General features: G+C 44.1%; 11 protein-coding genes and 1 long non-coding RNA gene across 19 annotated transcripts; 6 read left to right on the top strand and 6 right to left on the bottom strand.

The window, feature by feature from the left end:
- Positions 1 to 12,660: 12,660 nt before the first annotated feature.
- LOC142896360 (NLR family CARD domain-containing protein 3-like) lies at positions 12,661 to 33,801 on the top strand. The gene is made up of 7 exons (XM_076037957.1): positions 12,661 to 14,621; positions 14,784 to 14,945; positions 26,306 to 26,479; positions 28,243 to 28,416; positions 31,833 to 32,009; positions 32,302 to 32,475; positions 33,504 to 33,801. The coding sequence occupies exons 1-7, from the start codon at positions 12,661 to 12,663 to the stop codon at positions 33,517 to 33,519; spliced, it is 2,838 nt and encodes a 945-aa protein (XP_075894072.1). The 3' UTR covers positions 33,520 to 33,801.
- Positions 33,802 to 38,126: 4,325 nt separating this feature from the next.
- dapk2b (death-associated protein kinase 2b) lies at positions 38,127 to 52,546 on the bottom strand. 2 transcript variants are annotated; one of them, XM_076038216.1, is made up of 12 exons: positions 52,417 to 52,546; positions 51,795 to 51,934; positions 45,051 to 45,272; positions 44,139 to 44,277; positions 42,784 to 42,913; positions 42,659 to 42,707; positions 42,534 to 42,560; positions 42,306 to 42,458; positions 41,542 to 41,587; positions 39,313 to 39,402; positions 39,142 to 39,222; positions 38,127 to 38,974 (listed from the first exon to the last, which is right to left on the bottom strand). In XM_076038216.1, exons 2-12 carry the CDS (start codon positions 51,869 to 51,871, stop codon positions 38,897 to 38,899), a joined length of 1,092 nt encoding a protein of 363 aa, XP_075894331.1. In that variant the 5' UTR covers positions 51,872 to 51,934; positions 52,417 to 52,546; the 3' UTR covers positions 38,127 to 38,896. The 2 variants fall into 2 exon arrangements, with proteins under 2 accessions (XP_075894331.1, XP_075894332.1); XM_076038217.1 differs by having other exon boundaries at positions 51,795 to 51,937; positions 52,417 to 52,536.
- Positions 52,547 to 52,699: 153 nt separating this feature from the next.
- On the bottom strand, positions 52,700 to 64,432 carry tbc1d2b (TBC1 domain family, member 2B). Of its 3 annotated transcripts, XR_012928362.1 has the most exons (14): positions 64,006 to 64,432; positions 62,487 to 62,637; positions 60,807 to 60,984; positions 59,554 to 59,714; positions 58,282 to 58,520; positions 57,187 to 57,603; positions 56,958 to 57,068; positions 56,620 to 56,816; positions 55,623 to 56,117; positions 55,412 to 55,529; positions 55,049 to 55,234; positions 54,781 to 54,902; positions 53,188 to 54,648; positions 52,700 to 53,152 (listed from the first exon to the last, which is right to left on the bottom strand). XR_012928362.1 is itself a non-coding variant. In XM_076038213.1 (13 exons), exons 1-13 carry the CDS (start codon positions 64,357 to 64,359, stop codon positions 54,453 to 54,455), a joined length of 2,925 nt encoding a protein of 974 aa, XP_075894328.1. In that variant the 5' UTR covers positions 64,360 to 64,432; the 3' UTR covers positions 52,700 to 54,452. The 3 variants fall into 3 exon arrangements, 2 of the variants coding, with proteins under 2 accessions (XP_075894328.1, XP_075894330.1); XM_076038213.1 differs by having other exon boundaries at positions 52,700 to 54,648; XM_076038215.1 differs by lacking the exon at positions 64,006 to 64,432 and adding an exon at positions 62,946 to 63,184 and having other exon boundaries at positions 52,700 to 54,648.
- A 2,126-nt stretch (positions 64,433 to 66,558) lies between these two features.
- On the top strand, positions 66,559 to 69,998 carry LOC142896450 (uncharacterized). Its single transcript, XM_076038124.1, has 9 exons — positions 66,559 to 66,623; positions 66,698 to 66,787; positions 66,880 to 67,010; positions 67,342 to 67,508; positions 67,930 to 68,019; positions 68,144 to 68,309; positions 68,399 to 68,524; positions 68,914 to 69,585; positions 69,677 to 69,998. Exons 1-9 carry the CDS (start codon positions 66,563 to 66,565, stop codon positions 69,719 to 69,721), a joined length of 1,548 nt encoding a protein of 515 aa, XP_075894239.1. The 5' UTR covers positions 66,559 to 66,562; the 3' UTR covers positions 69,722 to 69,998.
- A 2,610-nt stretch (positions 69,999 to 72,608) lies between these two features.
- On the bottom strand, positions 72,609 to 78,793 carry cib2 (calcium and integrin binding family member 2). Its single transcript, XM_076038013.1, has 7 exons — positions 78,586 to 78,793; positions 77,242 to 77,495; positions 76,158 to 76,192; positions 74,778 to 74,889; positions 73,783 to 73,930; positions 73,488 to 73,683; positions 72,609 to 73,257 (listed from the first exon to the last, which is right to left on the bottom strand). Exons 2-7 carry the CDS (start codon positions 77,290 to 77,292, stop codon positions 73,236 to 73,238), a joined length of 564 nt encoding a protein of 187 aa, XP_075894128.1. The 5' UTR covers positions 77,293 to 77,495; positions 78,586 to 78,793; the 3' UTR covers positions 72,609 to 73,235.
- lrrc61 (leucine rich repeat containing 61) lies at positions 78,143 to 82,264 on the top strand. The gene is made up of 9 exons (XM_076038011.1): positions 78,143 to 78,450; positions 79,501 to 79,596; positions 79,673 to 79,819; positions 79,944 to 80,004; positions 80,155 to 80,240; positions 80,315 to 80,380; positions 80,470 to 80,538; positions 81,162 to 81,287; positions 81,686 to 82,264. The coding sequence occupies exons 1-9, from the start codon at positions 78,423 to 78,425 to the stop codon at positions 81,790 to 81,792; spliced, it is 786 nt and encodes a 261-aa protein (XP_075894126.1). The 5' UTR covers positions 78,143 to 78,422; the 3' UTR covers positions 81,793 to 82,264.
- A 1,109-nt stretch (positions 82,265 to 83,373) lies between these two features.
- idh3a (isocitrate dehydrogenase (NAD(+)) 3 catalytic subunit alpha) lies at positions 83,374 to 87,683 on the top strand. 2 transcript variants are annotated; one of them, XM_076038145.1, is made up of 12 exons: positions 83,423 to 83,501; positions 83,807 to 83,872; positions 84,417 to 84,479; positions 84,579 to 84,662; positions 85,344 to 85,458; positions 85,591 to 85,778; positions 85,905 to 86,038; positions 86,115 to 86,217; positions 86,313 to 86,377; positions 86,678 to 86,762; positions 86,899 to 87,051; positions 87,140 to 87,683. In XM_076038145.1, the coding sequence occupies exons 1-12, from the start codon at positions 83,475 to 83,477 to the stop codon at positions 87,221 to 87,223; spliced, it is 1,167 nt and encodes a 388-aa protein (XP_075894260.1). In that variant the 5' UTR covers positions 83,423 to 83,474; the 3' UTR covers positions 87,224 to 87,683. The 2 variants fall into 2 exon arrangements, with proteins under 2 accessions (XP_075894261.1, XP_075894260.1); XM_076038146.1 differs by lacking the exon at positions 83,807 to 83,872 and having other exon boundaries at positions 83,374 to 83,501.
- A 951-nt stretch (positions 87,684 to 88,634) lies between these two features.
- dnaja (DnaJ heat shock protein family (Hsp40) member A) lies at positions 88,635 to 92,059 on the top strand. 2 transcript variants are annotated; one of them, XM_076038143.1, is made up of 8 exons: positions 88,635 to 88,795; positions 89,206 to 89,350; positions 90,223 to 90,397; positions 90,507 to 90,611; positions 90,699 to 90,926; positions 91,025 to 91,255; positions 91,370 to 91,470; positions 91,558 to 92,059. In XM_076038143.1, exons 2-8 carry the CDS (start codon positions 89,219 to 89,221, stop codon positions 91,771 to 91,773), a joined length of 1,188 nt encoding a protein of 395 aa, XP_075894258.1. In that variant the 5' UTR covers positions 88,635 to 88,795; positions 89,206 to 89,218; the 3' UTR covers positions 91,774 to 92,059. The 2 variants fall into 2 exon arrangements, with proteins under 2 accessions (XP_075894258.1, XP_075894259.1); XM_076038144.1 differs by lacking the exon at positions 88,635 to 88,795 and adding an exon at positions 88,802 to 88,936.
- Positions 92,060 to 92,076: 17 nt separating this feature from the next.
- rps27l (ribosomal protein S27 like) lies at positions 92,077 to 93,750 on the bottom strand. 3 transcript variants are annotated; one of them, XM_076038148.1, is made up of 4 exons: positions 93,514 to 93,750; positions 92,583 to 92,691; positions 92,362 to 92,472; positions 92,077 to 92,285 (listed from the first exon to the last, which is right to left on the bottom strand). In XM_076038148.1, exons 1-4 carry the CDS (start codon positions 93,544 to 93,546, stop codon positions 92,257 to 92,259), a joined length of 282 nt encoding a protein of 93 aa, XP_075894263.1. In that variant the 5' UTR covers positions 93,547 to 93,750; the 3' UTR covers positions 92,077 to 92,256. The 3 variants fall into 3 exon arrangements, with proteins under 3 accessions (XP_075894263.1, XP_075894264.1, XP_075894265.1); XM_076038149.1 differs by having other exon boundaries at positions 93,535 to 93,747; XM_076038150.1 differs by having other exon boundaries at positions 93,510 to 93,729.
- Positions 93,751 to 94,354: 604 nt separating this feature from the next.
- LOC142896467 (ras-related protein Rab-8B) lies at positions 94,355 to 97,670 on the top strand. The gene is made up of 8 exons (XM_076038147.1): positions 94,355 to 94,622; positions 95,150 to 95,210; positions 95,314 to 95,374; positions 95,463 to 95,540; positions 95,677 to 95,766; positions 95,876 to 95,941; positions 96,027 to 96,077; positions 96,502 to 97,670. The coding sequence occupies exons 1-8, from the start codon at positions 94,499 to 94,501 to the stop codon at positions 96,592 to 96,594; spliced, it is 624 nt and encodes a 207-aa protein (XP_075894262.1). The 5' UTR covers positions 94,355 to 94,498; the 3' UTR covers positions 96,595 to 97,670.
- A 151-nt stretch (positions 97,671 to 97,821) lies between these two features.
- On the bottom strand, positions 97,822 to 107,743 carry trpm1b (transient receptor potential cation channel, subfamily M, member 1b). Its single transcript, XM_076038140.1, has 25 exons — positions 107,621 to 107,743; positions 107,312 to 107,525; positions 106,867 to 106,991; positions 106,597 to 106,768; positions 106,054 to 106,228; positions 105,830 to 105,953; positions 104,200 to 104,272; positions 104,012 to 104,112; positions 103,588 to 103,764; positions 103,360 to 103,494; positions 103,184 to 103,234; positions 102,948 to 103,088; positions 102,828 to 102,857; positions 102,451 to 102,743; positions 102,086 to 102,314; positions 101,873 to 102,004; positions 101,641 to 101,772; positions 101,421 to 101,549; positions 101,087 to 101,338; positions 100,827 to 101,001; positions 100,201 to 100,221; positions 99,969 to 100,113; positions 99,655 to 99,860; positions 99,357 to 99,489; positions 97,822 to 99,255 (listed from the first exon to the last, which is right to left on the bottom strand). The coding sequence occupies exons 1-25, from the start codon at positions 107,621 to 107,623 to the stop codon at positions 97,875 to 97,877; spliced, it is 4,749 nt and encodes a 1,582-aa protein (XP_075894255.1). The 5' UTR covers positions 107,624 to 107,743; the 3' UTR covers positions 97,822 to 97,874.
- An 11-nt stretch (positions 107,744 to 107,754) lies between these two features.
- Positions 107,755 to 109,899, bottom strand: LOC142896470 (uncharacterized). Its single transcript, XR_012928355.1, has 3 exons — positions 109,723 to 109,899; positions 108,350 to 108,426; positions 107,755 to 107,816 (listed from the first exon to the last, which is right to left on the bottom strand). It is a non-coding gene; the product is annotated as an uncharacterized LOC142896470 (long non-coding RNA).
- Positions 109,900 to 124,361: the final 14,462 nt, after the last annotated feature.

Below are 124,361 nucleotides of genomic sequence, written 5' to 3' on the forward strand. Positions count from 1 at the left end.
GGAGGACAAAGCATTGGAGGAGAAACACATACAGGAAGCACTAAAAACATGCCAATACCCACAATGGGCAATAGAAAAAGGAATAAATCAGGTCAGGAACAAAGAACCCGAATAGAAGAAGAAAAAGAAACCCACAGACTGGACAGAGAACAGGGGAGTGGTGGCACTACCGTATGTCAGACACGTCACTGAACGCATACAAAGGGCCAGGAAAAAATAGAACATTAACACACCAGTCACCCCACTCACAAAACTACGACAAATACTTGTGCATCCCAACGACAACATAGAAGATCATAAAAAATGCAATATCACATACGAAATCCTTGCCAATCATGTAATAAAACGTACATCGGGTAGACAGAGAGGAGTTTCATCACAGAAAAAAAGAACACAAAAAAGAGTGCGAGAAGGAGACAGACAGAAGACATACAAGAGCAATAAAAGAAATGGCACAGCAGGAAACTCACAAATCGGCCATAACCGGCCATTGCAACTGGAATATGGCCAGAGTCATCCACACAGAAGACAACAAAAACCGGCGCTGGATCAGGGAGGCAATGGAAATAAGAAGACAGGGCTGAAGGAGAATGAACTGGGACGAGTAAACGTACATGCTCTCGCACACCTGGAGCGGCAAACGGGCAACAGGTGGCATGACCGACCTTTCAAATCTGACAAGTGGGTCACGCCTCCATAGCACTAGCTGATAAGACGCATCACGCATGCTATCTTGTGACACTACTAAGGAAGGCAGAAGCCCTGCCGAAACATGTCAAGGAAGGGTGTGGGAAAAATTCGAATCGCAATTCTCACGTTGTTCAATTCAGTCTCGATTCTCATTTTCAAAATAGCAAATTTCTTCCCCCCGCTCCCGGCAATGTGTATGTGCCTTCTGGGCTGCCGTAGGGATTGTGCAATAAGCAGCGCGTTGTTGTGTTTACGGTTTCCGCTAAATGGAGGCGGAAGAAAAAGGAACCGAGTCGCCAACTCAACAGCAGCCGAAAGAAATACAACCCACTCTGCGGACTTTGGAAGCAAACAACACCAAGAGCTGATCAATGCACAGTCATGACGATGGGAGCAAATAAAAGAGGGCAACAGCTGAAAAAAAAAGAGACTAAGACTAAGCTGTAACATCTGCAAACGGATAGACGAGGCACTAAAAGAACAACACACAGAATGCAAAGTAATTCAAGCAGTCATGCGGGTTATACAGCCAGGCCATTTAAAAAATATGTTGATCTGTAAAGATGAGATGACCATCACAGAGCTTAAGAATTTCTTGCCGTCTCAGACTGGAGAGAAGGGCACAGCAGAGCTCTTTCTAGAGCTGGTTTTAGCCAGACAGCTAGAAACTGAGACACCACAACAATTCCTATATAGGATGGTGGGGCGTCTGAATTGAATAAAAGCTGCCAAACTGCCAACATTGTTTCACATGCGGTGCAGACGGAAAGAGATGGCGGGAAACCAGCCACGGTCACAGACGAAAAGGGTTGGGCATTGTTTGAATTTGAACGATTCCGATTCCAGTTTCGATTCCGATTCTGAGCGATTCTCGATTCGATTCTTTTTTAAGAGGCAGGGTCATAAAGTTATTTCTCAATTAATTTTAAATTTATAAACTTTTATGAACTTTACTTTGAATTTCTAACATTAGATTTATCAAGTCTATTGTTACGGGTACCGTATTTTGGGTGTGTATGTTGGGGCGTGGGTGTGTTTCTAACTCCGTTCGTCAGGTGGTTCCCCGAGAATCAGCTGGATCAACGTCATCAACTGGGGGGATTTCCTGTCTCCGCCCACCGTGATTCGCTGATCGCCGCCACCTGCGCAACAGCGTGAGACGGAATCCCCCACAGCCATAAAAGCTGCCAAGATCCTGAACGCAGGGCGGCAGTCTGATCGTGTCTGTTAGCCATCGAACTGTTCGACTTTCGTATTGTGCTTTGACTCGTGTTTGTGCTAGTTTTAGGTGTAGCACTCGTACCCTTACTGTTTGACGCTCGTGTTTATGTATTTGTGTGTTGGAATTATTGAGCTCTAGGTTTAGTTTTGGGTGTTCTTTGGGGTTTAGTTTCCCCTTGTTTTCTGTAGCCTTTTTGTTTAGGCTTATGGGTGGCGTCCTTTTTTGGGAACGGTTTCCCGTGTCGGGTCTCAGTCAGAGACCACTTCGTTTATATTAGGTTATTGATTTGGCGCCACCCGCTGCCCTTCCTCTGTTGTTGCTGCTGCTGTTTGTTGTTGTTATTCCTTTTGTTAAAACCATTAAAAACATCTTAAGTTTGAAACCTGCTCATGGAACGTGTTTGTTGTCCCACTTTTGTTACTAACCATTTTCCCCTAGACTAAGTGGTTCGTAACACTATGAACTTTAATTTAAATCTTCTACAGCTTCTTCTCACAAAGGTACAGTTTTTACAAGAGATTTATTTTGAACATTTTGAGTGTCTGGTGCTGCTGCAAGTACAAGTTGTAGAACTTCCACTCAAGGGTTAACTTCAACTAAAACATTTACAACCAAATACAGATTAGCAGCAGGTAAAATATATATTCAGGAACAGTTCTTGTTGAGAAAAATAATCATATCTGCTTTCTCAGGCAGTATGTGTGAGCGTTTTGGCAGATGGTGTCTTCTGCAGTGGAGAATACACATTCACTCGGTGTAGAGGAAGCTTGAACGCATAAATATGAGATGGCAAGCTCTGACAGCAAAGGATAAGTCTTTCGGTGGTTCCACCACCATGCAGCATGGCATGGTCCTCTGACATCATGGCTGGTGGACTTTCCTGGTACGTCTTCAGCTCTTTCTCTACTTGTTTCTGAATGAAAATGGAGCTTTGCTGTGACACTTTGTACTGTTCCTCTTCCTCAGCAAACAGCTCTTCTAGTGGAGTCTTCCTGGACACCTTGCAGGGAGGTGGTTGTTAAACAAACAAAATATTCATCAGGAATATCACTATAGGAAAACATCCAATGAAGGCATTATCTTTATTAAGATTGAGAACGCACTTACACTAACACTCTCCTCTTCCTCATTTGCTACTCCCCCATTGTCAGGCCTTTCCTTGGGTTGCATGGTGTCCCCATCATCTCCACAGTCTTCTTCTGTAGACTGAAAAGAACATAAGCATTTTAGCGTCAGATCTCTTTCAATAGCTAAAAAGGACAGTTGCGATGTGTGCATGAATTAAATTTTACCTGTTTATTCAGCAGTCCCTGGATCTGGTCCCAGATGGTGTCATCATCCAACTTTTGCTTAAAGCACAGAGCCAATGCAGTGGCCACTTGCAGAAATTTCCTAATGTCATCATTCTGCAAAAGACATATTTTGAGGAAATTTTTGAGGGAGCCACAGGAATAAATTCTTCATCAATTCATGAAGAAGAATACACTTCTCCATCTGTCTGCCCCAGTAACTTACCTGGTATTGCTTGGATAGGTTTTCCCAAACCCGTTTTTTAATGTTTGATATAAACACTGTATCTCCATCTTGCACAGTCAGATGTGCCTTAAGCTTTTTAATAATTGTTAGTATCTGTCCACATGTTGGGCTCTTTTCTGCAGACACACAGAGTGTGGACGTATAGAGAACTTTCATGACATGGATGAAGTCTTCTGCTTTTTGAATATTCTCCTCAGTCAGCCGAGCAAGCCTATATTAAAAATAATATAGAACACAGATCAGTGATAGACAAGTTTCCCAAAAAAGACACCAAACATACACTTTCTACAATACAATAACCCATATTCTATTATAGTGACTGTTCTTTGTAATCAGTCAAGTGTATTCACTGACAATACTGTAATTTGAATCTATATTTGTATGTATTGGTATTTTTTTTTTTGTCCAAGCTTTATTCAGCATCAAATATCTTATTCATGTCCTGTATTTATCTATACCTGTCCCTTTCCATATTTTTTCTTAGCCGTTGATCCAAGCTGGCTGCTTGAATTGCAGGGTACTGCTCTGTGAATCTCTCCAACATTGGGTAAAGAGAGTTCCAGCGCGTTCTCACATCAAGAATAAGTGCATGTTCAGGCAGTTCTGATAGAAACAAGAACATTTTTAAAGTCATAGCACATGCTTTTTATCCTAGGAGACAAACAATAATTATATTAAAAGATGTACTCAAATACTGTAGTACTAATGTGCAGAGCTAATAAGTAATAAAAATCAAAAATACTGTAGTACTAATAAGTAATAAAAACATGTAAAGTAATTTTGTTTATGTCATATACTATACAATGCACAACTGTTAGGTGAGCATCATGGTTCTTACATAGAAGTTTTTGCTTCTCCTGGAGAACTACTTTTGTCATCAAGCACCTCTTCATCCACACCACAATGGTTCGAACTTTGGCCACCCACTGACTCACTGCATTTAGTGAGTACAGACTTTGCACTGCTAGATTAAGTGTGTGGGCAAAACAGTACAATTTCACAAATTGAAGGTGCTTAATAGCAACATCCATATTAGCAGCATTATCTACAGTGATTGCTACAATTTTGTCAGAAATGCCAAACTCTAATTTCCTCTGCCACAACACAACCAGTCTGTGCTTTGTACACAGCTTTGGTTTTTAGCACTTTTTGCTGCATTTTGCCCTCCACTATATAGTGTGCTGTGACAGTCAGGTAGTGATCTTGTGTGATGCTACTCCAGCCATCACATGTGAGTGCAACGGAATTGATGTCACTGAGCTCTGCAACGACATTTGATTTCTTGACTTTATACCAGCCTGGGATCAACTTATCAGCTTTCATCATGTCCCTGTAAACATAGACAAATACATAACGTTACAGTTACTGTAACTTCAACTTTGAGCTGAAGCTACGCATGGACCTAGGCTAGCGCTATCGTTTTTGTTTAACTAACCTAAACGTTTTTGATTCCACGTCGGAAGTTGCACCGACATCTTTCCCTTTGCCGCAATAGTGAACGGAGTCTGGTCAGCTGCCTGGCTAACGTTAGCAGGTCGGTGGTCTATAAAAAGGAATACACGGGCTAGGTATTTCCATTTCAATTGCCTAACTTTTTTTAGGCAAAGTTTAACATGTTAGCTGCCACAGTGGTGTTTATCGCTTTACTTACCCGAGAGTAAGGTGGTCGGCTGATGGTCTGAGCCGGAGGAAGAGGCAACCAAGGAGGACGGCGCAGCGCGTCGAAGACGGGGCACTCTGATAAGTTGACGCCGTGACTTCGGAGGTGTTTTATCATGTTGGTCGTGCACCCTCCTTTGCACGAAATAACAGTTTTGCACGCCGTGCATTTCGCAGCTTTATCGTTTTCTTTAATGAAGTGAAGCCAGACCTTGGAGCGCCGCCGCACATTTTCCATTGCTACCTACTTTTGCACACTGCTCTGCATTTGCCCCACCCCCAGGAATCGAAACGTAAATATTTGAACGATTCCGGGAGCATCGGAACCTTAGAACCGGTTCCAGTCGATGCTCGATGCCCAACCCTACAGACGAAGGACGACCTGTGAATAACCACTACACCCAGTCCCTGCCAAATGCCGGCAGCATGGAAAACCTGGCATGGAGCCATCCTACTATCCCCTCTGAGCCACCATCCAGTAACAAACCCCCATCAGAGAGAGTGGCTCAGTTAATTGGAAAACGGTGCCTGCTAAAATGTAATATAAATGGTTATGCTGTTACTGCTCTATTTGATACAGATTATGTTTTTGCCCAGGTCAGCCTAATCGATTGGGCCTGGAGACAGAAATACATTATCTTCACTAGAAGGTTCATCCATTGAGTGAGCTGATGGGTGACTATGATCTCAAGATCATGGAAGCTAATGGAGCTTGAACAGTTGGATAAGGTTGAGGGTCTGGTTGAAGTGCACTACACAGAGAGACCTTATGTTGAAATCCCTGTGTCTAATCCAACCAAGCACAATGCTGTCCTTGCTAGCCGCACAGCCCTTAGCAGCATCCAACTGATGGACTCAATAATTCAAACTGACCAAATGAACAGTGTTCAAGTGTATGGTGTTGACACACAACCCCTTAACACAGCTGAATTGTGGAACCTACCGGTCGACATTGCCCATCTGTGGGAAGAGGAACATGCAGCAGTGAAGCGGCTGCTCTATGAAGAGTCCAATGCCTTTGCCCGTGATAGTGATGACATTCGCTGTATTCCCAACCTGCAAATGACCATAGCTCTGAAGGATGACATCCCCGTACAACGTTCACATGCAGCCATACCGAAGCCACTTTATAAAGAGGTCAAGGAATACATTCAAGATCTACTGGCCAGAAAGTGGATTGTGAAATCAAAGTCAGCCATGCTCCAGTGGTGTGCGTGCGGAAAAAGGAGGGAACATTAAGGCTCTGTGTAGACTACAGTCTCCTCAACCGTAAAACTGTCTCTGATAGACACCCACTCCCACGGATCCAAGACCTAGTGAATACACTGGGGGGATACAGTTCGTTCTCGATTTTGTACCAGGGGAAAGCGTGCCACCAGGGGTACATCGCAGAGGGTTTCAGACACCTGACGGCATTCAACACCCCCTGGGGCCTCTATGAGTGCGTCCGGATCCACTTTGGCCTCTCAAACACCCCAGCTGCATTCCAGAGGTGTATGGAGCATGTGTTGGACTCCTTACTGGATGAGTGCTGCATCTTTTACTTGGACGACATACTGTGCTATGCAAAGTCCTTTGAGGATCATGTGGCTGGCTTGAGACGGGTCTTAAGGGCTCTCCAACAGCATGGCATCAAACTCCAGCCCACAAATTGTGAGTTGTCCAAGAGAGAGGTGAGGTATGTTGGTTTGCTTGTTTCAGCTGATGGGGTGAAGATTGATACCAAAGATCTCGCTGCCGTATAAGCATTAAGGGAGAGAACCCAAAACACTGCAGGCGATGTCCATAAACTGGGAGGGTTCTTATCCTACTACAGGGCATTCGTGCAGGACTTTGCCATAATAGCAAAGCCATTAAATGAACTCCTACAAGTCAAGGGAAGCCATGCCACCCAGCCGCCACATAAATTTATGAAGGGGAAGGGAGTCCAGTTGTCCTCAAGAACTCCCATACAATGGACATCAGAACATCAAGAGGTCCTTGACCATCTGACCAACATCCTGTCCATTCCACCAGTGCTAGCCTACCCCAACTTTGACCTGGCATTTGTGTCACACACCGACGCATCAGCAAAGGGCTTTGGCGCAGTTCTATATCAGCGTCAAGATGGGAAGTTGAGTCCTATGGGTCAAGAACACTGTCTGCTGTAGATAAAAACTACCGCATGCACTCTGAGAAGCTTGAGTTCTGTTGGATCTCCTTATTTTCTAGTGTCGTGCTGACGACACGTCCGCGTATTCGTTTAATGAAGAGTTTTGGGAGAATGCTGATTTTATCTTTAGTATGCAAATTCAGAATACAAGTATAAAGAGCTCTGGGTCGAGTTCAAGCCTAACATCAACAAGTGCCATCAGGTCCTGAAGTCTGACTGACTCTTTGTCCCCTGGTCAGTCTTTTTAGATAGACAAGATCCAGTTGTTCTTGCTGGCGCGCTCAGATTACGTCCTCCTCTGATTGGCTGTCTGGTCTCCGCACCCCAGTGTCATTGGATGTTGCTGCTGCCTTTGTTCCCAGATGTACGCTGAGGTCCAAGGTATAGATGCTTAGGAGAAAGATGCAAGATCCTCTCTCTGCCTGGTACTGCGGGTCACCTAAGGTCACTGTTTTACGATGGGCGCATTCCTGTCTCTTCTCTTAGGTATCATGTTACTCTGCACAGAATCTTATAGAGTATGTTAAGTGTAGTAGGTTGGGAAAAACACTGCTATTAAGTTTTTTTTATAAACAGACACCACCCACCATTTTTTTGTATTAGTTGAATTATTTTAACATTTACTTTGACCACTAGATGGTGCTGTAGAAAGGCAGAGGATCTAGTGAAGAAGTAGCTGACACAGCGCATGGCAGCACACATTAAAATGAGCATGAACGTCAGCTAATGTGTGGTGTGTCACTGCGATCATCAGGTATCGTTAAATAATTTTTTTTTTCTTTTTGTAAGCTGATGATAGTGATTCAAATGTTTTATAAATTGTTTAGCAACAATGTACAGGCGTTAATGAAACAGTATTGGTGTGTTTTGTTAACTAATGTCCCGGCAAGTGTCGGCGAGCTGAGTTGTGTGGTTAAAGTACCTTATATTGTAAATAAGTTGACCAAAAGTGGCAATTAGATACATGTTGGATGTAGAAGATGTCGGCCGGGATTTGCGTTATGAGTGTGTGTGTGTGTGTGTGTGTGTGTGTGTGTGTGTGTGTGTGTGTGTGCGTGCGTGAGAGAGAGGTTGGAGAGGTTTGTATGATGTCGTTGTAGTGTCGGTGTGAGTGGAGTTGTATATGTATTTTTTTTTATGGTTTCTGAGTTTTGCTTTCATTCATTATACTTTTGATTTAGATCAATTTATTTTCATGTAAAATGTTTATTTTGAGTATTTTGAGCAACAGTTATATTTATTTTGATGACATGATTTATTATTATTTTTATTTCCTGTGAAGCAATGTTTTGGTTTTTTTTTGTACATAGACACATTAAAATGAGCATGAACGTCAGCTAATGTGTGGTGTGTCACTGCGATCCACAGGTACAGAAACACCTCGTTACACAGTGCTTCCTAGCCTGTATAACCCTTGCTGCTGGTCCAGATTCCCCCTAGGTCTGGTGCTGGCAACATGTGTCTTAGGTGTTTACTGCGTGGAGGTAGGAATCCAGCAACCTACCTATTGACCCCCGACTACTCCCCTTGGTCCCCTGACTTGAGCACCTGTCTCCCGCGTGTGTCTTAGGTACTTACTGCGTGGAGGTAGGAATCCAGGAACCTACCTATGGACCCCCGACTACTCCCCTTGGTCCCCTGACTTGAGCACCTGTCTCCCGCGTGTGTCTTAGGTACTTACTGTGTGGAGGTAGGAATCCAGCAACCTACCTATTGACCCCCGACTACTTACCTCAGTCCCCTGACTTGAGCACCTGTCTCCTGCGTGTGTCTTAAGGTGCAGTTTGACCGCCTGTTGTTGCGAGTGGGTCCAAGCATAAGCAGAATGCGGACAAACTTCAGGAAGCCCATTTCACCAACTGAACGCCTGGCCATTTGTTTGAGGTGAGGTGACTTTTTATATGTGCTTTATATACAGATGTACGATTACATAAGTCGGTCTCTCTCTTAATATATATGTATGTATGTATGTATGTATGTATCTATACATATATCTATAGATAGATAGATAGATAAAGTGTATTTTTATATATTATTATTATTACTTATTATAATTATTTACTTATTTCTTAGTTAATTTTTTGTCTCACTTTTTTCCAGATTCCTGGCAACTGGAGACTCCTACACCACCATTGCCTGCAGTTACCGTGTAGGGATCTCAACAGTGGCAGGCATCGTCCCAGAAGTCTGCCAAAAGGAGGGAATTTGCAAAGGGTTTCTGGGAGAGGTGGAATTTCCCATACTGTTTGGGGGCCTTGGATGGCAAACATGTTGTCATCAAGGCACCAGCAAACTCCGGCTCACAGTACTATAACTACAAGGGCACGTACTCCATCATGCTCCTTGCCCTGGTGGATGAGCTACAGTTTCAGGGTGGTTGATGTGGGGGCTTTTGGCCGCAGCAGTGTTGGGGGCACCTTTTCTGCATCCGCATTTGGGCGTGCTTTGCGGGAGGGGACTCTGGATCTGCCAGAAGATGCCCCTGGCGCAGAACACCTGGCCCCTATGCCTCACACTTTTGTGGCAGATGAAGCTTTTCCTCTCAAGTTAGTACACTTCTTTTAATGGGTTATTTATCACTGTGTAGTATATATTCTCTAACTATTTCACACATTGTATTCTTAAATTACAAAATGCTTTCACTTAATATAGTCAATCATTTGGAAAGTTTATGTGAAACATGGGAATTGTTTTAAATATTTTATAGGTATATATAGCATGATGCTAACAAATTTTAATTCAATGATGACATTTTTATTTACCTTTTGTATTGTTGTCCTCAATAGTTCCAATGGGGGCTGATGTTTAATTTGTTGTTGTTGTTCTGCTATAGGAGGAATATGCTTCGGCCCTACCCAGGGAGAAACCTCTCAAGGTCCAAGAGGGTCTTCAACTACAGCCTCTCGAGAGCCCGCAGAGTGGTGGGGAATGCCTTTGGCATGCTCGCTGCGCAGTGGAGGATCTACCACCGGGTTCTCGAAATTATGCCAGAAACTGCGGACTGCGTTGTGAAGGCAACTGTGGCTCTTCACAATTTCCAGAGGTTGCACTTGTCACCACTGGAAATCGTCCCACCCAGGATGCCATGGCTGTAAGGGAGAATTTTGCAACTTTCTTTCTTTCAGCTGCTGGTGAAGTGCCATGGCAAAAGAATTTATAATCCTGAAAACCTGACCCACACTCTTTTCTGCTGCTCCCCAAAAAGGCTCTTTTAAGCCTAAATTCAGCCTAAATCACTCCCCTGGTTTGGGCACCTTTCTCCCGCGTGAGTCTGAGGTACTCATCCACCCCCGTCCAGTCTAAATCACTCCCCTGATTGAGGCACCTGTCTCCCGCGTGAGCCCGAAGTACTTACCACATGAAGGTACGATTCCTGGAGCCGTACTTTATGATGGATGGACTACCAGGGGCGCACACTTTTGGAATCCGGTATTTTAGGTTTTGACGCCGGGGGGGGGGGCTTAAGTTTGGGTACCCAGGGTTCGGATTGTGAGCGAGGTTCTGTAGAGTGTTCTGTTTAGTAATGGGCTTTGCCCTCTGGCAGACAAGCGTCTATGGACTTTGTGTAAGGTAAATACCCTCTGGAGGTATGATTCCCAGAACTGTACCTTATCCAAAATCTCACTCCTGGCTTTTCTCCCCTTAACCGAGCAACTGTCTGGGGCATGTGTCTTAGCTAGGTAAGCCCTGGAGGTCTGATTCCCAGAACTATACATTACCCAAACCCCACACACACACACACAACTCCTGCCCTCAACCGAGCAACTGTCTGGGGTATGATGTGTCTGAGCTAGGTAACCCCTGAAGGTCTGATTCCCGGAACCCAACCTTTTACCTGAGTCTTAGAGGTTACAAAAACACAGAGTCTTTGAGGTTACTGAAACAAAAACTTTATATTTTCAATTTTCAAATCAGCAATACTTGGGCTCGGAAGTCTGGGAAGTCTGGATGCCAGCCTCTTTGGTGTCTTCAGGGGCGCGGCAACAAGTGCCGCAATTGCACGTGGATGTTAGGATTCGAGGAAATCTATTTGCCTCCTGCTCCGTTTGGTTCTCCTCTAGTATGGAGTTGAATTGTTCTTCAATATCAGCGGCGGCGGCCTCCACCTGTGCAATGACAAAAAGAACGGGCAAAATATAAGTGCCGTGGACGACGTCCACTTCACCCTGGTGGTGTGGCTCCAGTCAACTTACCGGGCGCGGATGCCCTGGCGCGACGTCCTCCTCCTGGCTCTGGTTGCTGGGCACGCTCATCGTCTCTCTTCTTGCTAATGAAGGTCGCGGGCGGAAAACGTGCCAATATATAGGGTTTGGGTCAGGTGACCTCCTCACTCAACAGCCAATCACAGTCACCCTAACCTAATGAACTTCCCGTTAGGCAAAAATGGAAAGACCCACTCATAAGAGGGAGGATTCCAGGGTTTCTACCTATCCCACGTTCCACCCCTGACTCCTTACCTTGGTCCTCTGACTCGAGAGGCTGTCTCCCGTGTGTGTCTGAGGTAAGTGCCGAGTGGAGGGAGGATTCCGGGAATCCTTCTTACCCACCCACCCACGAACCCCTGAACTTATTACCCCAAAGTCGAGCAAGCGTCCGGGGAATGCGTCTGAGGTAAATGCCGAATGGAGGTAGGATTCCGGGAATCCTTCTAGCTCACCCTCGAACCACCCAAACTTAGCGAATGGTGGTAGGAATCCGGGAACTCTTCTTACCTGCAGAGGGTGAAACCTGGTGGCCGTTTGGTTGAACTGCAAACGACAACTTTCAAAAGAGCTTAAAAAATACGAACAAAAAGGTCCATTTCTTGTCTCAAACTACTTTTCCGAGGTCCAGCCGTTAACGAGCGCCGGCCCAACTTTTTCCCATGTTTCCATTTGAGCGTCTGTGGGCGAAAGTTCCAACTGGATTTAGCCGCCCGCTGTTGGAATTCAACGGGAATCAGGGCTAGCACATTGGCTAACCTGGGAAAACACTCTCCCCCGCCGCACACATTCGTGGGGGGCCATTCCGCCTTACCTACCTGGGTTCCAGCTCACCTACAGCCGACTTCTAACCCTAACCCTAATCCTAAGGCCACAAAAGACCGAATGTTGCGCACAGGCCGACCTTTCACCTTTTAAGACTATATGTCAAATTTTTGGAACCCCCACCACCAATCGGTGGTGGAACAACATCTGAGGACTGGGGACCTAGGCCTAGAGGTGCCTCCTGTATCGGTCCTGTGCACTTCTCGGCCTGGGCTTGCCCAGGTCCTGGACTACGAGAGTCTCCACCTAACCCCAACCCGAGTCTAATCCTAACCCTACCTGTTTCTACCTAGCATGACACCCCCTTGTTCACGCTAAACTCCACTTATTCCTGCAGGCACGCTGAGGGGACAGCATTAAGGCACTTATTGCAGATGATTAAGACGCCACACATAGGCAAAACTTTATTATATGGGGATGAGGGGTTACAAAGTGTCTCCAACCTCTTCTCTGCTCCAGAGGCTGATGATGGTCTGCAGGAGCTTCTACAGCAGCAGAAGATCAGTCTGGAGAGGAGATGTGAACGTGTGACTGAAGGTGAAGAAGCAGGACGTCAAACCCTCCTCAACAGCATCTACACTGACCTCTACATCACTGAGGGACTGAGTGAGGAGGTCAACAGAGAGCATGAGGTCAGGCAGCTGGAGACCAAGAAGACCAAGGAGAGCATCCAGGACCGTCCAATCAGGTGCAGCCAGATCTTTGAAGCCTCACCTGAGCAGCAGGGACTCAGAGTCCGAGTGGTGCTGACCAACGGCGTCGCTGGGGTTGGAAAAACCTTCTCAGTGCAGAAGTTCACTCTGGACTGGGCCCAGGGCCTGGAGAACCAGGACCTTCATCTGGTGCTTGCTCTCTCATTCAGGGAGCTCAACTTGGTCAAAGAGCAGCACTACAGTCTTCTGGAGCTGCTCCATGTTTTCCATCCAACGTTAGAGAAGCTCACAGCAGAGCAGCTGCATGTCTGCAAACTTCTATTCATCTTGGACGGCCTGGATGAAAGCAGACTGGCTCTGGACTTTAAGAAGAAGCAGGTGGTGACTGACGTCACTCACAAGAAGTCAGTCAGCGTCCTGCTAACAAACCTGATCAGAGGAGATCTGCTTCCCTCAGCTTTGCTGTGGATAACTTCCAGACCTGCCGCAGCCAATCAGATCCCTCCGTCATGTGTGGACAGGCTGACAGAAGTACGAGGCTTCACCGATGACCAGAAGGAGGAGTATTTCAGGAGGAGGTTCAGAGATAGAGGAGATGTGTCCAGCAGGATCATCCCCCACATCAAGGCCTCCAGGAGCCTCCACATCATGTGTGAGATCCCGGTCTTCTGCTGGATCACTGCCACAGTTCTGGAGAGCATGTTGAGCTCAGAGCAGAGAGGAGAGCTGCCCAAGACCCTGACTGACATGTACTCACACTTCCTGCTGGTCCAGACCAAGAAGAAGCAGCAGAAATATGGAGGAGAGTATCAGACCACAGGTCCACAGGGGCTGAACTCGTCAAAGATGCAGACTAACATGTTTTCATTCTGGGGAAAGACCAAGAGGAAGAAACTAAAAGACAACATTAACCTGACGGAGGCTGACGAGGAGCTTCTTCTGAAGCTGGGCCAGCTGGCATTTGAACATCTGGAGAGTGGAAACATCATGTTCTACAGTGAAGACCTGGAGAAGTGTGGACTCAGTGTGACTGACACCTCTGTGTACTCAGGAGTTTGTACAGAGATCTTCAGAAGAGAGAGCGTGATCTTCCACAAAACCGTCTACTGCTTCGTTCATCTGAGCGTCCAGGAGTTTCTGGCTGCAGTCTACAGCTTCCACTCTCACACCAACAAGAAGATGACAGAAGATGTTCACTCTGGAGAATCCCTGAATGAGTTTCTGAAGAGGATGATGGAGAAATCCCTGCAGAGTTCAAACGGTCACCTGGACTTGTTTGCTCGCTTTCTCCATGGACTCAGTCTGGAATCCAACCAGAGACTCTTAGGAGGCCTGCTGGGTCTCACTGACAACCATCCAGGAACCTCACAGAAGGTCATCAACAACCTGAAGGAGATGAACACTGGTGATGTTTCTCCTGACAGAAGCATCAACATCTTCCACTGTCTGCTGGAGGTGAAGGATCAGTCAGTGCATCAGGAGGTCCAAGAGTTCCTGCAGTCAGAGAACAGATCAGAGAAGAAACTCTCAGCCATCCAGTGTTCAGCTCTGGCCTACATGCTGCAGATGTCAGAGGAGGTTCTGGAGGAGTTGGACCTGAAGAAGTACAAGGCCACCAGGGAGGGAAGATTGAGACTGATTCCAGCTGTGAGGAACTGCAGGAAGGCTGTGATACGTAAAAGGTATGTTTTTTCTGTGTGTGTGTTTTCTTGTCAGTTTGAACCTTGTGATGATGACAATGATGACGATGATGATGATGATGATGATGATGATGATGATGATGGAAGCAACTGATCAGCTTGTCATGTCGACCACAACTTCTCACTCTGCTCTCCTTCACTCAGTCGACTCTCAGAGGTTCAGTGTGCAGTGGTGTCTTCAGCTCTGCAGTCCAGCCCTTCCCACCTCACACTGCTGGACCTGAGTGAGAACTTCCTGAGGGATCCTGGAGTGAAGCTGCTCTGTGCTGGGCTGCAGAGTCCAAACTGCAGACTGGAAGTTCTCAGGTCGGTTCCTGCTTTCTACTGGTGGACAGTGTGTGTCAGCAGATGACAACTGGTGTGTAACGCTGCTCAGTGTGAAGACTTTGAAGCAGATATTAAAGGTCACCTATTACACTAATTTTCGGTATTTTTGTATTTGATATCTGGCCCCTCCAGAGCAGCAACGCACGATTTTCCGTGCTGAAAGCTTTTTAGATTTGCGTATCTCGCGGCTCGTTTCCTCGTATTTACTGCATCCGCGAAAACACTCTGTTGCACTTCACTCCACCCCAGCCTTGCCGGTGTACGCCCCCCCCCGGGGTCACACTCTTCGTCGCCACTGAGCCTCACATCCTCAGTTTGCCGGTGCCAGTGGGAGTGAAGAGTAAACCGCAAACTTTACGAAACAGGCACAATTTAAACACTTAGCGTCGTGAAGGCTTCACCCTTTAGCAGCTGTTTACCGGCTAATCCAGCTTCGTACGGACCCAGCGCGGGCTAAGTTACGGCCGCAAGGCGGACCGAAGGTCCCTGGACATTTTTTGTGCCTTCCGTGTCCCCGGAAATATATTTTACTTTGTGTACTGAGCGTGTTTTTGTTTTGTATTTTTGCGAGACATTTTAATAGGGCTTAGAAGGATTTTGTTTCATTTCGTTGACGTATCAAAACACTGTCCTAGCAGAGAAAATATGTACGCTGAAACGATCACTTCAGTCATAGAGTCGTTTATTATTAGACAAGAATATCTGCACAACTTAAGTCCACACCAAGCACAAAGCAGGAAGAGCTCTATACAACCCATGTTACCATGCTGGCAGCGTGAACATCGCTATAAGGAGTGAAACTTGCCAGTCAAAATCGCTGCCTCTTCAGTTTCGCTGCCAGCGAACACACATAACAAGCAGAGCACGGAGTTAGCGGTGGTGGCTAACAGTTCATCAACACAATTCAGTGGTTGTACGTTGCAAGTAGTCTTAAAACTAATGTTGCTTGAGGTCACAATACACTCACAGTCCTCATACATCTTTTCAAATATTGCCATGGCTGACTATTCTCTCGTCGTCCACCGGCCGAGTCGAGCCCGTCTCACTCCCGTTGCCGACTGGACAAGAGGGGTCTGGCTGAAGACTAGTCCTTGGTGCTTCGGTAGTCGCTCTGTATTTTTTATTTAATATTTTTTAATTTCCCTGACACCGAAAAAACATTTTCTTGGAGCAGCGCATTGCAGAATCACTTCCGGGGCAGAGCAGGGGAGGGCGGAACCAGTCCGAGAGTGTGCCGGAGCTTGGCCATGAAAGGAGATCCAGCACACAATGGTGTCATTCTGTGCCCAGTGTTGAAAAAATCTCTGTGAACAGAGCGTTTAGAACCATGCCCAACAACTTGCAGGGCTCAAGTCCAAACGCATGAACGTCATTATTTGACGATATCGAGATCGTTTGACGATAGGGTTCAACATTGTAACAGTTTTTAAAGCTCAGAAAAGTGGAAAAGCATCATAGGTGCCCTTTAAAGACTCATCTAGACAAAGTGGATGTTGTTGATATTTTCATGTCAACAATCTGCAGCCAGAAAAGACTTTGGACTTGTGGAAAATGTCTCCAGTCACTTTGGAGCTCAATGGAAGTTGTTGATTGGTGATGAAGGTCACATGACTGAGCAGAAGATCCTGTGAAGAAATATTAGAGGCAGATTAATAGTGCAGCAGTATTTCTTCATCTTGTCCTTTGAATGTGTTTGACTTGTAACGAGACTTTGATGACTGAAAACAGCCACAAGCACACAAAAGGACTCACTGATTATTTTCCATCTTCACTGCTGATTGGTTGCACACTGACTGATACACTGCTGTTGTTATTGTGTTGACAACACACTGGCACAATGACTCCTTTGAGGGAATGACTCAGGGGTAGATCCACATTGTTTGTGATCGGTCATGAGAAACTGTAGGCTTCACGCTTCTCTTCTTCTTGGAGGTCTTTTAAATGTGTGTGCCAATCTAATCTAATTATGGGAAAACCGTGTGTGGATATATTAAATAATGAGAAACTTTATTATTGCTTTTGCCTCTTCTACTTTTGTGTCCTGCCAGCAAGTGTATGCATCCACTGCCACCAGGCGGTATCAGAACCCATCTACCCTATCTACCAAATCTGTGTAGTCTATTAATTTTTTCTTGCCCTGCCATTAGTGTAGTGGAAACTTTCCCTCATATGGCCAAATTGTTAACCTCACACTGCAATGTGTGTATTATGAAAAATTGTTATATAATTAAATAAATAATAAATAAATAAATTCTGATATAATTCCATTCATGTCTACTCCTAACGGATACCATGAATTGTATCAGGTACCTCATTATTTGTAGTTTCCCACAGTGTTAGGCCGTGGGCCTCTTCCAGGACGGCACCTATAAGACCGGGCGGGAGAACCGGTCGGCTGTCTGGGTCCCGCCAAATGCCTTCCACATTCACAGCCCCCTTTTGCTTCCAAACTCTCTTCTCATGTAGGGAGGCTCCCTGTTATAGATGAACAAAAACATTCACAGAGCTCAAAGTCTCAAGGCAAACAGAAAAATGCATTGACCTAATCCAAACAAAACCACTTATATTGCGGGCTGAATGCTGTCATCATTTGTAGGGTTATGGTACTGGGACCGTAGGCATGGTCATAACTGCATGAATGTACACAAATCAAGTGCCATACGATACCTACTTGTTACTTGGTTCATGATATCTTTTATATATATTCCAAGTTTCCTGCTGTCTGCACTTTCATCCTGTTAAATTTGTCTCATGTCTTATAGCAGAGTCCAATGTCATAAGAAAAACTGATCTACCTTACTTGCTCCTACTTCCTATGCCGAATCCGTATAAATAGTCACTCTCTTTCCCTTTCTCCTCGCACCTATGTGGTTCACCTTACACTGTACTATCTGCCATGTTAATCCCTTCATGTGTGGTGCAGTTAAAATCTTGTCTATCCTAGTCTGTCTGAGTGATGTCATAGTGAATGCTGCTGGGCTAACCAGTGAGCCTACACTATGTGTTGTGTGCACTGTTAGGGCATGACCCATCACTAAGTGTGCTGTTTTTTGCTACCTTGCCCCGAGCTTACGTTATGCTTACATACACTTTCCTATCTCCCCCTTTATTCTGAAAGAGAACACCGTTTACCGTGTGTTCTCCTTCAGAAATATCTAAAAGAAAAGGTCCTTATGGTCAGGGACTACCTATCTTTGGACTGTGAATATGACAACCTTGGAAACTGTGTGTCCACCCAATCTTAAACGAAGACAAGGCGTTTCATCATGAGGCCCAAATCTCTGGCCTGATGCTCAGCATGAATTGCCAGTAGGCATGAGGATAGGCCTCTTCAGCCATCTTATACCACTTCATCTATGCAGCCTACCTGAGCAGCCACACACTCGGGACCCACCAACAGACAAGGGACGCATGGACCCAAAGGTCCCTTCCAGTTTGCTTTCAAATGCATCCCTTAACACTTCATTTTTATCTCAAATGTATATTCAGGTGGCATGATAGGGGTCAGCGGGCGGAGTTAAAGGTCGGAGCATAGACAACCAGGGCTTTCAGCTTTGAACAGCACACTCTGCCAGTTCCAGGGGATGTTCCAGGTTCCAGTTCTTTCCTTGACTGGTGCTGAATTAACATCCCTTCACATGCAACATGTGGAATTCAGTTCAGTTCATCAGGAAATCTCGCTCCTGTGATCTGCCAGCGCCTCATCCATGTGGACTTCTGGTCACCATCACTGAAAGTCATCACAGTGAGAATCCCCCTGCGTGTACTGGCCTTGGATTTGGAGCTTGTTGTTGCGGAGGACCCCCAGCCTGGAGGGTGTTGCCTTGCCCTGCTGTGGGCCAGGTAGGCGGGTCCAAGCCTCTCTGTGCTCTCTGCTGTTGTGCTCATGCACAGCTGTTTCACCACTGTTATCTTTTATCCGCAGTAGTGACACTGATCTCAGCTGTAACCTGATGCCACTGCCCCGCTCCTTTGCCCCCTTCTGCATCACCCAATTCTGCCCCCTCTAGGACCGCCCCAATAGGGGTTAGGAAACCAAATTGTCTGTGTCTGTCCCTGAGGGTGAGCCTGCTGAGGCAGCTGTTGGACCATTTGAAGGTTCTTTTTTTGATTTTTCCTCTTTCCTTTAATCATTGACTCTAGGCCTGGCCTCGTCCAACTTCAGTTTCAACAACTGCTCCTAAGCTGACATAACGCTGTTGATTTGCTCGTCTCTTTTTTGTGGTATATCTTGACGTAGTGAGAAAGCTGTCTCTCCCACACACGGGTGGTGCTTACTGGTAGATCAGAATTCATTTTCAGCACCTCCCTAAAAGTTTGTGGCAATCCTGTCATCACTACTTACTGAAAAGCGTGGTCTGGAGCAGATCTTTCCCTTACCTCCAAACTTCCCAGTCCCTTCTGTGATATATGTGAGTGATGTTTTTATGATGGTGGTGTGGAGAAGAATAATTAAAGTTACAACAATGGGGTTGGTGTAGGCCTCGGGGTCTTTTTCAGGAATTTTATCTTTGTTCGCGATCTCTTTCCCTGTTTGATAACATCTCTGCAATTCAGCACATGACATAGACATGAGATGTATTAGTCGTTGATTATTTCCAATCCTTCTTTTTTCTCCTTTTTTTCCTTAGGTCCACACAAACACAAACAATGACTTTCGCCACTCCCCTATTAGGAGGAACAAACTTGCTCTGCCTCCCTTAAAATTAACAAGGACTTCCAGTTTACTCTGGTTGTTTCAGCATAAACATTTGGCTCAGCTGTCTAACGTTGAAACCCAATCATTGTGGTCCAGCACCAAATCAAAAGACCCAACACCAAACTAAAAATAAATGTCCTCCAAAACAACAGAACTATTCTCCAATAGTGAGGTAGCAGTGAGTTCTCCGAGCTTTTATCAGTCACACTGACAACTTATGATAGAATTTTAATAACTGACGATTTTAACTTACACGTCGACAACAACTCTGACCCACTGTCAAGAGAGTTTTTACACCTTTTAAACTGCATGAATTTTAACCAGCACGTCACACGGCCTTCTCACAACAGGGGACACACCCTGGACCTAGTCATAACCTATGGCTTGTCCTCTGTTGTTGATCTGGCCGTGTCCAACCATTATTGTGTGTATTTTAACATTGCCAGTTTTAACCAACAGGAAGCCCCGGTGAGAACAGTGAGGAAACACTGCCTTACCTCTGAGGTGGCTGCAAATTTTATTGAGGTTTTAAAATGCACTCCTGCTGAAATTTTACCTGCACCCTGTGATTTTTAAAAATTTAAATCCACATTAGACTCTGTGGCTCCACTTTTAACAAAAACTGTTAAACCAAAGCAGCTTTTATCCCCGTGGAGACATAAACCAGAGATTTTAAAATCAAAAAGACAATGCAGGAGTGCAGAGAGAAGGTGGAGAAAAAGCAAACTCACCGTTCATTATGAAGTTCTTCGTGAACAACTAAAATGTCACAATAATACAATCAAACAGGCAAGAATCTCCCATTTTTCAAAACTTATCATAGAAAACAAAAATAATTCAAAATATCTTTTCTCCACCTTCAACTTTTTAACTAATAATAATCTTAAAAAATCCCCAGAGATGCCGTCTGACGCTCTCTGCGAGAACTTTGCAGGCCACTTCAGAGGTAAAATCGATGGCATCAGGTCCAGTCTTTTAGCGCATCAAAATGTATCTTTTAATACATCTGGACTGTCATTTTTATCCAAGGAAACACTGGAGAGTTTTGCCCTGGTTGATGCAAGGACATTTGGTCGAGTTTTCTCCCAGGTAAACCCAACAACCTGCCTTTTACATCCAATTCCCACATCACTTTTAAAGACATTCTATGGATTCTTTGAGGAACAGATTTTATACATCGTAAATTGCTCTCTTCAGACAGGTGTCTTCCCTGCTGCCTTTAAAACGGCAGCAGGGAATTGTTTTTAACCAATTAAATTATTTTTTAAGTACAAACAACATCTTAGAGAAATATCAATCTGGATTTAGGATAAACCACAGCACCGAGACAGCCCTTGTAAAGATTTTAAATGATATCAGGTGTAATGCGGACTCAAATAAACTCACAGTCCTGGTGCTACTGGATCTAAGCGCTGCCTTCGATACAGTAGATCACCACATTTTATTAAACAGACTCAGAAACCTGGTGGGCCTCTCTGGTGCTGTTCTTAACTGGTTTGGTTCTTATCTCACAGATCGCTATGTCTTCGTAAGTTTGGATGCGTGTTCCTCCAGAAAACATAAAATTAAGTGTGGGGTTCCCCAAGGGTCAATTTTAGGTCCAGTACTTTTTAATCTTTACATGCTTCCCCTTGGGGATGTCATCAGGAGACACGGCGTCACCTTCCACTCTTATGCTGATGATACACAGCTTTACATTGCTGTGTCTCCTGATGACACATAGCCTATTGATACCCTTTTAAAATGTATTTTAGATATTAAGTCATGGATGGCAGCAAACTTCCTACAGCTCAACCAGGACAAAACAGAGGTTTTAGTTATTGGTCCTGAAGGCAAGAGAGAGAAACTTTTACCAAAACTTCATCATTTTAAACCAACACAACCTGTAAAGAACCTGGGCGTCATTTTTGACTCTGAGCTTAGTTTTATTGCGCATATTAAAAACGTCACAAAGACGGGTTTTTATCATCTTAAGAACATAGCTAGAGTCCGCCCGTTTCTCTCCCAGGCAGACACAGAGGTGCTGATGCATGCTTTTATTTCTTGTCGGATAGACTACTGCAATGCCCTGCTCTCTGGTCTACCGAAAATCTGTAACTTACAGGTACTTCAGAACTCAGCCTTTCGTGTGCTTACTAGGACACGAAAGGCTGGAGTAAAACATTACTCCAGTTTTAAAATCGCTGCATTGGCTCCCTGTGCGATTCAGGATCGATTTTAAAGTGCTTTTATTAGTTTTCAAGTGTCTTAACGGTCTTGGACCATCTTATTTATCAGATATCCTTTTATCATATCAGCCCTCGCGGATCCTGAGGTCCTCTGGAACCGGCCTATTAATTGTTCCAAGTGTTCGGACCAGAACCCATGGAGAGGCTGCGTTCAGCCACTACGCTCCGAAACTTTGGAACAGCCTGCCAGGGAGGGAATCAGGACTGCAGAGACTGTTGATGTTTTTAAGGGGAGTCTTAAGACTCACCTTTTTAGTTTGGCTTTTAAGTGATTTATTTAATTGTATTTTACTTGTCTTGCTTTTTAGCTTTAAAGCTTTTAGGATTATTGAATATTTTATCTTATTTTTATCTTTACTATCTTATTTCCTGTATATCTTTTTACTTTTTACAATCTTATAGTATTTAATTTAGTTTAGTTTATATTATTTATTTTATTTTTATTTATTTTTATTATTGTTACTATTATTATTATTAGTCTTTTAACTTCCTTTCCTGTATTGTTTTTAGCTCCAGTGTTTCCTTGTAGGGGGTCTCCTCACTGGGAGGGGTCCCATCGTTCTGGGGACCTTCTCAGTATGGATGATCCCCGTGGGTGGCTGTTTCCTACTACAGGTCTCTCAGTGCCTTGCCATTTCAATTTTTATTGTGCTGATTGACTGACATTTTTCATGTATTTACTTTTTATTTTTAAACTGTTTTCTGCAATGTTTTGTGTGTGTCTGTGTGTGCGTGCGTGCGTGTGGGGGGGTGGTAACCTGTATGTGTCTTGGGAGGACACGGGTGGATTGATTGATTGATTCAAATATTCTACTCCTAACTCACACACATATGCCATGCCACTAACAAATAGAGAGAGAGAGAGCCCTCCTTTTTCATTTTCTTCTCACGTATGTATATGTGTGTGTATGTGTAACAGAATGTTCCTGGGAGGCTCTCCTTTCCTCCTCAGAGTTAGCAAAGGCTCATATTTTATCATCTATAGAAAGTCCTCTTTTGGGCTCATACATGTTAAATCTAAATATGCCTTATCAGTAATACATCGTCCTATCTGGGGCTCAAATTTTAATCAAGGTTATAAGGTCCTTCCTTCAGAGGCTCATAGATTCAAACAAATTCACAAAGTCCTCAGTATACTCATATGTTTTAAGAGACAAAACAGCACGTGTCTACTTATAGACCACTAATCTGTTATTGTCAGTTCAATTGTGTGCTGTAAACTCTTTCTCACCAAATATGCATTAACAAGACATTCCATGCACCTACACCCAACATATTTTTATCAGACAAAGACACTAACAAGTAATTCCAAGAACCAAAAAAGTTTAATCCCATTAATTCATCCCGATTCACTAAGATTAACCCACATAGACATTCAAAACGAATGAAGCATAGAAAAACAAACAAAACTCTAAACTAAGATAAACCCATTCCTACAGTCCTATAAAGCCTGCTTTTGCCACATCGCTTTCCTTTTATTTAACTAAATTTACACTACACAACATCAGACGTAGCTCGTCAGCCGACGTCAGAGTGGGCATTTCCATTCAAATGCTGTTCCTACATTTCCAGCATTTCTTTAATAACCAACCTAAACTCTCCTCATGATGGTTCAGGATCTTGGGCATGTCACATACCGCCTCCCTATATATGTATATGTATATGTATATATATATATATATATATATATATATATATATATATATATATATATATATATATATATATATATATATATATATGTATATATATATATATATATATGTATATATATATATATATATATATATATATATATATATATATATACATATATACAACATCCCTGAACACAACCCGAATGTGTTATCAATAGCTTGTATGTACTCCACACAGCTGGCATCAGGATTAGACCCTCGAACAGCCGTTTTTTCTCTCTTTCAGAGCACTCGTACTCTTCTGCCATGAACCTTGCTTGATCCAACCAGCAATCCAAGCTCTCTTCACCGAGTGGAGTGGGACTGGTACCTGAGAAAGTTCTCAGACGGCGATAGCTGTTACTCTCAGTGGACTTGGGACTCTGTTGCAGCACTTCACCAACAGCATGAATTATGGATTCAGGATTCCATTCGCTTCCACTAGCGTTCGCTGTTGCAATATCCTCCATTGTTTTCCCCTCCCCTTGAAGAAATTTAGCTAATTTCTCTGAGAAGTTGTCTTGTTGAGGTTGAGCTACCACTACTGTCCACCGCTCACGTTCTCTGGGTGACACTAGTTCTGTCGGGACTCTGGATGGGTCCACTTCTTCCGTACACCCACACAAAACAGTCAAAGTCTGAGTCTGGGTGTCAAACATTTTCCCATCTAACCCTGACTCTACCAAGGGCTTTAACAGTTTGCACAGTGGCCTCGATAACTGCTATGTCTTCATCTTCTTGAACACCATACAACAAAAGGGCGTGTTTAACAGAAATACCCTCCCCTCTGCACCAGTCGATCAACTGAAGTTGGTGTGATTTACTCATGTTTAAGCTGAGTTATTAATGTGATGCACAAATCAAAACAAATGCTTATACACAAAAAAAAAAAAATGTATATATACATATATATATATATATATATATATATATATATATATACATATATATATATATGTATATATATATATATATATATATATATATATATATATATATACATATATACACAAACAGGTCAGGAAAGATTTGGTTATTTTACCTTTTGCTCTCTAAACCAAGAATAAACAGATTTATCTGCATCCCAGCTGTGCCTCCATTTATGTAGCACCCTTCCCACGTGACAAACACTTACCACCTAACACATCACGCTGGGCGGGCTCTGGGTTCGATTTTTTATAAAGTGGTTTTTTAAGGTAAATAATAATAAAGTAATAAGAAACTAAATTAGCGTGGTGCCTCCACTTAGTAGAAAGTAAAATAAACTATGATGAACTCTACTAAGAATAAAAAAGGGGAACAGATTTCAGACTTTAAATAAACAACTGAGGTGTATTCTCTTCTGTAATCACACACTCAATGCATACATATTCAAATATTCAACACTCCGAGCAAGAAATAAAAGAAATACAATAAACCCCATACACAACACAAAGAAAATACCCCGTTGCAGGCCTGAGTCGAAGCTTGGGAGCGGTGAGGTCAGAAACTGGATGACCATTTCGCTTTAACAGCAAAAAAAAATAAGTGCACTGTTTGTCCAGCTGTACTCACTGTGCGTTGTTCATGAAGGTGAGAAAGATGAATGAAAGGATGGAAAGAAGATGAGAAAAGGGTTTAGAGATGACCGGAGGCTCTGGTATTGGTGAAGATGGCGGTTGAGAAGGCTGAAGAGTCACACATGCGGCCCGACACGCCGTCGACACCTGCTGCTTGTCGCTCCAGTGATCGCTGACATCAACAAAAAAGGTCCAAGGAACACATCCGCTGTGTCCTCTGCGGTACGTTTTTCCTCTTTCACAATCGCTTGATAAACTCGGTATTTATCTTCATGTGAAGAAACACTTTCTCTCATTTTTACACGTTCTTCTCTCGTCTCTGTCTCTGGTCCATCTACCTTGTTCCCGGAAATCCCACCCCGTTCCGATCTCCCGATTGGAAGACAAATCAGTGCAAAACAAACAACCAATGTACATGCTCGGAGGAAATAAATGACAGTTGAAAAAAAAAAACACAATCACTCTACCACTGAAACCAAGCTTGTAAAAAAACACAGTACAGTAACAGATATTACATACACTTTGAACGTCATGAATTCTCTTTCCGTTTTACAACAATCATTTTCATCACACTGAAATGAATTATATTTCAATTAACAGGTTTTTAACAACTTATTTATTTATGTTTCTATTTATTCATTTATTTATTGATCTATTTATTTATTTATTAATAAAGAAACATGGTGGCTTTTTCCACCGGGTTACATATAGATAGGCATAGACTACAGTATATATGCCAATATTTTAGATAGGCTATGAAAAATACAAATGGTATTCAGGTGTTGGTGACTAACGCGTCTTGACTTTCTTTCCATTATGGCAGCAGTCTTGGTAGACGGAGGAGGCATCGTAATGCCAGGCGCGTACAGTAGCGCGTTTATCGTAGCAGAGTTTCACTGTCAAACACATGCACTCACGAACAACCTTTGGCGCAAACTGCTCTCAGGTTGCCAAACCGCAACATTCGCACCTGTTTCAGGTGCCGCATTCGTGGGCGTGTTTGCGCCTGCATGTCATTAGCGCAAAAACCTTTGTGGATACCCGCATCTGTAGCGCAAATTGCGGCCGCAATCCCGCCGCAAAATGCGCCGCATTTTAGGATCCCAACAGCTGCACATCTGGATCATCAACAGGGAGAAATGACTCTGAATATGACATTTATTTACTCTTTATTCAGGTTGGAGGGCTGCAGGTTGTCAGAGCTCAGCTGTGATTGGCTGCTCTCAGCTCTGAAGTCCAACCCCTCCCACCTCAGACACCTGGACCTGAGTGGGAACCAGCTGCAGGATTCAGGAGTGAAGGAGCTGAGTGGTTTTCTGCAGAGTCCAGACTGTCAACTGGAGACTCTGAGGTCAGTTCACCCTCTTCACTCTACAACTTCTATGCTGTTGTTTTTTTTGATGTTGTCATATTTTTAACTTCATTGGTGCTTCAGAGTGACACACCAGGTGGAACCTGCACCTACTGATCTACACTTTCAGTTTTACAGTGACTATAAACTGAGATCGTACAGCTCAGCTCAAAGGTATCCTGATGCCAAGCGCACCGGTCGACACCCTTGTGCTCAAAGTTCATAATGGAAAAACTGAGTAGCACAGAAGTCCAGCAACAGAACATCGCTCAGGTTCAGATCAGGGAGGCCGTTCCTCCCAGTCATGCCTCCCCAGGTCTCACTGTCGCTGCCCACATGTGCGTTGAGGTCCCCCAGTTGAACAATGGAGTCCCCAGTTTGAGCACCATCCAGCACCCCTTCCAGGGACTTCAAAAAGGCCAGTGACTCTGCTCTGCTGTTGGAACATAGGTCGAAATCACAGTGAGAGACCTGTCCTCAACCCGAAGGTGCAGGGACGGGACCCTCTTGTTCACCGGGGTGAATTCCCAACACGTAGCGGCTGACCTGTGGGGCAATAAGCAAGCACACACCAGCTCGCCACCACACACTGCGGGCAACGCCAGAACAATGGAGAGTCCAGCCCCTCTCGAGGAGCTGGGTTCCAGAGCCCAGGCTGTGCGTGGAGGTGAGCCCGACTATATCTAGCCGGTATCTCTCCTGCACAAGCTCGAGCTCCTTCCCCCCAGCGAGGTGACATTCCATGTCACTACAGCCAGAAGCTGTTTTCAAGGCCCGGGTGGTCGAGGCCCTCGACTGCCGCCACAACCACACTGCACCCGACCCCTACAGCTGCCTCTGCAGGTGCTAAGCGCACAGGAGGTTGGACCCACGTCGCTCCTTCGGGCTGGGCCCGGGCCGGGCCCAGTAGGCAAAGGTCCAACCACCAGGTGCTCGCATACGAGTCCCAACCCCAGGCCTGGCTTCAGGGTGGGGCCCCGGCTACACCATACCGGGCGACGTCACGGTTCTTGTTGTGTTGACTATCACAGGGGATTATGAACTGCTCTTAGTCTGTCCCGTCACCCAGGACCTGTTTACCTTGGGAGATCCTACCAGGGGCATGAAGCCCCAGACATAGTTCCTGGGATCATTTGGGGATGCACTCACTTGTCTTTTCTTTCAATTCCCTCTTTCTTTGGTAGTTTGGTATCAACATTATGTCATTGATTACGTCATTTCTATCCGTTTATTTCATTGAACCATCTTGAGCTGAAAACCAAACTACCTGAGTTCTCAGTGGGGAAACTAGCAACAAAAAAAACAACAATGTAATTATCAAGCAAATTATAGAAACTAATAATTTCAAAGCTAAATATAAACCCAGTTGACGCTGAGCAGCTAATTGGAGGAGGCTGACTCACCAGGTGAAATGGGTGTGTTTTGGACCTAATTGCAGTACAGCAGACGCACAGATTAAGTTGAAAGTGTCTTTAATCAGGAATCAGGCAGGACCGGCTGCTTGAAGGTGCCAAGGTTGACAACAGTATTCAGTCTTGAGTGCAGAAAGGTAAATAATCTGGCAGGGAGTGAGTGAGTGGCAAGCAGGGGTCTTTATAATAACTAGTCAGATCAAAGCGGGCAAACAGAATGGAGTTGCTTTTATGATGGGCTGCATTGGAAAAGACTTAAAGCGGGTGAACAGTTTTTGAATAGGACCATCTAAAAATAACAATAATAATGTTTGCACTGGTAAAACTCTCCATCATTTCTTCTTTATTCAGGTTGAGTTTCTGCAGGTTGTCAGAGCTCAGCTGTGATTGGCTGCTCTCAGCTCTGAAGTCCAACCCCTCCCACCTGAGAGAGCTGGACCTGAGTTGGAACCAGCTGCAGGATTCAGGAGTGAAGGAGCTGAGTGGTTTTCTGCAAAGTCCAGACTGTCAACTGGAGACTCTGAGGTCAGTACTGGTTTGGAACCAGTGGATGATGGTAGTAGTAGCAGTAGTAGTAGTCTTTTTATTTGTCCAAAATACATCAAAACAATCACCAGCCATTCAAGATTGTAGAGCACGGTAGTCGCATCTCAATTCGTAGTTTGAAGTAGTTTTAACGCTTCAACAGAGCAGCCAAGAAGCTCAAGTTCCGTGCTGGCTGTTAATCTCTTGAGGCACAAAGGAGAATTGTGCTCTGCTTTTTGTAAACAGAGGGGGGTGGTTTGGTCACCCTGAAAGAAGCAAATCACTCTACAGCACTGAAGTCACTTTACAAACAAGCATGTAAAGAAACATTTCAGATGCCATCACTGCAATATTATGGGGAAGTATAAACTGCTGAGCTGGGAAAATCTCATATACAAAAACATTTGTCTAGTATGTAGGATCATGCATGATTCAGCTCCTCCTCCACTATCCGGTTTCATAAAATTCAAATCCTTTGCTACCAGGGCTACCAGAGGTGCAGCTGAAAAAGATTGCACAATCCCATTCAGAAGAACAGCATTCAGTCAGGCCGTATTCTTATTGAGCTTCATCCTGGATTTAGGAACAACCAGGAGAAGTTGATCAGTGGACCTCAGGGACCCAGAAGGAACATAGGTTTCCAGCAGGTTGGAGAGGTAGGTGGGTGCCAGGCCGTTTAGGCACTTAAAAGCAAACAATATATTTTAAAATCAATCCTCAAATGTACAGGAAGCCAGTGGAGGGAGGCCAGTACTGGGGTGATATCTCAAGCTTACGTGTATCGGTTAGAAGACGAGGAGCAGCATTCTGGACTAGCTGTAAGTGAGAGATGAAGGCCTGACTAACACCAACATACGAGACATTACAATAGTCAAGGCGGGATGTCATAAAAGCTTGCATGACCTAAGATTGACCTAAGACAACCTCCTCAGTTGTAAAAAGCTCTTTTCCACTGCAGTGTTAATCTGTTTGTCCATTTTTAGGTCAGAGTCAATTTTCACCCCTAAATTGGCAACAGTAGGATTTACGAAAGGTTCAAAGGGGCCCGGATCAGCAGGTAGAAACACGCGTATTGCTGGGACCAAACACCATGACTTCAGTTTTACTGTTGTTAAAATGTAAAAAGTTTAAAGCCAGCCATGCTTTAACATCCTCCAAGCATGTAAACAAAGTTTTGAAGGCGTCAAGATTATTGCATTGTAAGAGCAGGTAGATCTGACTGTCATCTACATAACAGTTGAATGAGATGCCATGTTTTCTAAAAAATACAACCTAGGTGGAGCAAGTACAACATCAATAAAATCAGGATTGAGCCCTGAGGCACTCCCGCTGTGGAGGACACAGCATTTCCCACACACAGAAACTCCTGTCTGACAGGTATGAGCTGTAAAACTCCAGAGCTGAACCTTTAATGCCAACTGAGTGCTCCAGGCGGGAAAGTAAAATATTGTCATCAACTGTATGGAACGCTGCAGTGAGATTCAAGAGTAAAAGAATGAGAGAGTCACCAGAGTCCGTGGCCAAGAATATATCATTAAGAACTCAGGCGGCCAGTCTCAGTACTGTGCAGCGCCTTGCAATAGGACTGAAACACTATCGTGTCAGAAAGGACATCAGTTGGGCAAGAACAATTTTTATCCAGAACTTTGAAAAGAAACAAGAGCTTAGAAATAGGCCTGAAATTGGATAGGACAGTCGTGGAGGTTGGGCTTCTTAATGAGCGCTTGCACCACAGCTAGTTTAACATTTTCTGGTACATCTCCTGCAAGGCTCTTGTTCATAATTTTTTGGACAGTTGGTTCTATAGCCCTGCTAGTTTCTTTAACAAGGCAGGGGTGCAGGACATCTATAGGGGCATGACCCCTTCAAAGTATGGTTGCCAACGGGGTGGCAGTAATTAGAATGACAATGGTTGCAGTCAAAATAGAACATTTTTTATTGAACATAGTTTGCATAATCAGTGCAGTTAACCATCATTATTATCCAACATCATATGAGGTATTTCAACTGCTATTAGCTTAGGAAAGGAATCAAACATTGCACACATTGTTAATATTCAAAATTCCTGTTCCCTGAAACTTAAGACTTTTCTTAACTGACTCTCCATCCAATTGAGCTACACAATATCTTAACAAATGAACAATGAATAGTTTTCAACTTCCAGCAATTATGTTGCGTTACCACCGCCACTACCACTTTTGCTCGGCAGCATTTGCAAAAGATAGTTGTTTGGTCCACGTCCGACCTTTTAAAGCCGAAGAACTTCCAGACCACAGACGTGGCTCCTCTTTGTGGTTTTAGTTCCTCTGGGTCAACAACGTGTGCTTCGCTTTGAGAGCTCTCAAAACTTTCCTGTGCACACGCTGTGTTGTTGGTGTGCAGCAGTGAGCTCAGCTGGGCGGCAAAAGTTCGAAAAAGGAGCTTGACTCACCAGCACTCAGCCAAGTCTCAGTGATGCACAATGAGTCCAAATTAGCTGTTGTGAAGAACGTTTTATCTGCTAGCGGTCTAGCATTCACCAGGGCAGTCCTGTGGGAGGCGGAGTAACAAGCCGATCATCTGTCCAGGGCGGTTGAGCCAGAGATGGAAGGCTGCGGGGATTCATCCCTCCTCTGCACAGACCGAGGGGACAGGTGTAGGTAGGGAGGATGACGATGGACGGAGTAGTGACGAGTTGATCCGTATCCGGCCAAAGTAGGGGCAGACAAAGACACCAGAGAGGCTTTCAGCTTCACCAGTCGGCCGCTGAGTTTCCCCCGAGCTCTGAGTCATCTCTGCCAGGGGGGAGGGGCCTCCACACGGAAGAGGTGAGCAGGTGTAGGAAATGTTTTCTGACCCGGATGGAACTTTACCTGATTTTCACCGGCAAGTAGAATATCCAGGAGTGCTCGGCGAACATGTGTAAGTAGAGTGTTGACTTTCCCAGTGACAAGTGACAAGGCCGGTGTAAGCACAAAGTGATAGCGGCAGACGCCAACTTGCCGTGAGCCAAACCCTAGGTAAACAAACGACAACAAAATAAGACAGGAAGAAACCTGAACTAAACATTAATGTGGAAAAGCCAGGGAGAAAAGGTCAGTGTTGAGGTGTGATTTGACACTGTCCAAAAGAAAGTTCCAGAGGGAGGGGTGAGTCACACTGAAGGCTCTGTGCTTGGTCCAAGGGATGGAGAGGAGACCAGTATGAGATGACTGCAGGTCCGGGGATGGAGTGTGTAGCAAGATATTTGGGGGTGAGTAGGAGTAGTTTGTAGTGATGCAAGCCTGTCAAGGGCTCCAATACGGTTAAGGAATCCAAGACAGGACTGCATTGCAGTGGTCCAGCCAGGATGTAATGCAAGCATGGATGAGAGTCGGACAGTGAGGGCTGGAGACGGGTTAAAAAGTCCTAAACTCCCTCATTTATTCTCTATTCAGGTTGAGTCTCTGCAGGTTGTCAGAGCTCAGCTGTGATTGGCTGCTCTCAGCTCTGAAGTCCAACCCCTCCCACCTCAGACACCTGGACCTGAGTTTCAACGACCAGCTGCAGGATTCAGGAGTGAAGGAGCTGAGTGGTTTCCTGCAGAGTCCAGACTGTAAACTGGAGACTCTGAGGTCAGTTCACCCTCTTCACGCTACAACTTGTATCACTCTTGTTGTTGTCATGATTTTCACTTCACTGCTGTTGGAAATTCAATTTGCAGTCACTGCTTTGTGTTTGAAATGAGTGAAACTGGGTTTGAAGGTACAGTGTTGCAAAATCCTGCCATCTAGTGGTCAGATTTCAGTGCTCTCCCTCCCTCTCCCATTTTATTCTGTAGTGTCAGATTCTGAAGTCGACATTTCACTTTGATTTTCAGAGTGATGACACCCTGGATAAACTCTCCATCATTTATTCTCTACTCAGGTTGAGTCACTGCAGTTTGTCAGAGCTCAGCTGTGATTGGCTGCTCTCAGCTCTGAAGTCCAACCCCTTCCACCTCAGAGACCTGGACCTGAGTGAGAACCAGCTGCAGGATTCAGGAGTGAAGCCACTGAAGGATCTTGTCCACAGCAGAGACTATCAACTGGAGAGTGTGAGGTCAGTACTGGTTTGGAAGCAGTGGATGATGTAACGTGTCAGGTAAGGATCCAAGTAGGAAAGAGGGTTTATTTGCGAGGATTAGTAACAGCTGGCCAACATCGGTTGTGGCCTGGAACCGGTGCCGGAACCTCGTGGCGTGGGACAGACCGACAATCAGAGGAGAGCCGGAGAGCGGCAGCCAAGCAGCCTGGTGGCTCGTTGCTAGGCCTCTGTGCCTGTAGTTCAGGAGGCGTTGGCAAAAGCTCGTGGTCAGGGACGGAAGCTAGGTCAGTTCTCCGGGATGGCGGCAGAGCAGGCGGGTCGGGGACGTAGGGCGGGTCGGATGTCCGAGGTCGAGGGTTCGTGTCCAAGACTTTCCAGGTCGGCAGTAACGGGGCAGGAGAAGCAGGCTCGTGGTCGGACTCAGAAGCAAGGTCGGTTTACCAGGACAGGAACGCAGGTCAGGGGCAGAAAACAGGTGGCGAGCAGGCAGAACAGGAACCGCTGGACGGTCATAACAAAGTTAGCGGACAACCGGGCAATGAGTGAGTGTGAGACCAGGGCTTATATGCAGCAGTGACGGCAGAGAGAATGCAGGTGTGTCTAATTAGGTGGAGACTGCCTCAGCTGCGTGCCAGCCGAGGACACACTGAACCCAGCAGGCATGACTGACAGGCGTCTGTGACAGATGATGGTTCCAGCACCAAAGCCAGTTGATCCCACAGCAGAGGTCCTGTGTTCCCAGTCACAGTGTGAGAGGAGGATGGTGACGTCCAGCTGCTCCTCATTCATCCAACATCTGCTGCCAAACTGCTTCTTCTCTCAGTTCACCACTCAATTATTGATCAGTTCATCTTCATCAGGCCTCAGTATCAGTCCAACACTCCATGGTCACATGACCTTCATATGTTCCACACTTGACATGTGACTGAGTCTGCTTCTTCTCACCAGTCACTCCATCATCTCCATCAACAGTCAACGTCTCTGTGATGATGCGTTCAAGGACCATGAGTCCTGACTCCTGCTGTCTCTTCTTCTCTCTGCAGGTGGTGGTCAGGATGAGAAGGAGAGTCAAGAGGAGAACTCCATCTAGTGTTAGGGTTAGGATGGCGGACACCTCGAACCCTTTCACGTGCTCTGACGCCTCAACTGGAGGGCCCAGGGTTTAAATAAAGACATTGTATGTGCCAGCTAATGTTGTTTGTAGTTTGTTGTATAACAGGATGTTTTTATATTATGGGTTATTTGTCATACGTTGGGTTATGGATCACATGGTGTGGGTAGGACATTGGCAGAAGCGAACATCAGCTGCTCTTCACCTGGCGGGTTTTTGAATGAACTGAGAGGGTGAGGGAGGGGATGTCCTACTTTTGCTGACCGCTTTACTTTGCTTGGCCTTATTTTTGTTTGAACCTTAATTTTTTGGTCACTCAAACACCATGCAATAAATCTACAATAGCAACTTGTCTCCGGAGCCGTGACTTCATCCATCAGCGTGTCCGGCAGGTATTGTTTCCCCTTACTTAGCCTCTCTGCAACTAATTCGTTTTTCTCCCGGTCCTTTGGATAGTTGCTCTATAGACATATTTGGAAAGCCCAGACAGCAGTCCACAAAGTATGTGAAGGTCACCTAGGTGTCGCCCTCCTTGAGCAAACTCCTTCTTAGTATGAGCCCGCCCACTGTCACCCCCAAGGTCACAGGTAAAATGGCCGACACCTCGAACCCTTTCACGTGCTCTGACACCTCAACTGAAGGGGCCAGGGGTGAAATAAAGACATATTTGGAGGTCCCTTGAAAGGGCTCTACAACACATGTGAAGACCACCTAGGTGGTGCCCTTATGGAGAAAACTGCCTTAGGGCTAAAATTGCTGACACCTCAAACTCTTTCAGGTGGATCATGTAGCTAAGGTGGTCTGCTGTCATCTCCACCATGAGAGAGAATGAGGGCAAAGACACTTCATCAGGATGCACAGTAAATAATAATAATAATAACGATAATAACTTTATTTGTACAGCGCTAAATCACAGCCAAAGGCGTCTCGAAGCGCTTTTACAATCAGAGAGAACCAACCGAGCCCCCGGAGCAAGCAGAATGCGACAGTGGCTGGGAAAAACTTCCCTGTGGGAAGAAACCTTGGGCATATACAGACTCCAGAGGGCCATCATCCGCCTGTGACTGGTTGGGGTGAAATACAAAAATAGAGGAGAGACAGAGAAAGAGAGAAAAGAGCCGAATGAGCCAGGGTGGCAGACAGGACAGAAATAGATGTAAAAAATAGTAAATAGATCACTCAAGGCTGCAGTCCACGTTAATGTAATTGTCCATGCTTTGGAAGGCGAGGGCCCATCTTCAGGGCCTCATAGTTTTTGAAATAATCCACCTGAAAAACTGAAGAATATCATAATGTCAATGGCAAAGTTGTCAACTTTGGAGTCCCCCAAAAAGGCCAAAAATTATTTCCCATAAAATATGTCAACTGATTGTGAAAGTAGAGCTCCCAGGCTTTACAATGATACCTCACATGTCCATTTCTACTGTATAATTCTGGGGGGAAATCCACCTCAACATAGACATAATGATTCGCTGAATTTTATATGTTGAAAAGTGTTGGGATAAGCACCGCCATCTAGCGGTCAAATGGCAGATATATTTTTTTTAAAGGTGGAATCGAAACCTAAGAAGCGCCGCGGCGAATGTGGTGCCAACTTCAGCGTCGTCACGTGCGTTTATTTCTCCGTTGATGCAGATACTTTTGCTCATAAAAAGGAACACTTACCATTAATGCTCGTGTCCGATTTTTAGTGCCTGCCGTTGTTTCCACACAACGATAAAACACTTTATTTGCCTTTATAATCATAAAATTCCCTGCGACCATAAATTATTTTCCATATTATCCACACTAACTTGTATTTGCTATTTCCTACTGAGGCCCTGCGATGAACTGGCGACTTGTCCAGGGTGTCACCCTGCCTTCACCCTAAGACAGCTGGGAGAGGCTCCAGCAGACCCCCGTCACCCTGAATAGGAATAAACGGGTATAGAAGATGAATTAATGAATGAATGAATTTCCTACTGCCATATGTTGCCTTCATTTGGCACTAGGTGGCAACATTGTCAAGGAAAACAATACCACTCAACCAAGCTCTCCAAAGTCAGGTCAGCCAGTTCGGTGAACTCAGCACGAAGAGCGAGACAAAAAGCTAGTGGAAAGAAATGTGAGCGGAGGCCCAGGACTCAAACAATATGTTTGATAACAATTTTCATATCTTTCTTCGTTCAAGTTGATGTAACTTAAGTTTGTATGTAAATGTGTTTTAAATATGTTTCTTATGGCCATCTATGGTGACTAACTATCAAAAACATACACATGTAATTGTGCGTGTGTGTGTGTGTGTGTGTGTGTGTGTGTGTGTGTGTGTGTGTGTGTGTATATATTCAAGCTGATATTTTTTTGAAAGACAATGACTGCAAGGCTGAAAGTTAGTCAGACGGTGAAACAAACACCTGGTTGGGAATGTTGACAAACCTTGAAGAGGTATTATCATAGGCCTAACAGTGCCATTTGTGACATCACCAAGGGTTGGTATCCAGAAATAAATGTTATTTTCTGAAGAGTATAGCAAGCAGAAAAAGTAAATGATGGAAGTCCCTTATTTCTGGAGAGTTTGTTGAATCACTGGAGACTCGTTCTTGTTAGAAAACTTTGATAAAGTCAAGTTTGAATTGTGGAAACTTTCAACAAACGAATACATGTACGCATTGTTACAAGTGCAGCAACATGACTCTAGGCAGCAAATGCCCCGGTGATGAGTCACACTTCACAATTAGCTGAAGGCAATTTAAAGCGGCGTTCCTCCTGAGAAGAGTCGATGTCTTAATCCTTCCTAACGCAAACTGCGTTACACATTGCAGATGGTCGGTCTGACACACGACTGAGTCAAATGTGCCCACACGCAGCGCACCATTACTGGCACTCTCCCCTTATGTGTCGGTCCGTCAGATCATCCCGCTGTAAGCCCTGAAGGAATCTGCTGATCCCGTCACCACGCCGCTGCTCCACCGCACAACTCATCCCCGACACATCAGCTGTGACACTGTTACACCACACACTCGGGCCTTACAGTAAGTGGCGCGCATGCCGCCAGGGCCGGGCGGCCACTGCGTTACAAAGGGACCCCGAGCTCACATTTCGGCGAGACACCGCTGAAATGTTTACTGTCACCGGGCCAGAGATAGACGAGCCTGCAGGCTGCTAACGCACGCTGGCTGATACCTCATCTCATGCCGGGAACTCAGGCTCGTCGTTAACGACCTTCACTGCACAGTGTGAGCTCACGGAACTTATATGGACTTGATGTGAAAGCAGCAACCAGTGTGTTTTCTAAAAAGACTTTCGAAGAGGCTGAAAAAAAGCTCGCTAAAAAAAAAAAAAAAAAAAAAGGTTCCCTGTTTTTGAGGAACTAGGGCTTGTTTATTAAATAAATAAAACATACACATACAATTCAAAATAGTATGATTGTCTGAAACTGTCGGTATATTCATTAACTTGGATATAAAAAACAGGTGAAGAGTTTAGGAGGACTTTGACATCTGTGTCACTTGTTTGTTTTGGGTTTTTTTTTTTTTTTTATCAATAAACTGATACAAATTAACTAAACTGACAAGAGGCCATGAGTGTCCGTGTCTGTGCGGCAAAGACAGTTAAATGTGAGCAGAACATGATCCAGTTCCGATGCGCTGAGACGCTGCAGTGCCTCCTGCAAAACTCAAAATTGTTCAAATGTGGACTCTTGATTTAATAATACTACTAGAAGGCAATGTGGCTGTGACATGCTCACAAATCCCAGGCCGATCAGCTTGTCGGCTGAGATTCTTTTGCCACCATCTGTGCGGCACTGACCCACTTGGTGTCGCTGCCAAAAAGGTTCTTTAGTTCTGCTCAAATTATGCATACGTTCTCATTCAGCACGGCTAACCCAAAACAATACTGCTGTGGGACTAAACCAGTGAGAGACGGCCTGCTGGAAAGACGTGTCTACTGTTGTCGCTGTGTGCACAGTGGTTTGAGGGGATCAAGAGTCATGTACTGAATGGGATGTGTAGGGGGCACTATAGGTGGTCCTAAATACCTACCAAAAATCCACAGGGTGATATCACTGAACTAGGAGCGGTATCCTTGCCCTTTGTGACATCATAGGTGCTTTCTCTAGGAACGTCTATGTCATTTGCATGATCATGTCCAGTGGATCCGTTTTACATAACGCACACAAACGACAGTGATCACAATGTTCATTCATTCATTTATTTAACAAATTCTAAATTTACATAACATACAACTGTTGAGAACAACATCTCTCCTGTGTAAAAAAAAAAAACAAACAGAAGCGCTCCTTTTCAATGAGCTATGATGAAATTAAGACATGTGGTTGCATAGCATCACAAAGACTGTTCTACACTGCACACTAGGAGATGGCCTTCGTGAGGCCTCTCTTATGGGACAGAAGTGTTATGTTTTCTTGTTTCACACAGGGAAACACATGAAACGCAAGCCACTCAACAGTTCAAAATAGACTACGAGAAAAACTGTAAACTCACATATAGCTGCAAAATCTACAAACTACACTGGTAAATTAGTCCATGGTGACAAATAAAGACGTAAACAGGGATCAACAAGCTGACACCATTTATTTTACACATTTAATTTATGCTTTCATATACTTTGTTAACTTTTATATCATTGTACAGCACTTTGGGGATGTTGCGGTGGTTTCAGAAGAGCTTTATAAAGTTGAATATTACAGTTTATCATTATTAACCTTTTCTGTAATCTATTTTATCCTTTTTGTTTTATTCTAAATTCTCTTAACAGTGCAGCCTCATGGTTAACGCCTAAACAAGTCTGACCAGGACCTGAGCCATGAGTATTTTCTATATTCACCTGGTTCTCAGGGTAAAATGGCTCGACTGCATTGAAGTGAATTAATAGGTACATTTCTGGCTATGAATATCTGCCACTGTCTGGTTGTCCACCACATGGAGACATGCACTTTAAAAGGGAAAAAGAATCCATCACTCTGTCTGCAGCCTGACGTTTAACAACAACTGACTTTTTAAGACTGTAGTAATTATAAGTCTCAATATTTGTTTGTACACTAGCCTCCTGCTTCCTGTCAACACAACTGAACTTGCTGCAAGCAACTTGACGGCTTCAGGACCTTAAACGGTCAAATGAGGCTTGGGCTAAAAAAGACGCTGCAGTGAAGGTTGACCAGAATAAAAAAAACAAAACACTGTGGCTGATTCTCTGTGGCAAGTGACAGCTGCAGTGTGTTTGTGCATTTGTGTGGTATTCTGTGTGTGTTGAGCCAAGAAGGTGCAGAGTCACTGTAACCAGAACACTTCTGTTGATTGACAGGCTGGAGGCTGGTCGCTGCTCTCAGGAAGTGCTGCTTCTCTTCCTGGTTCTCGGCCTCCGCTTCAGAACTTCTTCTTCTTGGTCACTTTCACAATCTCTCTGAAATCAATGATATGTTTCAAGATTGTTTAGTTTTATGAAGAAAGACTTAAACATGTAAATGTACAAGTTGGCTGGGACTTTGAGACTTGTGGCCATCATATGCTGTAACTGAGACAACAATCTTGAAATCCCACACTGGACAACTGCTGTCAAGCTGGTCTTACCCCGTCCTGCTCAGGCAGCTTGTGGCTCTTCTTCATGATCCGTGTTAAATGATTGCACAAAGCCACTATTCTGAATGACAGCTGTGGGGCAGGTCAAAGGCAGTGAGTTACAGACTGAATGAAGAACAACAGCAAACATCTCTCATCGGCGTGCACTCGAACAGGGCTCACCTTCCACCTGCGCCTCGCATACTGTCGTCTGAAGTTCTCCAAGTTCACCACCGACAACCTCTTTACCATCGCCTGTCTGGGGTTCAGAGGCTGCAAAGACACAGCAAATGTTAACATCCATCAATCAAAACAAAAAAAATCAGTTCAACATTTTCATTGAATTCATTTCCATGGTGATACAGGAAAGTGTTAAGATTAAAGATTTCAACAAAATTTAAAATAACATTTATTACAGTACTTGGACTAAGGTGAAAATGGCAAAGTGACAAAAGAAGTGAACATGTCGTTGCATAATTAAAAAAAAAAAATGCTGACAAGATAGTGACACAATTTAATAACTATATGATGTTTTTTTCTGCTGGTATATTAAACATCTCCAAGAAAGAAATGAGAAAAAAAAATCTTTAACAAATAAATAAATACATTCATTTTTGGTGAAAGTGCAAGCAAATTCACAAATGGAAAAGCACTATAAGAAAGAAAAAAAAACAGTTTAGAAAACACAAATTGAAATAAATAAATAAATAAATAAATACATGTTAATTTCTTATACATACCAGATAATAGTTTAATAGCTTGCTACGACTTGTCATGGTTTTTGCACTGCTCTTTACATCAAGCTCAGGCAAATAGTGTACTTCATAAATGTAAGTATTATATAACTTGTTGTATAATAATATTGTGTATGGTATATATATTGGAAATAATATTGTGTGTATTGCATAATAATATATTGCACAATACATTGTTGTAATTATTATGAATGAAAACAACTTGCCTCTCAAAACAGCATTCCAATGAAAAGTTACACCTGTCGTCAAACAGTGGTGCACTAAATAATCCATCAAGTTTAAGGGATTTGACTATTCATGAAATAGTCAAATCAGAAAGAAAATTAAATTACTGTTATTACCGCTCGCCCGGGTCTTTCGACCGCTAACACACATAATCTAGCTGATATTGGCAGAGTCTTTGTGCTGAGCTGACGACCCCTCACCTCCTTTTCCTCTGAACAGTAAACACCAAAGCTTCACTGCTATCAAATAAAGACGTCACCTCCAGTTTACAGCTGTGTGAACCTGTGTGCTGATAGAAAAACAGCGCTGTGCTCCAACAGAGGCCGCGGAGCTTCTCGCAGCTGATCAGACGATAGTTTTGTTGTCTGCGAGTGTCTGCTTGGCCTCTGAGTTCGGCCCTCTGCCGCAGGACCTCCGCAGCAGCTCCACCACTGCCTGTCCAACGTCCGCGTTCAAACTCCTGGCGGCTCCGTCGGGGTGCAACGAGGTCATGGCCTCCCGTAGCCACTGCAGTTCGCTGTTCACGAGAGCGTGCGTCTGCCCTTCGCCAGGCTCCACTTTACGGAGCTCGCAGCCAAACTGCCTCCTCTTGGTGGTCTCACTTTCCTTGTGCCGGGCCTCCTTCTCAGTGCGGATGGAGAGCAGTGCTTCCAGGTCGCCCTGAAGAATCACCGCCTTCAAAACACTCGTGTCCATCCCGCTGACGGGCTCCGCCATGCTGGCAAAAAGCTCACAGTTGGTGTAAGTATTGTTCTGGGGCGTGACGCTGCACTCTTTCTGGGGGGCGCCATCCTCTTCCAGAGGGCCGCAGGACTTCAAACACAAGGATGGAGGAGGAGGAAGAGGAAGAGGAGGAGGAGGGGGATAAGACTTTTTTTTTAATCTCATTGTTGCATCTTGTACACACACGTGGCGGTGACTAATCCAGGATGTTAGTGTGTGACCTCACGTCCGGCAACCAGAGCAGGTGAGAGGGGGACCAAAACAACCGACATTCCTTTGGGTTTGTGTTACACTTCCTAAGCACCATGCTGGTGTCCACAAACAGGAAGGTGATGTCACAGGAGGAGGAGAAAAAAAAAAACCCTGTGGACATGCAGTGGTAATGATGGAGTTTCCCCAGTAGAACACGGACATCTGTGCTGGTGAAAGGGAACTGAGAGTTTTTCGGTTTTGGGGACACAGATGGCAGATGAGACAGAGGGGGGCGCTGCTTCTACAAGGAGAGTGGAGGTGATGCAGTGAAAGGATACAAAATAAATGTTACAGCATGCCGAAACAGAACAAACAAGTCGACGGCTGTTTGTTGTTGCACACTTAAAGGCGCACTGATTCCGCTGTGAAAAGGAACAAACCTCGTCTTTTCATTCTAGGTGTGGAGCTTCTGACGAAAGACCACAAAACAACGTGCGTGAACACACAAGGGCCATACCTTAATCCAAGGGTGGTTGAGGGCATCTTGGATGGTCAGCCGTTTTCTAGGATATGGACAAGTGAGAGAAAAGACAGTTTAATAGGAAACGAGAAATATAGCGAATCGACTCATCCACTTGGAGGATGTTTCTCAGGACCTGATTTTGGATCTGTGTTTGCCAAGCCAGACTCCAGGGAAGCAGTCTGGCCTGTTATCCAAGAAAAACCATCCAGAGACCTCCAGGACTCAGCAAAGCCTTAACTTCCTGCTAAAAGTCACATTTTTCTTAGACCACCACTAGTTTGGATGGAGACAAAGGCCGTGTCACTGGGTGGAACCAACGGCTGGCTGGATGTCAGTGCCCTTAGTGATGTCAGAAAAAGAGCTGATTTACCCTACTGTTTTAGCACCTGCTTCCTGAAAAGAAGGAAATGGACTTTGCTCGTTCCTGGAGACTTCACTGACTGACTGGGGACTCACATTACTGCCAGAAAACTCAGGAAGTTGAGGGGTGTGGTGTGTGGGTGCTGCTGATTGGCAACTCAGCGTCAGCCTGTCAGCAGTTATTACTTCATCGCGGCTGTGAAGTTTATTTTAGTTCTAATCGCATTTAATCACAAATAAATCCCTGCTCCACTTTTCTGTGAACCAATAAGCATTTTCCTCCTGGTTTGGATAAAGTCTTGGGATTTCTTCATTATAACCCTCTAATTCTTTGGCTCTCTGCTTAATCCTTCCTTCTTCTTTTCTTTTTTTTTTCCCCCCATTTTTCTTTTTCTTACCTCCTGTCCTTCACCAGGAGCTCCCTGATGAAGCTCTTGGCCAGCTCGCTGGTGTTGCTGAAGAGCTCCTCGTCGAAGTCGTAGTCCATGGCCGAGACGTTGCCCAGCGTCTCCTGCTTGGTGTCGCCGAGGAACGGTGACGCGCCGCTCAGTCTGGAAACAAGCAGCGGCACAGCGACACTCAGCCGGGTCACTTTTAACATCAACGTTGGCGACCACGGAACTTACAGGATGTACGTGATGACTCCAATGCTCCTGTGAAAAACAGGAAAAACAAACACAGGGTTAATTCTGCAGCTGTGCCTGTGGTGTGGACAGCGGTGCAGGTCGGAGGTCATTAAAAAAGGCCTCACCACATGTCAGCCTCCAGTCCCAGCGGCTCGTAGTTGACTATCTCTGGAGCTGAAAATAGAAAATAATAAACACTGGAACACTGAAAACACTGAAACACTGCAGGCGAACAAACAAAACCTCTTACCGACAAACTCCGGTGTGCCAAAGATGTTTTTGAATTCCGTGCCGGCTTCTATTTTGTGCGCCAGTCCAAAGTCTATGAGTTTGATGCGGGGCAGTGCAATGTTCCTGTCCAGGAGCATTATGTTTTCAGGCTGCGGTGCACAGAGAGCCACACACGCAGGCAAGTTGTCGTCAGCAAAGTTTGAAAAACACAACTCGACAGTGACAGAACAGCAACGATGACGTTCACCTGAGTTACCTGGTTAGTGCTGCCTTCTAGCGCGAGCGTTAAAAGGAAACACGGCAGCGGTTAAAGACATTTCTTTGAGTGTAGGAGTCGGCAGAAGCATAAAAACACTTGGTTTCCTGTTGCGTTCATTTTCACAATACAATTCATACAGCACAATCAATCAGTGTTCCTAAAAAAGTCTATGGACTCCTGACTGTGTCCAAAACCGACCCCTACCTACTATATAGTGCACTACATAGGGGATACAGCGTTATTCTAATACATACATGGTCACTAAATATTTATTTATAAATATCTATTTATCAATATTTACCATCATACATTGATGGTAATGGTGATCCAAGCGTTATTATTATTTTTAATGTGGTAAGATATTATATAGGCACAAAAATGCACATATATATACCGTATATATATATGTATATATATATATATATATATATATATATTTATATATATATATATATATATATATATATATATATATATATATATATATATACATATATATATATAGTATAAATTAAATTGATTGCATTTTAATCTTTTCATGAATTCATTTATTACCACCTGCCAACATTATTAATGGCTCCAAGAGAGGTGTTTGAATTTTTTTTTAATTTGACCAATAAGTCACTAGATAGTTGTCTGCATAGAACCTCCTATATGGGGATTTGGGAACAACTTTGTTCGAGTTACATTTCTATATCTCTTTAGCCACTGACTTCAGAACAGATCTAAAATATATCTGTTCTGAAATACAAATCTCTTCAGGCTGATCAAGACTTCCAGCCAGGTTTAAATCAGTCTTCGCTCTCCTCTGATCTTTTCCCACTACAAGCAAAGAAAAGCAAGGCGGGTTGAAGAGGACGGCCGTGTTGCCGAGGACCCTCGGAACGGCTGCGTGGGACGTGCTGCTCTCTCAGAGTGGCCAGATAACCCTACAGTGTTTCTGTCTAAGCTTCTGGACCTGAGCCACAGAGAACAGGAAGGATGTGTGATAGCGGAACCCGGGCCAGCACATCCACTCCACAACTAGACACCTGCTTTATACATTTGGTACCGAGGAGGACAAATCAGTTCAGATGGACCAGCGGCGAATGCTGTATGTATGAACGCGTGTGTACCTTGAGATCGAAGTGTGTGATTCTCTTGGAGTGCAGGTACTGGACTCCGTCGAGGATCTGTTTGATAAACTGAGTGGCCTCCTCCTCGCTGAGAGACTCCTTCTGCGCCAAGAAATCGAACAGCTCTCCTCCAGACACCCTGGGTTAGACACACACCCACACACACACACACACACACACACACACACGAACACTTAGGTCTCATCCTGTGTGCTCAGATAATTTGCAGCGGTTCCGCTCTTAAGCGTTATCTAAAGTGACTTCTCAGGATTTAGACGTCAAGGTTCAGGGAGCTGTAGAAATATTTCTGGCCACTTCTGGTTCCACTCACTGTGCTTCCTACTCTAATGGTTCTGGACTTTAAAATGAATAATAAAAATTACGTTGGAAAGCATGTCATTTGACCGACTGGCTGGCATCAAAGTTTTGTCTTGTGCTTTCTTAGTCATGCTTTTGTTTTAGAGCTTTCAGGTAAGACCCAAAGTTAGATGTTCCACTACGTTAGCCTGGGCAGCGGGAAAGTTGCAACCACAGTAATGTTTTAGCCCTTCTTTCAGCATAGATCACTGCAGAAATGTCTTCCGTGCAGACTTAGGCACTTGGCCACTGCTGAGCCAACAGCATTTGAGACGGACGGCCAAACGATTTTGATAGTCTCTCCACCATTTCTCTAGCTAACCTACCATTGAAAGAATTCTTGTTGACGCTTTGCTAGCATACGTGAATCTTGGCAAGAGCTTCTTTTTTTTGTCTGTCAGTGCTTCATCATACATTTGATATACAGACCCAGCTAAACACCTGGCCTTGACAGAATGAAGGTGTCATCGGAGCGTGGGAATGACACACGGGTGCAAACAGGTTTTCAACTGAATTTTATAGTTGTTTGTGTCGTTTGTCGATGCCGTGACTCACAGTTCCAGGATGAGGATGATTTCGGTGCGGTTCTCGTACACGTCGTGCAGCGTGACGATGTTGGGGTGCAGGATCTGCTGCAGGATGCCCACCTCCCTCTCCACCTCCTCCCTTCGCACGCCTCGCCTGCTGGCCCGGCTCTGCCGCTTCTTGATGAACTTGGCTGCGTACTCGAAGCCCGAGCACTTCTCTTTGCACCGTTTGACGATGGCAAACTGCCCGCTGCGGACACAAAAGAGGGAGGGAGATGTGGGCCATTCCTCAGCGTGACAGATTGACCCAATCGGCCGTAATATCCGCCTGGTGGTTTGTGCTTCAAGGTGAAGAAGAAAACCCCGATAAAAATCTCAACAATTAATAACAGGATGTAGCCACGAGTGAAGACGGACGTCGGGGAGGAAGTCGAGTGTCAAAACCAGACGAGTGATGAAGGTGCTGTTCATCACTTCCTGTTTCCCACCCAGTGAGAGAACAATTGCACTACTAGGAGGAGGCTGTGAACAGAGCCGCTGTCCTCCCGCCTGTAACCAGCCCACCTCCAAGAGATCAGATCCACCGAACTGAATATTTCACAACAGAGGTGCGGCTCCCATATGCTCTCAGTGGACTTTTGTTTTCTGCTGTGCTAATATGTAACATGCTGCAGCTTGTATATGTTGAGTAAAAACCATTAAACACTTTCTCTTTCTTGCCACCCTCCCCTGAAATGCAGCAAGTCATTTCCATCATAACTGGCAAGCTGTACATGAAGCTGTTACCTGCTTAAATATCCAGCCTCCATTATTATTCTTCCTACTATATCCTTTCCTATAAGAGCCACACCTGCTGCCCTGCACACACTCTGCTGTCTGCCAGTGCCCCAACTTGCCTGACCAAGGCTTCCAGACCCCGAACGCCCCGGAGCCTGGGTCACTGATGGCTCAGTTCGATACGGAGGCGAGTGTGTTGGCAGAGCTGGCAGACGAGCGCCTGAGTGGGGTGGATGAATGTTATCTTTGACAAGACAGAAGAGGAACATTCAGTCAAGCATGCGCACAAAACAGGGGCCAGGGCGATAAGATGCAAAAACCCGAGCAGTCCCAACAAATTTACCGCAGCAAACTCTTCAAGCCTCTGTATTTTTAGACGTTGCCGGAGAGAGCGAATGAGAGCGAGGGAGGGGCGGGGGAGGAAACTGATAATAACTGGCAGGCTTTTTGCATGTTTTGGACATTCACTGTCCACACGGGGAGATTCCAGGGTGGCTGTGAGGAGCTGTTCACTCTCGCTGGTTAAGAATATCCCGACACACACACCTGCCACTCCACCCTCACATCTGGAAATGAAAAAGGAATGTTTCCAGGGAAGATGTTGGAGAAAAGCTTTTGTGCGTGCATTAAAACTGTGACAGCTGCAGCTTCATAATTCAACGAGTTAGTGGATAACAATGAATGGAGATGCTCCATCAACACGGTGTCATTAAGTTACACTTTTTCCTGTATTTCCACGGCTCTGCAAGTGATCCTCCGAACAAATAGGACAGTTTGACCCTTTTGCAAAGTGCTGCTTCACTCACACACGTTGACTTTAGGGGGGGAAAACGACTTAAAGCCCCAACAAACATGCAGTACTTTTAATTGCACTGGACTGGATCAAAACATGTGCTGTTCACAATAAAAGGGTGTTTCCGAACATTTAATTTAGTGGCGCAGACATAGATAATCAGCCGCAGAGCCCCAACAAAAACACTGACGTCACTGCATTTCCATACAGACATGCCCCAACTGGGAGCACAAGGGTGCGTGTGTGTGTGGGTGTGTACGCATACGACTAATACGTGTTGTAACAATGTGAACAACAGTTACGTGGCTCAGGTCAAATTAAAAACACCGAGTGAGTGATGCTGTAGAAGAGCTCTGCTAAATCTGTAATGCTCTCCCCGTCTGCTCAGTTTCAGGACATTTTCGCCCCGGAGACGTCCGTGAAAGGCTGACCCTGTTAGCGATGAATACAATGTTAGCGTGGGCTTGAGAGGAGAGTCAGTTACTCTGCGGACTCCACTCGCTAAAACATGTCACAAAGGAGGACAGCGTGAAAGAATGAATCTTTGTTGAGTGTTTTTTTTTTTTTTTTTAAGAGAATAAAACACAAAGTTGGGAGAGAGTCGCGATGCTGATGTGATTCCAGGCGTGCCAGCTAGTGGGGCTTAGAGCAGAGAGTACCTTCACCCCACTACAGACTTTACACCTCCGACAGCTGAAGGTCATTATCTGTGGCCGAGATTGAAAAGAATGCCGGGTCAGATGGCGCCATGTTTCAACGTTGAAACATATTTGTCAAGCAAACAAGCCCTTGCGGTCTGGTGCCCCTGGAAATGAGCTGTGTTGTTTATTTCAGCCTGCACTGTACTAGTACAATCCTCCAGGGTTTGAGAGAACAACAGTCCAGCCATCTAGCCAGTCTCTGAGGTCAGACTGCACGTAAAAAATGCCATTTGGCCCCAGTAAACCAGGCAGACTTTTGTCCGGTCGCTGGCCACAAACCTCCATAAAGGGGGTGAAACTAGCCATGGTCTTGCAGATGGCTTTTATAGATAAGTAAAGAGTCACAGGGTTGTATTGCAAAGGCCGATTGGAGGCAAAGCTCGACGCTTTTGTCGCTGCTAAATTGACATGTTGTTGTGGAGATAAAATCGTGTTGCGTCGCCATGGTTGTGACTTCACTTGTTTGCAATTTCGGGCAGGCGCAAGTGGCCGAGCGATCCGAGGCGCGACAAACCCTTCTGACTCTGGGGAACTGAGTTTAGGTTTTAGCTTCGCTTGTGAAAGTGTTTCGCAATGTTTCACCAACACTTTAAAGCGGTAAACTGCATTGCGGATGAGAGATCGGAAATTTAGGTCAGTTTAAAAAAATGTTTTCATCTGAAACTGAGACTAACACTGCACAGTTACTGTCCAACATTAAATGAATATTTCCAGATGCCTGATTGAACATACTCTTGTGATATCTATTACGGAATCCAATGTAAACAAATGGTTCAAACCATTTATTACTGAAATATAACTCAACGCCTGCCAAGGGAGAATACATTGTCTTTGCTACAATAATAAAATATTTTTACACTTCATTTTTTAAAGTTTAAACAATTAAAAAATTTTTTTTTTTTACAGTTTTAAAAGTTCCAAATTCACTGAACCTTTTCCATTGGTGCCGTACCAGCCCCACTCAAACTGTTTGGACCATCCCGGAGGTCGACACGGAGTTCCCATTGACAAACTGCACCGAGTAAACACATTTTTCACCCACTCAACAGCCGGAATGTGTGTTTCCCTCAGAGCTGCATTCTTCTCCTGCTCCTTGAACACGTATGCATGCATGATTACATTGTGCGAGGTAGATCCCTCCGGAGAGATTCTCTGCAGCACTCCGTGACACTCAGCAGCAGTGGCCGAATGCCTAACGGTGGTCGGCTCTTTTCACTTCAACACATCCAGTGTGTTGGGGGTCAGAGCGCACATGGCTGACCTTTCAGCATCTTCCATAATGACAACAAACATCGCTAAATCACTGTCTGTGTACAGAAAACCTCTGGGCCCTAAGTGGTCAGTGTTCAGAGACACATTCCTGCATTTTTTGTAAAAAGACAAACGGGTGATTGACGACGACATTTATTGGCTCCGTTTAGTGCCTTAGCTTAGTGCCGTCTGCCTTTGTATGTAATGCAATGCAATGCAGCATGTACATGCTTATGTTTGGTTTGTGGTTTCTTGACGGAGGAGTTACAGCAAGGCTGGAAATGTGAGCATTTGCATGCAACTGGTTTTAAATCTTTAAATGGTTGCCCAGTTCAAAGTTGGATGGAGTTAAACGTATATTTCGACAGATTTTGTGACGTTTCATCAACTGCCAATGGTTGACATGTCGACCTCGCGTTGCCGACAGCAGGATTTATCTTCTGGGTACCATGGATACTTAAAGCTAATTCTAGGCCACCCAACAGTCAAGGGGACGTTAACAACTGGGAGAACTGACGCTATAAAGACGCTGCACACTTCAGAGCCACAGCTTCCTGTGCGAACCAGCCTCAAGCCCTGTGCAGGAATTGAGTTCTGCATAATACTTGTGAAGCAGATCTCTATCGCAAGACAAGAAAGGTGTTTATAAGTCTTCTTTCTGTGGGCTTGTCAGTAGGAACGAGTCACATACAGACTTGTACTGCCCACTAGATTTTTAGGTGCACAAAGTGCATTCACACAGGGGGGGGGGGGGGGGGGGAGACACGGAGGCACGATGGAAACTTCACACCATCAACAATTCGTCAACTAACCGTCATTTTGGTCTGAGATGTGACTTGTTGTTGTCATTAGCGTCTGCACACGCCCACAACTACAGTGGCACCCACAGCTATGTTAATGTTGACATTGAGGTGTGCATCCACGTGATAAAATGTTCAGGAAGAATGACCAAACTACCCGAGTGAGTTACGTGTGCGATTTGGGACACAGCTGTAACGTGTGTCAGTTAACCGTCCGAGGTGTCGTAGCCAACTCTTGCTAATGGCTGCAGACAGTTTACATTGTTCATCGCCCGTGCTGTCTGGACGGTCAGTTGCGTAACAAGCTCAACACATGTCTTGAGCAACCAGGCCCGGGTGGCAGCTGCGTGGGCTCACGCTGTGTGACACTTCCTAATTCCGTGTCATCGCCAGTGTCACCAGTCAGGTACAGTTGTCCCATAAATGCCTCCCGTCTCGAGGGAGGGCTTGTTTTACAGACGGGCTGTACGAAAAGCCTGCGTCACACAAGCGGAAAGAAACAGTCAGTACGACTGCGCAGCGCCTCCGTGACCTTATGGCAATGCGTGTCAGTGTGAAGGGCGGGATGATGAATTGGCTTTTCCTGTAGCTCAACAGTTCCATACAAAAAGAAAAAACATCTTCTTGCCATCTTGATATTTAGCCTCTTTTAGTAGTGGGGGAACAGTTCCACTGCGGCTTCATCTGACCACATCAGGGGCTGACGAGCTGCTCATGGGTGCGTGCACCACCTGCATCCTCTAGCGTGGCGTCTAAGGAACAACTTGTGCAACATACAGCTGATGAAACTGTTCTACGCGTCGCTGCAGGCTCTGTGACTAAAAAGGGACGTTCTCGTTTTAAGCCACGTGTGATTTTAAACCGCAGTGAGCCGCCAGGCGAACACCGCCAGCCCTATATTGGGCTCTGTCAGAAAGTGATGTGATAGTGTGGTGGTTGCGATAACTCGACGACAAAAGTTAGGACCAGCCATTCATGGGTTTAAAGACACCTGAACTAGGTGTTTTGCACCTCACATTCTGACCTGATGGTGACCACATTCGTTGAAGCAACACCGTGTACTCTTGCCATTTTAGAGTTGTTGTTACAATATCCTTTTTTTTTAATGACTCTTGACTTGCGATACGAAGCACAGGACCCATGCTACTGACACAGCACCTCCAACTGGCTGTGTTTAAGGTCGGTTGCCTGCCAGTTGCTTTACCCAGTTATTCTCTCCTCTCCTCCTCCCGACAGTTTCCGTGACAGTTTTTCGCAAAATAAAAGCGATATTTCCAAAATTTTTACAAAGTACACTTGCGATTTGCAGGTGTTTCCATTGATGGTGTGAAGTGCATAAGCCGTAATTCTCGTAAAATCTCGTCCTGTGAGACCCCACTTTGAGGAGGATGGAGGTACAAAATTTCTTGTATAAACCTGCATTGCAATGTTGTTTTTTTAACATCAATTTTCACTGGTCAGTGAACTGGTCATGTGACCCCGTACATCACATCCGCTGACGTGTAAATGTGAGGGGAAAAAAATGGTTTCATGACACTTTTATGATACACCTCTATATGCATACATCTGAAAAACCACCTCATGAGAGCCTCAAAACCTCTTAGTGATATTTGAGAGGTTTTTCCAAGTCTAGGTGTTTCCATGACCAGTTTTTTATTACGATATTTAGGTTTTGCATAATTCGCAACTAATGTCTCCTTTAGACTCCCCGAATGCCTCTGCCATTATATAGCACAGATCAACTAGAGAGCTACATAGAAAAGAGGTGTTGATGCCATGCGAGGTGCTGGCATGAGCTGAGGTGAGATCAGACGAGAGGTTGCTGGGCAGGCAACCATGCTAAAACAGTCCTGAACTGTGTCTGTGTTTGGGGCGTCATTTTCCTGGTCACAGGTCAGCACAACATTAAATACATATTGAATTTGGGGGAAGAAAGGCTAAATATGTGGGTGTGTTACAGAAAGACAACGTGTCTGACAATTAGGGGTCGAGATCACACTCTTTCCTCTGACACCCTCCTCATCAGTCTGTCAGCGAGCGATGCCCAACCTGTTCTCCTCCCGAACAACATGGCTTCACAGCTTCCTCAAATCCATCACACAGCCAGCCAACTTCCCATAATACATTTCCTCCACTGGAGCCTGGCTTCCTTGACGTCCGCTCAGCTCGTTAACACCTCTTTGCAATCAACACATTGACACAACGCCGCTCCAAATAAATCAGCTCTCCCCCGCCAAGGGCCGTGAACGGCCTCCGGAGGGAATCTTGTTCTTTGAGAGCCTGACACTGTCATCTGTCCGCGTTACCTCCAGCCAAGTCAAACACAGCGGCACTCCCCGTTTCAAGCTTAGACAGGCCAGCCGCACACGCAGGGACCACGGAGGGGCTGAATCACTCACTCACCCACTCACGCCTAAGAGAGGTGGATCACTTCTCCATCAGACACTCACCTCCCGAGCACTTCTCCGATCTCGTAGAAATCCTCCACGTTCTCTTGCTTGAACACAGCCATGCCAGGTGTCTTCATTGACGTGCGTTGTCTCCCTGATTCGCCCCACCTCAAGGGTTTCCCGGGCCTGCAGGTCCAACCCTGCTGACACAGAGACAGTGTTCCCCTTGATTTTGGACTGGAGCGATTAAAGTGTTCACTTCATGTTCCAGCTTGCTGCATGGCATTCCAGCCCCGAGAGCGCTACCTACTTTCACTGCAGAGAGACTCTAATCACTTCACCTGGTGAGGACACACATTTTGAAAACGTTTTGAATTCAGAGTACCGGCTTTAATAACGCAAGTCTAAGTCGCACAATTATACCCAGCAGAGCGGGATTAATAGTGTCTAGAGTGTATATAACAGGATTACAAAACAAAAGAGCATTTGAGGTAATTAGGGCAGCATATCTGGGCAGATCTGTCCCTGTTGTGAAATAATATACAAGGTAAAATGATCAACAAGTGCATAAACTTTGTAGCCATAAAACAAAATCAGATTGTCGGGGCAAATTGTTATTTTTAAAGAAAATAAAACAAAAACTTGTAGAAATGTCAATGTGTGACTCATGGTCAAGTCTCACCTCCTGCCTAACAGAGTTGATGTGAAAGTTCTCCTACAGCTGCTCTTCTCTCCTCATGTCTGCTGCTCTGCTCCTTCAGCGTCTCTGCACTCTTCTGTTCTGTCACTTCTGGCAAGCACCATCAGCCTTTTGTGTGTCTGCACAAGTCCCTCCCCCTGCCGTCCTGATGGCTCCATTGTGAGACTGCAGCATGAGAGAAGGAGGCTATCAATAAAGATGACGGCCATGCACGGCGCTCACTCACAACAGGTGTGACAGACGTGAAAGGAAACGGGACTGCCGGTTGTTTTGATTCATTTATTTGTTCGGCTTTAAGAAACGTGTGGACGGGACAGAGAGAAGTCAGTCAAGTGCAAATCACTGGATGAGTCTTTGGGCTGGATGAGTCTTTACAGGAGCATGCAGTGCACTTGCACAAAGGCTTAAATGGCAGCCATTAAGACTGAACAAGAAACCAGGGGGGAATTTCAGATGTGAAAAGTGACGTGCGCCTATTAAGTTGTGAACAAGTTTGTAACTACTCCTCCATGCAACACACGGCCAAGTACACAAGAAGTGACAGACAGGAAAGACGAGACAAGAAGTAGCTTATTCAATGTGAAAATAAAACGCACAGGGGAGATTGTGGTTTTGCAGAACCATTCAGGTTGAACACTGTGACCTCCTGAGAGACCTGCTCTCATGAAGAAAAACCAAACTGAACCACCCCCCACCCTTACACTTGACAACATTTGGCCTAATAGGGGAGAAAGACGATATCAGCGACAACACAGCAGCAGAACAGCACTGATGTAAACAGCTCAAGGAAGATTAAGAGAAAGTGATTACATTTCAACGATATATCATCAAATTAAAAGCGTGGCAAAACTAGAGGAAAAAAATATGTTGTACTCTTTTGAGAAATATAGAATAGTAGCGAAGATTTGTCAGATTTCTTTCTTTGTTTTTATTTTACTAGTGGTAAACCCACCAATATAAACTGTAATAGTAATGTGGCCGTATACTGTCACGTATTCAATCGTTTGTACATAACTGTAAGTGGATGTCAGAGAAGTTGGCGTATTAATGTCCAAAGATATTTCTCTGAAAAGATTGCAAATAATAATAATGTGTCCAAAATCACAAAAGGTCATGGCGCTGCCTTTTGCTTTTTAATTTAAATACAGAATCACTGTTTGATCTGACATTGTGTGGAGTTTGTGCACTTGTCGGAGCAAGCACGAAAGGGCATGCTGCCTCCTGGTGGATAAGGTTTATAAATACATTCTTGTCTGCCGGAAGAAACTTGCATACGTATGTGTATAAACTGGACAAGGCCAATTTAAAAAAACAAAAAAACAAAACGGTCTGGCTAGAAAAAAAAAACCCTTGAAGAAACAGTAATAGTACCAACAAACATCAAAACATCCCCATAAGAAATTTGTCTGCGTCAATCAATGTCAAGTTCAATTTTCATTCAACAACAAAAGAAAAGGTCAGTGGTGTTTACAGCCGTTGTTTAAAACAATCTGCTTAGCAGTAACAAGTAGAGTGCGAAATGCAGGAAGAGCTATCAAACACAGAGGAATTTCAATTTCAGCATCAATGATTCAAGTGCACGTGGACGCAAAGTGAGTAACCCTAAAAGATGCGTTCTTGAAAATCAGAGAGAAAAAAAATATTTAAGAGGGCTGTGAGGTTAAAAACAATTAAATTCAAATGAAATGAAGAGTATAAACATACATTCCTTCAAAAGACCTAAAGTCACATGTGATGATAGAATGGCAGAGGTGGAACTTGGCACCACGGGTTCGAACGAGCCGTGAACAATGTTGACTGCTCAACACAAAAGGAGACGACAGACAAGCCGTTTAAGACATGACACAAGGTGGCACGAATACTGATAAGAAGCCTGGCAGGCCTGTGTTGTTTTGATGAAGACCTTTCACTCAAAAAAAGGTTCAGAGTCAATTGTTCCAGCTCGCGATAGGAGACCTACTCGCACTCCTTTAAGAAAAAAAATCTCCCTTTACAGCAGACGGCTGGTGCGACGCCGCTCAGTTGTCCTCCTCGTCGTCGCTGACGAAGCTGCGTCCGTCCTGGCTCGTCTCTCTCTCCCGCAGGAAGGTCTGCCTGATGGCCTCCAGCTCCGTCAGCTCCAGCCGCACTTTCTCCAGGTGGAAGGAGCGCCGGTTCTGGATCTGTCGCATGGGGAAGGGGTTCATGTCCATGAAAGCGATGCTCATCAGCTTCCTGGAGAAGAGAGAAATTCAAGAGAAATTTAGCCGGCGTGACTTCCTGCTGTCTCTGACCTGGAAGTACAGGAAGTAAAGTATGAAGGCCTGCTGTTCAGGACCAAAAAAAAAAAAACGGCAGTAATTGTACCTTGAATCCAGGATTGTGCGTGTGAAGCATCTGAGACATTTGAAGATGGCTGTAGAATCTTGTAGTTTTAGGAACTCCTCCTCTTTGTACTTGAACAGAGCGAGGGCGAAGCGAAATATGATCTGTGTAAAAAAAACTAAGTTTTTAACATACAAGTCAACAAAGAATCAGCATTGCTGACAACTCCTCAGTCCAATGTCTAATGACGTTTATTATTTATCTCGACTGTAGTTTTTTGAAATTAAGACTCTGCGACTGCGACTCTCACCTTTGGCCCTTCATAAAGAAAGGCATCCCAGATCTTGAAGAGGATGTCGCTCACCACGCTGTCCACAAACACCACCAGGAACCAGTTGAAGGTTATGAGGGAAAAGTCCACCTTGTGCTGCTCGAAGTGGGCGTGAAGCCTCGGCAGCTTCTCGCTCATCAGGTCCCTGAAAACCCGCTGGTCCACCTGCGGTGACACGGAGCATTGAGAATTAAGAGGAGTCGAGGAGAAAAGACATTCCTGCGTTGAGCTGCTTTTTTGAAAGCTCCATCCATCAATGGTCCTAGGTCCTGGAGTCATTTATTGAATTGATTTGATGAATCGTTTCAGCTCTACTTCGATGTGAGGCTTCAGCTCGCTCACCTGCGAGCCGAGCAGAGTCTTGGTGTAATAGTCTCTCGGCATGAAGACCTCCACGATGGCGATGAGGCTCCAGAATGCGTCCTCCTGGTCCAGGTACAGCAGAGCGATGGCCGCCAGTCTGAGCAAAACGACAGGAAATAACATTAACATGATGGCGATGGGGATAAGTGAAAGACCAGAAGAAGGAGAAGAAGTGCAGCCCCTCCTCTACCTGTTGAGCCCCTGGCAGTAGCCGATGTCCGGGTTCCTCCAGGAGAACGCCATCAGGACGTTCCTCAGCTTCTGGATGCCGCCGGCGCTCGGGGAGGCGTAGAACTTGTTGTTGGGGAGGGTCCGCAACAGGTCCAGCTCGATCTGCTTGGAGGCCGGGTTGGGCTTGTCCCGGGCCACGTTCAACAGGGTCTCGTAATAGTCGGGCGGCAGGTTGTCCCGGAACTTCTTGACGTGGAAGGAGACGCACCAGCGCCACACCCGGGGTCGGTGCTCGTGGGGGATCCCGCTGCGGATCAGGGCTTTGAGCTCGGGCGAGCGCAGCAGGTCCCTGTTCATGGTGCTGGCCAGGTAGTTCTCCCACTTGACCCCCACGGACACCTCCTGGTCCGTCATGGCCAGCGACTTGAGCTCCAGCGCTCTCACCTTGGCCACCAGCTTCTCCTCCTCCTCCTCCTCCTCCGGCACCGTCTTGAAGCCGTATGGGTCGTACTCACTGGGGATCAACACACAGCAGACACAGGGTTGTTGTGGGTCAGGTCTCGCTGCGGGCACCACATGCCATCACTTCTGCCCGGGGGGAGTTTTTTTTTATTTTGGATGACAAATTCCAGAGGACGTGCCCGAGCCTGCGCGGGAGTTGGAAGAAGAGCAACGGCAAAGCGGCCGACAGTTGCTGTCGCCGACACACAGAGCAAGTTTTTCAAGTTGACTAACACTCCTATATATACTGTTGTTGCTTGTTCTTGTTGCTTGATGTTGCACCTTCATCACATGTTTTAGAAGAACCTTCTGAGCACTCTGGACTTTCTTTTGTAGTCTCGGAATTATTGGCCTGAAAAGAGGGAGAACTGGGAACTTTAAACTCGATTTTCTGGGTGATTACTCTGGGAAAAGTCGTCAACGTTTGTCCACGTTTGGAAAACACACACTTTTAAAGTTCTGCTCCCACCTTCTACAACAGTAAAAGACCCCCTGGTGAAGACCCCATGCCCCACCTGACAGTGTTTGGCTTGAAGACGGGGTGCTCCTGCTGGTCAGAGGTCTCGGCCTGCAGCGCGTCCTCCAGCAGTCTGGAGATGACCTCACCGCCCATGTTGTGTTCTGAGGACGAGCACACGGGGGTTTTCACCTCCTGCAGAAGCACCAGGTACTTGCACTCCACCTGGCACAGCTTGGCCTCCAGGGCCGAGTACTGCAGCAAGACAAAGAAGAAGAGAAGGAACGCCGTCCTCTTTGTCACTGCGTTTCGGGGGACGATGCTGGACTTCCACATATGCACCGCAGACTTCCTGTTTTTGTTAAAAGGGCAATGCACCATTTGCAGACACAATACCTTGGCCTCCAGAGCCTTCTCTCTGCTCTCTGCATTTCTGCGCAACACCGCCAGCTCCAGGATCTCTTTGTTCAGGAACTTGTTCTGGGATTTGTAGCCCTGAAGACTGTCCTGAAATAGGAGGAACGAGTTTGGCGAGTTTAGCGTTTAAAAACAAACCCAATCTCAGCACGGCTTCTTCTCTTAAGTGTGATCTTCTATCTAAGACTTCAGATGAGTCACACTAAACCTTGAGAATGTCCAGCTCCTCCATTTGATCTCTGCTGGGGATGGGCGAGCCGCCCTCATTAGGACTCCCGCTCTGCTCGGAGCCCTGAGACAGCTTCATGATGACCTCGTCCTTGGCCTGGATGGTCTCCATCAGCATCCCCAGCTGGTCGTTCATCTCCCCCACTTTGATCTTCAGGCTCTTGAGCTCCTGCTGCAGGCTGTCCCTCTCCAGCTGCGTGCGCTCCATGTGGCCACACAGGGACTGGATCTGGCCGTCTCTCTCCTGGAGCGCAGACTCCAGCTGGGCCACCTCTCCCAAGGGTGCCGCTGCACCGTCGCCCTGCTCTGGTGAACTTGGAGGCGGCGCTGGATGGTGCACCGGCTGCCTCTCCCGCTGGGATGTCCTCAGTGTCTGCTGCAGAAGTCTCACCATCTCCTGGTGGTGTCAGAGGAGTCGTTGTTTAGTTCAGCATCTTAACTTTTATGTGGCTGCCACTTTTCTGGGTTAAGTCTGGAGCAGCTTTATTGTTTCCGACATTAAAGACGGAAGGCTTATTATAACCCAAGTGCATGAACCAATAATTACCACTTCATAAAAATATGATACAACTTATCTCTGTCCCCAAAAACATCTATGACTGTACAGACTTTCAAATCTCATCTGAAAACACCTCCTTTATAGAATTGCTTTTAATGTGTGATTAACGTCCTGTGTTGTGTTGTGAGCTGATTCATGTAATTGTCCTGTGTTCGTATCTCAATGTAATGTTTTAATGATTTTCATATTTATGTAAAGTGTCTTTGAGTTTCTTGAAAAGAGCTATACAAATCAAACATAATATTATGATTATTATTATTTCTGCATTAGTGTGTTGAACTAGAACAGAATTTACTTTACTCTAAGTAAGGTGAGTCGACAACATGTTGCATGTTCTTTCAAATTGACAACTGAATGTTGTGCAAAACCTCCTACCCTAATATGTTCTGACAACCAAAATGGGTCTCCAACCTGTCAACAACCTCCACGTCCCATCAAAAAAGTGCAAATCACACCAAGTTAAACTTCAGTTTGGATTGGTTGTGATGCAGTGACACACGGCAGGACTGAGCGCACCTTCTGACTGGCCAGCTCCTCTCTGAGCTTGGCCTGTTCCTGCTGCATGCGGCCCAGCTCCTCCTGCTGGCTCTGCAGGCGAAGCTGCATCTCTGCCGTTTTGCCGCCGTTGGACTCGGCGGCCGAGCTGTCGGCGCTGCGGCCAAACCTCCCCGAGCCCATCATGTCCCGGAGCTGAGGCCTCTTGGCACGCGACGAGCTGCGCCCAAAGTCAAAAGTAAACGCTGATCCGAAGGAATCTGAAAAGGAGGAGTTTCGTGTTACTTTTCGTGTTTAGAATGCAATTAAAAATGTGACCCCGCTTTTTATATTTGGAGAAATGTCTTTGGGGATTATGCACCCAAGGTAAGGATTAGGTCACAGCTGCCCTGAATTAACGACATTGGTAATAACCAAAATCTGTCATATAGTCATATAGTGAAGTTTCTGTAATGATTAACACACCAGTAAGTACAAGTAGAAATGAATGCTAAAATAGAATTATCGCTGCGGTCCATGCATTTTCAAATTTACCATTTCACAAAAAAACAGAACAACGTAAAGCACACGATTATGTCTTAATTGAGATGTCACATTAGAGCTATTTACTTGCATCAATGAACAAACTGAATAATTTAAGTAGTGGAATGTGATGCTTTATTGGATGATGATGACTTTCCCAGTGAGTCGGATCAAACTTGTTAAGAAGAAATTCAATTTAATTCAGTTTGTTACTTGGCAAATTAAAATCAACACCATTATAAGTTTTAAACAAGTTTTTTTTTATACACACATATATACATATATATATATATATATATACATATATATGTATCAACCTGAACCACTGAGAGTTTCCGCACATAGAGACTTCCTTCAATGAAGACTAATATTTTAACCCGGTTGGTTCTCTCTGATTGTATAAAGCGCTTTGAGACGCCTTTGGCTGTGATTTAGCGCTGTACAAATAAAAGTTTATTATTATTATTATTATTATTATTATAAGACTAATATTTTCATCATCGTTTCCGAGGGCTTGCTGACAGGTTTCAGATGCACCAGTGAAACACTGCACAATACGGAACCGCCAAAGTAAAATAAAGGCTTGCACATTAGTACACACTCTTTCTTAGCTTACAACAAAAATAATTACATAAAAGAAAAAACTGTTGTTCTGTCACTTTCTCAGCGAGTGCTTCCTCTTCGCCTTTCTCTTGCATCGGATAAGAACAACTTGATCCCACACACTGGACAAAAACAGACACTGAGTGAGGCAGCAGGGAGGGGACATACTTCTGTGCGCGTCGGTGGGGTTCTTCTGTTCTGGGAAGTCCTTGGATGGAGGGTCCACCAGCTCCCACTCCTCCGCGCTGTTGCTGAGGTTGTTGCCGGTGTAAAACACACTGCGCCTGTTCTCGCCTCCTCTCCCCGCTCGCAGATAAGACATGGAGTTCCTGACAGAGCAGCACAGCATGTCATGTCATGCAGCTGCAACTTTGTAGAATGGAAAAATAAAATCTAAAATAAAACAAACCCACGAAGCCAGAAAAAAAAAACACAAAGGCTAAAAAAAAAAGAAAAAGAAGCAGAGGAACGTACGCAGCCTTGTGGTTGTCACGTGTCCTCGCAGATCACGCAAAAAACATCTGTGACTCTCGCCTCGAGCCGGGGTGTCACATCAACCGTCGCACATTTGTCAAGAAAAGCAACTCCTTGAATCATCTGGTTAAGTTAGTTTGAATCACCTATAGATAGTTGTATGTGATATATTGTACATATACCACATATAGTTATGTAAAGTCTGTTTAGAGACAAAGTTAAAATGCTGCAGCGAAGACCTGCTTTCGGCCTAAGACTTATTTTTCAACTGTCGAAAAAAAACAAAAAAAACAAACAAGAGTAGAAAAAAAAAAACAAAAAGGACTCACAACTCTCCGAAATGTCTCTTTTCTTTTTTTTTTTTTTTTTTCTAACCATCATTTTGTTTCACCTGCCTGTCAGTGAACGCCACAGAAATAAGAAAATCAGTGCTTTACTTTCTTTTGTGTTTGTCATGGCACTGATCTCCTCCAAAACATTGTGTTTCTGTGAGAAGCTACAAACACAGGGTTAAAGATGCTGGAAATCTATCGAACTTGCTGGATATCTTATCTTGCGAGGCCACTTCTGTGTGCCTGGGTTGAATAAAAAAAAAACATGCGTGATACGGGGGAGGGGGGGTTCGCAGGTCAAACAGGCAGGGTTTGGAATCGCGCTGCCAAGATTCCACAGCGTAGAACACATTGGAGCACACAAAGGACATTCCAAACCATGCTAGACAGCAGGACGCTGCATCCCTCCTGCAAGTGGAAGCGTTGTGTGGCCAATGATGGCAAATGTTAATGACAACACGCACAACTATCTGGCAATCAGAATGAGTGCTTTGTTTCGCCAGTAAAAACACACAGAGGGAAAAACAAGATGCCTGTTTGGCATACATTTGGTTACAGTGTTTTTCCTTTTTTCAACTGAGGGGTCGCTGCAGAGTTACTGTGTGCGGGCCAAACCTGATTTCTGTGCCAAAGTTTCTGAGGGAGAAGTTGAGGGGGTTGGTGGACGCTGTGATGCTCCCCCTGGCGGACTGGATCCCCACCATCCCGCCGGCGCCATCTGCCTCCAAGTCCAGGGCAAAGTCGCTGCGGATGGTCTCCATGCTGTCACTCAGCTTCTCGCCCAAGAACGCGTCTGCAAATCAAACGTGCCAGTTAATCACAAGCACAAACACGCAGCGCTTGTGTCTATATATAGGTGTTCACTGGTCACAGCTGACCGAGTGTGTGTGTGTTTATGTGCGTCGTCCCGGTGGATTTCAAAGTAAAGCGGATATTTAATTTAGTCACCGCAGAACGCTCCTTGTTTACGGCAGAATGGAAGTCTGTGGCTTTAAGCAGCTCTCTGGAATCCATAACTGCACAATAAAAACATTTCTAAAACAAACTCAAGCCGGATGTTGCTTCTTTTTTTTTTTTGGTTCATCTTAAAAACATGCAGACTCACAACAAAAACCGGCAGCTGCTAATAAAGTTAATGTTTGGAAGTTGAAAAGACGATTAAAGCATCCACCCATGCTGGGAAAAAACAAAATATCTTAACCTCAGCTGAGAAACTGTAACATGTCACACAGAGCCCCAAGGGCCTGGAGGCGTTTGACTCGACAATTATTAACGCTGAAAAAGATAAGCTGAGTCACACTGAACTTGAATGTCCTCCTTGCTGTTACGGGGAAATACCAGAGTTATCCAGGACTGGACTGCAGAACAGAACTGCGTGTTTTTAAAAAGAGAGGATGAAAAAATATAGAAGATGGTAGATATTAAGCCTGTTTTCTAAAAGTGGTTTCTCTCAGACTTGCTAAAGAAATATAAATGTTGTTGTATGAAGTTTCAGGTAACACCCCGATATAAAAAATTAGAAGAGATTGATTTCCCTAAAATGGAATTTCAAAAAGCAGGGATGCTTTTCGTTGACGAGAGAACACGGATCTGCTAAGGACCTGGTGGCTTCTCATCTTCTCATCTTCTCATCTTCTCATCTTATCATATGATGCTGCTAAATCTTACACACTGGGCCGTTGGATGTACACAATGCCCAGATAATGCTGTACAACATACACAGCTGGGATGTTGGGAGTGGCTGACACAATGCTGTGGCAACCTGTGACTGTCACGCCGGTGAGATTTTTGAGGAAACTGACTCCCAACAGCCTCATCCCAGACTGTAACTCGGCTCCTCAACACATGGAAACCTTGACTCATATCTCCTTCCTGCCGCACCGTGCAAGCTTCACAGGTCAGCACCTTGATTCACCACAGCGTGGGTATAAAATATTAAAAAAAAAAAAAGCTTATTATAATCCTGAAAACAATGTGAACAGACTGCCCTTGTTCTCAGTGTGATGATCGATGATCATGATGACGCTTCTGGCACTTTTGCTGCATGCCTTTAAATTATAAAGGCATGCATATGTCCCTGTTGCTGCGGGTCAAACCCAAGTTTAGCACCCCCCCCCCTCCCCTACTTTCACCCTGCAGACAGTTGGTAACTTCTCAATCAAATCAGCATATCTTGTACTGCATGTTTTTATCAATCCAACAGAGGTGTTGGATTACACCTGGTGTGGACATCAATGGCAATGACGGTACAAACTGCACAGTACTGCGTGTGTGTGTTGTTGTTGTTTTTTTTACCATTTTCTTTGGCCACGAGACCAGTAGGGGGGAAGGCTAAGGTCGGGGAGCTCCAGCTGTCTCTGTGACCTGTGCCTCGGGTGTTGCTGTACTCCCAACGTTTCTGCTGCAGCTGCTGCAGCCAGTAATGCATCACCTGCCTGGTGGGGGCCTGCAAATGCAAATGCGCATGACAAGTCAGACAGAGTCGGAGTCAGAGAGCGATCAGAGAAGCAACAAAACTTTGAAATCGTGAAAGAGCCGTTGAGTTTAAAGACTCAAGCGCGGAGGATTTAGTAGAAAGCAACTTCAGTATTTCTGTTTGCGCACCACACTGTTCTGTAAGACAAGTCATGCGGAAGACCAACCTGATTGCAGTTTATTATCTGAAAGCTAAGCAAACAAGGCGGCAGTGGCCATTAATGTATGCAACGTGATAAGATGCTACTAAATACCACACAATGACTTCAATTTGTGTACCTTTTACGGACAGTAGGAGGAAACCACAGAGAACCACCACAGACACAGCGAGGACCTGCAAACTCCAAACAGAAGACCCAGAAGTCGAACCCTCAACCTTCTTGCTGTGAGGGCTGACTGCTGCGGCACTGTGTCAAAACTTTGGGATACCCCTGCATTCGGGATTGTTAACAATTAATCGATTATCGATTAATTGTCAATTAAGAGTTTAATCGATTAAATTAAATTAGTCGCAATTAATTGAAAAAAAAATTACACAGGGTTTTTTGTTGTTTTTTAAACGCCGTGGTGTGTACCTGTACACCTAGAACAAGTTACTTTTAAACAAAAAGTTTAAATGTGACCCATTAGAAGTCATCTTAAAGTCAGAGCATACATGTGTAGGCTATTTTTCCTGTTCTCTAATGTAAAAAAAAATGCTCACACTGGACCCTGTGCTGTGTTCCTTACACATTTTTCTTTGTGAAATTTAGGTTCGCCTGTGTCATGTGAATGAGAGCAGGGCCTGGTTTCACTCTCAGTTCCATCCTACGGCTCAGGCAATCTGGTAAAGTCGTTTGCTAAATAAAACCCCTTGATGACGCCACAGTCTGGCTTGACTTAAAAAAAAAAAAAAAAAACAGATGCACCTGCCTTGGCACCAGCCGCGGTCACATGACAACCGAGAAAACCGATCATGTGACACATGCTGCCAGCCACCCAGCAGCAGTCAGACGTGCCAGCTGATGATGATGATGATGAGGGCACAGCCTTGAAATCACAGTCCACATGTAAACAGTGAGCTGCTTGGATGCAATCAAACAGAAAGGAACCCGTGCTGACTAATCGGGAGTCACCAGCGTCGACGAAAGCGAAATAAGCGGTGGGGCAAATGGAGAATTAGACCATAAAAAAACAAACAAACAAACAAACAAAAACTATTCTTGAACTAAAACAGTCACGTTGGAATGGGTGTGTCTGCGTTCCCACGGGTAAGAAAGGAAGTAGCGAATGTGACAGCGACCGCCACACGCCGGAACCAGGAGGAAAAAGAAAAAATATATATAAATAAAGTTCCTACCTTGAGCAAGAACTCCTTGCCGTCGGCACGGATGTCGAACTGGCCCTCTTCGCCCTCCACGTCGTAGCTGAAGCAGGCGTTGCCGACCTCGATGTGGCCGAGCGGCAGCGCATCCTGGGGAGTCTTGAAGTAGTACAAGTAACACTTCCTCGGATCGTACACGAACCACCTCGGCTTGTAGCCCCTGAGGGGCCCCATGCCGGAGAACTTGTTCAAGTAGCCGCACAGCTTGGACGCCTGCTGCTCCTTGGCCCCCTCCGTGTCCGGCAAGTCCACGGACCTGGAGGCCACGACCCGCGGCGCCGCCGCCGCGGCGCAGGAGTTTGCATCGCTTCCATCCTCCTCGTCGTGCATCTTTCCGCGAACTTTATTCTTCGTGCCGGATGCGCGCTGCCGTTTCCATCCGCATGACTCGCCTGGCTCCTGGATGAGGAAGCGTGGGAGATGTAGTTTATCGGAACGGTGACGTGGTGAAGCGGAGCGAGGGTGTAGTGGCGGCGGCTTGCCGCCAGGTGGAACCCGCTTGTTGGTAGCGCCAGCTGCACTTGTTGACAGCTCTCAGTATGACAGCGAACATAGCTACCGATTTGTGTTCTTATTATTTAGAAAGCGTCCTAAAAAAAAAAAAAAGAAGAAGAAGCTTAAAATAGTGTGATTAGCTTGACTAAATGGGCCACAAGAAGACAAGTCCTCAATCTGAAGACATTTTTTTGCCTAAGAAGACACACGGGCATGTGGGAAATTATTTTCTAAACTATTTTAACGGTATGTTGTTGTGTAAGATGTAGTTACATCAAAGCATTGGAACGTTTATTTGAAAAAGCTCTAGTTGGAGCAGCGATGCCAGGGCAAAATCACAAACACCCAGAGCAGATCCACCTTCCAGGGTGCTGCTATGCTGTAACATGGTCACCTCCTCTAATGCTGACCTGCTTACGATTTTATTGTAAGGGCTTAGTGCTACTCAATGAACCATCCTTATTTTATTAGTGAATTTGTCAACCAAAAACAGTGTGTGATTTAATCCTTTAAACTTGCCCCGAGTGGGAGAAATACACGTCTGTAACCATCAATTGAATGTTTAAACATTGTTAATTCATTCAAAAATGGAGCAATATTTTTTTTCTGACATCCTATTTATCGCATGAAGTACCTCAGCTGCTGTGACGACAACGAAAAATAACGTGTTTAAAACCTGCAAAAAGAATTTTCCCTCGTGGGTAAAAATTAACAAACTAAGTAACAAATCTATCATTACACGCTTTAAAACAGTCCCCACAAAGTCTTAAGCTACGGGTATGCAGATGACGGTGGCACAAGGTGAAAAATATTGAGTGAGAGAAAGAGAGAAAAAGCGCAGTTCCAATAACTTTCTCGGAAACTACGTCTAATGTATGAGAAGCTGAAGGAGGATCTCCTCTCTTGTTTTCTTTCAGTTTCATGTGGGCCAAATTGGAAAAGTGGTGGGCATCAGAGAGTAAACAGCATGCAACCGCTGCTCGACTTGGTCATTTCCTTCTATTGTCATTGAAGAGATAGAAAGGAAACATAATGTGTTTATTAAAACATGAATAGAACACAAGACGCTTATTTGTTTTGATCTCTGACTATTTTAGTCTCAACTTTGACTTACAATGTGGTGGAGTTGGTTAGATGCCCTTTAAGTGGTTTAAGGGAAAAGTGATGCAACTCCAACTGACTTTTGACCTTTCAAGTTCAACATCCCACTTACACAAGTGTCTTTTGAGAAAACAAAAACAATAACCTTGTTTCGGTTACAACTAAAAAAAATTTGTCACAAATGGATTAAATACATTTTTTATTTTAAGGTTCACATGCATTTCTTTATTTGCATCGACAATGTGATTAACATTACCCGGTAATATAATAGGGCAAGGAGCCTCTGCACACCCCCAGAGGAGCACAGTATGACTCAGAGAGGCATGAACCGATGTTCAAATTGTAGGCCGGGGCTGCAGCCTAACTTAGTCATACGTGGAACATGGATAATGACACTGTACTATCAACTGTATGGAAAATGAGGTGGAGAAAATGTAGGGTAACGTGATTTTCAAAGACGACTTTGAGCGGCTGGAAACGGTTGACAAATGGGAATTTGGTTGTTTCTCTCACTGTATTAAAATGAGGGACACTGCTGTTGAAGCCGACTCAGCGTGACGCAGTCTCTCTGGTCAGGTATTGTTCCCCCACCCCAGACAGTTTCTACTGTTCACCCCCAGGGCTAACCAGAGAAGGTGATTCACAGTGACTTGGGGGCAATGGGGTAAATGAGTTGTCGAAACATCCCACCTTGGTGTTTGTTTACAACCTCAATAATCTCACACAAACATAGAGATTCTTCCAAACTGTTTCCTTCCTTTCAGGCATGAGGCCCCTGCATCATCAGACCCAGTCCAGAAAACACAGAAGATCCTCTGACGCAAGCTTGTCTCTCGGTAACCAGACAGTCTGTGGGTAAAAACATCTCCTCTCGCACATGAACCTCAGTTTCTGTGCAGCTTACTTTCCATTTTCTCTTCAGGAAGTCGCCTTTGTCATGCAAATGAGCTGTGTGAGCCTCAAGCGAGCGTCATGCCTAGACACTGCCTACGTTCCAAGTAGGGCGGAAAAACTTGTGTAATTCTAAATGTCATGTGTCTATATCTTTGATGTTGTCTCGTACTCCCCTCAGTTAGTGTCTGCTTAGATGTGCGGGGAGACATTTTAGCACTTGCTGAGATGACAAAGGGCTCAAATTGCACACTGGCTTTCTCAAGAAAAGGTAAGTTCGACATCTCCACTATGAAATAAGTCAGTTTGTGATTAAAATGAAACTGAATTTATGACTGAATATAAATGTTAACATTTCTCCAGAGAGTGAATGGAGCTTCTGTGAAGTGTGCAGATCGCAGAGACCTAAATGTGAGAAGACCAGCAGCTTCTCAGGGACAAGGGCAAAGAATCAATTACATTGTTTCAGGACCTGTCTGACTTTTTGCTTCAAGGTAATCGCTAGTGTTATATTGTTCTATGTTAAGTAACTATGCGCGCAAAGAAATGCTTTGCCTGACAACAGTAATTTCAGAGTCACCAAAGTCATTTTTAATTTTAGAATTGTGAATTGTGCATTTTCTTGTTTATATTGCATATTGGTAAATAGATTTGAAAACAGGTGATAATAAATATTTGTCTATATGTAAAATGTACAACCAGATCATCATCAGAGCTGATGATGGGAAAATAAACAAATCAACAAAGATTAAATACAGTCTTACAGCTTAGTTCTCCAGAGTTTGGCTTGTCATCTTCAGTGGATCTGTGGTTTTCTGTTTTAAGGGCCAAGCGAGGATGGAGGAACGGGACCCACTGGTGGATTCTCATGTTGAAGGGACTGAAGAAAGGCTGAGAGAACTGACTAAAAATTGGTTTTTAGACACTCAAGTGCCACTGATCGTCCAAAACGGCCTCTTTCCCACATGGTTCCTTGGTTTCATCACAAGGAAGTAAGTTTTTGTTAAAAAAAATAAATAAATAAATAAAAAATAAATAAATAATAATAATAATAATAATAATAATAATAATAATAATAATAATAATAATAAATTCTGGCTCTGTGAAAAAAAACCCATTTACTTCCAAGGCAAGAATACTGACGTGAGATAGTTCAGCACTGCTTGTAGATACTTTTTTTTTGTATCCAAAAGACTGCTGATCGTCTTTTTCTGCTGGAAAATGTCTTTGTGACAAACACTTTTTCTCACCTACTCACACACCACATCTGGAGAGAAAACACCTACACATCATATACAGTAAAACACGTGCTGCAAGACCATGGAAAGTGAATCATGTTGTATAGAATTTGAATGAGACTCTGTGAAATGTTTGGGAGACTTTGTGTCCTAATGACCCTTACGCCTTCTTCAGGGATGCTGAAAAAATACTGCATGAAAAAGAGTTGGGATGTTTCCTGATCCGCCTCAGCAATAAATCCATCGGTTACATTCTGTCTTACAAGTGAGTCGGCTGAACTCAAATCAGATGAGTCTGTCTCAGTCGAGGATGTTTATCAATGGATCTCACATGAATGATTATCAGTGATTATAAAAACGCTTCAACGAGCTGTGTTTCCTTGTTGCAGAGGCAGAGATCGGTGTCGACACTTTGTGATCAACCAAAGCAAATCAGGACAGTTTTTGTTTTATGGAGACAACAGAGTTCACGACACGGTGCCTGATCTCATCGGATACTACAAGACGACCGCCATTCAGCCATTTGGAGAACGGCTTACGACCTCGTGTTTTGAGGTAAGATAAAAATAAAATAAAAATCAGTTTCTTTTTACTGAGCGGCACTGGTGAAGAAAGAGGGTTCAACTGGTGTTTTGCTCTGGCAGGCACTGAGTGAAGAGCTGTATGATATCATCCAGGTTGGTCCTGAAGAAAAGCCTGCCAGTGCTGTGAGGAACTTGGTTTTGGAGCAACCGCCTTCACGGCCACCAAGGACTAACAGGACACTAACGGTGGGTGTCATTTAAATGGTTTGGTGTTTCGCAAAACTCATTACCAAGGCAATATGTCAAGTTTGCCAATGAGCTCCCCAGAACTGAGAAAGGTGCGTCCTTTCTTGACCATAATCAAAGAACGGACAATATGTACATTTTAGACAGAAGCCAAAAATATTTTATTTTTTTCTGCAGGCTCTAAACAAAGGGTTGAATATACATTTTTTTTTAGATATGCAAAGATTGTGGGATACTTTAAGATGCAAGGCTCTCTGCTGGTCTCCAGGATAAAACATATCCACCTGAAAGTGGCTACAACATGGCACCTTTTTTAAAAAAAAAAATGCTCCTCAATACACCTTTAAAAAACAATTTTGCCAACCGTCTCTCTTTTTTTTATTTCACAGGAGGAAGCGCCTCCTCTGCCGCTGCGGACCAGGAACCTCGACGGCGGCATCCTCAGCAATCAGGACGGGGTCTTGTACGCTCAGCTCAGGAAGAAAGCTCCCAAGAGGACGCCTTACAACTGTCAGAAAAAGATCCTTGAGCACAAACAGGGGCGATCGGCGGCCCAGGCCGGGAGTGCGGGGAGTACGTACGCCCCCCTCCCTGCTGCGCCGCAGACTGTCTACTCCAAACTGGGCCTGCTGGACAGCAAGACCAGGTCTCTGCCGATGCTGGACAGCGAGCAGTCTTACAGGCTGAGGTCGAGCCCCGGCACGCCGCCCAGACGGAACCCGCGGCCCGTCAGCCAGATGTACGGCTACGACCGGCGGCAGCAGCCTGACTGGTTGGACTCGTGCAGCAGCAGCAGCAGCGACAGCAGGGGCAGCTGGGAAAACGTGAGCGACGGAGCCGTGTACTACCTCGCCGGCAGGCCGGGCAGCCCGAACGCCGCACGTGCGTCCGAGGCTCAGCGGCAGCAAGAGGACTCGGTGTACGCCGAGGTCAAGCACGTCGGCGCCTGCCAGCCGACTCGGGGCCGAGAGGAGGCGGCCCAGCCCGAGGACGGCAGCGACACCTACGAGCCAGTGGAGGACGTCAGACCCAAACACAAGCGCTCGTCCTGGGTGTCAAAGGTCAGCCAGCTCTTCGGTTGTTTGTGTATCACTTTGTGTGTGCGTGTTGCTGGCAATGGTGATAATAAGCTCATTTCGTTTATCTCCGCAGAATGAGAAATGGAAGTGGCTGTTCCCCAAAACCGAAAAAAAATAATGAAGACCTTACAGAGCAACTGGAGGATTTTTTTTTTAATTTAATATATTTTACTCTGACACTAAAGTGGTGCCAACTGTGGACGCTTTTGATAAATCCATGTATATGTTTTTTTTTCCCCAGGTGGTTTGCAGTGTCACCTGCAAGTTATTTATTTAATATTTTTTAATTCTATTTTTCATATGTACAGTAAAGTCAGGTGCTAGAGAGAACATACGCTGTCTGATCAAAAACAATTCTCTGATGTTATCTTAATTAAATAAGTGTTTACAAGAGGTTGCACTTGTGCTGCTTTGTTTGAAGACACCTCCACAGCGCTTCATTCACAGGAAACATAACTCCTCACAACCCATTTCAAACCTCTGAACACAACAGCAGCGGGCATGTTAAAGGTGAAGATCAGTCTTATCTGCTGCTCTTCATCTGCACAGCTGCCGGTTTGACTTGCTCAACTTAATCATAAAACAACTTATGCCTGTGGTTTTCTTCCACATAGAAGGCAATGAGGTTTCACGGTATAGGGAGAAACAGTTACTTCCTTTAACAGATCTAAAACATGCGGCTATCACTTTTGTGTCAGGCTTCTGCAAACACCAACAGCAACACCTAGAACACCATAACTAATTTATGACACCCGAAGAGAAATAGCTCACAGCATGCTAGTGTTTACACTGTATTTGCAACAGAGCCAATGCAACATAAACTCTCATTAAAACTGTGTTTAGTTTACAGCTTCCAAAAAGATAAGAGGCTTTTTTTTGCTGCCCTAAAAAAACCTAAATAAACCATAGAAGATATTGGGTAATTGATGAAATGCAGATTTAGCCTGCTCTCCACTGGTCTTACTAAAGGTCTTACTATATTATATAGTCACCCATGTGTTAGTCTCACGTCTGCTGGAGTCTTGCAGGTAAACCTCAGGACGCCTGCAAGTCAAATTGTTTCAATTAAACATGTGATATATGCGTTCCCATGAGTTACACACTCTGTTTGGTCGCATTCAGCGCAGGCTGCTTTACAGGCTCACTATCACATTGCACCAGAAGCTTCTCAGCCAGAGCCGTAATTAACAGATGTTCTGTGAGGGACCCACAATGCCACCAAATCCTTTGTCTGCAGCCCTGGCTGTGTCATGCTGCCCTTATAAAGAGAAGTGTACTGAGGTGAGAAATGAAGTGGCTTGTCTGATAACACCACAATATTTGACTCACTTTATCAAAACTAAATCGACTGACGTGTTTGTTTGTTTTTGTCATTTGATGACATCCAGACGACTGCAACACAGCAAACACAGTTGCAGGTCTGTTCTGGGCATAACCTCTGGTTGTGACCAACTGACATGTTGGTGCAAAAAAGCATATATATATATATATATATATAAAAAAAAAAACAGCAGTTCTGCCAGTTGTCTGAAGCCAAAAATAATGTTCTTTTGCGCATGAACTGCGAATTGTCATCTAATATTTGCCTGCCTATTTGTTTTTGGCCTTTTTGGGAACTAATTTTACAGTTATATTTTTTTGGGTCAAAACTACTACAGTGGTCATTTGGCCAAAAATAAGTACAAAATAATAACTGACAGAGCCTGTATACAGCATGTCCGCATTGACTTTTCCGTTAATCAGGCATAACAGCTCACCATACTTTACTCTACTGAAATATCATCATGAAACCTAAATGTGAGTCGATGCATTTTGCTGACACACTTTGTGTTGACCTGCTTCTTTATTTTGTCACATCCTATCGGTCTGCAGCTCATGTCCCAATGTATACATCAGACTCAGCATTAGTTATGCAGGTCACATGTTTTGCACCTGACAACAAAGGCCTGAGGATGACTCATCTTGTATGGCGAAGCTGTAAATGAAACCAAAATGCTTCGCTCAGCTTGCATGTGGTGATTTATGAGTCAAACGTGAGCTTGAAACGCGGATGACAACAATGATCAGAAGATAATATCTGAATGGAGGAGACAAAGATTATAATGAATTTAACAAATAAAATAAAAAATACATTCAAAGTCCCAAATGAATTCTCCTTTCTTATTTTTTACATAAGCTTTACTGGGTGGAGGGTTGGAGGGCAGCCTGTCAGCCCAGGCTTGTGCATCAAGCCCACCTATAGATCTGACCCGGTGTCACAGATCTGCTCTCACACAAACGCGGCCCTGCACTTCTGAAACCACAGTTATTTATCAGGCTGGGGCCGTTCTCTCCAGCTGGCCAGCTCCCCCCAGTGAGATTAACTGTATGTGCAGGATGTAATCACGCTTGTGAGTGCTGAGGCAGCTCGCTGTTAACAGCAACATCGCTGCCCGCTAAAAAAGTTATTACAGCTGATGTGATGAGGCACCGACCGTTCCCTCATCTTTATTGCACACACTCCCCAGTCATCACAGGCGGGTGGTTTCAGCTGAGGTGGTTTTATGGACTGAATATTACTGGTACAGTTAAGGCACCAGTGCTTGGATTTGATTTAGGAATGTTTGCCCATTTATTTGCGCAACTTGTGCTCCTACATATGTACTGAAATGATGTGCCACTCACACTGGTCCTCCTGTGAATTGCTATTATTATACTGGCTGAATATTTTGTTACACTGTATCTATGTATGGATGTATAAGAAGAAAATCGCTTACATATCCATGCCATTAAAAATCTTTCTGTGATGTGTTTTTGGTGTGTTTCTCAGAGTTTGTAAAAGTGTTTCTCTTCTGTTTTTAATAACAGCCAAAATGAACATTAACAATCAAATCAATAAGTTCTGACCAAGTCAATGTAAGTAGGTTAACTTCTGCATTAAAAATCTCACAGTATAGAGAAAGTGTTGTTGTTTCAGACAATACTTTCTTTTTAAGCCAGGACAAAAACGGAAATTGACTCAGAACACCCACAAAAAAAACATTTATTTAAAGTGAGACAAATACCTGAAGTCACATAAAACACTGAGACATTTATCTCGAAAAGATGGCCGATGGAACACCTCAGGCTGATGACGAGAGCTACCAACATGTCTTTAGATGACAAAGCCCTTCAACAGTAACATGTGATTGTCGTCATGCTCCAGCTTTACAAGCACAAATGAGAATGACAACAGCATAGACAAAAAATATACAAACATTTGCATAGCTTATAAAAAGTATCGGCTTGCCCTTGTTGCCACTGCAGTGCTTTCCCTCTCTTCAAACTGAGTCCTTCGCATTGAATGCACCATGTGTCAAGTGCATTGTTGTCAGAAATCTCACCGGTGGTTTTCTAAGTGCAATACAAATGGTTATTTTATGCAGTCTTAGCATGCTTTAAACAGCAGTCTGGCTTTGATTCTATTGTTATTTTCCACCTTCAAATGCAAAACGAATTGATTCTTGCAATAAGAGACCAATCGGTGTCAAGCCCTTGTACAGGTGGCAAAGTAAAGACACTGATATATGTGTATATTTTTTGATCACGGGACTGGAAGACAGGCACTAAGCTTCCTGGAGTCCAGAGGTTCATCAGTTTTTCAACGAGTCCTCTCAGATTCGTATGTGGAAGGTACTGGGAAAATATAAAAAAAACACACAATAATCATCTCGCATATAAACACATGTTGAAGCAGATTTTAGTCTGATCGTGTAAATGACTGGACCTGGGATAAATACCTGTTTTTAGAATGGCAAAGAATGTAACTTTAACTACATGATCAGGTTCCTACACACTGAAGGTCTAAAGATAGTGCCAATTGACTGTTATTTTAATAATCTGCGCTTGTGAGGCGCTTTGCTTACCTTAAAAAGTCAGGAGCTCTTGAAATCATGTTTTCAAAGTCTGCAAAGGAAAGTTTGTTGTCTCCATCCAAGTCTGCTTCTTCAATAGTTTTCTGACACACCAGGTCCACCTCCTCTGGAGTCAGCTCCTCCTTCGTCAGCTTATTCAGAGTCTTTTCAAGGTCCTCTTTGCACAGGTAGTTATCCACATTAAAATCTATGGACATAAAAATCAAATTATCTCATATGTTCCCAACATCAGCTGCTGGGATATTCTCAAAAATCATAGATAATGTATTTATTGTTCTTCTCTAACCGTATATTTTAAAGGCATATATGGCCTTCAGTTCTCTGGGAGCCATTTCACTTAGGACGGAGAACATGTCCACAAATTCATTGAAGCTGAGATTCCCCATCCCATCCTCTGAAAAAGCCTCCACGATCCTGTTGCGGAACGGATTTTCCTGCGGATGAACGTTTGCATTGATGCACAAATTTACTGTCATATAACTCCCCAAACATAAAATAAGTACATCCCTTTTGTTTCTAGGTGCCACTTCCAGTTTTCTAAATGAGCTGCAGATCTTTTAACAGATAGCTCTATCACATAGGACACTTAGGACAGGTCCATAAATATCATATCTGGTTAACCAGGTGAGGAAAATTAAACTAAACTGATCAATGTCTGGCAATTTGGAGCTCAGAATGAGTTAGAAAAAAGCCAATTACACAACAATGCACTTTAACTGCCTATTTAAACAAAGCACACAAGATCACTGGGAAACATAAACATGTGGCCCAGCAGCTTTGTTGCCATAGAGATGGTGTTAGACACATGCACCACAATCTCTTGGTATGCTTGCAGAGCCTTGCAAACCCACAGAACGTGTGTGGCTTCTGCTGTGATGAGAGGAAACGTGACATTTCTAACATTTGGCCTGGTTCTTCTCAAGTGGAAGATGCTTAAAAATAGGAGAGGATGCATCAGTCAAGAGGAGTGGAACTGAGCAATTCGTGACACATTAACTTTTATCAGCTCAAACGCAGGGGTGTCGGATCGCTGGTGGCAAAATCAATGCCGTCCTCTGAAAGAGGAGTGCTTATCGATTCGGTGTCTTCATGCCAGCAGCCATCTTTGTGTATTGAGAACACGCTCCACTTATGGTAAGGTGTTTTTAATAATTATATCTATACATACAGCCATGGAACATTGTTGGGACCTTTCCGTTGAAGCAAGAAAAACCCACAGTGACAAAAGCTGGAATAAATAAAGATTTATTGGAAATTAACTAATTCATTTTGTAAAATTACCTTCAATTCAGGCATGTTGACTATTAAGGCTAAGGGTATTTTACAGTCTGGATCATTGGTGTAGTCCATTGGTACCAGGTGTGGAGCCAACTCATGGTACCTGCCGTGCAACCTGTGAACAAAAAAAAAAGAAGAGAACAGCTCACCAATAAACTAGCTACATGCACGGTTTGCAGAGTGCACCGAGTAGAAGGAGGATGGCTCATCTCATTTCTGCAAGGTTCACTGAAAGAATGGAAGGGTATTGTTGTTATCACTGCCAGCGGGACCAGCGAAATTTACATTATATGGGACCTCTGAGACAATTAACCTCCAATCAACTGTAATAATTTGAATTATTACGTCCCTTTGGCCCTGCGTCTCTTTCTTGCAATTATTTCCCAGCATTGTGTCCTTTCAGAGTCAAAGCAGAGCCATAAATCAGCAGGACAACAGTCTTAGAGGACAAACTCACTGTAGTTTAATTGTGTAAACCTGTCAAAATGATGGAGCTTCGCTGATGCGCCACGGCACACGGACGGGCACAGCTGCGGTTGTAACGTCCCATGACCCTTGAAATTGTCCAAACCACTGGGCTTCTGCTAATTGGACCATGAGCGATACGTGCACTGAGACTAAGACTCATACTTAAATGCACGGGTGGGGGGAAATGCTGAAATGCAGTCAGGTGTAGTGATCACGGATTCATTAGCAATCCTGTGCATTGCAATGTAGTATCAGTCAGAGTGACGACATGAGTTTCCGAGGACTTAAGAACACACAGGCACTGCTACAAGACATTACCTCCAGTGGACGTGGCAGCTTTGACTCACCACATAACAATAACCTCCATGAAAAGCAATCCCAGACACTGAGCCATTCACAGATGTAATTACATGCGCCTGGATTGGTTTCTGTGCTGCAGCACGATTGAATTTCAATGGACGCTTTACGAGAAGTGGAGATGGCATTATAATCAAAGTGTTGGGTAATGATAATTAAGGATGTCAGCCAGTGTGTGTAAACTTACTGGCTGCAAAAAGATAAAAGGCAGCAGATTTGAAAAAAAAAAAAAAAAGAGTATTCCTCCATCTGTATCTTTTCACCATGTCAATGGCAGGTCATGTCATAATGCTTCCATTTGTGCTCAATAATAGAAACAACACAAACATCTGTTGGTTTCATCTTCCAATAACACTTTTTCTTTTATTGTGAAAGGCAACGCTTCACACAATTAGCTGCAAATCTGGCTCTACTTAAAGGTGATGCACATTATGCAGCTGCTTGGTAATGATGCAGAGAGCGGTGAAGGAATCACACGTTTGAAATGTTATGGTAAGCTGTGACTTAACAGCGACGCTGCAGCAGAATAAAGAGAAATACTTTGACAGGAACTCTTACCGCAGAATTTCTTTGCGGGTGAAAAACGTGCAGTCCTACAGTGTGAGAGAGAGAAAACAGGTTAGCATGACCCCTCTGCAAGTCAGACAAAATAACACTACATTTGTGTGCTAAATGACTGTGTGCGTGTACAGTAAGCGTGTGTGTGTGTGTGTGTGTGTGTGTGTGTGTGTGCTGTACACTTCAACTTGCAGTAATGATGAGTCAGGGGAACATGATCTGCTGCTGTCTAACATGTGTGTGTTGGCACTCACATTATCCAACAACCCAGCAGTAGGCACCTCACTTTACAGTCTACCTTGTGTCCCTTCTCTCAGAGAGTGGTTAGTGACTGACTGATCATAATAATATTGGATTATAGCCAAAGTGAAAATAACACTTTGCTTCCCAGTAAGACCAAGGCTCAAAATGTTCAAAAGGGGCAATAGTGGGGGTAAAACAAAAGCAAGTGTTAAACCATAACCATGGAGACTCTCCAGGACTAAGCTGTCTTCTGAGAGTACAGTTTCACAGCTTATCGCACCCGCATGGGTCATCAATTATTAAGTCAACGCCTGATCACATGGTGGACCTGCTCCTGAAGACGACTTTCTTCACAGAGGGAACAGGGCTGTTAGGAAACAAGAGGTCCAGTACCCTCAGGTGATGACACATCGAGCAAAAGATGAAAGCGTTAAACCCTGATTCCTTGAGCGTGGCTGGACAGCTCGGTGACATAAGAGCCATGCGGTAACTCCCAGCTTCCAGGTGAAGCGGTAGGCTATCGCGGTAATGACAGTTGCTCTTTCTATAGAGACATCATAAAATGGTAGCCTTTTTGTTTTGTTAAGACAAATACGCACGTGTAAGAGTGCTGATCTGCAATAAATATGTATTACTTAATAAAACACAGGCCATAAACTCACAGTTTAACCAAAATGCCCCCCCCTTCAGTCACATTTATATTTACCAGCAGCTGAAATAAATACATTATCTACATTGTACACAAAAATAAACTATTTTCCTAATGAATCGACCAGTACACCCTGATAACCTCGCCTTTTGTCCGATGGGCTCTGCGGAGGAGGCTGGAGGCGAGCCTTACCTGGTAGGCATCAAGTTGCTCATCCGTAAATATTGTCTGCTTGTTTCCCATCTTGGTCAAATCCTGCTATTGATTGTATAGAAAACACTTGAACGTCCGCAGCTTCGCCTCAGTGAGAGGCATTTAGGGGCTCCTCGGAGACGCCGAGTCTCCACGTTAGAGGTCGAAGGCGCTGCCAAATCCTAGAAGGGACTGTGGTTCCTGTCCGCGGAGCTGCTGTCCGCCATGTCAGGAATCCTCACTGGGCGCCCTGACTTCAATAATAACGCGTATTAATTGAAAACGGCTAAATTCTTTGAGCCGCGGTCAGACGGTGGCCGCCCGGACCGTGCAGACAGCCGGACACTGATCTGCTGCATCTTTACGCACAAGTCAGCGGGGCCAAGGCGACCCAATAGGACCTCAGGTAAATATATAAATAAATGAGAGTGCGCGACAGTCTGCAGGGTGGGATGGTGTTTAAGGGCGAGATTACGGAAACATAATGCAGTCGTGTAGCGGCACCCATCTAATTTATTTTTGTTTATAGTACGGAATCATTTCAATTGTCCTCTCGTCCTGTCTTTTGCACGTTTTCACGATTAAAAAAAAATAAAAAAAAATGGAAGAGTGCATTCTGTTTGTTGAACAATCTTTCCATTTGCACTATATTCGGTAACCTCATTGAAAACACTAGTTTGTTTTTTTTTTTTCCTCTGCCGCTAGTGGTGATTTATTTGTTATTATATTTTAATAATACAAACACAATTAATAATAATAATAATTATCCGCAGAGGCGTCGCATCCAGGCCTCCTCATTGCCATAAAACAAAAACTTTTAACTGACACGTAACCTGTTGCGTGTAACCAACATTTCTGCTCAGCACACTATTCATTCAGTTGGGACTCTATCCTACTCCACCGTGCAACACACCGCATTATCTCTCCAGTTGATGCTAATCCGGAGTGGACCACATACAGACCACCTCGGTCCGACTCATCAACCTGCTGCTGCTGCTGCTGTGTACAGCTACTGCAGCGCAGCAACACAGTGAGCGTGTCCTGACGGCACCTCAGGACAGATGTCTATGCCACATTCCTCCCCCCCTAAATGAACCAACAACTTATTCAGCCTCCGACTTGGTTGAAATAGTCGCTTTGTATCGCGGCTCACTCAGTTAAAGTGGGAAAGTTTTCTCGCGATGGACACTAAGCGAGAGAAGGACCAAGGTAAGTTGTGACGGGTAGCTTGTTGCTACAGTATGTCGCCGCGCTAGCCCCTACTAGCTGCAGGTGCTATGCTAGCTCGCTGCCATTGCAATTTGCATCTCATCATCGGCCGGAGCGGGGAATTATTCATATTACCGTTCCATTCGAGTCGCGGCTAACACCACCCCACTTTCATCCCTCTTTTGCCATCCATTTCAAATCACGTATCCACCGCCCCCGCTACGCCTGCAATTAATGAAGAATGAGTGCCGCGTCGCTTCGGCACATTAGCTGTCAAGCTGCGGCAGGCTAAGCTAAAACAGCCATCCTCCTAATCTCTGCAGGTGCCATTATTATGTGCATGATGTATGTACAGTGGCCCTGCCCCACCCACCGCTCTGTCTGTCTTATTATAACAACACTGTTTCACTTGAAGTCAGGCTCGCATAATTTGCGTTGAGTTCAACGATTTATTCATTCATTTATTTATTTATTTTTAAACCAATTTGTCGTTCATCTAAAACAATGCGTAGGATTTAATCAAGATAGTTTTACATATTGCCCAGCATCATTATCTTTTCTAAGCGATGCCATTTTCAGCAAATCGTTGTTGCATCTGAGCTGGCTCATTAAAAGGGACCCATGTGTATTCACAATTAGGGAGGGATTTCGCCTCAGGACGTGGACCAAATATAACTTCCTTTGTTGTTTATTCATGCGTGCGGCTTCTTAGGCTAATGGCATCACAAACAGCATGCGACCTGACAGGATGAGCCTGTTCGTGACCCCTTCTCTACGCAGCCAGCAGGGCACTGAAAACCTCAGCGTGCCTCCTCATATGAAATTCACTTTCTGCCTGGATCCTTATTTAAAGGGCCGTTGCATGAATAATTTGATTGCCACTCCATGAAAGGCACGGACACTGTGCTCAGAGCTGTTTGGGCTTTTTTTTTTTTTTTTTTTTTTTCCCCAGAGTTGACTCACAAATACAGAGTGAGTGTGTGTGTGTTGTGTGTATAAAAATAGAGAAATGGGTGTGCTGCAGCAGCCTTATCTCTCTGAGTCTTTCAGATGCAGACTGTGACAAGATTACTGCCGCCCTGCTCAAGTCTCGCACAGGAGAGTTTGACTTGGAGTCCATCCTCTTCCTCAAACTGAGAGGTCTTGGTAAGATGTTTCTGACACCCTATTGTTTTCTCTATTTAAAATGGTCTTGACTGAGTTTTGGCTGCATGCCTTACAGGAATACACGACCTTGGATGCATTGGAGAATGTATGAACCTTGAACGGTTGGACCTCTCCGTCAATAACATTTCAAATTTAGCCGCTCTTGCATCTCTTCGGCATCTGTCTGTGCTCAACTTGTCCTCGAACAAAATTTCCAATTTAGGTGAGTGTTTTGTTTTTTTTTTCAAATGCAATGATTTCTTTATTTCTGCAGTATGTGCCCTGTTTGAATCATTTGTTCATTCAGATTTATCCTGATATGACATTTTGTTTTTTGTCATCTGAAGAGTCCTTGCGCAGTTGTGAGAATATACAGAACTTAAACTTGGCAGGCAACCTTATATCAAGGTATTTAAAATAGCGTTTTCCCTGCATGCATAAAACATACACTATATATTATATCACAGTAACAGAACTTATGATGTGAGGCAAATGGTAATCGTATGTTTATCTGCAAAATTCTGATTTGGTTGTGTGAATGTTTTGGGTTTTGAGCAGCACCGACAGCCTTCACTGCCTTCAGTCTATAAGAAAGCTGGAAAACATACGTTTTAAAGACAACACTTACAACTACACAAACCCAGGTACGTTGTCGGGATTTCATTTGAACTTGGTCCAGTCCAGATAAATGAAATGAGAACAACTTCCTTTCTGTCAGTGTGCAGGAACGTGGCATATAGGACTGTAGTGCTTGAGATGTTTCCTAACATCAAGGTGCTCGATGGTGAGTTTTTTTATATTTGTCTCCTGTTAAAGATTCACATTCTAATAATGATAAGTACCTTCCTGGATTTTGATCCATTAATCCTGTAGGTGAAAGAGTGGTTGGACGTGGGAGCGACTTATATCAGCTGTGCAAAGACATCGATGATACCATCAAAGGTATGTTTGTTGAAAAGTGTCTCTGCCCTTGAAATAAAAGTGAAGCCTTATCAGCGGACTTCACAGAGTAATTGCTGGACAAAGGGAGAGCTCACAGAAAATAAACCTCTTACCATTTTTATTGCACAATGTTGGTGGATTCCCCAGCAACATTTTCAATAAAAGTAGAAAAGCCACCTGATGTCAGGACAGTGGAGGCCAGTGGTGACTAATAATATTTCATTTACACACACACACACACACACACACACACACACACACACACACACACACACACACACACACACACACATGCTGGCCACAACACTAGCAAGGTGTACCAAAAAAAGAAAGAAAGAAGTGGTTTTATTAGCGTATATGAGAGCACAAAAGCACTACTGAAACATGCTGTGTTTGTCCTGTGCTGTCATTCATTAATTCATTTGAGTACCCGGTCAAATGGAGCTGCCATTGTTTTGGTGTTTGAAGAACACCAAAACAATTTCAATTAAAAGAAACGCCACCAGAAAAATGCCACTGAAACAGTGGTTCTGTATGAAATGTCAAGTTAGGGTGAACTCTCCCTTTGATATCAGACGTAACGGGGGTCTAAAGCACTATTCTGTCTTTCTGCATGTGTTCAGCTGGTCTGTACAAGAATGGGCAGCTGGTAGAACACCCGGATTGCAAGCCATGGGTGGAGGATCATTTCTGGGAAATAAAGAGGTCAAATAACGCCATCGTCGAAGAGGCCTACAAGCAGTTTAACGGTACGATTTCAGATGTGTGTGAGTCATCGGGGTCGTCGCCTTTAGTCTATTGGTTTTATGTTGTAACATGTACAATATCAAAAAAGGTGACTTGGCTCTTTTTTGTTTTGTTTGCAGTGAAACTGCATGCTTACTGACACACAATAATGAGTTATAAAGATCAAGTGTTGTGTTGCTGTTGTGCTACGTTTCGACTTTGAGAAAGATGTTCTCTTCTAAAGACAACATTCACCAAAATCACTTCATATGCTTTAGATTGTATCTTCTTCCCTCCGTCTTACCAGCATTTTTATTCTTCTGATTGAATGAATGAAATGGAAAAGAACTGACACTTGAAATGTTGCACTAACACCATGTTTTCTTGATAATCACGCATTTATTATTTGTTTAATTTACAGATGTTCTTCATGAATGCAGGCTGCTCAACAACAGAGCCACTCATGTAATTTCTCAAACTGAAAGATCTATGAGCTTGAAGAAGCAGCCAAAGCAGTACGCCATCTGAGGACCATTATGGGCCATGGAGTTGTTTGTTACATTTAGCAACATTCTGTTTTACAATAAAACCATGGCTAATACGCTGTAGTTTTCTTTGAATCGATAAGCTAAATCCAAATGCTCGCCAGACACACACGCTCTGTGTTGCAGTGTGAGGCTTCTGTTGAAAGTGTATTGCAACCTATGCATTATGTAACTGAACCTCAGTTTGGCTCCAAGATGTCTTTACTTGCACAATGTGCATTTTACATGTCATGGCTTGTTTGTCCATATATTTATGCTGAGATCTATGCTGCTAAAATCTCTATGAAGTAACAGAGTTTTTATTTTGCTCACGTTGCATTACTGGATGTGTTTTTTTTTTGTGAATGAATGTCTCCCATTCTGTATGCTTTTGCTGTAAGTTGTACTTTTAAAAATGACCGGATGATTGGCTCGATCTGTTTGTACTTATTTTATACAATAAAGTTTACCATGTGTATGAGGTTTGATGTGCATAATCTGCTTGTGGGAAATGTTTGCCTATTAAAGTTTACTTGTATTGAAAAAGTCCATTTCTGGTTGTGCAGAAAACTTTGAAGGGGGAAGATACAGAAAGTATAAAAGAGGCGCACAAGAAAATATTGACATTGCACTGTGGCATGATTTAAAGGTCACAGCTGCTCTTGATGTTGCTGCAGGGGCTGTTGCTGTGCTCAGCTTTTGCTAGTGATACTGCTGGAGGGGTTATTGATCAGTTACAACAAACAATTAAACAATAGTTATACGTATATTAAGTAATTAATACTAGAGAAAATGATGAAGGCAATCAGTGAAACAATGCAAAAAACCCCACCAAAAACCAATGACCAGTGACCGTAATTGTTTTAATGATTTTAGATGTTAATGAGAAATTCCGTATTGCCAATGTTTAATATATTTATATTTGAGTCAATCGTGGGTTTAAAAATAAACACTGCTCCATAGTAACGTCCTCCTGTGAAGGAGAGAAGCGAAGCCAACGCCAGACGTTCCAGTCCTATAAAGACTCTAGTTGAGCTGCGAATTTTAAGCAATAGTCCACTAGTGCCACCTGTCGGTAAAATACAGAATTAAAGTCCACTGAAACTGAAGACAAGATATTGGCTAAAATAACTTAATTTGTCACAACTAAATTTAGTTAACTTTGTACAACATGCTTTAATTGATGTGTATACCCAAAAAGAAAACTTTAATATGTGGGAGACCAGATTATGTAGCTCCATATGAAAGATACACCAATTATACCTCATACCACAGTTAACGGAAAATGTTAGCAATAGCAAAGTAGAAATTTTGCTCTATATGCATTCGTTTTGGGGCTTTTTTTTTTTTTTTTTTTTTTTTTTTCCTCGTTGATGATTACTTCTTTCCAGAAGAATACCTATTAAGATACATCCGCGCATCTGAGCCTTTCAGAGTAAGCGAAATGGTTCCCAAAACAAACTGCTCTAGGAGTGAGATACGTCGATTTCACAGCAAAGGTGTCAGAGTGCACAGCTGAAACGTCATTACTTCGACTTTTGAAATTTGTTTTTATCGACGCATAATTTGATTCGCGGAGTGGTGAATATTGCTTTATTTTGGAGGAGGCATTTTTTTAAAACGGAAATCCGCTTTGAGTCGGTTTACTTTGACAAGTGCTGCGGTATCGACCTTGGGTGGGTTAGCATGGCTGGGAAAGCGTGGAGGTCAGCGGTATGTACGGAAAACAGTGTTAATGTAGTTCATCTAACGCATGGTACCTTTTCTACTCACCTGTTGACTAACTGTATGGCGGCCTTGGGTGCCAGTCTTTCAGATAAAGATTACAGGCTCGCGTCACGCACATCCAAGCCAGCTAATTGCTCGCTAGGCGTTGACTTATACTTGACCACTGTTACTATAGCAACCCGCAGGGAGTCCAGTTTGCAGAAAGATTATCTTTTGGTCCTCACGAATCGCGGTTGTGACAGTTAGCAACGTATTTACTTAAGTGCCGATGAAATGTCCCTCATCTACAGATTCTTAATCTACTGAGAAAATGGGGTTTATCGATCGGTGGCAAGGATAAGATCCAGACACAGGAAGTAAGTTAAGCAGATGCTATGGGCCGTAGGTTTGCGTAAAGAGCTAACGTTAGCGTGATGTCTTTCCCAGACTTTAAACTGAGTCATTTCTCCCTCGTCTGGTCTAAATATAGTCGATACGTTTCCACGTTTGTGGTTGCTATTTAACGTATTGTCATTAAAACTAAGGTAGTTATTTTGTGGCTTTCGAGATGCGCCGCATGCTGAAGGTGACCCTCCCTGAGGGCGCTAAATGAAATGAAAAGGCATGTGTCTTGCCACCACAGTAACACTTTTATGCAGTCGCAGGACTATGTCATTGTTGTAAAAATCCTTTATGTTGCGTTTTAACGGTTTCACTTACAATATAAAATATGTGTAACAAAGCCAATTTACGGTTCTGACATCTTCCTGGTTTAATAACATAACTTTGCTCACCACACCTGGCTCTTCCTGGCTGTCTCCTTAACAGAGCAATTAACATAAATAGCAGAACCGTATACAACATTTCATGGAATTAGCCAAAAGCTCATTTGTGTGAAACCTGATGCCTTTCAATATCCAGGTGACATGGGCGGCGGGAGCTGTGAGGAGAGAGGTTCCTCAACCTCGGACATTCACACGCGGGGTGCGTTATCCTTCCCGTAGGACAGTCAGTACAAGTTAGAATTGTTACAACCCCTTGTTTGTATTCAACAGTGGTATCAATGCTTTATTTGCATCACAGATTCAGACTGTCACTTTAATCCCCGGAGATGGAATTGGTCCAGAGATCTCCTGTGCTGTTATGAAGATATTTGAAGCAGCTGAGGTAAGTTCTGTGACAGTTTAGATGTTTGCTAATTATCACAATATTGTTGTGGTGGGAGGGATGGGTTTAGAGAACAATCTTTTTGTTTTTTGCTTTTTTCCCCTTTACTTAGCAAATTTTAATTTTCTGCCTGACAGAGTTAGGCCTGTCTCCGGGACATGACCACAGGGCAATACAAAGCTGGAGTTCCATGACAGGGACAGGAACAGAAGTAGAAGCTTTCTCTATTACCAATTGTTTCTCCATTTGGACTCTAGCAAGACAAGATCTTGTCAACGTACACAAGTAATCTAACAGAATTGCCTATTAACGAATCTCTTTATTTACAAGGCTGTTCCCTCGGCCGTTCCCTTCACGGGCAGCCCCAGCAAATTAATTTGCATGTTCAGTTTGGTGTAGCTCTTGATTTAGGATCCTTCCCTTCCTGACGCAACCCTTGCATTTACAACAGCACAAGGATGACGCTCAAGGAGAGACCCTTGAGCCCGTGTTTTGGCTGTGATGGTCTCAAGGCAGACTGCATTGTTAACCACATCGCTCTGCTCCGTTGCAGTGTTTGTAATGTTGTAGATTGTAGAGTTTTTGTCTTTTGGTTTTTAAGAGACTAACCGTCATCTAATATGGACTGAAGTTGAATATTTAGTTGCTTTGAGACGTTAACGCTGATTTGGTTTGTTTAAGGCTCCAATTCAATGGGAAGAGAGAAATGTTACAGCCATTCAAGGGCCGGGTGGCAAGTGGATGATTCCTCCAGATGCAAAAGAGTCAATGGACAGAAACAAAATTGGCCTCAAAGGTTTACCTGCTTAATATACTTGTCATTAAAATGTGCATAATGATTTATTTCTAGTGGTCAACATAATTAGTCGAAGAAGATGTAACCGAGTGAAGTATTTTTTAATCAGCGTGTAACATTGACATTTTACAGGTCCGTTGAAGACGCCAATAGCTGCTGGCCATCCATCGATGAACCTGCTGCTGAGGAAAACCTTTGACTTGTATGCTAATGTGCGACCTTGCGTGTCCATCGAGGGCTACAAAACCCCGTACACTGATGTGGACCTGGTTACCATCAGGGAGAACACTGAAGGAGAATACAGTGGGATCGAGCATGTGGTGAGACTCCGAGCACCACACTCCACATTTGCTCAAGTTATAGAATAATTTGCAATTAAAAAAACAAAACAACAAAAAACATCTGCCACAATTTCTTGGCTTTCTCCTGGCCACCTATCTTTTCAGATTGTTGATGGAGTTGTGCAGAGTATCAAGCTCATTACAGAGCAGGCCAGCGAACGCATCGCTGAGTATGCCTTTGAGTATGCCAGAAATAATCAGAGGACCAGTGTCACCGCCGTTCACAAGGCCAACATAATGTAAGTTGATTACAAGCCAATTTCGCAATGTGATTTTTCACTTTCTATTTTCTGACGGTTGTCCCCATGTTTACAGGCGGATGTCAGATGGGCTTTTCCTGCGAAAATGTAGAGAGGCTGCCGAAAAGCACAAAGACATAAAATTCACAGAGATGTACTTGGATACTGTCTGCCTCAATGTAAGTCCCATATTCATGGACCGGGAATGATTCATGATAATGACGTGTGGAATTTCTCATTTGTGGTGTATTCATTCCTACATTTATGTTAATAGATGGTCCAGGATCCCACCCAATTTGACGTCTTGGTAATGCCAAATTTGTATGGAGACATTTTGAGGTAAGAGAGATGTTGTATGTGTGCACCATGTAAATCTGTTCTGGAATTGCCAGTTGCAGTTTTTTTCTGCATGCATATTTGAACTGCAAGATCAACGTTTTTCAACCATACATACATACATACAAGTCATTTGGTTTTTAATATACCGATAAACATAGATTGTGTCTGAATTTTATTAAACTGTGTAAAATGGAGAAAGGAGCAAAGCTAGATAGTATTATGGTACATCCTGAACACATCCAATCCTAGACGTGTCTCTACATTGATCAATCTAATGTTTTCATGTGTTTGCTCTTACAGTGATCTGTGTGCTGGGCTAATTGGAGGTCTTGGAGTGACTCCTAGTGGTAACATTGGCACTAATGGTGTTGCCATCTTTGAGTCGGTATGCTCTTTCTTCTTAAAATGAGTTCCATTACTTACGCATGGCGTCGGATGCGTTACGAAACCAAATGTAGAGTTCATCTGTATTACTTTTAATGCCAAGCACGATACCAATCACAGTACAATTCTCTCATCAGGTTCACGGAACAGCTCCAGACATAGCAGGAAAAGATATGGCCAACCCCACCGCCTTGTTGCTCAGTGCTGTCATGATGCTGCGTCATATGGGCCTTCATGGTTATGCCAAGAAGATTGAGGCCGCTTGCTTTGACACAATCAGAGACAAGAAGGTAAGCTGCTTAATATAATCATTGTGTTTCATTTTGGTTATAAATCGCTATTGTTATCAATAATTAATTTATCATTTGTCTTTTCAAGGTTTTAACAAAAGACCTGGGAGGAAATTCCAAGTGTTCAGAGTTCACTGCAGCAATATGTCAAAGGGTGAAAGATGCAAACTAAAGACTAGCCCAACGAGGCTGTGAGCTAAATATTAGAGTGTGTCTCTTGTGTGTTATCATGCCATACCTTAACTGCACATTTTAAACCAAAACATGTATTTTTAAACAAAATACTGAATGTTTATTTTTTTGCTGCACACTCTATAGCACTGTCTTAAACATTCTGGACAACAGATATTGTTCAGTATTTATTACAGTATAATATATTATGATATGTGGTATGCATCCATAGCTGTGTAACCTGTGGTGGATTTTGTCTGACAGCATGAATGGCTTAGTTGTATGTATTTTATATACTGTTGTCTAGATATTAAAGATAACAATCTGCAACATCTGTTACTTTTGAAAGGCTTAAGATATTCATCAGCACTTTAATCAGTTACAATATATGTGTGGGTATGCTTTAAATGTGTTGGAAGAAGAATGAAAAGAAAAAATAAATTAACTATCAGAAGCGGCAATCTTTTGTATCATTTGAGTATCCAGACCCTGCTGGTGATGTTCTTTTATTTAAACTCTGTGAATAGTAAAGCATTTGGATAAAAGTGGTTCTGCAGTTGTTGTACAAGTGTGAATATGCTAAATATATAGTTTTGTGTTATTTAATTCCAGACTAGTGTTCACAGCAGTCTATTATTGTGTAAGTTTGGAATAACTTAGTGACAGGTTTATTAATGGCTGTGATTGGCATTACATAATAAACATTTGTTATAGAATATGGTTAATAAATAATAAGAAAAAAATGTTCTAAAGCATTTCCATCCGTCCATGCCATTTTATTGCGGCTTATCCTGCACACACGTTGTCGACTGGTTACCATGAGAACTCCAATGCAAAACTTTAACCAGGCGTCTAGTTAGTTTTGCTTTGCAGTGAAGCAGTCAACGACGGAACTTCCGGTGCCGTGGTGAGTCGTGTGTGTCAGCTGAGTGTCGCAACACGCCTCACGAGGGAGCGCGCACTCACCAAAACACCCTACCAGTTTAACCCCATTACAAATAGTGACGTCTTCAGCTTACAGTTTTATTCCAACTTTCCAACAGAAGTGTGTCCGCTATTTTTGCTAATTGCTTCTCATCAATGTTTGGACGCTGAGCCCCTTTTCCCACTGTTTCTTACGTTGTTCGACTTGACTTTAATGATCGAGAATGAACTGGAAAAACTAATCAAACACACGATGGCCTTCAACTATCTTCATTCTTCGACGCGTAAATTAAACGTCATCGGTCAGAATTATTCGACTTCACTCAGAATCCTTGAATGTCAGAAAATAATTCGGAAATTGAAGAGATGAGATTCTGTTTTTTAAAAAAAAGAAAAACGAAGGGGAAAGAAGACAGACCTCGCGCTTTCTGCTTACGTAGTTATCGTGCGCGGCACTTTCCCTCCGAGATCCCGCGAGAGGTGAGCCGTTTTGGGAAGATAGCAAAACTTTGCGTAACAGCAGCGCCCTTCCCAGAATTCTCCAGAAAGTTCCACACACCGTTGAGCGTCTATAAACTGCCAGCCATCTTCATTCTCGAGCTAGCGTAACCCGATCGAAAAAAAAAAATTGGGATAACCGCTCTGACTGGTGGGTGATTTTCATTCCTGCTTTAATCTGGAACCGTACATTTCAAAACGCGGTGAAAGTGCGAGTCCTTTCTCAGTAGCGTTTCTGCGAGCGTTGTGTCTCTGCCCGGAATTGTCTTCTAAGAACACGTGCTTTTTGCCGGTATGCGTAACTGGAAAACCCATTAACATTACTATTAGATATTTAAACCAATGCCTGTTATGATTTTTAAGATTATCGTTATTACTTCGTTAATCCAATGGACATCATGAGTATTGTTAACGTCGATTTTGTGACATTTCACGTTGAGCGAGCGCCACCTCTTCCAAGTGGCAGCTAAGCTAAAGTAGCAATGGACGATTGTGTAATCAGTCGTCACGGTAATGTTTTACGCTTTATCTCGCTAACGTGTCTCTTCATTTGTGCATTAGTTAAGTGGACACCATGGTACACGAAACCGCCTATTACGATCTGTTGGGTGTTAACCCCAAGGCCTCCCAGGACGAGCTCAAAAAGGCTTACAGGAAACTGGCGTTGAAATATCACCCGGACAAGAATCCCAGTGAAGGCGAGAAGGTGAGTTGGAGTTGGCCCCGTTTATCTTTAGAGACGTTCGAGGAACCCCGTATAGCCATGTTTAGCCATTACGAATTAACAGCCTGAGCTTTCCGGAACAGTCTACGCGAATCTGCTGTCTTCCGGTATTGGAGGGTAGCCCGATCTTCCTAAAGAAAATATGCCCTGACAATTGTTGCCACCACAATAATTATCGTTCAAGCCTGGATACATTTGGAGAAGGAACAAAACAACGTGCATATTGCGTCAAATACGGTGCACCTGAGAACCCCCAATACGTCTTTTATCTACTACACTTGTATGTGGCATAGGTATCAGATAATGTAACCGCAGCTTCGTGCAGTGTTTATGGGAACGTGGTTTCAAAACCACCAGTGATGTTTTACACCAAAATGTGTGTGAAATACAATGTTGGCATATTGAGACCAAAACACAGCAGGGAATACAATTACACAAGTGAGCCTTACAGACTAGTGTCAATTTTCTGAGTTTGGTGTGAACTGCCCCTTTAAGCAAGCAGCACAGCTGCTCCTGGGCCATTTTAAAACCTGCTTGCACATGGGATTTAAGTAGTACTTTGTACAAACGTCGGTTAGACACACATTTGAAAGGTAAGACTTACCTGGTCCAGCATAAATATCTTCTGCTAGTTCATAAGGTTGTCCTCGGTACACTCTGAGGCCAAATGTAGTATCTGCGTTTTTAAAGTGCTATTATAAAGTTTGAATTGTAATTTCAAATATGACATATTCACATAATCCCTTCCAGAATTCTCGATCGCTTCCAGGGAACTTCTTCTGCAATTTGTTTTTCAAAAGTGGCCCCAATTTTTTCCACTATTAAAATTAAGTATTTTTTTTCTATCCCTACAGTTCAAACATATATCCCAGGCATATGAGGTGCTGTCAGATGCAAAGAAGAGGGACTTGTATGACCAAGGAGGAGAACAAGCAATAAAAGAGGGGGGTATGGGTGGTGGATCTTCACCCATGGACATTTTTAACATGTTCTTTGGAGGCGGAGGAAGGATGCAGAGGGAGCGAAGAGGTAAAACACATATGTATTTTACAAGTAGTCTGTATGTTTTCTTTTATTTATTTATTTTTTACCTCTGGAACACAATTTGCATTTATTTACCTGTTCTTTTTCCCTTAAGGAAAGAATGTGGTCCACCAGCTTGAGGTTACGCTTGAGGAAATTTACAATGGTGCCACGCGGAAGCTTGGCCTTCAGAAGAATATTATTTGTGAAAAATGCGAAGGTATGGAATTCCTTCTCCTAAAATCTAGTAACCAAACGTAGAGCCAATATCCAAGAATATTAAGGACATTGTTTGTTGTTACAACAGGGTATGGCGGGAAGAAAGGTGCCTTAGAAAAGTGCTCAAACTGCAAAGGAAAGGGAGTACAAATACGAGTGCAACAGATTGGGCCAGGAATGATTCAGCAAATCCAGAGCATGTGTTCAGACTGCCAAGGACAGGGGGAAAAATTCAACTCCAAGGACCGCTGCAAAAGCTGCAATGGGCACAAAGTCGAACGCAAGAAGAAAATCCTTGAGGTCCACATTGACAAAGGTAGGACTTTGTTTTCTCATGTGTTGTTGTTTAAGACCGATTGTGTCTTACTAAGTCTTACTGTGAGACAAACTTATCCTGGCTAACCTTTGGTTTAGGCATGAAAGACGGTCAGAAAATCACATTCCATGGAGAAGGTGACCAGGAACCTGGACTGGAACCTGGAGATGTACTCATTGTGTTGGATCAGAAGGAACACTCTGTTTTTCAGAGACAGAGTGATAACCTAGTCATGAAAATGAGCATCAAACTAAGTGAGGCCCTGTGTGGTTTCAAGAAAACGATTCAAACTCTCGACAAGCGAACGCTCGTCATCAACTCATTGCCAGGTAATTGAGAAGTTTCAGCTTGGGAACAAAGTTTTCCCGATTTTTAAAATGGAGTTCCAGATTATGTTTGATAAATACTGCTTTTTTTTTACTCTTTAATGTCTAAATTCACAGGCGAAGTAATAAAACACGGTGATGCCAAATGTGTTCAGAATGAGGGCATGCCAATGTATAGGAATCCTTGCGAAAAGGGACAACTTTATATCAATTTCCAGGTAAGGGATTGACATTTAACAGTAAGAGGCATACCCTGGATTACATATACCTCCCAAAAAATAATAATTGCAATTCCTTTTTTTAAGGTGGAGTTTCCAGAGAAAGACTGGCTCCCAGAACATCTTATGTATCAGCTGGAAAGACTGCTTCCTCCCAGGGAAGATGTGATGTTGACTGATGACATGGAGGAGGTGGATCTTAGTGACGTTGATATACGGTCACAAGAGAGAAACTTCGGCAGGGAGGCTTATGAGGAGGATGATGAAGGCCCCAGGGGCGGTGTGCAATGTCAGACTCAGTGATTTGTTTTGGTTCTCCAGCATGTTGAGTTTTTGTTATCGATGATCATGATAAGGCTCCTGCTGGACACAAGTATGCAAAGTGGAGTTCCTGCTTCACATTTTCATCGTAAGTGTAAAGGTGTTACTGTCTTTACTGTTGTTTGCTATTTAAGGTCCGTCTTTTTATGTGTTTTATGCAGCCTATGCCACCAACGGTTTTCTCTCATTCAGTTTGTATGCTTTCTATGAAGGTAATGTCAGTCATTTGTTCCACATTATTTCTCAATAAATACCTAGAATAAATTAACTGCTGTTGGTCTATAGTTGACTTTCCAAGACATATTTTATTTAGTGTTTTTCAGGTTGAAAAATGCTAACAAGTGAGTTTATAAAAGCTGAATTCCATGGAAAATTTCATTTTTACCAACAGTCCAACTAAATTTGACATCACAAGTTTCCCCGTTGCATGTCAAAGGATTATATCTTGATTATGCCATCCCTTTTTCAATGTTGCTTCCTCCTGAAAGAACAACCTGTGGAAAGACGATTCAAAACACTTAGACAAGCTTAAGTAAAGGCATTCATGGCTCATTTAAATAGATGATTTACCCTCTGTTAGTCTGGCCTTTCCTCCTTTTGGCTGACACAGCACTGTAGAGCATCCCACACAGAGGACCACAGTCTGAGCATGACTGAACACAGTGGTGATCTTATAGCAACCTGCAAAGATATAGAATGCCCCCCCCCCCCAACAGTCAGTAGATCATGTGCCCTGATCCATTGCATTTAGGACTTGAAATGTATTTGGTGTCAAAGAACATGGGTCACACCTGGGCACTTCACATCCATAAAGTAGGAGTTGGGAGACTGAACAAGCCGTTTCTTTTTATGCTGTCTTCTCTCATGGTCAATAGTAGGATGAAGGAGATCTTTAGCCAGCTATAAAGCAAAACAGAATATTAATTATTAGATCTTGGTCAAGCAAAACTACATACATATGGATAGCACATGTTGGCTGCCTACGTTTAAACTTTATAGTAATATTACAAATAAAAATACACCTAAACTGCGAGCCTGTGACTTCCTTTATCTGCTGTTCAATATGGATACGATACAATACACAGTGTGAACGTTTATTAAACAGGTTTCAGGTTATTTGCATTGATGACATTTAAACCAGGATCATCACTACACGAGACGATTAAAAAATATATATATATATTAAGCGTCTTCTCCTTTATATTGGTATTTAATGGAATGTTGTGTACATTTTAAAAGGCGATATTATATAACGTGAAAAATGCAAGACACACCATGAGAGACAATACTTAGATTTTGTTAGATTGGGCTTTTTCATACTGTAACATCATGATGGAACCCGACAACTGCAACGCCGCTTACACAGCCTCAAACTACTGTCAGTACAGGCCATGGCTACCATTGCAGTTAGAAAATGCAGTGTGGAAAGACTCAAACATATTGATGTACGGCATCGGAATATAATAATTAGCACACAATTAAAATACACGGCTTGGGGAAAAAAACAATTACGGGTAGTAGACTGTGCTCCAGGAAGTAGTCGCCTCCAGTGCAAGGCTCCGTTAGCTACGCTCCCATGTGCTGCTATTTCAGGACAACAAAACCGCAGCGTTTAACAGGGCCGAGGCTACACCGGCCGCACTGCATGTCAAGTAAGTGACAATCAGACGTATTCATGCAGATGTAAACTAATGACAATAACAACTGGTGTAACTTACGGACATGTTTACATGCTAGCTTCACCTCTCTGCGCATACGTGGTCTGCTTGAACTGAAGCCAAGTTGATGGCAGAAGCTCTAAAGGGGCAGGACAAACCTGTCGTCAGCGTGATGTAAAACTGCAGACATATAGTTTATAAACGTCACAAGACTTGTTTTCTAACGAGCCAAGTGTGCACAGTAAAAACATTTTTGGTAAAGTGTAATCATTTTCCGTTTAACATTTGAGAGGCAATCTTACAAAACAAAACAAAACAAACAACAAAATTAAGTAAGTAAATTTGCCGTTTTATTGTTCTGTTACATGAAAATGATGATGATGATGATGATGATGATGATGATGACGATTATGATGCAGTAATTTTTGCTCAGTTTTGGCCAGTGCGAGTCAAGTATCAGAGCAGCCATCGTGCGCATGAAGACATGGTGAAGATAACAAAAGCAATTTAAAATAAATAAATAAATAATAACAATAACAATAACACTAATACTAATACTAATAATAATAATAATAATAATAATAATAATAATAATAATAATAATAATAACATTAATAATAATGATAATAAAATGTGTTAAATTAATAACAATTTAAACTCATGTTATACAGTTTTACCAGTTGGTACAGTTATAACAGTTCTACAGACATTAGAGTAGCGACTCCACGTATGGCACCAGCAATCATGCCACGTTCAAAGTCCCTGGCAAAATGACATGTAGCTGACTTTTCCTATCTTCTTTTGTTGACACGCAATTGAACAGCCCTACCCTGTTTCAGACTGACGTTGCGCCAGAAAAATGCAACGCGCACTCCCTTCGGCGCGACTACATAGACCAGAATGCACTGCGAACTCGCCGTTACTCCTTTCGGCACCCGGTCTGCCGCTCGTCTGCCACGGGCAGCTGAAGAGGAGATCCAGACAGGGTGGATTCCGGCTCACAGCGGTGTCTTCAGTATTCAAGACGTTGGGGCGCACGGTTTTTCCAAATGGCCAAAACTTACGACTACCTCTTCAAGCTGTTGCTAATCGGAGACAGCGGGGTCGGCAAGACATGTCTGCTGTTCAGATTCAGCGAGGACTCCTTCAACACCACCTTCATATCTACAATAGGTGAGAAACCCGCAGACGCCCTTAAGGATATTCATCCGACGTTGTAATTGCGCAAAAATACAGCGCAGTTGCCGATCCGCTTGGCAATTTGGTGGTCATTTTTACGCCTTTCTATAGCGTATCGAGTGATTGCCTGTTATTTAGCAGTTGCGCACAGTGTTATAAGGAGCAGCCACTGCATCAGAGGAAGACAATAGGGGGGGACGGGGAAATTATGGTGACCTGTCCTTGATGGTTCATCGCCATCAGATGGTTAAATATAGAACGTGGGCAAAAATGTGTTCAAGTTTAAAATACTCTTAAATATGAAGAAGACCGTTTATTTGATGTTATTTCCCCATTGGTATTATTATAACAATGTTACTCCTCAGTCCTCACAGGCCTCTGGAGCTCTGTTAGTTTAGTACTCGGTATGATTCTCAGGCGATTTGACATGCATTCCGTGTGGTTCATCTATTCTTATGACTGTTCTACAACACCATGCATCCAACCATTTGGGTTTAAAGGGCTGTTTTCTGTATGTGTAGGGATAGACTTCAAAATCAGAACAATAGAGCTGGAAGGAAAACGAGTCAAGCTGCAAATTTGGTGAGCAAAATATGCCAGTTGTGTCTTCTCTCTTGTCAAAAATACAAATGAACATAAAATATCAAAGAAATATCCTCCCTGAACAATTTTGTCATGTTTTCAGGGACACTGCCGGGCAGGAGAGGTTCCGCACCATCACAACAGCTTACTACAGAGGAGCGATGGTAACACTGTCTTTCATCCTGGCCCTGTGTTATGAATATGACAGAATTAGAGGAACTGTTTTCAAGAGTTGACTGTTTCCTCCCACAGGGCATTATGCTTGTCTATGACATCTGCAACGAGAAGTCCTTTGAAAACATCAAAAACTGGATTAGAAACATTGAAGAGGTAAGTGCCAAATAGAAAATGCTAGTTTTGCATGAAGCCAATTTTGTTTGGCCAAAAATGCAGCCTAACAAGTTTCATTTCCCCCTGAGAGTGACGCACATGTAGCATTTCATAAACATCTTTTCATTTCTGCTAGCATGCATCTTCTGATGTGGAGAAGATGATCCTGGGCAACAAATGTGACATGGCTGACAGGAGACAGGTGTCCAAAGACAGAGGAGAAAAAGTGAGTCTCTGCTGCCTGTCAAGATTGAGAGGCAGCCACAAACTCACCGAAATGCATCTAATCTAATTTGCATTGAGTGACACAAACATTATCCCTTTACATCGTGTAGCTGGCTATTGATTACGGTGTGAAGTTCATGGAAACAAGTGCAAAGTCCAGCTTAAATGTAGAAGAGGTAAGCACAACTATAAAAACTTCTCTCGGAACAAGCTCAGAAGAGGGGCCATTAATGTTTTCTTTTATTTTTTCTGTCCTTCTAGGCTTTTTATACCATGGGAAGAGACATATTACATAACCTGAGCTCAAAGACTGTGAGTGATTAAGAGACTTTTAAAATAGATAGCAGGGGTGTCATTTCAACTGGGGGGGTGGGGGGGGGGTGTTACACGTACCCTTCAGTTTTACTGTTTGCTGTTTTGATCTGATTTACAAAGGAGTGTTGACAAAAAAAAACATACTGAGATTTGTGTTAGTTATTCCGTTACTCACAATAACTTGGCAACGCTACTTCTGGCAAACGATCAGCAGGTTTTCATTACTAGTTGCTGTTTTGTTTTTTGTTTTGTTTTTTCAAAGGGAAATTAATACCTATTATTAGTGAAACTAATATGATAAAATGGTATTTTGGAGATTACGGAATCTTTAACAATACAGTCAGGAATTATTTAGATATAGGTGAAGACCTAAATGTACTGTGTGTTGCTCTGTTTGTAATTATTATCCTTTTGCTTTCAGACTGACAACAGTGCTGGAGGAACAGGCAAACCAGTCAAGATCACAGAGAAAAAGTCAAAGAGGATAAAATTCCTAAAGTGCACACTCATCTAGGCCTTCACAGCTCCAGGTTTTTAAAGCTCAACCGTGAGTTTGCCAATTGTCGGCGGCGCCCCCTGCCTGCTCGACGTCCCCTTGGCAGTGCCAGTGGAAGCAGTGGTGACCATCTGAGGGCCTCTCTGCCATTTGAATTTCGCTCTTTCATGAGTGTTTGAGACGCCTGATCCTGATCTGCTGACCAGATGGGATGGATGAGGGATGAGGCCTGATACTATGTATCTTTTTTTGAATAAGACTCGTGTAAATTCCCAGCAGCGGTTTGTCGGCGGCCCTGCGGCGTCTACAGACGGTAGGGAATATTGGTGATGGCCTATGATATACCTCTATTCACTCTCACGAGACTTAGTTACATCCTTCTCTCTAAGAAATGGGTGGAAAGACCACACGCAGAATCTCAAATAATGTAGCACTGTTTTATAAATACTATCCATTGCTATATTTACTTATATACTCTTCTTAAAAAGACATGAGGTCTCAGCATTGATTGTATTTGTCTTCTGTATATTAATCCGACTGTAGTCTCCAGCTGCACCAACATTTCCTTTCGCTCGTGTGCCTATAGGGAGTCACAGAAATATGATGGAGAGACAAAAAATATGTGTAATAATGCACATTTTTTTGTTTCATGTCATTGAAACCTTTATTTATATAGTCTCTGAGGCAAAGTGATAAAAATAATGGGTGTTTTGAAGGAGATGTACTTTGTGTATACTGTATTACGATTGTGTGTATTTGCATGAGAGCTGTAGGAATACCTCTGAAGTGGGTCATCATTAAGCACATTTTGCCAGAACTGAAAACAAAGAGTTTACAAGACAATGTTCGGAAGTGTCCATCACACATAGTAAGTCCATGATTTTTGCTGTTAACATAGTGTATATTATACCCCAACAAACCGTGATAACTGTTATGCTTCGTTTCTACCTAAAACTGTTCTCCTATGACCTTCATATCTCAAACCTTAAAATGAAAAGACAAACTGTGGAAAGCTGTAATACAGCATCGAGATTGTAAGCTGCTTTGTTATGTCAGTAAATGCAGTAAAGAAATTGGTTCTTTAAAAAAAAAAAGAGGATGTGTTGATTATTACTGGTATTTCCCAGAATTGTGACATTTTTTAACCTTACTAAGACACGAACACCAGTTCATTGTCCGGGCGCTCAGAATTCACGGTTCTCTGCCTCGTTGGCATTTTCTTTTCCTCTTTTTGTTTTCGAAAGTACATTCTCGTCATCTACTGCTGCTTTTCATCGGCTTCCTTCTCTTTGTGGCTTTTATTTCTTCTCTTGGGCGTCGTCCTCTCCCTGGTATGACGCCACCTTCCTCACCACTTTCTCCCGTGCCGCCGCGCAAGCTTCAGCGAGGTCCCTCTCGCTGCTGGAGCCCCGTGGCTCCTTTCTGACCATTGTGTACTTTTCTTTCCTCTCACTCTCGTGCCAGCTTTGTGACCTGTGAGACGGCATGTACTTGGCCTCAGCCACGGTCAGATAATCGGTGGTGTCTGAGAGGTTCCTCTTGGCCTTCGTCTTCGCTTGCTCATCCAGCGTCGGTTCTGTTGGTGGAGGAGCTTCCTCTCTCGCTGTTTGAGCGCAGCTGCCCGCAGTCTCGTCTTTTTCTGGTTCCGCAGCCGCAGCGGCACCTTGAAATTGCTGAGTCAAAGCCCTGACTGTCGACACTTTAGGCATGTGACCCAAGGGGCTCGATTTCACCTGGTACTCCAGGTTTGCGGGCCACTGATTTGGTGTTTTAGCGACCTGCTCCATCACAGCCCTGTACTCTTCTGATAGCAGTGTGTCATCGCCGACCTGAGCGGGGCTGTAGACGATGCTGCTCATGGCTCTCGGCTTCTTCAGTGGGGACGTCTGGGTTTGACTCTCGTCGGTGATGTACCTCAGTGATTTAGTCCTTTTTGGTGAAGAGGATGTTTTCATCAACATGTCTTGCGCCACTGTGGGTTCGGCTGCTTCCTCAGGTTCGTCGGGTGGACTGACAATGATGGTGCTCATAGCCCTCCTCTTGGTCAAAGGAGAAGTGGATTGATCTTCAACCGGATAGCATTTCAAGGATTTAGTTCTTTTCGGAGGGGAGGACGGCCGTAGTCTGTTTGTGTCCACGAGCCGATCCAGCATCATTGAGCTGCCTTTTTTCATGATGGTCTCCTGGCTTGACGCTGCAGATGCCGGCTTTTGCTCACACGGCGATATGAGAATGTCCACGCATGAGCTCGGACGCGATCTCTCCAAGCCACCGACCTCCAGAGTTTGGCCACCTTCCCTGGCGTTGAGAGCGCAAACACTGGAGGCTTGCCGCAGACTCTTCTCTCTTTCGAGACCTGCTTTGACTGTCTCGTCTGTGTCTTTCTGCTTCGCTGCAAACTCCTCCATGTCCATGTGGAAGCGGTACAGACTGTAGCCGTCGGCGCTGTTTATGCTGCCCTGGCGGAGCAGCGAGGATGGGTCGCACACGGAGGAGTTGCGTGAGTAAGTTCTGGTCAGCTCCAGCTTGTCCACCCCAGCGAGCTTTTCCAGGGCCACAGCCATTCGTCCGTGGATCTCCTCCAGTTGGGCCAGACGCAGGTCGACCGTCTGCAGGGAGGCCTTCATGGTGTTCTCCCTCTCATTGACCTCCTCCAGACGCATGAACATATTCTCAACTCTGCCAAGAATACCAGTCAAATAAATGCTTGTTCACGTTAAAGCACGGGCAGCAGCCCATATACTCTGAAATACCAGTGGTAAGAGGCTTTAAGGATTCACCTTTCTGAGGTAACCTTGATGCGCTCGTCACTGGAGGACTGCTGTTCGTCCTCTTTCTCACGGAAATATTCCTCCACACACTGTTCTTCAAACTCATACAGACTTTTCAGCTCCTCTGGATTCAGCCTGAGCTCTAGAAGAAACAATGGACATGGAATGACAATTATGAATGATTGTAAATTTATTATGTTGAGGATAGAAATTAACCTAGTGCTGACGTATACTGATTGGAAGCTATCATAGCTAGAATGCTATTCTGCCAGCTTCCATATGAGTATTATCAACAGAGGCGACTAACTGAGGCCGCGGTCCTTCTCATCCAGCTCTCCATCTTGACGCTTCGGTGCGCACCGTCGGAACAGCCTGTTGCACAGGATGTAGAGGTGGCTGAAGATGATGAGTGGTGGCGGCAGGATGGGCCGGTCATGGAACGTCATGATGAGTTGATACCTCTGGAACTTCCACACCTGGTTGGAGATGGACTTGACTTCAAAGAAAGTGTTGCTGCAGATCAGAGAGCAAAGAGTCGTGAGCACGCGCCGTAATGGTAGATGTTCCCTGTAAGATGATAGAGCAACTCCACGTATGCGGCGTTCAAGTGCACTTACTTACTTGAACACTGCAATGAGCAAGTTGACCAGAAGAATGTTTGCAACGAGAAGGTAGCAGGCCATAATGGCAGGTGTTAGCCATGCACCGGGGATGCATGGAGGTAGTTTCTTTCCATCCTCGTCATATAAATGCTCTCCACATGGGGCTGTAAGGAAAAGTAATGAGCTAAGGTTTATTCCGATACCTTAAGAATGCTAAATTGTATTGCATTCTTGACTTGTGGTCTACTCACGGTTGATTTCCATTGCATAGACTTAGAGTTCCAAGACAAGTGGAATTTGTTGTGGGACAATAGATAATGCGTTAATGGCAACAATCAAAGGATTTGTTGAAACATGCTTCTGTCAAGGTCAAGCCAGCAGTCTTTGAGACGATGTGGTGTTGAACTATTTTCTAGTAAATCGTTTTGCCTCAGTTTTAAAATAACCGATGCCCTACTTTTTTGTGAAGTTCCTTAAAATAAATGTGACATTTTCCGTTTGCTCAACATCATGAAGGAACAAGGAACTTGTTCAAGGGAACTGAACATACAATTTTAACACCAGTCTAATATTTAACAAAGAAAAACTCTCCCAGAAAACTGTGACAAATTATGCCTTCACCTTGACAGAAGAAAAGCGGACAGGAAAAAAATTAACTTGAAGGCAGATGATCAATACTGAGGAGATGAGATACTTATGCCGATTCATCAGTCATGGAAGCAAAATGCACCAGCAGAGGGAGACAAAGCTTTTAACTGGCCCCTGTTCATTTACTTTCACAAGTAGCTCTGTTTAGCATCACCACAGAACTGAATCTAACAACTGATCATCTGCCCAGAATCAGGAAACCAAGTCTTACTATGAATTCTAGTCTTACGGTCTATCGAGTCCGCAAAAACCTCCCCATAGATCATCCAGTAGGGCATGTAGAAGATGTTTCTGGCCAGGCGCCATGTTGGCTCTTCGTCAGGGTGAAGGATGGCCTGCCGGGCCACCCCGAAGCTCATGAGCACCACAAGCATGATCACCACAAAGTACATCATGTCTATCATCTGAAACAGACGAGCAGAAACATTTGAACTCCTGTCTGTTGATCAAGAGGATGTCACAGTGCAAAAATCACCACAAAGTTATTACCATCTTCCCTATCATCATCACATACGGCCCCAGGTATTTGTTCACTCCGAAAATGTCGAGGACCCGGATATACCAGAATATGATGTCAATGCAGTAGATGACTCGGCCATAACCCATATACGGCTCGTGCTGCAGCCGCAACATAAGTCCAAGTAGGAAGGTGGTAATGGCCACAAGGTCAGTGATATTCCAGTACTCCTCCAGCCAAACGCTTATCTTCTGTTTTAACTTTCCCGGTTCTGACATCAGGATCTAGACAAGACACACCAAAGGGGTTGTTTTCTCACAGGAAACGTCTTAAATCACACCTATGACCGCTTTCAATGACTCATACCTGTCGGACTTTTTCCGTGCCTAATGTAAGGATGTATGAAATGACAGTCCATTCTTGTATTGATGGCCATCGCTCCATTTTCACCAGGATGATATAGTTGTACAACATCAAATAACCCAAATAGGAAATCTATTAGAAGGCGAAAAAGCCAGCATTAACTCTGGACACAAGGCAATTATTGAAAAAAATTATTTGAAAAATCTTTGGAGTGGAGACTCACCGTGTTGAACCAAAACTTGGTGAAAGGTGCATCATAGAACTCAAAGAACCTTTTGCCAATTGGGATTTTGCGCACATTAGCAGTCCCCTCCTCTTCATCTCCTTTTCTGGAGGTTCCGTCGGCATTATTGTCCTGAAACAAAGACGTAAACTCTTTGTTCCAAATTATGAACTACAGATAGTTTAATGAATGGGGAAAGCAGCCGGCACTGTGAACAAAAGTTAGTGTTAACCTTGCTAGATTTTGTGTCCTCATCCTTGTCTTTTCCCTCCTCTTTTCCTCCAGGTGCGTGATAGGTTGCATCATCTCCGAGACGGAAATCCAGTAGTAGAATCAAGGGAGGGAAGATGATTCCCAGAATAACCTAAGTGGTGACAAAGCAGGTTTTAGAGAATAATATAACCTATTCATAAATGTTACTTATGGGAAACACATTTTAGTTGACCTTAAGACCGGGATTTTTGCCAATCCTCAGGCAGCCCATCCACATGTCAGTGAGCAGCATCTGACTGCAGGTGTGGGCGATGAAATCACGTTGCTTGGCTGCCACGGCCAACTTCAGACAGGTGGAGTTACTCCAGTTCACCAGTTCATATGTTAAGAGTTTCATGGCCACCTGTTCATCGTGCTTGTAGGACTGGTCCAGCAACTCGTACGCCAGCTGGCCAAATTCTCTGTGAAGAAAGGTTGGGTGGATAAGAAAGAAAATTCCAGCAAACTGGCTTGAGATGGATATGAGGTGCTGCAACCACACGTCACCCTGTGACACTATAAGTGAAACCTGTGTGAGAGATCTTTAAATTTACTGACTTGGAGTTGTTCTCCAGGTCCTGGGAGATGTCGTCCACCAGCTCACTCTCTGAGCACTCGTGGGCCATCGCTTTGTACAGCTTACAAGCCACCAGCGCCTTTGCCATGGCCTCTTCTCCGCGCTGCCACAGGAACAGCGCCATCTTCTGGCGCTTCATTAGCACAGCCCACAGCATCAGCTCGTGGAAGGGGTACTTGAATCGACAGACCTCAGGGTCGTCCACATCGATTTCCACCTCTTCCTCTTTCTTTTTCTTGGGCTTTTTCTTTCCTTTTGCCCGAGGTTCATCGTCCTGACACGAAAACACAGAAAAAAAATGAGATGTTTAAAATCTGCTATTAATTAATATGTCTTGGAAATACCAATAATACTCCACCTCCATTCCCAGGAGCTTCAAAGCTTTGGGCTGAAAAGAAAAGGACAAGAGGTTACTGAAAACATAGAATCTTTCTTGAAGTGATAAACAAGCAAATATTTTCCTTCTTGCCATACTTACTCTTTTTAATCCATACAAGTTATTGTAGAGGTTGCGGAAAACCTTCCTGGTGTAATTGCTCCGGTAAGCCCCGCCCATGAAGCACTCCAGAACCAGACCAATGTCGATCAGTGTGATGTTATAATCTGGAGGAAGGTTTCCCTGCGGAGCCACCGGCAAAAAATATGATATAACCTATATATAATCTGGAATAAACTGTTGAGCACTACAAAGGAAAACCAAAACAACATCTGTACCTTTTTGACATCTCGGACCACTGCATTTAGTGTATTGGGAGGGCCAAGTTTCTATGGGAAGAGTAGCACAAGTGGGGAGCAACACTGAATGCCTCAGTATGTATAATGCCTCAGTATGTATATTGCCGATTTACGAATGGTTCCCATTTTCATTTGCTTAAGTTCTTCAGTAATACCGTGTTGTACAGCTCCTCCAGTCTGGGAATGGTGAGGAAGTGATGAATATTGACACCATTCTCAAGGAGCAGCTTTACAAAGTCCACCCTGTCCAGCACCAGAGCGTCCATCATGGCCTGTTCCAGTGAGTTCACCTGAGAAAGAGAGCATGTGGGGCAGGTAAGACTCGGGAATCATCAGTCAGCCCCTCGAATTATATTTCAGCCTCTGCGTTGAATTCCACTCACCCAGCGAATCAGCTCCAATTTCCTCGGGTCTGTTTCCTCTGGAACTTCAGGCTTGGTCTTGCCTTTCCCCTTCCCCTTCTTCCCCCGGGCTTTGCCGCGAGGAGCGGTGGCAGGACTCTTTTGCCTCTCCTGGGTCGTAGCCACCGCGGCAGTAGTGTTGGCGATGGCACCGGCAGGCTTATCAAGCAGGAAAATTACAAATGCTAATGTAAAGGATTCTCTGATCTGCTTGGTAGTATCAACATCTATTAGGATTCTTCCTTATTTCTTTGTTTGGAATAAAAGAAAAACACATTGGTTTAAAATTCCGCCTGGACTGTATCCCTCTGTTTGTGAAATGATGCTTTTGCTTATGTTTAACTCACACAAGTTGATTCACTCACACCGATTCCGAGCACTACCCCAGATTTTCACTATCACTCACTGGCAAATTGTGTCCGTAGACGAAGATGTGATTACGAGCAATGTCCACTCTGTTCCAGGCCAGGGCCAAACTCAGCTGGTCGGACGCTGAAGCGTTGGTACCTGACGGAGTATGGATGGGTGGAATGTATCATATTGCAGAAGAAGCAGTGCCCTCATGTGATAGCAATCGGACTGTTAAAACACTACCTTTCAACAAGGCGGTAAGAATGGCCATTTCAATATCCTGTTGACCCTCAGAGCCCATTCGAAAAACTGTGATCTGTGTGAAAAACAACAAAAAAAAAATCAAGGGGAACAAATAGAAGAGAAAATACTTTATATATTACACTGAAATGGTTAAACCACTTGAATGCAACTTCTCTGAATTTATTATGGGCATTAGATGAGTGAATGTGAGTTGTTAATGTATTCCCATCTCCTGCTGCTTTTGCTGTCTCCATCCTCCGGTGGTGGATTTTTCAGGCAGGATTTGTCCTGTGACTCACGCTGAGGATGACCCTCTGGGCACAACATGCTAATTCAGTCACCAGACAGTCTGATAGAGGCCTCCTTGTCGCAGACCCAACTATACCAAATGAAATTAAGCTGACGCCTCCGTCACATGCTGCATCCGTGATAAACAGGATTAGTTTGGGCACAAATATGCGGCATGGAGCTCGATGAGAAGCCGACCGAATTAGCGTTCTTTACGTTTCCTATATAAGGGCCTTATCTGAGCCTTCTATTTAGAACCACGACGGGCTGCAGAAAATTCCCGTGTCTGTATCAGTGTTTTTATTCGACAAACACTGCACTCAGCCTTAACCTAACTTACTCTGGGGCGAGACGGCCGGTTCACCTGTAGGTTATCCATGACGCTTCAAATCAAGAGCAGACAAGGGCGTGACCCTCTTAACCACAGTGTTAGGATGTAGCATGTGGTGGATGTGGTATCAGTGAAAAGTACACGGTATGCTAAAAAAAAGGCCCAAAGCTGCATGATCTTTGAAAAAAAAAAATTACAATTTAAGTTGCTTATCCGAGTGTGTCGGAGCATTAGGCGGTCTAATACATCTGGGATAGTGGACACAGAGTCTCTCGTGAAATGATAGCACTTTGCGGTTAGGAAGGGATGGAGTGGTGAGTTATGCAGTGGACAGAACCAGAGTGAGAGACTTGGTTGAGGATTAGGGAGATGCTCCATCTGTGAGCTGCATGCTTGCTATGAATGGATATTCAAAGGGTCTCTGATGAGCAGGTGGTGCGCTGTGTTGCTGATCTTTCCCACCCAAATGTATGCATGCAGTCTGGAGATTATATGCGCTGGCTTTTACAAACTACTAATCACATCACTTACGGCTACGGAAATCTCCCAGAGATGCACAAATGCTACTGCCATTTGTGGGCCAAGGTCCCAGGGCACAACACTTTGGCCCGGGGATTAATGGGCTATCTACGAGTGTCAAGACTCGGAAACAGGGTGTTTGCTTTAAAGTATATACCGAGCTGAGTTATTCACATCTAAGTAAACTGTCTTAATGCCACAGAAGCCCCCCAGTTCCGTCACTTTACGCGGGAGGATTGATAGGTGACCCAGAGCGGAGTGGAAAATGCCCCAGATTACATGACATGCCACACATGACCATGACCAAGAAGGGGAGATGACAAGCACGTTGTTGGGATTATGTTTATTCAATATGTTAATGGAAACAGACAGATGAGTGGTGGTGGATGAACTACGATGGAGACCAGATGTTTCACAGCTCAGGTTTTTTTTATTGATTGATGCAGATACTTTACACAGAGGATGAAATGTGTCATTTTCTCCGCTACTCACCAACTCCCTTTTCTTCATGCACTCCATAACCATGAGCAAGATCTGCTGCGACTGGCTCTTGCTATAGTTGAAGGTCTTCTGAATGGTGACCAAAAGTTGCTCTCTGACGTCGTCATTCACCAGGCTGGAAGAGGACAATCACCAGAAAACATCTCAGATTACCGAGTAAGAGCAAAGACGCCAAGAGGATATTGGTGTCCATTAAACCGCAAACCAAATCTCACCCTCCGTCCTCCGAGAACTTGTGTGCAAAAGAAATGATGTCGGATGCGCGGCCGCTCCCGTCGCACACCACCACTGGGATCGGAGGTTCGTCTCTCAGACTCTCCAGTGCGATGGAGATCACGTTGGGGCCACCTTCCACTATCAGACACACGAGTGGAACACCCTGACCCAAACCTGGAACAGACCAATAAACAAGTCAGTCATCAGGTTCCCCAGTTTCACTTTTTTCACAACAATCTTTGAAAGAGCCGATGACTGAGAATGAAATGTCACAGCAAGGCACGTTGTTGATGACTGAAGATCTGAGAACCGGACAAACCGGAAGGAGGGAGGAGGTGAAGTCAGTGGTGACGGCTGAGCATCCCTTTGCTGTCCCTGCCTTAACCGAGCTCCAGGCATAGGATGACAAAGGGAAGCCCACAGGTCACAGAGGAGCTCTCGTTTTCCACATGTCCAACAAAGACTCTGGCTCACAACTCGCACCCCAATGAAGGATGGAAAGTGTCTAATGCTTGTCGGAGCTGCCGGTGTATTTGACGTACGGGTGTTGATCTTCTGCAGGGAGATGTGTTTCTCCAGCAGCCGGCGGAATTTGACCTCAGAGCCGTACTTCCCGCAGGTGCCGTTGTCGGTCAGGATGAAGTGGGAGTGGCTGCTGTTGAGCACGGCTAGCTTGCTCAGTGGGTTCGCCATTGTCTGGTAGGGTCGGGTTACCTGGAAGGGGAAAGGGGGAGAGCCGTTTGAGATAACCCGACAGGAAAAGGGAAGACACGTGGATGTTTATTCTGGAGAGGAAACTCAGCCGTCCTTACATCTTTTCCGAGAAGGTCCTCTTTGTTTTCCAAGATCCCCCAGGGAGCGATTCCTATCGCACACACCTTTCCTCGTGACTTGGAGGAATGGTCCTTCAAGGCATCTCCCACATGACGGATCACCCCTGAGGGAGAGAAAAAAACAAAATAGCAGCAACAGCAGTGAGAAAAAGGGCTCCCTGGCAGGCGGTGTGCATCACAGGACACACTGTGGCTCCTGCACACAAAATCCACACACTTTTGTCATTTGTGATGAATTTTTCCACAAAAGCTTTAATTACTGGGCCTTAACCTGTGACTGCATCCCGGTCAAATCTCCCCCTGGAATGGCTATTACGTAATGACAATTTAGGCCCCCGTAAAATCTAATCTCTTAATGCCACACACCGCTATTTGTTAAGTGAACGTTAAAAGCTTTATCCCTAGCTGCCGTCGACAGCCTTACCTGTGTTGACTCCGCCCGTGAAGATCCATGCCCCGGTGGTGACAGCAGCCTTGATCAGGCCTTTCCCAAACACTTGCTTGAGTTTGGGCTGCAAGTCAAAGTTCTGCAGGCCTCCGTGTACGGAGATGAGCAGCGTGGGCAGCTCCAGCTGCCAGTCCTTCACCATCAGGTGCAGCAGGTTGTCGGCCTTGGTGTCGTAGCTGACGCGGATGTACTGCGAGAGGAGGAAAACAAACGTGTGTCAAAGCCACATTCCCTCACCGCCGGTGAGCCTCTTTGCTCTGAACTTTGCACAAAAACAGGTCTCACCATGGCCTTGTTGACGAACCCCCCGCCTTGGAACTCGATAACGCCAAAAGCGTCTGTCGGGTAGGTCCTGGTGTGCTTGATCACGCTCCATTTGTCCCTCTGCGTGTCAATCTGCACCAGGTGGTGGGTTTCCTCGACGGAGTTGGCACCGGGAGGGATGGCCGCGTGCTGTGTCGTCAGCTGACCACAGGCGCATCTGGTTGGATGGCAAGAAAGTCATCGCACAAGGGCCACATGTCACCGTTAGACGGTGCAGAAAACAGTGCGAGCGGCGCAAGTCGCCGACAGAGTGGAGGTGAATGAAAGTGCTAATGAGAGGCCGTTGTTTAGTCTGCCCATGAGGGCTGCATTTTTTTTTCTCTCTTTTCCTCGAAACACACACTCACACGCACACACACACACGCCGCATGGTCTCTTTGATGACCGTGCCCATTTCTGGGAAATGCACGGCTCAATGAGCAAAGGGATGTGCTGCCTGGCTGCCCTCAGCCTGCTCTGGGCGCCCAGGATAGTAACTGTGTCCTGCAATGCTCTCTCAGAAACCCGTTTTAATCCAAAAAAGATGACCAAAGGGTCTCCATCCGTGAGTGTCGCACTTCGAAAAAAAAAAAAGAAATGTATTGCACTACACAGAGAAATTTTCTCTTACATGGGCTAAATGTGGAAATAGACACGAGTGACACATTTTAATTTTCAGAGGTCAAATGTTTCAGAGGAGGGCGTCAGTACCTGGTTGGGTCCTTGGTGGGAAATATGTGGATGCATTCTCGCTTCAAGAAGTTCCTCTCGATCCACGCTTTTTGTGCCTGCAAGTTCCAGAGAGGAAATAAGATGTCACGCCACAGTCACATGGAGGTCATCTGTGCCGGCTTCTTCAAATTCCCCCAAGTCGTTGTAAGACAAAGGCTGTATGCAACTTGTAAGCTGTGCTTTGTTTGTCTTAGTGGAGCACAACTCATGGTGACAGACAACTCTGTGGCATGAGACACTATTTACGTCCTGTTTAGGAGATAATAACAACGACTGGACAAAAGTATTATGCCCCCTTGAAAAAAAGAATCTGGTGCTAATTGCTTTCTGTCGTCCGGCCCAGCAAAAAATGACCTTAAGGTCAAAGCAAAGTTTGTTTAAGCTCATTGTTGAAGCCCAATTAAAACTGGAAAGGAATCAAGTCCTCTCAAGAGAAATACATAAAGAAAATTGCATTCAAATAAATAAACTGAAAAGAATATATAGATATATGATTAATATTTTAATATAACTGTTAAGAGTATTAACTAAAGATGAAGACAGGTCACACAAGAGAGATTTTCTCTTTATATCTTCACAAATGTCCTGGTTTAACAAAACTGTTCTGAAGCTGAGACAACGGACCCTTTTCTGATTAATGAGTGTCCTTTGTTTCATGTTGATATCCTAAAGCTGTTACTAGATATGAAATTAGAGATCTGTTGGGACTAACACCAGTTTTAAAAACAAAGCATATCTAGAAATGATGCATTTTGTATATTTTGCATTTAATTTATCAGCTCCCCTCACTTCTCTTCTTTTCTTCCTCTCCCTGCTTTCTCTCTCGCCACAGCTATAATCTTCGCTGTGCCTTCACGCCACACGCTTTCACGCAAGTATCCACTCATTTGGTTCCCTAAACATTCATCCACATTGACTGAGTAGATAAAAATCACTCTGATTCGCTGAATGAGTAGATGTAACAGATTTGGAAAAAAAAAAACATCCACTCCAATTCTTCCACATTTTTCCATTCTCCTGTCTCACCTGTTAGATTAATTATTTGTGTGAATGCAGCGTGCCTATAAATAGAATAAATGGCTGTGGAGGTTCCTTTTTTGCTGAAATATCATCAACTTGTTGCATTACTGAAGCATCCACGCTATGTCTCAGCTCAGCAGTTTTCCATCGGCGTTATCATGCATCATTAAGCACCCAGAACTCAAACAAAGCGTTGCCTGCTAACATTCACCACGTCCAAACTCGCTTCTTATCTGTTCACGGCTGTAGCAATTTGCGAGAAGAGCGTAAAAAAAAAAACAAAGAGAGAAAGTACGCTTCTAAAATAAATAGCAAAATCTGGTTGAACTTACTCAAAATGCTTGCGTCGGAGCCACGGCGATATCTGTGGATCTGCCCGGATACTAAAGCCGAGAGGAGCCGAGGGGAGGTCTACCGCCTGCCGCTCCACCAGAGCCTTCTCCTGCTGGAGCTGCTCTCCCACTCGAGCGCTCTCATTGAATCCCACAGGACATGAAACTTCTTCACTTTATGAGGGCTGGTTAATATGATGAGCATGTGAGCAGGGTCTTTGTTCGACCAAGTCTCATGACTCCAGTTCAAGGTAATCCTTTTGGGAGTCCCATGACCCCTTCTCCATGCCCACAGGGTATTTTCATCCTTGGCTTGAACAAGGCACAATAAATCTACTTTGATAACTGGCCCCTAATCTCCCAATTTGTTGAAAACTCCTTTCTTTGTGCTCACTTCACAGTGTGGAGGATCTTGCACTTTTGCGCGAGGAGTGGACGGGAGGGAAAGCCGCAAAACGGCGAGCGTCCACCGGGGTCTCCCCAAGTTTTCATTAGAGATTTTTCCACCGCTGCCCCTCGCCCCCCACCAACCACTTTGATTTCAACCCAATTTGCATAATTGAGAGAATTGGATGCGGGCATTCTTTTGGAAGGTGCCTTGTCAAGACACCACTGCTCTCCAGTTGCGGGGAGAAGGGGTGGGGGGGGCAGGTCAGTCAATGCTAATTGCCGTTAATCTCTATTTCCAGCCACTGTGCTTTCATGGATGAAAAGAAAACTCGGCGCACCAGCTATTCAATATTAAACATCCAGTTATAAGTTGATAAAGAACTTTGCCAAGAGAAAAACTGGTGTGGATCTGTTTTCATGAGGCAGGACACCAAACTGTTCAAAACTGCAAACTAGAACGGGTCTTGTCAACAGGCCTCTGTTCCGGGTGGGAATGGCCAAATCTGACCTATTTGGACACATTTTAAAATAAATCCTGTTTGGTGTACACGCTGAGCTTTAATGTAATTAACAGCCTGCAGGTGCAATGTCCCCAGAAGGTGGCATTATGGCGAGCTGGGGTACTGAGATGGGGCTCACAAGCAAAAGTCACACACAACGTCCATTGAAACCCTTCCTCTTACGAAATGGTGTGATAAGCGCTCCTTTTATGGTCGAAGTGAGCAGTTTGAGCAACTGGACAGAGACAGACAAGGCAGGCTGAGGTGGGGGTTGATAGCTCAGAAGGACACGGAGAGAAAAGAGAAAAGTCAGCCGTTGCCCCCTTTATTCGCTCCTGCTTTGGTTAAAGGGTAAAAAAAAAGAAGCATGCACGCACGTGGGCCACTGTTAATCGTGGCCAAGGAACACAAAGTGCATTTCCAGAGGGGTTTGGTCAGGTATGACGCAGTTACTTCAGCGTACTTAAACTCATTAACAGGAGCAATTAAAAACACAAATCCAGCTTGGGCTGAGAGAGTCGCCCCTCCAGCGGCCAACAAGGAAAACCGTACAGGACTTAGACGCTGTGGGATTAGATTGTGTCACACAAAGCAAATTAGCCAGACTTAAGACAAGCCCACCCCCGACAATGAGCAACATTCATTTTCAGCTGGCAGCGTTTTTCCACCCAAAAAAAAAAAAGAAATCCCTCTATTAAAAACAAAAGACAATTGTACGGGGTGAAAATGGTAAATGGCGGTGACGAGGTGCGGCGGAACTCAGTGGTTTCACGTCGGCTCTGTCCACGCGGCCTTCTCTTTCCTTCAATCGCAGCACAAGGCACAAACTGTGCGCTATACATTCAGCTGCTATTTTCCCCCCTGCCGTCACATGGCGCGGGTCTCCTGACCCACAGCTCGCCGAGGAGCTGGATCACAACAAATTTGTTTCAGTGCAGCTACAATTACACGCAACGTTCAGCTGCAGCAGTCATGAGGAAAAGGTGACGGCTGTTTTTTTCTTTTTGTCTGTTTGCAGACATCTGACTGTGAATTCCAAGGCGTTTTTTTTTTTTTTTTTTTTTTTAATAATTTTAGGGTTTAAAGGTGGCTTGTTAAAGTTAGCCTTATTTATCTCTTGACTTAAACGGTACTGTGTACTGTGTGCAGAGTGATGTATGGATCTGCTCGTGTTTCCATTCTGGGGAAGATGACGTCTATTGAATGCCTGGAGAAAAAATGTAATTAGGCCTCTTACAAATGTCCTCCTGGTTTGAGGAATGATTGGAAAATGGATGGCAGGGGTATTGTGAATTCACCAAATTGTCCATCTAACCGGGACTTCATTTCATTTCACGCTGACTTTGTCGATAGTTCATATCCCCCAAGTCATGTTCTCCAAAAATAAATGATCAAACAAGCCCACATTTGAGTGCCACTGTTTCTGTTTGCTGGCTGATGTTGAACCTCGGAGAGTCTCCGCTCACGCCATCAAAAACAACACTTTTAGAGAGCAACTTTTGTCCTATGCGCTTGATAAAACACCCCTGACACTCAGAGGAACTTACGGTCTCATCCACTGCATTTCTTTCAAAAACTACTTTGAAGTGATAATACAATGATTCCAACCGGACATTTTTTTTTTATCGGAATTAAATGTCATGGTGCCAAGCGTTTTCTATTAATTTCCTCCGGACAGATAATATAGTGGCTCACAAGCGCAAGGTGATAATTCCAGCTTTGAATATTGCAGTAACGACGGGCTTCATGCAACAAAAGCCTCATCAGCACAAATGAAATGGATCAGAGAGGATTTGGGGGTCCTAATGGAATGCGATGGAATGTGATGTCACCAGGGTTGAAGATAAAAGCCACTAATTGCTCGGCTTTGCTATTGAATGGTGATGGCGGTCGGAGCCTGATACAGTTTGACAGCAAGGAAGCCCATGCAGACTCCTTTTGCCGTGTGAGAGGGTGGTGGGGGGTATGAAAAAAAAAGTATGGCAAACTCATGGTCGAGCCCACGTGAAGCGAATGAAAAGCTGCCTTTAACACATTTCCACTCGGAGGGGGAAAAACATTTGGACAAAGACCCCTGGAAAGGCGAGTTTGCATTAACTGTGAAGCGCGCTGCTTTCCCCCCTCAGCCCTGTTTGTAAATGCGCTCATTGTCCCTCCTGGGTTTGAAAATCCAGTTAGCCATCACATGAGTCCAACATGTCGCTGATTATCCCCAAGAGTGGAGGGGAGTCATAAGACATTTTTTAAAGCACTTTTGTTTTTTTTAGTTCTTCCCTGACAGAGAAAAAAAAGAATCAGGAGGAGAGTGGGCTTGAGATATATTAGCGAAAACCAGGCCCCAACTGAGCATAAGAAGTATAAAGTCTGACGTTTCTTATTGATTTATAAATGCTAGTGTTGGTGTTTGTGCTGCTAAGTCTTTAATACCTCCAAGACAACATCCACTTGGCCTGGTTTAGAAAAGGCAAACTTGCAAGAGCCAGCACTTATTCTTTTATGAAGGAAATCATCAGGTTTTCTTTCCCTTTTCCCCTCATCTGCGGTCTGGAGACATTTTCTGCTCAATCCTGACCTGACACTTCAATCTTTCTGAGAATTTTAGACCCTCATCCGACCTGAAGCCTGAAGCCTGAAGCCTACCTCACGCAGTCATATGATTCTGCAGGATTTGAAAATGAAGTTGGATCCCCCGCCTCCCCTCCTTTTTTCAGTGTGAACTGGTTGCCTTTGCTGTTATTTATGTAGGTCATTTAGTGAGAAGCACACAAGAGCTCATCAAGCTTCAGGTTCTCTCAAGACATAGCAGTAGAGTTGAATTTTATTCAACTCCCATGTTAATTTATGGCAACATGATGATATCATGTGGACCTTTTCCAACTCTCCTTTCTCTTTCATATCTGATTTTAGTTCCAGTCTATATCCGGTTGTTAATATGACTACCCATTTGTGATTTAAATAAGCGAGTAAAAACCTCATCTTAACACCACAACACACACCATTATCACTCTGAATTGGGCTATTTTAAGAAACATACAATCCCACAGCTGTGCTATTTCTGATTGCTCTAATGTTTAAAACCTCATATAAACAGGGTCTATGGATTATATAAAGAATATTAATCTCGCCAAACAATGCCTACTCCAATTTATAGAAACCCATCAGACTGAACTCTGTTGATGACGTCTAATAGCTGTTGGAATGTACATCAAAAGCCGCTCTGGTTGAGCCAGATGATGATGAATGGTGTTACGGATGCAGTCCAACGGAGATGTTGATGTTAATTATGTGTCAAGACTAAATTCCATACCATGTCCCACAATTCAGCGGAGCTGCCTTGCATGAATAACTCTTCAAAAATCTCCATAGGTCTCCAGGACAACATACATATTTAGCCCTCTGTAAACCATTCAGTTTTAGCTAAAATAGTGCGTTTCTTTTGGCTTGGCGGTGGTGGTAGGGGGTTCAGTGCCCCTGTTAACAATATCAATGTAAAAAAAAAAAAAAAAAAATCACTAATTTCCAGAGCTGAATTTCACGGTGGAGCAAGCAAAAAAAAACCAAACAAAACAAAAAAACACGAATGGACTTGAATGGACTTTTCTCAGTTATTGGGAGTTTAGGCCTTGTGGCTGCAAAGGCATTTTCAATTCAAAGTCCACTTTTGGGGATTCAGCACACACAAATCAAAAACCAATTTACTTAGCACATGACATGGCAACAAACTAGTTTTAGCACCACAACACGAAGCACTGTGAAGGAGCATCCTCTTCAAAAACAAGGACACGTTTAATTGTTGTAGTGGATTTTGTATAATCTGGAACCTTTGAGGAGGAAAGAAAATCACCAAGTTGTTTGTCTGCCAGTACAGTCTTCTGTGAGAGTAAATGAATTCTGAGCAGACAAGTCACCTTTTTGTCCAAGAAAACATTAAAATACTCTGCATTGTTGTTATTGCCCTCCACATAATGCCACTATTATTTACTTGCATGGACAGATCATTTTCTCAGCTGCCTCTTTAGATCAGGAGTAGACTCATGCTTGATGCCACATATTTGGGGAAAAAAATGACATATTTCTTGCTTTCAAGGACATGTTTAACATGAGTGTGGTAATCACATAAATGCAGACTGCAGGAAGATATAAAAGTCCTTAATCTGCAGTGGTTTGCCCATAGTGGGCCATTATGAAGGATTAAACTGCAGTACGCCAGCGAGTGGCTGTTGAAGCCCGCTGAGCTTCAAACACCACTTAGCAGTAAGTTTGTGGGGCTTGAAGCACTGAGCATGTGGACGACGATGTGGGAGCTGCAGCCCCGCATGGTGCATGTCACTGGGCTGGACAAACAGCCTCTGGAACAGTTGGCTGGGAGTTAATGTCGGCTCTGTATAGTTCGTTGTAATGTTTCATGTGACGTGCTGTACAATGCAAGTGAAAATTGGTTTAAAAATGATTGAGTTAGAAATTGATTTACAAAAAAATGTAAAACCGCAAAGCAGTCCTATTTGTAAGAAGAATAAAAACAACAACTTTAGAGCATCCCTTTAAAAGCTGAAAACTTTAAAATGAACATGAGTCCTCATGTTCAAACTTTAAGATGAACATGAGGACCAGTGAGGCAATCCAGTCTACAGCTCGCTGCAGAGAATCACCTGTTGAATGTGACAGAATGGGCTTCCTCTTACCTTCTGCGAGCCAGATGTGGTGCGCTTCAGAGAGGAGCGTTTGAAGGTGCTGCCGGGGCCCTTTGCATCCATGCTGATGAATCGGATTTAAAACCCTACCTAACCTGACTTCACTTAACCAAACCTAACCTGACTTCACCAGTCTTCAGAGAATGGTGACAGCTCAGGGCTCTGCAGCGACATCAGCATCGGAAGAGGACGGAAACCTCAGGTGCCCAGTGGTGGAAGCAGCCAAAGCATGGCACAAACCTGCCGTATGAAGTCCCGACGATGAAAGTCTCACATCATTCAAGGTTTCAGGGCTTGGCTCTCCTCTGTGCGGCTTACAGCCCACTGACAAGACAGAGATCCCTACCAGGGATATAAATCACTCAATGACACACTTGACACATAGACCCCTTTCCTCTGCCGAGCATCCCATAATCAGGCTTAATGCAGCCGGCTCTTATGAAGCCTCACTGTCTAATGGATAGAGATTTAATAAATGGTTATTGACGGTAAATCTACTCTGGCACACCACAACCCCAAAAAAGGCTTAGAGCGGCTGAGCAAGCTGTGATGCTAAAGTTAGCCGGCAGAGAGCCAAAGGTTGCCGCAGCACCAAGTTGGGATCAGCGAGTCTGACGGGGGAGACAGGTGGATCACACACAGGAAGCACATGCACAGAGTAATGCAGAGGCAAACTGCACTTTCTGCTCACCATGTCATTAAACCCATGCAGAATAAACCCTCATTACAAGCAGAAAATGCCCCCATTGTCCTGTGCCATTTAAAACTTTTTAACCAGTAAAGTGAACGACAAACTACAATGCACGCAAAGTTTAATCTGCCATTGCTGTTTGACGGAGGCATTTTTTTTATGTAGATTTGCTCCACATAAAGCGGCTAGCACGGCACAGATTTGGAGCAGCTTCATATTAAGTATTGTTAACAGTTTGACCTATTGCGTAACAGAAAGAAAAATGACAGAGTAAAGAGAGTAAAACTGAGAGGGTTTAACATCAAATTGCTTTTGGCTGAGTGAGAAACACTCACAGAGTAAAAAAAAAACACAAATTTGCTATTTCATAGTTTTACTGTGTTGGAACTGAACCTGTCACCTCCAGACTAAAAGCCCGTTGTGTAATGTCATTGTGGGTTTTAATTGTACTAAACGTTAAGCTGAGCCAAAATAAATAAATAAAGAAATTCATTATCGTAATGTTAAGCATTCCAGTGTCAACTTCAAATTCTTGAAAAAACGAAACAAAAAACAAAACAGTGGCACTCTCGTCCCACCTGGGAATCATGTAAAAAGCATCTGAATCCCATGTAACGGTGAGTGGTTTTATTCCACTTCTGACACGTGGATTTGATGTCCAGCAACTCCCTCTGCTGGACAGAATGTAAAACTGTTACAAATATTGAGAAATGAGCGTCAGTGCCTCAAAGCTGGATTTAGCCTCATTGTGGAGAAACTGACCTGAGTGCTCACTAAAAAACAAAACACCTTTAACCTCCTCCACCTTTCACATCTTTAAAAGTGACAGTTGGCATTTATAATAATAATAATAATAATAATAATAATAATAATAATAATCCAAAAATAATAATATTCCAATGATAATAATAATGGTAACTATTATTATTATTATTATTATTATTATTATTATTATTATTATTATTATTATTATTATTATTATTATAACGATATTGACTTGTAAACTATGGTACAAAACCAAAGTATAATAAACCATAAACTATATCTATAAAACACAATAAGTGATGTGGATGTTGTCAAATGTTGGCTGAGTCAGTCTTTGAGGTTTGGAGCCGGTCCAAGACTTCATGGTGTGAACTAAGACAGGATGTTGCAGTCGAACCATGGTTATGTTAACAGTACAATGATTGCCACAGACTTTTGAAACTACACCGTATAAACTGCATGGCGGTTGTGTGTGAGTGGAGGTGAAGTCTTACCTGACTAATCAGCAAACAAAACGGGAGATCATGGCGGCCAATTGTTTCGCTGAGTCCTTAGAACAACAAAGGAGTGACTGAAAATGCTCCCACACGCCGTGTGTTGCCTGTCTCTCTGAGTGGATAATGCTTAATTTCTCCTCGTAAGCAGACACAAATGAGCTTTATCATCTGTGGGTGGCTTTGCATGTATCAGTGGAGGAGATTAATTGTCTCCTGGGGAATCTAGAGCACCGAATTATAGGACAGGACAAACATACAAACAAACAAACAAGATTTGACCAGGAAGTATGAAGCAACATAAAAGAGATTTCCTTAATTATTCAGAGGGTTTATTTAATAGTGGATACATTAAAACGTGTGTAAAGTGTTCTTTTTAGTGTATTTGTCCCAAAAATACTTTTGCTGTTGTTCTGTTTACATTCATGTAAGAAAAATAACATTGAACTTAAACAGCTGCTTTGTGTATCATCCAAATGTTTTGCAAGAGAGCAAAGACTAGTCAGTGGTTTGGTCCCAAAGAGGCAACAAACCTCACTAACCAGTAGGCTATAACGGCCTTTTCTAATTGTGCTGCAGCCTAGAGGTTTTTTCTTCATTTCTAAGGTTTTCAATAAGAGGCACAAATTGTGGTTAGAAAACACAAGTAGAACAATTTTTGCATTAATGGGAACTTTAAGAGATTGATGTGTGATGTGTGATTTCTAATGAAATAGACCTAATATCTGTTAAAATGGAAACCTCTTAATGTGACCACAATCTAGCTGTTCTAGAGCAGTAGGAAATAGAATTGCCTTGAAAAGCCTTGTCTGCTTACAGGGAAACATGACCTCATAGCCCATTCGATTTCTTCCTATATTCCAAATCAAGGTTGAATGAATGACTGGAGTCGATCCCAGTTGTCTTTGAGTGAGGGCAGGGTTACACCTCGGACAAGACGGCAGTTTATCTCAGGGCCACTCAGAGAGACAAACAGCCACTCGCATTGAATGAATGTCAGTCCGTTTCCTCATTCATTCATTTCATTGAATGAATGAATGATTGAATCAAAATGTACACATTAAGTGTAATTTTTTAAACAGGGTCCATAAATGCAAATCTTACAGCAGCAGGACACTTTGTTCTTCACATGCTGATTTGAAAAAAAAAAGAAAAAGAAATGTGGGCACAGGTGTTTTGCAACCCGACGGCTCCATCTCTGACCAGTGGGGGGCGCTCATCCCTTTTACATGGTGTTTCCAGAGCCACGGAGTCACTACGGAGCGATCAGGGCTTTGAGACCATAGGGTTGTCTCAGAGGTTATCTGCGTGTCACATGATGTAACCAGTGCAACCAAAATCAAGCAGATTCATCACATCTTCTTTCTTCATTTATTTATTAATCATCTCACGCTTTTAAATGTTACACTGCACATCATGTCTGAATCACCTTCCTTTGGTTTCTTAATAATTGCTCAACATCGTGTGTGTGACAGTGTCATCAGGAGTCCAACCTGGGAACAGGCCAACAGCTGTGGAGCCTGTGAGCTCGAGATGTTCCATGGAAGGGGGCATCTGCTCTCAGGAGGAGGAAACGCTTCACTCAGTGGCACATGCACCATGCAGCTTCCCTGCGCTTGCAGCAGAAACAGTGAGACCAGCGTTCAAGTCTTCAAGTCTGTTACGTTGCTAAGGAAATGGGCCCACACCCACCCTCACCTGAGAGCCGAGCACTTCGGGGTGAGCTCGGTCCCTCAGTGCTGAGGGGGGAGGGCCAAATACACTCCTCTCATAATAACACGCTCACAGTGGGACGAGCGGATTAAAAGATGCAGATGGAGATAGAGCCGGATGAAGTGCACGCGCTGACATTTTCATCTTTTTTAATTTTTTTTTTCCCACAGGCCAGACTAAACGCAGAGGAGCTGGAAGGAGGGAGATGTGCTCAGAGTGGTTCATGTTGGGACATGTCCCCTCTGCATTTCCGTGGAACAGCTCCCCACATAATAAGTATCCTCATCCTGTGGTGTCGCAAGCAGAAAAAAATAACAACAAAGTTCAATTGCATGTCATAAATCTAACAACAAGAAAAATCAACATTATCGGCTGAATGACTTAAAGCTTCATCGTAGCACCTTCATCCTATCACTGAGGCCCAATGCACAGGTGGTCAAACACTTGTCTTAGTCATAGTCCTGCACAGACATGTATTTCTATATAACTTGTTCAAATATTTATTAACATTTTCTATGGAGTTGATAGTGGGATATCCAGAAGCCAATGTCACAATACCGCTTCACACCAAATCAAACAAGCTCATTAAACTCAAGAGAGAATGTGCAAAAAAGGCGGATTTTCTGTCTTTCTTTCTGTAAATATTTTAATTTCTACATTATTTTGATGGTTTTGTTAACTTATCTGTTCAATGTTTTTGCAGAACTTGATTGCAATATGATTGCAATGCTGAAGCACATCAAGCATGATCTATGGAAGAGTCCTCGATAACAATAAAGATAAGGAACCAAGCTGTGGGGGGCGCAGTTCCAATTTAGTCCTCCAGTGAAATAGAAAGAACGTCCATGACCGCAGAGGCGAAGGTTGTTGATGGGTGAAATTTTGTCGTTGGGCGCCGTTGGACTTAACGTCCTCCTAAAGTTCACGCTGATTATTCTATTTTTTTTTGTCTTCAAGGGGTGGTGTTCACCTCTGCTCTCTGCTGTCAGCGCAAAATGGATTTTCAGGAAGTGGATGGTCGGAAGGCGTAGCAGACTAACTGCTCTGCCCGAGGCTAACGACTTCATTGTCGAACACCAGGCCGGCGTTGTGTACACCCAGACGTCTGCTCCTCCTCGGCGCGCCGACTCATCGCACTCCACTAGAGCAAAACGCTTCCTGGAAGCCCGCCCTTTACTCTCTCCTCCCCTCCCCAGGGACAAACGCTTTCCACGAATATCCTGCACCACGCGGCTAAATGGTTAACCGTCCACATATCTCTATTCTGTGTGTTTGGTGCGGGGCTGACCTGGGGCCCCGCACAGAGGTTAACGGGTATTGCACACGCTGCAGTGGGAGCGTGAGGAAAGGAAAGAAAACAACAGAAAAAAAAACAGCTGTCTTGACTTTGACCAGACGGCATTTCACATCGTGCCACAGCGAACTGGACTGGTGGTAGTCAAGACCGCACCATCTGAGACCGAGACATTATCAAGACGAGAGGGTATCGAGATCGAGACAAGACCGAGACATTTGGAGTTTGAGCCCAAGACAAGACCAAGACTTTGTATATCAAAGAAAAATAACAGCAAAACCAAAAACAATGACCAGTATCTTCATCAAATTCAAGTTTGCTTCTAAATTGAACAGCAACATCACTTTTTAGCAAGGTATCTTTTAATCATTTTCTTTAACATTTTGCTGCTTTGCCAACTATTTTTGAACCATTTTCAAAAGAACAACTTTGCTTGGTAAAATTTAAAAAATAAATGACTCTATTATTCCTAGGAATATGGGGGTGTGTCACTCTGGGTGTCACAAACAGAGTGTAAAACGGCAAAACGGATTATTTTCTGTTATTATCTGCCATTGCGGTGTTGGCTGAGTCTTGACCGGTCTTGATCAAATTCTTGTTCAAAATTCCCGAGTTGGCCCAGTCCGAGACCGAGACAAGACCCTTAAGAAGTGGTCTCAAGACCAAGACCAATCTCGAGTACAGCAACACTACCTGGTGGCTCTTCCCTTTGATCAGTGAAGTTTCATAAACCTCCGCGTTTGCCATTGCGGTGTGCACGTTGGAAGGAGAGAAGGAGGTTGGCGTTGGAGGGTGGAGGGGGGTGGGGGGGGTGCATAAGCCTTTCCCAGGGAGCGGTGAGCCAGAGCGATCTCGCCCGGGGGGGTGGGGTGGGTGGGGTTGGGAGTGGTGGGGGTTGGTTGCGTCCTCAGCTGCACAAACTTCCAGTCTCAACTTCAACTTCACGTCCCAAGAATCCAAACAAGACGATGTGGGATTCGCACTCGAAGGCCCCGTTTCCACTCCTGATGGTTCAGGGAGCAGAGATGAATTTTTTGAGAGAAAAAGAAAAGGCTAAATCTGAGCTGCCCTCCGGTAACACTCGGCTAGTGTGAGGCAAGCGCAGACTGCCAGACAGACAAAAAAAGAAAAGACATAACAAAACAAAACCAAACACCAACACAGAACTGCTGACCATCGCTTTAGCGCCGGGGAACTTGGAGCCGCATGACGCACTTGTCTGCATGTCAGTGGCAGTTTAATACATGTAAATGAATGTCAGATTTGGGTGTATACAAGCTGAATCAATAGTCACTGCTCCACTCGTTTGATTAACTCTGCAGCCCTCAGAGCGGCCGCACGAAGCATCGCGGGGGCCAAAAAAAACAGTCAATATTGTTCAGTGATTTTGCCTGAGCCACAGGCCGGTGCTAACACATGCAAACTCCTCTAATCCGGGGAGACGTTTCTATGACTAGGTCATACATAAAACATAGCATTAGGTAGGATGAAAAAGCCATGAGCTCGGACTATTTTGTTCCGCTCTCAACCAACTGAGGCTTCAGGATCCAAAACCTTTATATGCTAAATAGTTGGAGGCACCAGAGGACACGGATGTGCATTACTGCGCTGTGCTGTCGGTGCAAAAGGAGAATAATTGACCTGGGAGCACATTAATCATGTAACCTTAATTTAATTAGATTTCAAGAATACCGTTTTAAAGGGCCAGTGTCATACTCATTTACAAATCAGACTGACGATCCCAAAAGGACAGCTTCATTAACCCTCTGTTTACAGCAACTTGAAAAAACACTCCATTTTAACTGTCTACAACAGATGCCTTCTTGTACCTCCCACATATTTGGAAGGGAGCCAAAACAAGATGGCTGGGAAATAATCTAAGGGGAAGGAACAGACCCCTTCCTTGGGGTGTTGTCACTAACTTGGGAGGCTTGCAAGTGGCTTATCAGTGTCTGTTGTCACACCACAAAGGGACGATTGTTGCAGCACACTTTCAAAAACAAAGAGGAGGAGGCAAAAGAAGCAAAATAGGCAGTTCACTGTCTATTATAAAACACTTGAAGAAGGAATTTAGCATATTATGACACATTCAAAGAGCCCAAACCGAAAGCGTAGATGGACGGAAGGTGTAAAAGTACAAAAACAACAACACTTGCTTATAAAACTGGTTGAAATAATTTGAAATATGTGTTTTTCTCCCGCTTAAAAAAAAATGACAGCTATATTTCACGTCAAACAGCTCAGTCAATTCTCTTCCCCTTTGGAAGGCCTTCATAAAATGCAATGCACCAATGCATGTAGTGCTGACATTCACCCACTATGCTTGTGTCTCCAGCCCTTAAGCCAGTGGTTCTCAAACTTTCTCTGTCACGCCTCACCTTGGAGGAAGAAACATTTTCATGCCCCCCCCTCCAAATTTGGGGCTAGAAGCTAGAAGCCATTTTGACCCCATAGACTTGCATGGCATTGGGGCAGTGGTTCTCAAACTTTCTCTGTCACGGTCAACATTCTTTTTTTTTTTAATCATGAACTTTCATTTCACATTCATTTCACTTTTCTCTTCATTTATGAAATTATTGATTTTGTACAAATAAACAACTTTAGCAAATCACCCTTTGTGACATCAAATCCTGAACATTACTTTTTAAACAAGAATACTCCTTTCACTTTTCTGCTGTGCAAATAACTTTTTTTGGCAAACCACTTTTGTAACATGCACCATCCTGGCCTCGCTGTGAAACAACACAGCTTTATGTTGTGCTCCCATCTCCTCACAAAGTGCAGAGCATAGCCGCGCTTTCAGGGGTCTTGTTTTGATGAAATTGACCACACCAACAACATCAGTCACGCGACAGCGTCACATTTTCTACCTGCCACACGGGGTGACGTTGAGCGTTGCGTGCGCTAAGTCATAATATCGCGCCAGTCGCGGCGTAGATCACGTACTGATGCAAAGGTGTTTGATTACGTTCTATCAGCGCTCGAAAACTGTGCATTGTCCTCTGGCTTTTTCGCTCGCGGCTCGCGCGTTACAAAGAAAATAGACCTGACGCCGAAACGAAACGGGGCCGCGGAGGTGCACCCCGCTGCAAGTCTGGCGTGAACGACACCATTGTTCCGCAGCGACTCGCGGAACCATCCTACAGCCAAAAGTGGCCAACAACAAAGAACACTGGCCATCGTCCCTGAGAAAATATTTGTCCGTCCTGTGTACCTGAGCAGCGTTTTTCTTAGCTACAACCAACTGAACACTTTTGTTAATTGTTCCGACGTGAAAATATTAGTTTCCCCGGGCGCCCCCCCTCCCCAGATGTGACTCTGCGCCACCCAGTGGGGGTGCGCCACCCACTTTGAGAAACACTGCCTTAAGCAGAGCACCGAAAGATTTCACCGTTGATGCTTGGCTGCAAGAAGAAGTGAAGAAGACTGAGCCATTGAGCCTCCACCCTCCCAGCCCCCCTCCTTAATTATCCAGGGTGTGTTACGGACCATAAAGGCCCGAGTTGACAAGCACCTGTCTAATACTGCTGATCATGGCAAGCGCTGTCATTATCCACGGCCTCCCGGCTGAAACTGTGATTACGGTCGCCTCGGATGAACCCAAACACAGATGGTGGTGGCGGGAGTCTCCGCGAAACTAAGTCGGCCGGGGCTGCAGCGGCAGACAAATCTTTAAAGGCCTGAGCCAACTGAGGCTAAACACCAGTCATTGATTGCAGGAGCCGAGTCTGTGGACGTTTTAATGCAGCTCCTCCATTCGAGAGAGGCTCTGTTGGGGGAACCTGTTCACCTGCCGCTATGCATTTATCGATGTGAGAATGAAGTCCGATGGACCCGGAATGAAATTCAAGGACGAGAGAAACGCAACTTAATCAAATAAGATCCGCCGCACTCCATGAAGTCATGGCCCCGCCCCCCTGGTGTCAGCAGGCCTTTGTCAACCTTAGGCCGTCACTCAAGCGCACGTCATACTATGTCCGAAACCTTTTCAAGTTGATGCTAGAAAAAAAAATTGTCATCCCAGCGTCGCTCTCATAAACTCCAGGTGACGTCTGACCGGCTCTGTGTCTGTGTGTGTGTGTGTGTGTGTGTGTGTGTGTG

The sequence above is a fragment of the Nelusetta ayraudi genome, unplaced genomic scaffold (genome assembly GCF_046127955.1).
Source record: "Nelusetta ayraudi isolate G7.1 ecotype Tasmania unplaced genomic scaffold, CSIRO-AGI_Nayr_v1 ptg000053l, whole genome shotgun sequence".
NCBI classification, from domain to species: Eukaryota; Metazoa; Chordata; class Actinopteri; order Tetraodontiformes; family Monacanthidae; genus Nelusetta; species Nelusetta ayraudi.

Coding starts and splice junctions, on each gene's coding strand:
- dnaja (XM_076038143.1), top strand. CDS start 89,219: ATGGTACACGAAACCGCCTATTACGATCTGTTGGGTGTTAACCCCAAG. Junction 90,612..90,698: donor TATTTGTGAAAAATGCGAAG/GTATGGAATTCC, acceptor TTGTTACAACAG/GGTATGGCGGGAAGAAAGGT. Junction 91,256..91,369: donor CGTCATCAACTCATTGCCAG/GTAATTGAGAAG, acceptor CTAAATTCACAG/GCGAAGTAATAAAACACGGT.
- idh3a (XM_076038145.1), top strand. CDS start 83,475: ATGGCTGGGAAAGCGTGGAGGTCAGCG. Junction 84,480..84,578: donor CTCGGACATTCACACGCGGG/GTGCGTTATCCT, acceptor TTTGCATCACAG/ATTCAGACTGTCACTTTAAT. Junction 86,763..86,898: donor GTGTTGCCATCTTTGAGTCG/GTATGCTCTTTC, acceptor TTCTCTCATCAG/GTTCACGGAACAGCTCCAGA.
- LOC142896450 (XM_076038124.1), top strand. CDS start 66,563: ATGCAAATGAGCTGTGTGAGCCTCAAGCGAGCGTCATGCCTAGACACT. Junction 66,788..66,879: donor ACTGGCTTTCTCAAGAAAAG/GTAAGTTCGACA, acceptor ACATTTCTCCAG/AGAGTGAATGGAGCTTCTGT. Junction 68,310..68,398: donor TTACGACCTCGTGTTTTGAG/GTAAGATAAAAA, acceptor TTGCTCTGGCAG/GCACTGAGTGAAGAGCTGTA.
- trpm1b (XM_076038140.1), bottom strand. Junction 104,273..105,829: donor GCATGAAGAAAAGGGAGTTG/GTGAGTAGCGGA, acceptor TTTTTCACACAG/ATCACAGTTTTTCGAATGGG. Junction 103,235..103,359: donor TGGAGGAGCTGTACAACACG/GTATTACTGAAG, acceptor CTCTTCCCATAG/AAACTTGGCCCTCCCAATAC.
- lrrc61 (XM_076038011.1), top strand. CDS start 78,423: ATGGACACTAAGCGAGAGAAGGACCAAG. Junction 79,820..79,943: donor GAACAAAATTTCCAATTTAG/GTGAGTGTTTTG, acceptor TGTCATCTGAAG/AGTCCTTGCGCAGTTGTGAG. Junction 81,288..81,685: donor GGCCTACAAGCAGTTTAACG/GTACGATTTCAG, acceptor TTTAATTTACAG/ATGTTCTTCATGAATGCAGG.
- dapk2b (XM_076038216.1), bottom strand. CDS start 51,871: ATGAAGACACCTGGCATGGCTGTGTTCAAGCAAGAGAACGTGGAGGAT. Junction 41,588..42,305: donor CTCCTGGTGAAGGACAGGAG/GTAAGAAAAAGA, acceptor TCCATATCCTAG/AAAACGGCTGACCATCCAAG. Junction 39,223..39,312: donor ATGCGAGGCGCAGGTGGAAG/GTGAGCCCTGTT, acceptor CCTGCCCCACAG/CTGTCATTCAGAATAGTGGC.
- tbc1d2b (XM_076038213.1), bottom strand. CDS start 64,359: ATGCACGACGAGGAGGATGGAAGCGATGCAAACTCCTGCGCCGCGGCG. Junction 62,638..64,005: donor GCAAGGAGTTCTTGCTCAAG/GTAGGAACTTTA, acceptor TTGCATTTGCAG/GCCCCCACCAGGCAGGTGAT. Junction 60,985..62,486: donor TCTCGTGGCCAAAGAAAATG/GTAAAAAAAACA, acceptor TTTGATTTGCAG/ACGCGTTCTTGGGCGAGAAG.
- LOC142896467 (XM_076038147.1), top strand. CDS start 94,499: ATGGCCAAAACTTACGACTACCTCTTCAAGCTGTTGCTAATCGGAGAC. Junction 95,767..95,875: donor CCAAAGACAGAGGAGAAAAA/GTGAGTCTCTGC, acceptor TACATCGTGTAG/CTGGCTATTGATTACGGTGT. Junction 96,078..96,501: donor ATAACCTGAGCTCAAAGACT/GTGAGTGATTAA, acceptor TTTTGCTTTCAG/ACTGACAACAGTGCTGGAGG.
- rps27l (XM_076038148.1), bottom strand. CDS start 93,546: ATGCGCAGAGAGGTGAAGCTAGCATGTAAACAT. Junction 92,692..93,513: donor TGAAGCTAGCATGTAAACAT/GTCCGTAAGTTA, acceptor TTTGCTTTATAG/CTGGCTAAAGATCTCCTTCA. Junction 92,286..92,361: donor AAAGGCCAGACTAACAGAGG/GTAAATCATCTA, acceptor GTCTTTCCACAG/GTTGTTCTTTCAGGAGGAAG.
- cib2 (XM_076038013.1), bottom strand. CDS start 77,292: ATGGGAAACAAGCAGACAATATTTACGGATGAGCAACTTGATGCCTAC. Junction 76,193..77,241: donor AGCAACTTGATGCCTACCAG/GTAAGGCTCGCC, acceptor CTCACACTGTAG/GACTGCACGTTTTTCACCCG. Junction 74,890..76,157: donor ACCCGCAAAGAAATTCTGCG/GTAAGAGTTCCT, acceptor TTTTGTTCACAG/GTTGCACGGCAGGTACCATG.
- LOC142896360 (XM_076037957.1), top strand. CDS start 12,661: ATGATTAAGACGCCACACATAGGCAAAACTTTATTATATGGGGATGAG. Junction 14,622..14,783: donor AAGGCTGTGATACGTAAAAG/GTATGTTTTTTC, acceptor TCCTTCACTCAG/TCGACTCTCAGAGGTTCAGT. Junction 14,946..26,305: donor TGCAGACTGGAAGTTCTCAG/GTCGGTTCCTGC, acceptor CTCTTTATTCAG/GTTGGAGGGCTGCAGGTTGT.